This window comes from Rhododendron vialii, chromosome 7a, assembly GCF_030253575.1.
Source record: "Rhododendron vialii isolate Sample 1 chromosome 7a, ASM3025357v1".
Taxonomy (NCBI): Eukaryota; Viridiplantae; Streptophyta; class Magnoliopsida; order Ericales; family Ericaceae; genus Rhododendron; species Rhododendron vialii.
In genome coordinates this window covers 33,018,136-33,139,040 of record NC_080563.1, presented here as the reverse complement: position 1 = coordinate 33,139,040, position 120,905 = coordinate 33,018,136, and the positions used below count along the sequence as shown (strand labels likewise).

General features: G+C 38.5%; 8 protein-coding genes across 16 annotated transcripts; 4 read left to right on the top strand and 4 right to left on the bottom strand.

Annotated features, from left to right (window-relative positions):
• The first annotated feature begins 16,659 nt into the window (after positions 1-16,659).
• Positions 16,660-20,320, top strand: LOC131332929 (uncharacterized). Its single transcript, XM_058367237.1, has 6 exons — positions 16,660-16,856; positions 17,412-17,564; positions 17,675-18,311; positions 18,491-19,105; positions 19,232-19,629; positions 19,711-20,320. Exons 1-6 carry the CDS (start codon positions 16,660-16,662, stop codon positions 20,021-20,023), a joined length of 2,313 nt encoding a protein of 770 aa, XP_058223220.1. The 3' UTR covers positions 20,024-20,320.
• A 5-nt stretch (positions 20,321-20,325) lies between these two features.
• Positions 20,326-20,905, top strand: LOC131333371 (uncharacterized). The gene is made up of 2 exons (XM_058367856.1): positions 20,326-20,561; positions 20,647-20,905. Exons 1-2 carry the CDS (start codon positions 20,434-20,436, stop codon positions 20,846-20,848), a joined length of 330 nt encoding a protein of 109 aa, XP_058223839.1. The 5' UTR covers positions 20,326-20,433; the 3' UTR covers positions 20,849-20,905.
• Positions 20,906-21,349: 444 nt separating this feature from the next.
• On the bottom strand, positions 21,350-24,344 carry LOC131332928 (uncharacterized). Its single transcript, XM_058367236.1, has 3 exons — positions 23,204-24,344; positions 21,967-22,931; positions 21,350-21,472 (listed from the first exon to the last, which is right to left on the bottom strand). The coding sequence occupies exons 1-3, from the start codon at positions 24,315-24,317 to the stop codon at positions 21,350-21,352; spliced, it is 2,202 nt and encodes a 733-aa protein (XP_058223219.1). The 5' UTR covers positions 24,318-24,344.
• Positions 24,345-25,102: 758 nt separating this feature from the next.
• On the top strand, positions 25,103-48,937 carry LOC131332056 (zinc finger protein VAR3, chloroplastic). Of its 6 annotated transcripts, none has more exons than XM_058366093.1 (12): positions 25,103-25,772; positions 27,920-28,037; positions 30,731-31,083; positions 31,635-31,733; positions 32,107-33,481; positions 33,913-34,551; positions 35,109-35,250; positions 39,798-39,905; positions 41,973-42,178; positions 42,706-43,009; positions 46,750-47,373; positions 48,497-48,937. In XM_058366093.1, the coding sequence occupies exons 1-5, from the start codon at positions 25,147-25,149 to the stop codon at positions 33,437-33,439; spliced, it is 2,529 nt and encodes an 842-aa protein (XP_058222076.1). In that variant the 5' UTR covers positions 25,103-25,146; the 3' UTR covers positions 33,440-33,481; positions 33,913-34,551; positions 35,109-35,250; positions 39,798-39,905; positions 41,973-42,178; positions 42,706-43,009; positions 46,750-47,373; positions 48,497-48,937. The 6 variants fall into 6 exon arrangements, with proteins under 6 accessions (XP_058222076.1, XP_058222079.1, XP_058222080.1 ...); XM_058366096.1 differs by having other exon boundaries at positions 46,750-48,126; XM_058366097.1 differs by having other exon boundaries at positions 39,798-39,956; positions 46,750-48,180.
• A 4,590-nt stretch (positions 48,938-53,527) lies between these two features.
• LOC131332927 (uncharacterized) lies at positions 53,528-56,286 on the bottom strand. Its single transcript, XM_058367235.1, has 3 exons — positions 54,880-56,286; positions 53,720-54,567; positions 53,528-53,543 (listed from the first exon to the last, which is right to left on the bottom strand). The coding sequence occupies exons 1-3, from the start codon at positions 56,284-56,286 to the stop codon at positions 53,528-53,530; spliced, it is 2,271 nt and encodes a 756-aa protein (XP_058223218.1).
• A 5,744-nt stretch (positions 56,287-62,030) lies between these two features.
• Positions 62,031-69,323, top strand: LOC131334426 (putative pentatricopeptide repeat-containing protein At1g19290). 4 transcript variants are annotated; one of them, XM_058369432.1, is made up of 5 exons: positions 62,031-63,823; positions 63,955-64,284; positions 64,913-65,019; positions 66,342-67,116; positions 68,878-69,323. In XM_058369432.1, the coding sequence occupies exon 1, from the start codon at positions 62,151-62,153 to the stop codon at positions 63,765-63,767; it is 1,617 nt and encodes a 538-aa protein (XP_058225415.1). In that variant the 5' UTR covers positions 62,031-62,150; the 3' UTR covers positions 63,768-63,823; positions 63,955-64,284; positions 64,913-65,019; positions 66,342-67,116; positions 68,878-69,323. The 4 variants fall into 4 exon arrangements, with proteins under 4 accessions (XP_058225415.1, XP_058225414.1, XP_058225416.1 ...); XM_058369431.1 differs by lacking the exon at positions 63,955-64,284; XM_058369433.1 differs by lacking the exons at positions 63,955-64,284; positions 64,913-65,019.
• Positions 69,324-70,547: 1,224 nt separating this feature from the next.
• On the bottom strand, positions 70,548-78,311 carry LOC131334424 (probable linoleate 9S-lipoxygenase 5). Its single transcript, XM_058369428.1, has 9 exons — positions 77,937-78,311; positions 76,294-76,565; positions 74,803-75,043; positions 73,990-74,331; positions 73,619-73,704; positions 73,319-73,426; positions 72,908-73,212; positions 71,989-72,252; positions 70,548-71,401 (listed from the first exon to the last, which is right to left on the bottom strand). The coding sequence occupies exons 1-9, from the start codon at positions 78,139-78,141 to the stop codon at positions 70,648-70,650; spliced, it is 2,577 nt and encodes an 858-aa protein (XP_058225411.1). The 5' UTR covers positions 78,142-78,311; the 3' UTR covers positions 70,548-70,647.
• Positions 78,312-86,094: 7,783 nt separating this feature from the next.
• LOC131334425 (probable linoleate 9S-lipoxygenase 5) lies at positions 86,095-101,337 on the bottom strand. The gene is made up of 9 exons (XM_058369430.1): positions 101,021-101,337; positions 91,634-91,923; positions 90,757-90,997; positions 89,534-89,872; positions 88,986-89,071; positions 88,738-88,845; positions 88,112-88,416; positions 87,566-87,829; positions 86,095-86,998 (listed from the first exon to the last, which is right to left on the bottom strand). The coding sequence occupies exons 1-9, from the start codon at positions 101,208-101,210 to the stop codon at positions 86,245-86,247; spliced, it is 2,577 nt and encodes an 858-aa protein (XP_058225413.1). The 5' UTR covers positions 101,211-101,337; the 3' UTR covers positions 86,095-86,244.
• Between the last annotated feature and the right edge of the window lie 19,568 nt (positions 101,338-120,905).

The following is a 120,905-nucleotide window of genomic DNA, read 5'->3' as shown; positions in this document are numbered from 1 at the left end:
TCTAAAGTTGAAGGTATTTTTTAGAAGTGTATACCGATCAGGGGTCTTTCCGTAACTTTTTAAATAAAACACTTACTTTTATACTTTATTCTAGGAATACATTAACTCGCACTTTGAAATCACAGTTTTATGAAAGCGTGATTGGGAAACACGTCTGTGGTGTTGGTTAAGCCGTCATAATCACAAATACTATGTTAACCGCAATTTAAAATGAAAAAATGTTTAGAAAACACATATTTTATAAAATCTTGTCAACGAAACACATTTTAGAAAATTAGAGACTGGTCCTGGATCCTCATGGGAAAAAACTACCAACAAACAAGAAACATAAACATAACCAAATTAAGCATCACATGATAACTGTGAACAAAAAAGGTAGTCTCTTAGTTCAACCACCCCACTTACCACACCTATTAAAAATACCATTTCAAATACTAGCAAAATCGAGTCGCATACAAAAAAAAACAGTTGTTCAAAACACTTCGGATTCATACTCCTAAACAATGGCATTCGCAGCTAGGGCTGTAAACGAGCCGAATCGAGCCGAATATTAGAATACTCAGATTCTTTCGTTAAGTTTTTTAGCGAACTCAAGCTCGAGCCGAACTCAATGAAAATTATGACGAGCCAAACTCGAACCGAGCTTGCCCAGGTTTGGGTCGAACTCGAGCTTGTTTACGAGCCTTAACGATTCAATAATATCATATTTTTATGTACTTATACAGGTCTAAAACTGCAAATAAAATTTTCACTATGTACATAAATATGTTCATATACATATAAAAAGATAAAAACATATACATTAGTAAATTTTTAGTAATTGTAAACGTTTAGACTTGTACAAGTTTTAAAATTTTTACTATATAACTATATAAAATCCCCATGATACACATATATTTCAGGTTCGCGAGCCTAATCGAGCCGAATACTGTTGCGTTCATGTTCGGCTCATTTATGAAACGAGCCTAAAATTGAGGTTCAGGTTCGGTTCATTTAGTAGACGAATCGAACTCGAACGAGCCTTTACCGAGTCGAGCCTCGAATAGTTTACGAACGGCTCAGTTCATTTACAGCCCTATTCGCAGCACTAGCTATCCTTGGCCACAAGTCAGCACACTCCTTTCCAATCGGACCTGTTATTGCAGATCCTACGAATAACAAAGCATAAAAGAAATGTCGAGGTGATGGCGATACAGCCAACTCCGAAGCACAAGAGGGATGCTCGCAATACGTGGGAGATCTGATTCATTGAGCACGATATGTGATAAGCACCCGATATTGCAATATAGGGTGCGCTAGGTCTTTAGTTTAGTCTAAATTCATTGCTAATTCTGTTATCTTTAACTGCTTTTGCTCGTAGAGTTTGCTAGTTCTGTTTTGTAGGAAAATCATCCAAATAAAGGAGTTTTAAAGCCCAAAGCTTGGCAAGATTATTCAAAGCGCAAAGATGATCAAGAACGGAACAATCAAGTCCAAAGCCTAGGCAGGAATGACTTGATGGTGACCCGACGGCTCACATGGGCAAGGCATGGCCAAGGCATGGCAGAGCAAGACCAAACGGCTGGAGCTATCGAGTTCGGCATCGATGGGATAAAGGACATTACATCGATGCCGAGGGGCTTATCCAGGAAGGCAGCTAATGTGCTTGGCATCGAAGGAACGAAATACATTACATCGATGCCGAAGCCCTTATCACAGCAGCGTAAGCCCGTTGCCATCGATGCCGAGGGCTTTAGGAGGACATTTTGGAGCATCTTGGAGAATATTCTATGCGCGTACTTGGAAGATATAAAAGCCCGTGATGTCATTGTACAAACAAGTAGAATAGATTTGCTTACATAATTTTAGATCTAGATCTAGATTTTGAATTGTTCTTGAATGTTCTTCAATTTTCAGCTTTGAATTTTTATTTTTCTGTCTTAGTTAGTTAGTTTTTGATATTGTCGTCTTTATTAAAGTTGTAGTAAATTCCTCGATCTATCGTTTAATCCAATTTTCTTCTAGTATTGTTAATTCAATTATGCTAAGTAGATTTTTGCTTGCTCCTATCTCAATAGATATGTGTGAGTAGTTTTTCAAGGTTAGGTCATGGGGTGATAAGCACCTCATGGCTCAAGTAGAATTGCGTTTTTCACCATAAAGTTTAAACCTTTGGATCGATCATCGATGTGGAGTTCGGGTTTATTTGTCAAATCGCTAAGGTGTTAATCTCTTTGATCATGTGTAGGTAAGAGTTTCGCCTACTTACCACACATGATGCTTGGAGCTCTGACGCACGAGGCATTTGCTAAATAAATTATATAGCTAGCTTGGTAATCGAACCATTATATTTTTCGATTTGGGAACCTTAATTGTGTATCCTGAACCGTGTCATTGGGTGAGAAATGCAGTTTAACTTGAGTCGTGAGGGTTAGTAATTCCTAGACCTAACCTACCTTTTATCTTAGTTTATTCGCTTTTCAATTTAGCCCCTTTTAATTTCCACTACACACATAAAACCAAGTTTGCTGTCTAAAAGCCGAAAACCCGAGCTTACATCTACAAATCCAGCAAAGCCATATTAATTATTTCCTTGGGTACGATCCCGGTCTTCCGGATTATCATACTTCAACTGACGTATTAAGCCCTACACTTGGGGCGTTATTCCATTACATTGGACGAACGAAGCAATATGGAAGGGGTGACATTTCCCCATAGCGACGCTTTGGTCCTCTCGATACCCATCCATCGAAAGATGGTCTAGAGGGTATTGGTCGATTAAGGGAGCTCGACAGAAATATTGTACTACACGGCATTTAAGGCCCTTGGCTTTACCAAGGATCATTTGTCTCCAGAGAAAGAGAGAGAGGTACCATCCTCAAAGTCCTCATCATCTTCCTCCAAATTGTCAAAAGCACCGATTCTTTCGCTAAATTGGCCTCCTCCATTTCAACATATTTCTTTAAATTAAAACTTCTCCCCCCTCCTCCATTTCAATATAATCCCATACATGCATTGCTTGAGAGTGAAATGAATGATGAGGTATACAGAAGGTGGTGAAAGCAGTCAATCAGCAACTACTGCAGAAGGGATGCAGAAATTCGACAAAAATTTTGGTTACGTAAAAAGGGTAAGAGAGGGCAACCACCATGTGGAACTAGATGTAGTGTCATGCAATTGTAAGTCCACTTTTGTGCTGTCCAATAGTGCTCTTCATTTTAATGGCAAAGTTCCGCGAGTTTGATCTTAAAGTGCTGCAGATGAAAACTAAGTTAGAACTCTACAAATATTGACACGCATATTGTCCATGCATCCGTGTTGGATACTCTGAAGACACATGACACATTGGAAACATGGCCAGATACATATGGACACGCCACCTAGGGAGTCCACGTACTAACATTAATTTTTAACCACAACACACATTGGATACACACATCTGAAATCAGACACAAGAAAGGACACAACAGGTCCCGTATGGGCACCCCACCTCACGTGGAGAGAGAGAGAGAGAGAGAGAGAGAGAGAGAGAGAGAGAGAGAGAGAGAGAGAGAGAGGTACCTGGGTAAGTCACAGGAGTCAGGTTCCCACGAGAACTTGAGGTACTCTTTATTAGGGCGTCCATACTTATGGCAATCAAACTCAGGGTCAATGAAAGGGCAACCTGAGGACTGGTAGAGTGGATACGAGGCATCCACGACCCATTTCCCTTGGAACAAATTACACCCTTCGGTTTGATCCCAACCCTAATATATTTTACCGAAGCTAGATGGCTCGGTTATGCCGCATGATTGACCTTTTTGCCCCAAATGTCAACAAATGAAACAAAACTATGATTCCTTAAACCTTAGCAGACGATAACCCCCCTCCCTCTCTCTCCCTCCCCGTTGTTTCCACCTCCATCATCATCCCACATGTACAGATTCTCAATCTTCTCCATCTACGATTCTTTCTCTATATCTCACTTCCTCAGCTTTGGGTGTAAACAAGGGCTTGCTCGGATCCTTCACAGTCGACCTCGACCAGTCCTCAGTCCTCCATGCTGTTCAATTTGGCATCTCCTCCTCTTGCAGCGACCATGGCGGCTTCCCTATGAGCTTCCGAACGATTACGGCGGCAATCATTGGACTGCTGCTCGAACAATCAGAACACGTTGCCGGAGCCACCGTACGACATCGTTTGGTCGGAGAAGATCTCATGAGGCATCCTTCGCCGTCAACCTCGACCAGTCCTCCCCGCTGTTCAATTTGGCATCTCCTCCTCTTGCTGTGGCCATGGCGGCTTCCCTATGAGCTTTCAAACGGCTGCGGCGGCGACCCTTAGATTGCTGCTCGATCGACTGGAACACGTCGCTGGAGCCACCGAACGACGTCATTTGGTCGGAGAAGATCTCGGAAGGCTAGTGGATGCCTGCTTCCTTTTGTTTTGCTTCTGGTAGGACATTTTTTCCCACCCGTACTCGGCGTCATCGTTATGGTTATGATGATATACAGAGTATTAATTTTGAAAAGAATTGTGTACATACTAAAATGTATTTGTGAGAAATGAAAAATTAAAATCCAGCTGAATCTGTATTGATGAGCTTTGAGATCTTAGTTTCGTAATGAGGTTAGGCTATGTGAATTGTGATAAGGGTATGTGACTAGTTATATGTGAATTGTATGTGTTTTTTCTATGAAAATTGTGTATTTTTCTATGAGAACTGTGTTTTGTTCATAAGAACTGTCTATGAGAAAATATTTCCCCCCAAAGTTACTTGAGCAATTGAATTGTAACTAGTGTATAGCAAGGCTTTGGCACACATAAAGCTAACTAAAAATTCAATTCTAAATCAATTTATTACCTATGTGAACTACTCCCTCCGTCCCCTTTTTAATGTCCAGTATTTTATTTTGGGCTGTCCCTTAATAAGTGTCCATTTTGTAAAGTTAGTGGGTAAAAGTGGGTATATTTTCCATTTTGCCCCTAAAAGTATATTCTTTTTTGAAAAGTTAGTGAGTAAAAATGTAATGATGATGTCTCCATAGAAGGTAAGTAGGGAAAGTGGAGGTAAAAGTTGATGTGAGAGGTGTAATGACTAATGATGATGTTTTTTTAATAAGTTGGAGTTACGAAGCGGGACACTTAAATAGGGACGGAGGGAGTATTACTTTTTTAATTTGGTTACTTTTTTAAGACATGGAGGTGAGAATATTTATAACTATATTTGGATTTGATTACCTTTTTTTATTTTTGTTCAATTTTTGTTCGTGTGTGTATTTTCTATGAGAACTGTGTATTTTTTTATGAGAACTGTGTGTTGTTCATGAGAACTGTCTATGAGAACTGTGTATTTTACTATGAGAACTGTATATTATCCATGAGAACTGTCTATTAGAACCGTGTATTTTCTATGAGAACTATATATTTTTTATGAGAACTGTATATTTTAGTGTGTGGCAAAACTATGTGAATTGTGTATTTTTCAGTTCACAAAACCAGTTCTCTATGACAACAGTAAGTTCTCATAGAACTGACTGAGAATTGGCAGTTTACATAGCCAGTTCTCATAACTCAGTTCACATAGCTAGTTCTCATAGAATTGACTATGAGACTTGGCAGTTAAAAATTCAATTCTAAATCAATTTATTATCTATGTGAACTATTACTTTTTTACTTTGATTACTTTTTTAAGATATGACAGTGAGAACATTTATAACTATATTTGATTTTGATTACCTTTTTGTTTTTGTTCAATTTTTGTTCGTGTGTGTATTTTCTATGAAAACTGTATATTGTTCGTGAGATCTGTGTATTTTTCTATGAGAATTGCATATTTTTTAATGAGAACTGTGTATTGTCCATGAAGACTGTCTATTAGAACCATGTATTTTCTATGAGAACTATACACTCCCTCCGTCCTGATTTGTTTGTCTCCTTTTTAACTTTTTGAGAGCGTTTGACCTCTCAAAGAATTGTCTATAATTTTCAATTCGTAATGTTTTCAATATGCAATATGAATTTTGTTTGATAGATCTCCATTAGTTTTATTATACAAAATCTTCAAAATCATAAAAAATATTATAAAATGTAATACTCCCTCCGTCCCTTATTTTGTGTCCAGTATTTCATTTTGGGCTGTCTCTTAATAAGTGTCCATTTTGTAAAGTTAATGGGATAAAAGTTGGTGCATTGTCTATTTTGTCCCTAAAAGTAAATTTTATTTTGAAAAGTTAGTGAGTAAAAGTGTAATGATGATGGGTAAGTAGGGAAAGTGGAGGAAAAAGTTGATGTGAAAGGTATAATGATGATGTCTTTTTAATAAGTTAGAGTTACGAAGCAGGATACTTAAAAAGGGACGGAGGGAGTATATAAGTATATTTTTGAAAGACACGAATTTCGACAATTGGACAAACAAATTGGGACGGATGGAGTATTTTTTATGAGAATTGTGTATTTTAGTATGTGGTAAGACTATGTGAACTGTGTATTTTTCAGTTCACATAGTCCAGTTCTCATAACCAGTTCACAAAGCTAGTTCTCTAAGAGAACAGACACTTTTCATAGCCAATTCTCATAGAACTGAGCAGTTCTCATAGAACTGATTATGAGATTTGGAAGTTCTCATAGCCAAATGTATTTTTGTCTGAAATAATATAATTCAGGAATTGATTCTAAAAATAAAGCTCTCATAGCCTTAGTTCTCATAGCCATTGTTTATGGGTATTTTTGTCCAAAATAATATGTTAACTCGGGCTATGTGAACTGGTAGGGATATTTTTGTCCGAAATATTATGTTAACTAGCTATGAGAATTGGCAGTTCTCATAGCAAGTTCACATAGCCAAAGATATTTTTGTCCAAAATAATATAGGTCAGGAGTTGATTCTAAAAATATAAATTTTACTAAAAATAGACATGTACATGAAAAGTTAAGAAGAATGGGCAAAATAATAAAAATGCATAAAAAGTCAAGAAAAATGACTGAAATAAAGAAGGAATATTTTTTTCAGGATTAAATTAAGTCATAACCTACTTTTTGGTACTGACCTCTAACGAACTCGTGTCTTTACTTCAAATTTTATAGTGAATGTAGTTAGGATTTTTTTACACTTGGCATTTTACACTTCTCTTATCCTCCCTCCTTGCTTGACCTCCGTCTCTTCACAATTTTTCTCTGGGCTCCCTTCTTCTCTTGTCGTCAATTCATCATTCCGAGAAGATAGAGACCCATTAAACTTTGGACCAATACTTATATCCCTCATACTGCTATCTGCCAAAATCCATCAATCGAGTTGGAAAATATGCACAACACTTGTCAAATGCACATTGGATACATGTATAAGAGCATGTACACAAGAGTAGGTATATAGTATCTGTTAGGTAAAATACAGAGGAAAACCCAAAAAAATCCTCTGCACCAGCATAGCAAAAGGCAAAGGAAAAATACCTTTGCTTCAATTGCTCAGTACTTTTACCGAGATACTGCTCACCACCATCCTTTATTTTATTGTTCTCTCTCTCTCTCTCTCTCTCTCTTATTGGGATGAAATCTATTTAAGCTGAGCGCAAACCGAGATGCGCGCGAGGTCAGTCTTTTTTAGGGTTTCGGTCTATTGTAACTGTAACATTCAAACATTCATAGTGAAACACCCCAGCATCGTGGATGTATATTTGAGTTCATCGCTCAAGTCGGAACCACGTAAAAATCTCTGTCTCTCTTCTCTCTTTTTGTGATTGTTTTCTCTTCGTTGGTTTGTTCTTTGATTGTGTGTGTGCAGTTTGTGGGTTTGTGCGCTCAAAACCCTAACAACTGGTATAAGAGCTCCGGGTTAGGAGATCTAGGGTTTCACACAACGGCAGAAGACAAAGTCAAGATCGAGAAGTTCAGTTGTACGACTATGCTTTCTGGAAGATGCAGATGGAGGATATTCTATATCAGAAGGATCTATATCATTCGATCAGCGACATTAAGCCAGAAAGCATAAAACAAGCAGATTGAGATATTTTGGATCGCAAAGCTTTGGGGATTGTGCGATTAACCATTGCGCCGTCGGTCGCGTCAAATATTGCCAAAGAAAACACTACAGCAGATTTGTTCAAAGCCTTAGAAAAGATGTACGAAAAGCCTTCAGCGGTGAATAAGGTATGTAAAAAGTTGTTTAACCTAAAGATGCCTGAAAATTCTAATGTTGCTGAACATCTCAACGAATTTAATACGGTCACGAATCAGCTAGAATCCGTGGGTATTAATTTCGATGATGAAATTAGAGCTCTTGTTTTACTATCAAGTTTGCTAGAAAGTTGGAACAGACTTGTCGTGGCTGTAAGTAATTCTTCCGGGTCTGAAAAGATAAAACAGGAGGATGTTGCTGGTTTTATATTAGGCGAAGAGGCTCGGAGGAGGGTATCGGGTGATGATATTGCTTCAGGTTCAACGTTGAGTACAGAGGATAGGGGTAGGTTTGCGAATAGGGGAAACAACATGAACAAAAATAAGGGTAGAGCAACTTCAAAGAACAAGGGCCGTAATAAATCTCGAGGAGATACAAAAACTGAGGAATGCTTCAACTGTGGTTAGAAGGGGCACTGGAAGCGAGATTGTAAGGCATCGGCAAAACAGCAGAACGAGAAAAATCAAGGGGTAAGAACACTGCCTATGTATCTGATGAGTTTGATAATGATTGCTTGATTTGTTCGCTGGATTCTCGCAGTGAGTCTTGGATTGTAGACTTTGGAGCCTCATTCCACGCTACTCCACGCATGGATGTGTTACAAAATTATGTGCATTGAAATTTCGGCAAAGTGTATTTGGGCGATGATGAAACTTGTAGCATCGTTGGGAAAGGAGATGTACAGATTACTCAGACATACAGGACAATTCTGAAATTAAAGAATGTTAGACATGTGCCTAGTCTAACACGGAATCTTATTTCGGTGGGTCAGTTGTTAGAGGGTGGAATTGTTACATCATTTACTTCAGACGCATGGAAAATGAGCAAGGGGGCCTTGACTCTTGCTCGTGGTAAGAAAGATGGAACCCTCGATGTATCTATAGGTACATATAGTAGTATCGCGGTGGCAGCAAAATGGATTGATTGCACTACGTGGCATCGTAGACTGGGTCACATGAGCGAAAATGGGATGAAAGTAATGTTGTCGAAGGGGAAGTTACCAGGTTGTAAGTCGCTGGACTTGGAGTTTTGTGAGGACTGTGTTCTTGGGAAACAGAGGAAAGTTAGCTTTACGAAGGTGACTAGGACCCTAAAAATAGAAAAGCTGGAGCTTGTGCACACCGATGTGTGGGGTCCTTCTAAGGTAACTTCTCGTGGTGGTGCTAATTATTTTGTTACTTTCATTGATGACGCTACTAGAAAATTGTGGGATTATTTTCTTAAACATAAGTCTGATGTGTTTAGTGTCTTTAAGAATTGGAGAGCACTAATTGAGAATGAAACAGGAAAGAAATTGAAATGCCTAAAATCAGATAACGGTGGCGAGTATTGTAGCGATGAGTTTGAGGCTTATTGCGCTGCAGAAGGGATTTGTAAGATAAAAATGGTCCCAAGAAAGCCAAGACAGAATGGAGTTGCTGAACGCATGAATAGGACGATCCTGGAGCGTGCGAAAAGCATGAGGTTACATGCTGGGTTGCCTAAGCAGTTCTGGGCTCATGCAGTAGCTACGGACGTGTACTTGATCAACAGGGGACCTTCAGTTCCTTTGAATTGTGGATTACCAGAAGAGGCTTGGACAAGTAAAGAGGTAAATTTATCCCATGTACGAGTTTTTGGTTGCATTGCTTATATGCATATAGAACTGGCAGAAAGGGGTAAACTTGATGCTAAGTCTCGTAAGTGCGTGTTCATAGGCTATGGAGCTGATAACTATGGTTATAGGTTGTATGATTTTGAAAATCAGAAAACACGCAGGAGTGTGGATGTGGTATTTATTGAATCTGCTCTGTTTAGAAACATGAACAGTCAACCCGAGGAGGCTGAGGAAAATTCGAACTTGGTAGAGTTTGAAGGGATCCCAAACAGCAAAGTCCTGCAGCCTCAGGATATTAATACCGAATCTATTCCACTGGAAAATCCACACACTCCCCCACCCAGGAGGTCTACATGTGTTGCTAAACCTCCAATACGTTATTCTCCATCTTTACATTTTTTTGTTGCTAACAGATAGTGGTGAACCAGAATGTTTTAAAGAAGCATTGCAGGTTGAGAGCAATGAGGAGTGGGAGCACACCATGGATGATGAGATGGATTTTCTCTCATCAAACCAGACTTGGGAATTGGTTCAGTTGCCCAAGGGGAAGAGAGTTTTGCGCAACAAGTGGGTTTACAGGATTAAGGAAGAATCTGATGGTAGCAAACGATTCAAGACAAGGTTGGTAGTGAAGGGTTTTGAGCAGAAACCAGGTATCGACTTCACTGAATTTTTTTCACCTGTTGTGAAGATTTGTACTATCAGATGTGTTCTTAATATTGTGGCTGTTGAGAACTTGCACTTAGAGCAGTTAGATGTCAAAACTGCTTTCCTTCATGGGGACTTGGAGGAGGACATCTATATGTATCAGCTAGAAGGTTATGTTGTGGAAAGAAAGGAGAATCAAGTGTGCAAGCTTAAGAAGAGCATGTATGGGTTGAAACAGGCTCCAAGATAGTGGTATAAAAAGTTTGATACTTTTCTGACTAATACGGGTTTCAGTAGGTGTCATAGGGATCACTGTCGTTACTTTAAAATGCTTGGTACGTCGTATCTCATACTTTTGTTGTATGTAGATGATATACTTATTGCAGGTTCAAGCATGGATAAGATTGTGAATCTCAAGGCACAACTATTCAAAGAATTTGCAATGAAGGATTTGGGTTCTGCGAAGAAAATCCTTGGGATGCGAATTAGTAGAGACAGAGCAAGGGAAAAGTTGAAGTTGTCATAGGAAGAGTATGTTAAAAAGGTGCTAAAACGTTTTAACATGGAGAATGCTAAGCCAATTAACACACATTTGGCAAGTCACTTCAAGCTTTCAAGTGAAAGAAATGCAGTAACTGATAAAGAACAGAGCTACATGGTGAGTGTTCCATATGCCTCGGTAGTAGGCAGTTTGATGTATGCCATGGTTAATACAAAGCCAAACATTGCTCATGCAGTGGGAGTTGTCAGCAGGTTCATGGCAAATATGAACAAGGAGCATTGGGAAGCAGTCAAATGGATTCTGCGTTATCTAAAGGTACTACGGATTTGGCTTTGTGTTATGGGGGTTCTGATATTTATCTATAAGGTTTTGTAGATTCAGATTTGGCAGGGGACATTGACAGCAGAAAGAGCACTACTGGGTATGTGTTTACTTTGGGGAATGCAGCAGTCAGTTGGGTCTCACGGCTTCAGAGAATAGTGACTATTTCTACGACAGAGGTAGAGCATGTTGCAGCCATGGAGGCTTGCAAAGAAATGGTATGGTTAAGGAGCTTCATGAAAGAGTTGGGTAAAGAGCAAGACAAATGCAGATTGTTCAGGGATAGTCAGAGTGCTATACATCTGGCGAAGAATGCAACCTTTCATTCGAGGACCAAACATATCGACATAAAGTATCACTTTATTCGCTCTCTGTTGGAGAAAGGATAGTTCACCTTGGAGAAGATTCACACAAGTGAAAATCCGGCAGACAGGTTCACGAAGGTGGTTACTGTGGGGAAGCTGAAGGCTTGTTCAGCTTCCGTGGGTCTCCAAGCTTGAGTGGGAGACTGGGTGCTGGTGGTGTTTATGATTGGTGGTGTCAGAAGACGACCGTTGATGTTTGGGGGTGCCGCTGTAAACAGTTTTCAAGTGGGAGAATTGTTGGGATGAAATCTATTTAAGCTAAGCTTAAATCGAGATGCGCGGGGGTCGGTCTTTTTTAGGGTTTCGGTCTATTGTATGCTTATGATATAAAAGCAAAAGGGCAGCTCCCATTCTATTGTAACTATAACATTCAAACATTCATAGTGAAGCACCCCATCACCCCGTGGATGTACGTTTGAGTTCATCGCTCAAGTCAGAACCACGTAAAAATCTCTGTGTCTCTCTTCTCTCTGTTTGTGATCGTTTTCTCTTCGTTGGTTTGTTCTTTGATTGTGTGTGTGTAGTTTGTGGGTTTGCGCGCTCGAAACCCCAACATCTCTCTCTCTTTCCGCGTGGAGCAGCAAAACAAGGACGACGATTTTGACGAGGACAAAGATCGATGAGTAGCTTAGTTTTTTTCGATCAGCGAGCGATAGAGTTTTCTCGACGAGCAATAGAAATAGCCGGAGTCGGCAGAGATCAACGCTTGCTCGTGGCTTCTTCGGGCAAAGTTTTCCGATCGGCTTCATCTGATTTTGTACAGTTCAAAATCAAAAGATTTGGGGTCAACTTGTGGATTTGGGTTCAATTTGTAGATTTTGGGGTCAATTTGTGGGTTTGAGGTCAATTTGTGGGATTGGGTTCAAAATCAGAGAGTTTTTTCATCGATTTCTTCGCCGGACTATTTCTAGGTTCAATTCTTGAATTTTCTATGGATGAAGAGATTGTGTGTGTGTGTGTGTGTGTGTGTGTGAGAGAGAGAGAGAGAGAGAGAGAGAGAGAGAGAGAGAGATGAATGGATAATATTTTATATAGTATTTTATAAGAAAAGAGATGATAGTAGAGAGGATTGGTGTATGATTGAGAAAAATTTAAGTATAGATAAAATAAAAAAAAAGTGAGATTTGAGTAGCTAAAATACAAATCCACTGATGTACATGCTCTAAGGATGGATGGATAATAACCTGTCTAATGGCTGGCTTATTAGTCCATTTATAAAACAACCGGTTCCAAAAATAAAAATAAAATATGGTCTTTTACCTTTGCTAGGTTCCTTTTCTAGTAATGAAGCCGAATGATCGATGTTTACAATCAATATCCACCGTTAGTTATTAATAGCTTTGTATATTATGCCTCCCACTTGTTTTCAAATTTCGCAAGTCTCTCCATTTATGTAAAGCTATGTTTTCCTTTGACATAATATTTCTACGTGTTTTCATGTCTCTCAACAACAACAAATTATACGGAAAAAAAATAAATACTCGTAGCTTTTGAAAGGCTTCCACGGTTAATAGATCTCTAGGGAACTACCCAACTAGCAAACGACAGCACCACAGCACCGCCTTTGCAAATCGTCCACCATTCCCCCTGCCCATTTTTCAAGCATGCCGAACAGGCCCCCTCCAAGCCGGATAATCTTATCATTATCAAATTGCAAGAGTTTGTTACTGGTGAGTGCGAATGACCGAGCTATCGAAGCGATGAGAGAGTTACGCCGTTCGCCCACCTCAATTCAATGGAGAGGGTGGTGACTTCTTAAACACCAAATTCAAATATCCATGAACACCCAATTCTAGTTGTTTGGAACACCTAGCCCAAAAAAAAAATGAACACTCAGCCTAAAACCAATTGAAGACTCGATCAGTTACAACTCAAGTACAGCTCTTCAAACCACATGCTACACACTTTTGCATCATAGTGTTTACTTGTTGTAATTGTTGATATGTCGGCTAATATAGGAGTATGCTATAATAACTTGTCAAAAGTGACGAGCCATGGTTCACAGGCTAAAATAGTGACCAACTAAATATAAAAAGTGACTTTTAAACTTTTAATGCTCTAAATTTTGTTGGGTCTGATGGCGATGCCCAAAAATAAGCATTTAGAGATTTTAATTAGTAAATTTAGGACTTACCAAAAAAAAAAATATACTAGTGAATTTAGCTAATTCTTGGTAAGAATATGAGGCCTAGGCGTCCAAGGCATCATTTCACCAAATGTAACTTTTTTTGGGGTTGAAATGTAACTACTGAGGCCCATACCACAAGTGACCCAAACCAATTTGGTAAAATTACAGTTTAATTCCCTTAGCCATTAATTATTTTATATTTTGTCCTTAATCCATTGATCAAACCAATTGAGTCCGCGGATAAAAAAAAAAACCTATTGAGTCCTTAAACATTCCAACTTCATAGTACTATTCATCTAGTCTAACTTTGGATTCTCTGCATATTTACTGAACGAAGGTGAACGGTTCGCTACTAGGAACGACATTGATACTCATTATCGTTATTCAATCTGGCGTTTAATGAGAAAAATTTGCCACCAATTACAAGGTGCATATAAATTGTGTACAAAATATTAAACAAAATTTACTTTTGTTCCTTTCTATATTATAGTGAAGAGCATTGTTCCTTAACTTAAAAAACCAAATATTATCACTAGAATAAATAGGAATTTACTATCAATAGTAGTTTCTAATTCAAAACAACAATTTCTTTGATATTTGAAAAAATAGTGGCTGTGGTCCAGCAAATAGACGCGAAATCAAAAATTAAACTAAGTGGATATCAACTTTGAATAGTTTAACGATCCAGTCCCCGTTCCGCTAAGGAAAATAAGTACTTATTTTTTAAGAGATTAAATTATATACATCATCGGTGTAAAATAAAAATTTTCTCCAAATTAATTAAATTGTTTCTGGAACCACTGTTTTAACGATGTGGCATAATCTAATTAAAGTTGGAGGAAACTTTTGTTTACGCGACGGTATAAATAATTTAATCTCATTTTTTTAAATAAGTATGTATGTTATTGAATTAAAGGCGATTTATTAAAAAAGAATGACTTATCTTAAATTGAACATAAGTATTTAAAAATGCGAAACAGGCCTCAAAGTGTTCAATTGATTGAGCAAAGACGAATTAGACAAAAATTGAATAATTGAGGGAATAAAAGGGAAATCTAGCTAACCATTTTCGACTCTCTGTACCTATGCGGCCGTGTCTCAAACTTTTCTTTATTATTTGTGCAAATTTCATATATTTTGCGGGCGGAGAACACACAAATGTGTAGAAAACGAGTTGGGGCCCCTCTCTCTCATTTGAGAGCTTCGGCCAGAGGTCCATAGTATAGGGACTAATACTGTAATAAGGACATCAATAATTTTGGTACTGCCACCAGGACAATTGGACCCGGTTTCCAAATATAACCTTGTTTTGAAACAAAAGCGGGCACACTTTTCCCCACTCTATTCGATCAAAAAACGTTTCCAGAAGAAAAGAGAGAGAGAGAGAGAGAGAGAGAGAGAGAGAGAGAGAGAGAGAGAGAGAGAGAGAACGGTTCACGATCATCGTCGTTGCCGTTGTCATCGTCGCCATCCTTCGTCGCCTGCCACAATCGTCGTTGCCGTTGTCGTCGTCGTCGTCGTCCCCTTCAACGTCATTATCAGCATCTTCCTTCGACTGGTTCGTTCTGCAAATTTACGTTTTGTAATGGTTCTTTGTTCTGCACATTTACGTTTTGTTTCTCTGTTTCTACACATTTAGGGACTACGAACTGCTTTCTTCCAAAAAATTTAGGTTTTGTTCCACATGTTGTTATGGTTTATTTAGGGTTTCTTTGCTACTGATTATGTTTTATTTACGGTTTGTAGTCCATTGGTTAGAGCTTCTTTGTAATTTTGCAAGATCAGTACTCTGCATTTTATTTGTTCTTACAAATCACTTGACAAATGTTGTTATCTGTTGCATACTCTGCGTTTGTAGTCCATTGGTTAGGATTTCTTTGCTACTGATTATGTTTTATTTACGGTTTGTAGTCCATTGGTTAGAGCTTCTTTGTAATTTTGCAAGATCAGTACTCTGCATTTTATTTGTTCTTACAAATCACTTGACAAATGTTGTTATCTGTTGCATACTCTGCGTTTGTAGTCCATTGGTTAGGGTTTCTTTGCTACTGATTATGGTTTATTTAGGGTTTGTAGTCCATTGGTTAGAGCTTCTTTGTAATTTTGCAAGATCAGTACTCTGCATTTTTTTTGTTCTTACAAATCACATGACAAATGTTGTCATCTGTTGCATACTCTGCGTTTGTAGTCCATTGGTTAGGGTTTCTTTACTACTGGTTATGGTTTATTTAGGGTTTGTAGCCATTGGTTAGAGCTTCTTTGTAATTTTGCAAGATCAGTACTCTGCATTTTGTTTGTTCTTACAAATCAGTAAACAAATGTTGTTACCTGTTGCATACTCTGCATTTGTTGTCCATTCTTAGTGTATTGGTACTCATAGCACTGAATCCAGAATGATAACGACATTTGTCTGTTTTATTGAGGAACATCCATAAAACACAAGTTGACTGATGTCTCTCTTGTCTGTTTTATTGAGGAACATCCATAGAACACAAGTTGGCAGATGTCATTATTTGTTCATCTCTGTGCTATACCATATTTGAAGATTCTTACATATAACAACATCATCCGGTGATTTTGTTCAAATTTTCTGCTGTTTTGTTACAGGAAATGGTGAAAACAAAGAACTCTAATAAAGAATTGGTACTTGTAGTAGATACTATGAAACCATTGCAAGTTATTTTGCCTCCAGATAGGATGAGAATGAAGAAGACACCACGGAAAAAAACAGCAGTACAGAGTCCAAAAAAGATAGCAGAAAAAGATGAAGTTAAACAGCCTGCCTCTCGAAAGAGAACAAGAACAATAGAAGATGAAGAAGAAGATGAAGCAGAAAAAGATGAAGTTAAACAGCCTGCCTCTCGAAAGAGAACAAGAACAATAGAAGATGAAGAAGATGAAGTTAAACAGAGTCCAACAAAGCGAATGACAAGATCTGTCACACAACAAGAGAGAGATTCTCATAAAATGGACAAGAAAGAGAAGAAGAATGACAAGAAAAAGGGACTTAGCCCTGTTAAACAGAAGAAAAACGACAATAAAGAGAATGACAAAAAGAAGAATATACAAGAAGAAGAAGTAGAGGATGAGGACGAGGAAAAGGAAGAAGAAGAAGAAGAACAAGTTCACAAGCCAACGAAAAAGGAAGCCAATCAAAAATCTAGGTATGGTTTATGACTAGAATACTACAGATGATGAAATCTGTCATACTACAACATATGGTTACTTTGTGATAATCTGCATATACTGACCAAAAACTTTGAAACTCATGCAGGTCTAGTCCAAAGACGAAGCGACTTAGCCCTATTAAACGGAAGAAGAATGACAAGAAAGAGAAGGACAATGTGAAGAAGAACGACAAGAAGAAGAAGAAGATACAAGAAGAAGAAGAAGAAGAAGAGGAAGAAGAAGAACAAGAAGAAGAACAAGAAGAAGAAGAAGATACTGATGATGATGATGAAGAAGAAGAAGATTACAAAGAAGAAGAAGAAGAAGAAGAAGAAGAAGACGAAGAAGAAGAAGAAGAAGAAGAAGAAGATCTTCACAAGCCAAAGAAAAAGGCTGCCCATCACAAATCTAGGTATGGTTTATGACTAGAATACTACAACATATGGTTACTGAATCCATTCAAATACTGAATAAAATTTGCAAATTACTTTGTGATAATTTGCATATATGTATCCATTCATATACTGAATTAAAATTTGAAACTTATGTAGGTGTAGTCCAAAGACGCGCGGTAAGCAACAGAAGCAACAGAGGCAAGTGGCAAAAAGGACAACAGTGAAGACGCAAAAGAAAAAGGGGAAGAAAAAGGTCAAGAAAGAGGTCAAGGAAGAGGTTAAACCTAAGCCTAAACAAATTCAGTACAGGTAATCTAAAAATTTCGACATTTGTCTGTTTTGTTGGCAACATTCATATAAAATAACGACATCTGTCCTATACCAACATCTTCCTGTTATTTTGTTCAAATTTCACACAGGTCGAGTTTTCAAAGTTTTGTGAAACTCTTGAAGGACATAAAGTTCACAACTCTCCATAAAGAGAAGATAAGAAAAACGCCATTTGCTAATCTTATATTTGCTCTGGTTGATGAGAGCTTGACTGAGGCGTACCTGAGGAAAAGCGACCTGCATGCTCTTTCACTGATAAGACGATATGAGGGATCGGGAGGGAGGTTCAACCTAGGAACTAAATCAGTCAAGATAACAGCACAAGAGTTTGCACTTGTATTCGGCATCCCGTATGGGCCCAACCGAATTAAACCAACAACAAAACCAAGGATGCCAGAAACAAGGTTTGCTAATGAAATCTGTGTTCGAGGAGGTAGGATAATGACGAATTCAAGTCTGAAAGAATACTTCCAAAAAGCTGTGAAGAAAAAGGATGAAGAAAGTGCAAACGACGTAGCACGTGTGCTAACACTGTATCTTATCTCGACAGTGTTTCTCCCAAGCACAGCTTCAAGGGTGAGCTGGAATTTAATCGAGTTCATTGAAGACTTGGATAGGATCAGCTTCTATGACTGGGCAACATTCTTTACGGATGAGCTCATAAGGCAACTGAACGACAATATGGAAACACCGGCATCAACCGGGGGCTGCATATCAGGGCTCCTGGTAAAATTCTACCCTCTTATGATATCAACTTTTTATCTGTGATAAACTGCCTATATATATACTGGAAGATGTGGTTATCTTTCATAATCTGCCTACATGTATACTAGAAGATGTGGATATCATTGGTCTTCTGCTTATTTTGTGTATTTAAACTAATTTGTATTTTTCATGAAATACAGTATTGGTTCTGTGAGCACGTGAAATTGGTAAGCCAAGGAGATCCAACAAACTTCCCGAGGTTCGTCAAGTGGAGGCTTACCGACCTTAGTGTTGGTTTGGCAAATAACCCGTTGGATGTTCTTGATCCGTTAATCGTGAACGACTCAAAGTTGGAGGCAACGGAATTGGAGAAAGAGATGCTTGGATTTGTTGAGGTGCCGGAAGATGATCATGTGAAGCCAGAAGATGGTGATGACCCAGACCATGATGATGCAAATACAGAGCTTCAAAAAGAAAATGAAATCCTCCGAGAAAAAATCAAAAGGTTGACCGAGGAGAATGAGCAAATCAAAAGGTTGACCGAGGAGAATGAGCAAAAAGATGCTACAATTGCCCAGCTTCAGAAAAGAATTTCAGAGCTTCAAGACGAGACATATGAGGAAACAGTTGCTGAACTCAATTTTGAAGTGGATACTGCTCATGTTGAGAGGGATTTTTTTGTGAAAGAGGTTGAGCATAAGGAAGTTGAGATCTGCAGCGTGCTCGTAGAGAACGACATTATAGCTGAAAAGCTAGAAAGAGCAGAGGGAACCATTGACGACATAGAGACACATATTATTACCCAACAATTCAAGGTAATATAACCTAATCTTATTTCTAAAACACATCTTAGGTTATATGCTTCCTGGGTTTTTTTTCCCTTTATCTTTCCACAGAACCACACAGATAACCTAATCTTATTTCTTTATTTTCGAAAATAGACAAGTGAAAGTGTGGAAGAAGAAGAAGAAGAAGAAGAAAAAGAAGAAGAATGTGGTCCTGAGCATCAAATGGTACCGGATGAAGAAGTGGAAAGGACAACTATTGAAGCTTTCACGGGTGTACTAGCTGAAAACAGTCCAAAACCAACCAAGAAAAAGAGGAAACAGGTGGACCCTTCATCTCTTGTACAGAACGTGAAAAATGAGACAAGAATAGAGAAGAGGGAGGATGGTTTCGTCTATGAAGACCTAAAGAAGGTAAAGAAGAATAAACAGGAGGAGATGGATGATGTGATACCAAAATGGAAAGTTGAAAAAACAAAATTGGGTAAATTGCTGGAAGAAGAAGACAAAGCGTTGCTGAATCTGTTTTATGACCTAAACCAGGGGCAAGTGAAGTAAGTAAAGATACACTTATTCTCTTTCATTAATTCCCGATTCCATTCTCTTTGTATAATTCTTTCCTTTTGACATCACAGTGAAGAAGTCTGGACAGACAACGAAACAACTTATACCATAACTTTCAAATCAATAATAAAGCTTTTGGATGAACTAGACATGGGGAACGAGGTAATAGACGGGTACACATCAATGCTGAAAAGGGAGCAGGAAGTTAAACAACTGATGCAAGGAAACAGTGCGTTCTTCACATCCACCTGCTGGGTAAGTACATTGCCCTTTGCCCACAACAAAACACTGTTATGTTCACACTGTTTTGATGTCATTATTTGTTCATGTCTGTGCTATACCAGAAATGCAGATTTTCACATATGTTTGTGTTTATCTAACTAACATACTTTATTCCCACAGACACTTATCACAATGGCAAACCAGTCCCCCAAAAAGTTTCTCATTGATAGCAAACTTGAACAACTCTACAACGAATTACATGACAGGAGCTTAGATTACTTTCGGTACCTTGTTTTCCCGATGAACTCTTCAGGAAATAAGACGAACAAAAACAGTCCATATCATTGGACTCTGCTTGTTTATGATATGCAAGAGCAAGAATGGAAGCATTATAATTTATTGAAACCAAGAAAGAAGGAGAAATCAGGCGACCCTTACCTCAAAGATGCTGCAATAGTGGTAAAAAACCTTCACCTCTCTCTTATTTGCTTATTTAATCGCTTATAATCAATGACTGCAACTAACATAAAAAATTTACTTTGAAAAAATAGAAAGATGCTGTTGAGAAATTCATGAAGCAATTGGAAGAAAGAAGGAGTAGTCAGCCACAATTCAACTTGCTAACTCCCATAGAGTCAATCTTTAAAGATGGTGCTCAACTAAGAACAGTGCAAGAAGCACCACAACAGAATATTGCTTCGTAAGCTTCAATCAAACTTTCCATAGCTAAGCATATGACGACATCTATTGCAATTTACTAAACTCTATCTCTTGAATATATGCAGGGTTGATTGTGGACCTGTTGTTTGTTATGTCATCAAAAAGATTGCAGAGCTTGAAGAAATACCACAAAAGATTGAAAAAGAAGATGTTTCAGCTTTTAGAGTGCATTTGGTCCACAAGATTTTACATGATGAGCCAAGATCATGGACGAAAGAAACGTGGCAAGACAAAAAACTAGCTCACGATTTTACTTCTGATCAGTAGAGAAATCTGGATTCAGCACTGGTTTAGGAGCAAATTCTCCTCTTTTGTTTAGGAACACAAAATGTGTTAGTGGTTAGTTTAACACTTTGTAGATGGCAGAACAGTGTGTAGGTTGTTGGTTTGACAGTTTGTAAGTGATTCGTTTGACAAATGTGTTAGTGGTTGGTTTAACACTTTGTAGATGGCAGAACAGTGTATATCTTGTTGGTTTGACAGTTTGTAAGTGATTCGTTTGACAGTTTGTAACTGGTGACAATCTGGATTTTGATAGTTACATAAAACTTTCATTTTGGCTATGATTGTTGATTGTGGTTGTTGGCTATGATTGTTAACTGTGATGACAAAAAGGCCCGGTGTGGGTTTATTTGTGAATTTCTATTGTGAATGGTAATTTAGGATGAGAAATGCCCGGAGTAGGCTGATATACACTGTTGTTTGTTGCTGTTTTTATTAGTTTAAGACGCAAGGCGTCAGGCTAGGCCATAAAGCAACGAAACCCTGTCAATTTTTTCCCTTGTTTGCTGCACATTTTCTGGGCTTGGCTTCTTGAGTTGCCATGCTTTCCAAAAATGACATTAATATTGGTACATTTGCTGGATACCTAAGCTGCTGCTGATTTGGAAACTGAAATATGTACATTTGTGTTCATAACACTGATGTGAATGTGCAAACAGATGATGAAATCTGTCATATTCTATTCGGCTAGGCCATAAAGCAAGGAAACCATGTCAATTTTTTTTCTTGTTTGCTGCACATTTTCTGGGCTTGGCTTCTTGAGTTGCCATGCTTTCCAAAAATGACATTAATATTGGTACATTTGTGTTCATAACATTGATGTGAATGTGCAAACAGATGATGAAATCTGTCATATTCTGTTCTCTGTATTTTGGCAACAAAACATACAGGACTGAAAAACTGTGAAAATTAGTACGCTTTATTACACCAACAAAATCTTATCTATCATGCTAACAATCAATATCCTAAGAACAAGTTCAAATCGAACGAATCAAATAATACTCAGCAATATCCTAAGAACAAGTTCACTCAATTGGCTCTTTACATCTCTTCCTATTGTGGTTTTCCAACTTTCCACACCTCCCACACCTTATTTGTCTCACCTTCTCCCCCTTTGATCGAATTCTTTGAACCTTAGGTCTACCCCGCGGCCTTCTTGTCTTAGGAGGAAGAACTACACGGTTCTCTTTTGTCACTTCTGAAGCTCCGAGAGTGGGAATAGGATTTATCATACTATCATATGACAATCGGAAAGCTTCAACGGTGTAAAAAGGATCTATGTAGTTTGAAACTTGGAGGCCAACCTTTTGAATAGACGTCACTGCATGCACACAAGGAAAACCGTTCAACTGCCATCGACAACATGTGCACGTCCGTCTCTGAACATCAACTACAACTGTCGGAAGGGAGAACACTTCAAAAACATCTTCACTTGCCTTTGCCACAGTCCACGACCGACCTTTGTTGAAACTTGTGACCAACTTCTTATCCATTTCAGGACACACAATGCCATTCCACTTCCATGACTGTTGCCTCCTATCACACATTTGCTCCATCAGTTTAACCCTTATCGTGTCAATTGCATTCAAAATTGGCAAATGACGGGCTTCCAAAATCCATTTGTTGAAAGACTCAGCTGGATTTGAACACATGTCCCCATATCTTCTACCTTCAAAATATGCATTTGCCCACTTGTCAAGTGGCAACGATTCAACAAAATCCTTAGCTTTTGGACCACCAACATTGCACAGTTCTTTAAAAGCTTCCTCATAATCAGAAATCGATGGTGCATACGCACAATAAGAAAACAACTCGACTACTCTGTCCCTAAAACCATTAGACAATCTGCCCTTAAACTTGTCCCTCAAATTACACTTCAGATGCTGCAAACAATACGCATGATATCCATTGGGAAAAACCTCTGGAATACCTTTCAAAAGCCCAGAATGACGATCTGTTATGAATGTTATTGGACGAGATGACAGAATTGTTGACAACTTTCTCAAAAACCAAAGCCAATTCTCGTCAGTTTCAGAATCAGCAATGCCAAAAGCCACTGGAAACAGTCCTAATCCAAAAAAAAAGAAACAAGCAACATTAATCTACATTAATATATTCATGGTATAACATAATCAATGCAAATTAGTCCTTTGTATCTTAGAATCTAAGGGAAAATATAACGTTATCTGTATTTATTTATTAATCTGCTATGACTGTATATCAACAGAAAACAATAGATGTTGTTATCTATATTAAACTTGTCTCTCAATCTTCCAAATAACATAACATAAACAGAAAATCAATATTGAATGGACAAGAAGACGAATAAAAATAACTAACCTTGATCGCCATCTTTTCCTATAGCTCCGAAAAGGGTTCCAATGTACCTCCCCTTCAAAAAAGTCCCATCAAGCGCTAACAAAGGACGGCAGTAATTGAAGCCTTTGATACACGCATCAAATGCTACAAAAATCCTTCTAAAACAATTAGTTTTGTCACAATACTCAACATCAATAACACTTCCTGGGTTTTTCTCCTTCGCTACCTCAGCATACCACCTTAGTAGGTCAAAAGACAATGCATAATCTCCATACAGCTCATCACCTGCCTTCTCAACCCCAAACCAAGCATGGTGATAACTGATTTTACTCCCATAATACTTCTCAAAAAATTTCACTGCTTCTATTGGTGCATAGTTTGTCTTAGTTCGAACTTCCTCCCTAATCTGTTTAGCAACCAACTTTGAACTCATCCGAGGATTCTTCGAACTAGCAAAAACACCAACACAACTGTGATTCTTCTCAAACTCCCTAATACAAAAGAAACTGTTAGATCTCTCAATGGTTGCATGAATAAACCATTGACAACCAGATTCTGTATGTTTTTTTGAACATTCCGCCGTTACTCTAGTCTTGTCATTCTTCAAAAACTTATATACAAATCCGACTTCAATAGCATACATTGCCAGACAATCCCTAAATTCTTTTACTCCGACTCTAAACTCTTGGCCAACATGAGTAATCAACTTAGCCCAACCAGCAGAAAGACGGACAGTCTCGTGGTGCTGACAAAACCTCTCAAGTGGATCTTCTTCTACTTCATGCATAGTACTACTTTGACCAACTTCAAAACTTCTTCGACATTCAACACTTTCAACAACAATACTCCGATTATTATGATCAGCACAAGAAGAAAGCACTTCAACAACTACATCAATGCAACTAACCCCATACGCACCAGCCAATGCGAACATATTTACAAAATCAGCATCATTATCTAGAACGCAATTGTCATGTCCACCTACAGCATACAAAAGTTGAAAACTAGAGGTTTCCAAATTTGGCCACTTCTTAACCAGACTACGGACAACATCGTCAAAGCAGAAATCTCTTCTAACTGATACGACAAGAGTTTTTGAACCATATTTGCACAGAAGAACAATAGAAGATTCCATACTGGAAATTTAACACCCTCTGCAAGCAAAAAATGCAAAACAAATATCATTATCTGTCCTATTAATCTGCTCCAAAACTCTGAAAAACAAAATATCATTGTCGACATAGATCTGTTCTATCCATTCAGTCCACAAACCGCACAAATGCACACACACTCAAAAGCTGACTTGTAAATTGGATTATCAAATAAACGAGAGAGAGAGAGAGAGAGAGAGAGAGAGAGAGAGAGAGAGAGAGAGAGAGAGAGAGAGAGAGAGAGAGAGAGACCTTCGTCAGATCACAGTGAGAAACCTTCGGCTACAATTCAAACCTTCCAATCGCAGTGGGAAATCTTTGTCAGATCACAGTGAGAAACCTTCGACAGCAATTCAAACCTAAATCTCCAAACCAAACCAAACGAGAGAGAGAGAGACAGAGAGAGAGAGAGAGAGAGAGAGAGAGCTCAACAATTGAAACCATGAGAGCGAGACAAAGGAAGTATTGATCCTGAATTTGGTGGATCGTGAATTTGGTCGTCCCCAAATTCACCAGTGACGACAGCGAGAACTCCTCTCTTCTCAGAGTTTAAATCTGGCCTTTATATACTAAGGGTAGCTTGGTCCGTTAATGGACCTAAGGCTGCATACAAGTGACTATAATGAATCCGCAGCCTGATAAAAGAATTACCCGGACTAGAAGGCCCAATAAGTCTAGACTGTGGGCTCTAGCCCAATTTTCTGCTATCATTTTACTGTTGTTCAGGGTTTAAGCTTCTCCTTCCCAAACCCCTCACTCTTCCCTGGAGTCATAATCTCCACCACCCACCCCCCCCCCCCCCCCCTTCGGCTCATGGCCCGGACCACCCTGCTCTCTCTGCTACTTCTCCTCCGCCTCTCCACCCGCCCCATCTTCCTCTCTCATCCCCACCTCACACCCAACCACCGCTTCTCTTCCATCTCCTCCTCACAAACCACCACCACATCATCAAACTCCTCAGACCCCACCAAACCCACTTCTCTCTCAGCCCGCATGAGCTTCGTCTTCGACCAAATCGACGCCATCGAGCGTGACCGCTCCGAAAAGGACGACGCCCTCCAGCGTATCCGCGCCTGGCGCGAGTCCAAAAAGACCAAAACAGATGAAAAAAAACACGGCCAAGGGTTTTCTCCGAGCGAGTCGAACGAATCGGGTGAGTTGGAGGTGAGGGAGGTGAAGGAGAGAGAAGTGGTGGGGTTGGCTGATAGGAAGGTGGAGGTGGTTCACCCGTGGCCGGAGTGGATTGAATTGATGGAGAGGTTGGTGCAGCAGAACTACTTTGATCATAGAAGGAAGGATGAGGACAAGATGGTGGAGGATTTAGGGTTTAAGATGGAGGAGGTTGGTGAGGATTCATTAGGGTTTGATTTCACTAGGGATTGGAAGACTGTGCAGACCGCCTGCCTCAACTTCGGACGTGATCGGTTCGATATCCTGAGGTCTGTTTCTTTGGTGCCTTTATTGTGTCTTGTTAGAGCTTTTCCCATTTTGGTTAATATATGAGCCGAAACTAGTATGAGTTTGGGTGGCCTCTCCACTTATTGCCAACTGATTTTGAATTGATTGCTTTAACATGTCTTAATGAAAAAAGACATCGGTATTCGTTTCAATAAGCATATTTATCTCGAGAAAAGTACGATTAGAGACATATGGACGGATTCTGACGTTGCGTTTCTTTTCGGATGATTATGATTTGACTAGGCGTTTGTGGATATCCTACCACCTGGTTTTTAGTTTAGAATGGATGATTAACACATTAGAATGGCCTCCAAAATGAACGACTCGCATGGTCTATTGAGATCATTGTGGTCTTATTTTGTGTCATATGATGGAAACATGAGAGATCATCACATGATTTGATCTCGATATCATGAGGTCTGTTTCTTTTGGTGCCTTTCTTTTTTTTTGCTTTCTCAATGTGCTTACAATCTGTGAAAATAGACATTGGTATCTGTTTCAATAAGCGTATCTGTCTCGAGAAATACGCCTCGTTAGAACAAGTGTTAGAAACATATAGTTGAATTCTATAGATAGAAATTTATTTCTAAGATGAGTGAAGGCATCTAGAATTCCATATATCATAAGGCATTAGATCTCAAAATGTTCAAAGAACAATTTGTGCCCAACGAGTTAAAGTTTAGCTTTGGAAGCATAATAATATATATAATGGCAATCAAATATATAATCATGCACTCCTATTTATCATTTGAGGCATTTTACTTCGAAGGGTTTTATCTAGCAGCTTGTCCAATGTTGCAGCCCTTATCAATCAGCAGTTGTGATGGAGTCTAAGCACAGTGGTGTGAAAAAAATATGAGGCTCTCATGGTCTCACATCATGTGGCTTGCGAACCTCAACTGTGCTTCATGAGCTGCGCCTTGCCTCAAGGTGTTTGAGATGTTTCGGTTGCAGTTGTGCCTCGACTCCACTCAACACTTAGAGCGCTTTTTATAACACTGGCCTAACCAAGCTTCTATGAATTATTTTTTTTTGGCAAAGTTGAATCTATATGTGGTTAAAATTGCACTCAATCCTATAAATGACACCTTGTTTGATAATGGGAGACTATCTTTTTAACAAGTACGTATCATCCCTTCTTTGTCCTAACTTTGAAAAGAATAAATGAAAACCAACCTAAATTAGGTGCAGAGGTTTTTGTTCTTTAGAAAGGTACTCAAGTATAAACCATCCAAAGAATAAAGGCTAGACCATGGTTTTAAATCGCGGTATCGGTCGGTGGAACGGTCACAGTCGCGAGTAGCGGATATTAGGAGTATCGGTCAATGTGTAACGGGAATCGGACACCGCACTTGTGAATTTTTTTCAAGCACTTGCAAGTGCTGGAAATTTCATTGATACACATGCTCTAACCTTATTTATGATTAAATTGAATGTTTTAAAGCAATATTTTACTTTTACAAGTATTTTAAAGTAAAATTTGATCAAATGTTGCGTTTTAAGAACGAAATTGAAGTTTTTTTTTTTCTCATCTAACGAGAGTTTTCTCAAAATAATGTTTTAGCACGTGAAGGCATTGTAAAAAGTTGCAAAGAATACACTGTAGGATCACATGGAGATCTCAGAAAGGTAAAAAAAAATAGTAGAAAAGTTGTTCTCGGTGTTCTGTAGGCGTAACGGTCGTGTAATAGGTTGTCACGGCCATTGCGTGATGCATAATGACCAATACGCACATGAATTTTCGTAACGTCGTTATTTTCACCCGTAAGGGTATCGGGCCTTAAAAAACCCGTTGCGTTACGTAACGGCCGTTTTTGGAATTAGCCCTTCAAGCTTCAGGGCCCAATTTTTGAAATGCCTATGTTTCCTTTACTTCACATCCCCATTCTCTGACCCAAGTCACTACATGCTACTGTAAAACAGCAAAAGAAAATTTTACTTTGAATGAGGCTGTTGGGTTACTGACAATTTTTTTTGTGAATGTCCACACATGCTTTTAACTGTTTTTGGAGACTTTCCTTTCGAGTGTATTTTCACTAATTTGATCTGGAATATGTATCCCTCTTCCCTTCATTTTTTTGTCAAGTAATGTTGCTTGAGATGTGCTCAGAATGGCAATTGATTTCAGGTCATTGTCGAGACAGGATATTCAAGTTTTGGTTGGCTACGGGTGTCCTAGTGCAGACAAGAAGGTGGTTTTTTCGGCAAAGTTACTTAGGAAACACGTCCACCTCGATGAAGGAGATGTAAGCTTTATTTGATTGGCAATTAATATGCTGCACAATTTTGTCAATTGGTTCTCTTTGGGCTTAGGGTTGCCATTGTAGCATTGGCTGCTCTAGCTTGTTATTTTTACTTTGGGAAAACTTCACTTAGACCCCCTGTGTTTTGGTCAATGTGTAGGTTGACTCCTTGACATTCATTTATCACCGCGTAACTCCCTGTAGTTTGTGGACTAAGTGCACCACTAACATTTGTTGATGCAACTTGATGGTGCTTATAAAATGACCTTAATGTCCTCATCTTCTTCCTCTCATCTTAACTAAAGTACTAAACACGCACGTATACAGACGTATAGTAAAATGTACGCCAATAACAAGGACTGACTGTAGAATCACGAGGGTTTACTCGACACCAGACTCCTCACAAATCAAACTCCAATCTAAAACCTTCAACGTGGAATGGCACGACAAAATTGAATGCTTTCAAACAATGAATTACATGCTCATTTGCAGAGCAGGATTAAGTGAAAATTAGGTTTTCACAAATTGGGCGTTTGGAATGGGATTGGAACCACATGTCAATCAGGCAATGTAATCTAAATCAAAGCCATGATTGCAGGAACTCTAACTGTGTTCTTCAATGCAATCAAAATGGAGGTCAATGTTAATCACACAGTTTCGGTAAAAGTGTAGAAGAATATTATAACTACTTAGGAGGTTATACTTGATTTTAGAATTCAGAAGTTCTTAGATATTTATACCATAGAAGTGGCAGGTAAAACTGATTTCAAACCTATCTAATAAACCGTGTAAATGTAGTCATTGTCTCTTTGATAGGCTTGAAATTAGAATGTCAAACTTTTGATTGCCATTGCAGTTTTCGATTGGTTTGACATTCAAGTGGGGTTTTCAAAATTGGGGTTCAATTTTGTGTGCGAAATGCTTGATTTTTTATTGAAAAATGGAAAACCAGCTGAGAAAGTCTTGGCTAAAACTGGTTGATGCTGAATTCTCTATTGGAAAAATAGGGAAAACTAGCTGAGAAGTTGGGGCTAAGATTGGTTGAGCAAAATGGTGTGTGTGCGCGCGTGCGTGCGTGTGTGTGTTGATATTTGAATATACATAATTACATAATTTGTGACTTCTAATTCGAAGGAAAAGGCGTGGGGTGCCGAGCTAGTGGGAACTCTGGGGAGGGGTGGGAGGTTCTGGAGGCATGGCGTAATAGGGACGGAGCAGTGGAGGCAAGTTAGTGAGAGAAATAATGCAGAGAAAAAAGAAAGAAAAAAATGGTAAAAAGTTGGGAATTAAAAGATTTTAGAGGGTATTTTTGTTTTGAAAAATGGTTTATTCTCCACATTGGTGTGTGGGATTCACTTTGATAATTTAGAGGGAAAATCACATGGTGCACTTTAGTCCACAAACCACAGGGATTTATGTGGTGATAAATGAACGTCAGGATGTCACTCCGCACATCGACCAAACCACAAGGGGTCTAACTGAAGTTTGCTCTTTTATTTTTGTGTTTTAAACGAGGAAAAATGTGTGTAATTTGTACACCATTGAGGTTTCTGTAGTACCATAGTGTCCATTATGTATATCTGATTTACAAGTTCAGCAATTCTACTTCTAGGATTTCAAATAGTTTTTCTGTCTCATTCGTCGAAGTACTTCGTTGTGTGTATGTGTGTTTTTTGTACTTGAATACAAGTTAAGGGAAGCTAGATGGCATGGGGGAAATCACATTAGAACAAAGAGAAAAACATCACACTTAGATTTGCCCAATTCTAGCCAAAACTCCTCAAACACAAACAAGAAAATGTAGAGGGAATATCAGAAGAAGATTCAGTCCCTGACATAAGGGAAGCCAAATTTATCAAAACACAAAGAAGCAACCGCAGAAGCTGGGAGATCCAGAGGAAAAACATAGGAAGATTAAACACCACTTGATGCCCCCACTTTAGCCTATTTCTCAGCAATTACTTTTACAATACATGGCTGAATTCAAACTGAAATGGGAAGTAAATTGCATACCGCCAATAAGAAAGTTGCCAAGGAGGCTTTGATCCTGTATGTAAATCGGGAGCAAGAGTCTTAGAGTCTGATTTTATTCAGGCCAAGGTTATTTAAAGGCCCGAGTAAAGCTTCAAGCTATCTTTAAGAGCCCTAACTTCAGCTATAATCCTTGCTGCAACGCGGTAGGCATTAGAGAAGGCAGCAACCAAAGTACCCAAGGACTTAGACTGAGCTATTGATCAAATTATAATTGCTTTATCTAGATATCTCATGGGTGATCAATTGATCAAAGTAGTTTCTTTCCCAGATATTGTTGAATCACATGTTACTCATAAACAAATTGCAGCTCCCTGTTAGTGGTGACTTTGTACCTAACATGGATGTTGGAGTTTTACTTGGGCATGTATGCTTGACTTGGTGATCTTGAAGTGTAATAGATTTCCTTGGGCATGTATGCTTAACTTGCCCATCTTGAAGTGTAATAGACTGAAATTGGTCAATATCTTATAGTTTTAATGGGGCTAATAAACAGTTTAACTAAGCTTCCATGTTACATGACTCACAGACTCACATTCTTTTCCAGCAACATCTTGGCACTTCGATTAAGAAAATGCAAGTAAAAATTATGAACTGCTTTATTGAATAGGATAATCAGCACAATCAACTGTTTGTCTTTGATTTATGGAATGTTTAAATTTCAGGTTTGTAGTTCCTGCAGTTTAAGAAGTTCTTGTGAAAGAGCATATCTTGTCACAAATAAAGAGGATGAAGCACGAACTATCGATGTTATGCGTGTCCTATTGACATATGGCTTTGATCCCGTGAATGGATCAGTTGTTAACGAGTCCCTTCTGAAAATGAAATCACTGAAGACGGTTGTCCGCAAACTACTGCATGAGGTTGTCAAGTTGAGTGCAGTTCCAATAGATCCAAATCTTCCTCCTCCTATAATAAAAAAACCACCACCTAAGGTGAAGCAACCACCCCCTCCTCCAAAGAAACGGGTCGGACGTGATGACATTGAGATGAAAAAGGGGGATTGGCTATGTCCCAAGTATGTATCTCTTCTAAAGTTTGTATTTTTTGTTACGCCCAATTTGTTCTGCTTTTGGATTGATTTTAAGACATTGATATTGCCAAGAATGGTTAAAACCATCCAATTGTAAACATTTTTAGAATATCTTTTTCCAATCCAACTTTTTCTTTTTTCTTCTGGTGGACGGTGTAGTATCTTGTGAAAGACACGGTATCAGCTGCGTTCATTGAAATATTACCAGAATTAACTGAAGATATGGACTATGAAGATTGTTAACAGTTGTCATTTGCCCCTATATTGTGCTATGCGTCTGAGTTACTGAACATAAACCATAGATCGGTGCCCTCTAAATAACTGCTGGACATCAGACCAGTAAATATGGGTGGATCTTTTATTCTCAAATTGCCAAGTTGGATGTATTGATGGCCACCATCTAGCGGTTTTTAAGACCATCAGTGGGAATTCTATCATCATTCATATTGAATGATTCGGTTGTGTTCTGTCTGCTTGTTTTTTTCAATGAGAATTAATTTCCTGTGTAACTTATCTGAGGATATTTCTACGTACAGGTGTGACTTCATGAATTTTGCCAAGAATACAGTGTGCCTGCAATGTGATGCCAAGCGTCCCAAGAGACAGCTGCTTCCGGGAGAATGGGAATGCCCACAGTATGTTTCCACTCTTAACTTTTATGTATAGCCTTTTGCTGATTCTATTACTTTGTTGAAGATAATTACAGGTGATATGTGTGGGCACACATGTCTATACACATAGCTTGACCACTTCATCGTACAGAGGGATTACACTGATTTTGACCATCGTACTTAGGGTCTTCCTCATTAAATAAGGGGCTGTTGGAATATGATGATTAACCAACATATGTACCTATATTGCATCATTTACCAGCTCACTTTCTCATTTTCCATTTTAGCATTTCTTTTGCCAGCTCATTTTCACCATCATGTGGTGCCAGTACTGGTGCAAGTATTTATACATGATGTGGACTATAACATGTTCATTCCTGGTGATATCATTTGGCAGGTGCAATTTCTTGAATTATAGGCGAAATATGGTATGTTTTCAGTGCGAACACAAGCGTCCACCGGATGATTTTACGGAGAATCAATTGCAAGACCGGCAACGTGGTCCTAAGATGAGGTTGGAGAAGGTTCCCAGCAAGGGAGAGGTTTCCAATGCATGGAATTTTGACTTCGATGACAACGAATCTGATGGGGCAGACGTTGCTGCTTTTGAGTATGCAGATTCTCATAAGTTGGATGAAGATTTTCCCCCACACATTCAGTCTCAAGGAGAAAACTTTAAGGTCCCCGACAATGAATTCTATAGGCCCAACAGAACACCTAGGGAAAATGATGGGGAATACTATGATCGTGGGCTCAAAAGGTCTAGGAAAGGATTTGATGATTTTGATGATGAAGAAGAAGACGACGATGTTGATAGTTATGAGTTGGACACTCAAAATAGTCATCAATTACGTAAGAGTTCTTCGATTGATTTCTCAGAGGTTGAAGGTGACTCTGAATCTGAATCTGAAGATGTTGACGGCTTTGACGGTGACAATAGGATTGCTCGACAACGCAATAAGCCATCTAAGATAATGCATGGAAATTCAACTTTCTCTGGCTTTGAGGTTGATGAACAAGATTATGATTCAGATGACGAGCTTCCGGTCCATCCAAACTGGAAATCTAGACATAGTGCTGACTCCAGTCGGAGAACTAGAGGTAGTGGAGCAGGGAGTGTTGGCTTAGATGAAGACTATGGGATTGATTCTGACACCGACGACTTGGCAGATTCGGATTTTGGGTCCCGGCGGACTAAAGGGGACAAACGGGTTTTAAGTCACGGCCATTCTAGGAGACGACAAATTGATGACAGTGATGATGAACCCTTTTCTGAATCTGACGGTGAAGACCGATATTCTCCAAGAAATAGATTTGGGGGAACGAAAGAAGGCCGAGATAAAAGAGGACACAACTCAAGGGGTTGTGGCAATAACAGGGGATTTCAGAGGGATGATTGTTTTAATAGATCGTCACAAGGGCCTCGTGGCAATAACAGGGGATTTCAGAGGGATGATGGTTTTAATAGATCTTCACAAGGGTCTCGTGGTAATAGTAGAGGATTTCAGAAGGATGATTATGGCAATAGCAGGGGTTTTCAGAGGGATGACCTTGGGGGGCGTAGTAGAAAGGATAACAGAGAGAGTGATTCGCGCAATTCCAGAGGACCTAGTAGGGGAGGTTTTGGAAATAGGCGACATGGAGGGCTTAATGATTCTTACAACCGGTCGGACAACAGCAGGGACTTTGATGATGGTAGACCCATTAGGCAGCGCATAAATGTGCGATGAAGTTGAGCTGTTACTGGTGCTTGACTCATTTCAGGCCTTCAGGTTGTGAAAATGAGTGAAATGAATATTAAATCTCGTGTAATATCTAATACGATATAAAAATCACGTTAAAAGTTATTGAATATTTCATCAAGAATCCAATGCTTGCGCGTCTACTCACAAGGTGATGAATCTGGTGTCTCTTTTTGATCTGCTTGATCCTGAACCCAGTTTAGTTATTACTGTTGGACCTGGATGTCAAGATATTGGCTTAAACATGGAAAGGGTAATAGGAGTATAAGTGATGAAATTTGTCAGAAACACATGTTAAGAACCATTCCAAAGAATTGCAATAATTGATTGGCAAGTGAAACTTTATTTATGTGGTATCTGCTTTGTGTTTTCTAGTGGATGCTTTCTGATGCTATGATACGAGCTTCTAACTTATCAACAAAATTTATCTAACATACTATTCTTGTTTTTTCTTGTGACAGTAAAGGTCTTCGATCTTCAAACTGGTACTTGGTCAACCTTGAAGACTTACGGGAAGCCACCAGTATTTGTTCATTTACATCTTAACAAGGACATCTGTTTCTTCCCGATGACTATTGAGTTCCCATGAAAGCAATTTCCATTTGAAATGAGATGGTTAAATTAGAATCAGATACTATGAATTTGCTTATGGTAAAATGGTCAGAAGCTTATCGCTCTTTTCCACTAGAAGTAAGAGCTTTTGGTTTCTTTGTAATACTATGAGTCTATAAGTCTGTCATATTGTCCCAGAAATGAGATATGACAATTTCTATTTTACACTTAAGAAAAAGATAGCAGGTTGTTGAAAATTGGCTTATGCTTTATTTGGTTTATAATTTGAGGGCATAAATTCATAAATAGGTTGAGTTTCCTGCTTTTTTATTATTCTTTTTAAGGAGGAATGTGTTTATGATGTTGTCTCTTACTTAACGGATTTTAATGTCTATGAATGCTTGTCGGGTTTCACGCGGAGGCCAATCTGTGACCGTTGTTGGCTCAAGTTTAATCATATTTGGTGGACAAGACGCAAAGAGATCCCTTCTGAATGACCTGCACCTTCTCGACTTGGAAACCTTGACATGGGATGAAATAGATGCGGTGTAAGTTGCTTTTTCTAAAATTTCCGAAGCAATTTTTGTGTCCATTTCACGTTCTTGGTTGTTTGGTGTCGTATGGGAACAATGATGTATGTAAGGCGGAGGTGTTCATGTAATGACCATTTGCTACCATATTGACATAGGGTGATGGAAGAGTCTTTTTGGTTTTGGGGTTATGTTTTTCTGCTCATATAAGTATCACTAGTTCAAAAAAGAGACGTTTCAGTAGTTTTCTGTTTTCCTTTCTTTGTAGACGTAAAAAAGTTACTGCCGTCGCACAATTGTTGTTAATCTGGTGATTCTGGCCATTGCATTCAACTTCCATGTGCTGCAGCCTGCAAATGTGATTTTGCCACGATGCTGTTGCAGCACAGCAATATGGAAAAATATGTAGTTTTGTTTTGATCGTTGAAAAAAGATGTAGTTGAAACGTGAAAAAAAAAAAAAATGTATGAAGTTTTGCTCGTAGTTATATTTTTTAATTTCTGATTACTTTCTCAATCTATAGTTGTGGGTTTTGTTCGTGGTCTTTACAGCAATATTGTCTTCACTGTTTGTAGGGGGGTGCCGCCTTCCCCAAGGTCCGATCATGCTGCTGCAGTACATGCAGAACGTTACCTTCTTATTTTTAGTGGGGGTTCACATGCTACTTGCTTCAACGATCTGCATGTCCTTGATTTGCCTCAATAGGAGAATTCGCAGGTCTACAACCTAACATTCCTATTTCTTCCAAAAGATCAAGTATATATTTCCGTTGGGAGATAAAATCACCTCTATCAGACCTCGCCACCTCTATCCCTAGAAAGTATCTCAGTGATCCCAAATCCTTAATCTCAAACTCTTGAGCCATGTTAGACTTAAGATTAAGAATCTCGTCCACATCATTGCCTGTCATTATTATATCATCAACATAGACAATAAGGACAGCAATCTTACCGACAGCTCCTTTGATGAACATAGTATGATCTGCATGGCTCTGTTTGTATCCAAACCTCAACATAGCCTTTGAAAATCTACCAAACCAAGCTCTAGGTGACTGCTTCAGCCCATAGAGAGCCTTCTTCAACCTACAGACCTTTCCTTCGGTCTCAGAGGAAGAAAAACCTGGTGGTATATTCATATATACCTTCTCCTCTAATTCACCATGAAGGAATGCATTCTTCATATCAAACTGTTGCAGAGGCCAATTCAAATTTGCAGCACAAGATAGTAGAGCTCGTACAGAGTTCATCTTTGCTACCGGAGCAAACATCTCCTCGTAATCTATACCATAGGTTTGAGTAAAACCCTTGGCAACAAGTCTTGCTTTGTACCTCTCAACTGTACCATCAGCATTCTGCTTAATAGTGACAACCCACTTGCATCCCACTGATTTCTTCCCTTCTAGAAGTGATACCAACTCCCAAGTGCCATTCTTTTTCAAAGCTGTCATCTCCTCTACCATTGCTCCTTTCCACTTAGGTATTACCAGTGCATCCTGCCAATTCTGTGGAATAGATATAGAAGAAAGAGACGAAACAAAGACATGGTATGAATGAGATAAATGATCATAAGAAACAAACTGAGAGACAGGATCTAGGGTGCATGACCTTACACCTTTTCGAAGAGCAACAGGAAGATTATCAGAATCAATAAAAGAAGGTTCAATGGGAGAAGATTCATTACCAGATGAGTCGGGTGAAGAATCCAGAACTGGAGCAGGCGATTGTGATTGACAAGGTGGTATCACATAGGAGAGCTTTCCATTTTTCCGTCTAGTTCTAGTATAGACCTGCAAGTCAGGCCTTTGCCACCGTTGTGATAAGTTCTCGATATCACCATCAATGTCATGTGTTCCTCTTTCGGCAGATATTGGTTCATCTCCAGAGTTTTCCTTCTCCCTCTTACCCTGATTAAAAAATAATTCCGTCTCCCCCTAACCATGACTATAAACCTCCCCCATCTTTTCTTGTCTATGCTCCCCCTGAAGAGATGGAGCGGAGGGAGAGTAAAAATGCTCTGTTTCCCAAAAAGTGACATCCATAGAGACAAAAAAATTTCGAGAGTGAGGATCATAACACTTATAACCCTTCTGGGTAGGAGAGTACCCAATGAAAACACATTTATGGGCTTTAGGACCTAACTTGTCACCAGAGGGGTGAGGAGCATGAGCAAAACATACACAACCAAAGACTCTCGGAGGAAGAGTCGTGACGCGAAAACTACCAAGAAGACACTCAATGGGGTTTTTGAAGTGGAGAACACTGGATGGCATTCAGTTTATAAGGTAAGTTGCAGTCAAAATCGCTTTGCCCCATAAGTAAATACACCCAAGTAACATGAGAGTAACAGTCAATAAAAGTGACAAACCACCGATAACCTTTAAGAGAGGTAACAGGGGAAGGACCCCAAACATCAGAATGAATAACCATAAAAGGAGAAGCACTCCGTTTATTAATAGGTGCATAAAAAGATCGTTTATGTTTTCCAAGCTCACAGGCTTCACAAAAAAACTGACTCGGAGAACAATGTTTAATTAAATGAGGAAAAAGTTTCCCTAAAATCCCAAAAGAGGGATGACCAAGTCTACGGTACCACTGATATAACATAGAAAGAGCTGGATTTCTATCTGTTTGCTGAGCTAGACCACATGACACGAGTGAATGAGTTGAACGAGCTCCAGACTCCAAAAAATGGAGGCCACCACTGCCAATCACCTTTCCTCGTATCCAGTTCCTGAAAAACACAATGAGTAGGGAAAAAAGTCACAAAACAATTTGCAGAACGAGTGAGATTACTAACGGACAGAAGATTAGTGACAAAGTTTGGGATATGTGGAACTAAAGAGAGGGAAATAGAGGGAGAATAGCGAACCGAATCTTTCCCTGAGATAGCAGAGAATGACCCATCTGCTATTCTAACCTTATCCTTACCAGAACAAGTAGCGTAAGAATCAAACACAGAGGAACAACCTGTCATATGATCTGAAGCACCCGAATCTATGATCCAAGGAATAGCAGAAGAGGCAGCAAATGCACTAACTGGGGTACCTGTGTGAGCAAAATAGGATGAAGTGGAGGCTGCTGTGGAAGTAGGAGCTACAGTAGATGGAGAATCAGCCCGAGCCATTAGGCGCCTGAGAACTTGCATCTCCCCCTGAGAAAAGCCACCAACATGATCGGATGTCGCCTGAACCCCAGTACTGAACCCGAAATCAGGCAAAGTGGACTCCGAAACATGAGCCTGGGCTTGAGAACGCACGGGACCACGACTACGACCACCACATGCACCCCCTCGCCCACGAGGGGAACGGCCATGTAACTTCCAACAGAAATCCCGGGTATGGACGGTGTTGTTGCAGTAATCACACTGAAGGGACTCACGATCAATAGGCCCGCTGCTAGTACCAAACTGTGACTTACCACTCTGTAGAGGAGCAAACCCACTACGAGAACCAGATGGACCCTGTGGAATGGCAACCAAGGCAGAATGCTCAGGAGTAGGAGTGTCTAACATAGCACCCCTCCTACTCTCCTCCTGCTGAACAATGGCATAGGCCTCTCCCAATGACGGAAACGGAATACGACCCAACACTTGCACTCTAATCGGATCATATTCTATATCAAGTCCAGCCAAAAAATCATAAACACGTTCCTTCTCCAACCGCTTTAACCAAGCAGCAGCATCAACAACACAAACAACTTGAAAGCCCTGATAATAATCAAATTCTTGCCATGCTCCATTCAAATCAGCAAAATACACAGCAACAGAACGATGATTTTGTTCCAATGTACGGAGCCTCTTCCTCAACTCAAAACACTGTGCATCATTACCCTGCTGAGAATAGGTTTGGGCTGCAGTAGTCCAAATCTTATGTGGAGTATCAAGAAGCAGAAAAGTATGACGAATATCAGCCTTCATAGAATTAAATAACCAGGTCATAACTAATGATTTTTGAGATTTAAATTTCTTCAATTCAACAGCCTCAATAGGTGGAGTAACAAGACCCTCAATAAACTCTGACATCCCTTTGGCCTCAATAGCCAAAGTAAAAGTACGAGACCAAATCAAATAGTTAGTACCATCCAACTTAATAGGGCAAATATCCAAAGGAAAATTATCATGAGTCCCTACACGACTCAACTCATCCTTTCCACTAGCGGAAGCCTGTTTTTTCTCTTCTGACATCTTGAAAACAGAACAACAGTGCCAAATAAATAACAAACAGTGCTCCCAATAGGTCTAGAACTCCAAAAAAATAAAATAAAATAAAGGTTCAATAGCCCTGGAACTTCAAAGAACAACTGAGTACCTTCGGAATAAAGGTTCAATAGTCCTGGAACTTCAGAAAAACAACTTAATACCTTCAGATCAGACTGAATGCCTTCGAAATCTCTTACCCAGCCTCAAATCACCTTCGGTTCTGACACCTTTCACTACACAAGAAGATCTAGAGCCCGAAACACCTAGGAGCCTCAAAAGGCAAGGTCGGATGTATTCGGAAATGGTCAGAAACCAGCCGGCGTGGGTTGGCGACACGGTACGACGGTCGGCAGAGGTCGGAAAGCCAATGGTGGTGGTAGGCGACGTGATACGACGGCTGACAAAGGTTTGTGCAGCTTGGGTTGGGTTCATGCAGTCTGGATTCGACGAACAACATGAAAGAAAATTGAGTTCGTGCAGAAAGAAAATTGATTGATCAACCGAGAAAGAGTCTGATGGTTAACCACTGACAACGTCGAGGAAAGAACATCAGAATGGGTTACCCAAGTATATCGTTTCGTCCGCTTTGATACCATGTAAACTTGGACACAAGAATTGAGATCCAAAAAATTAGGGTTCTTTTCCACGTTACGTTAGAGTTATACAAGACTAAGAAAGTAATTACACTGAGACCCTTTTCTCCTAATCTAATTACACAAGGGCTCAATTATACGCTAATTACACATACACCCATAACTTAACATAAAGTTCAGTTCTTACTGGGTTCCTGGAGATGAATGCTGTTCCTTCTTCAGTTATACCTTCTAACGTCTCATTGTCAATAGTGCTACCATAATTTTTGTCAAATTAGTTGTGTTTTATTCTGGAAAAGATGTTCACCCCCGTACGTGTATGTTTGGTTTGTTCATTTGCTTCTACAAGTAGATTTTCTATTCTTACACTTTTGGGATGTTTATTTTACCAGTTTCCTTCGTTTTCACTGGCTTTTTCATGGTGTCGTTCATTCTGGTTCTCTCTTAATAACCTCCATTTCATTCTATTTATAGGTTCGCAAAGGCATACTACGTCGCTTATTGGAGGAAATATTATCTACTAGGATTATGGTGAAACAAGCTATGAAGAAGTTGGCCCCATCACAGCAAGTTCTTCACAGGGTGCGAGAACACTTAAAATCTGACTTTGAATTTTGCATGCATTCTAGACTCGTATGACAATCTATCTTTATGCCTTCTTTAGATGTTTTATTGAGATGTTATTTATTTTTCCTTCAAAAGATAAATATTGTTTGCTTTGACTGAAGGACGGAAGTCTATGGAGGATTGTAGCCATTATGGTGTAAATGAAAGAGACAGATGCATAAAATGTGAAATAAACTCCTTTTTTCCTCTCTTGTTCTAATTTTTGTTTCTTTTGCATCCCCTAGTTTTGTCTGTCCCCAACAGTAGAGTCCATTCCTTGTGAAAATGGTGGAAGGTTAGGCATCAAGTTGTGTCATTAGGGATACTGTCAAAGATGCAAATTCAAAGTCCTTTCCAGTCAGGTGGCTGGGGATATACAATTCAGGAGGTTGAGCTTTTTGCTCTTTCGGGTGATCTTAGAAGTTTGCACTACGTTGTTCAAAGCACAAACTCCATGTTGGACCGGAAGAACTTACGAGTGGTTGGAACTTGGAAAAGTCAAGTAAGACTGGCCACAAAGAAATGGAAGATAGTGGAATAGTTAGCTAGTGTGATACTATACTGAATCTGATCTTAACTGACGGGAAAGAAAACAGTTGGGGATGTCCACAAAGTAAGTTGATCAAAACATTACTAAATATGGGCTTGCCACCCTTCTGTGCCAATATGTGGCTGGAGAGGTTTTGATGTTTCAATGGACTGGAAGTCTTGAACACACCCTATTGTAATAGAGATTGTGTTTGATCTGACCTTTTGCACCATGGATTATGTGGATGGATGCCCATGTTGGACAACTGGAGACAGAATCATTGGTGAGACAAGGGGCTTCCTCGTTAGGTTATTGTAGGGGTCCTAGGGGACATTTTACCATCCTTGTGTGAGCTACCTATTCTTTTTCTTTCTTTCTGTTTTTTTGGGAATTTTCAGTTACACCCCCTGTACTTCGAGCAATTTTCAGAGACACCCCCTCAATTATATTTTTAAACACTTGAAACCGTTAGTTATTCCGTTAGAATTGACGGCAAAATAGATTTTTTCACAGTTTGTGGCATTTTCGCTTCCAAATACTGTTCTAATATATTGATCTTAAAAGACATTTACATGTCATAAAAAGCTTCCTTGACCGACAAATAGAGCTTCCTATTTTTTTTCTTTTTCTTCCTTTCTTTTTTTTTTACTCTCTTCCTTTCTTTCTCCCCATTCAAGTTGCGACGCCCCCCAAATACAAATGTATTTTTGTTTCATGAACTTAAAATTAAATCGATTTAGAATTTACCCCATATAAGTTTAGTCCCAAGAAATTAGTCAAAACTTTAATGTGTAAGTAAAAAGGAGATGATAATGAATTATAGCACCACTATAAAAGTGGATATTATCACAACTTCTATTGATTTTTTATCACAAGCAACATTAATTCCAATTTAATGAAATTCTCACATTCGATTAAATTAACGATTAGAATTGAAGCCATTAAATCTCAAAATTGATTAATCATACCATGTATATTCTAGGTCAAAATTATGTGGGGTAACTTTTAATTTGATTAACTTTTAAATTTAAAAAATAAAAGGCATTCATATTGGTCGGAAATCATACATACAATGAGAGAGAAAGAGAGTAAGAAAGAAACGAATGAGAAGGAGTTAAAATGCTATTTATTGAACCTGTAAATAGTTTCTAAGGTCAATATTGGAATTTTTAAAGAAATGACACAAACTAGTGAAAAAAATCTACTTTTCCGTCAATTCTAACGGAAAAACCAACCGTCCCACTTTAGTCTGTAGTACAAAGGGGTGTAAGTGTTTAAAAATATAGTTGAGGGGGTGTCTCTAAAAATCGCTCAAATTACACGAGGTGTAAGTGAAAATTCCCCTTGTTTTTTTGTTGTACTTTCTGTTTTGCATGTAGGTTCAAGGGGTGTTGTAGAATCCGCTATTATATAGGTAGAATTGCTGGTCAGAACTGCCCTTTGATCTTTCTTGGCATGTATAAGTTTTTGAGTTCATTCCTTTATTTTTATTTTTATTTGGTTATTTTTTCCAGATATTTAATGCTAGACAGCTTGCTTTGAAGCTAATAGCGAATGTGACATACGGCTATACGGCTGCCGGATTTAGTGGACACATGCCTTGTGCAGAACTTGTTGATAGTATCGTTCAATGTGGCAGTAGAACACTGGAAAATGCTATATCATTTGTAAATTCCCATGATAGATGGAACGCTAAAGTCATCTATGGTGACACAGATAGGTATACAATTGTCCCTTGGTATTGATCATGATTCGAGATCCATACAATTGAAACAGGTCTGTGATGGTAGATTATTTTTGCTTTGATGATAGAGCCACTTGTTGACAACAATCTGCGCCATTGTACTTGCCATGATGAATTTCAGTCTGTATTCCAATGTTTTTCTTGACCTTGTCAATTTCTTATGCTTGGCCAAATGTGCTGATTGCTTTGTGGTTCTGGAATATACAGATAATGATTTCTCTAGTAGTAGCCATTCCATGAAAACTATTTCCAGACTGAAAGCTTTTTGGAAACTATTTAAAATTCCAATATTAAACGTAGACTATGTTATATGGACTCGGGTGCGAGTATCAGGTGCGGGTACAAGTCCAAGCATCGGACTTCCTAAACTTAGATCTTAGGATACGTGGATATGTGTCCCTAACTTGGGTACGGGTACGTTACGTAGACCATCTTTTTTCTGTTTTTGTATTGCCTGTTCTGACTTTGACGGTTTATCAGTAGAAACGGGTTCTTTGGTGCAGTATGTTTGTTCTCCTAAGAGGACGCACTGTGGAAGAGTCATTTGAAATAGGACATGAGATTGCATCTGCAGTAACTGCCTCGAATCCAAATCCTGTCACGTTGAAGATGGAGAAGGTCTATCATTCTTGTTTCCTCCTCAAGAAGAAGCGTTACATGGGTTGTAGTTATGAGAGCCCTGACCGAGTCAAACCTGTGTTTGATGCTAAAGGTATTGAGACGGTCCGCAGGGATACATGTGGGGCTGTAGCCAAGATAAGGGAGCAGTCACTGAGGATCTTTTTTTAACACAAAGATATAAATAAGGTGAGTATGCACTTTTTAACTTGATGTCTGTAAAATCCTATATCAAAAGCTTTTGCATGTTGAATCATTGACTACCTTCATCAGCTATTAAGGCCAAGCTCCATATCTGTCAATAGGATATTAAATGAGAGTGTTACAGGTATTATGTATCTTTTCATTAAATACTCTACATGCTTTGATCACCTCGAGCTGAATACAACACACATTTTGACATTAAGCATGCACCCACTGATGATGTTTAGATCTTTTATGAATAAGTTGTAATCGTTCTGCCTACACAAGGAATTTGTATGTGTATCGTATATATCAATTACTAAAACTCAAGCATTACAATACAATATCTTCTTCTTTCCCTAGAATTTGATAGAGAGAGAACTATTTTAATTGGAAAAGGATTTGGAAAAGGGAGAAATTGTTATGATTTAAAAAGGACAGTCCAAAATGATATTGACAGCTTTAAATACTATAGGAAGTAAAAACAGTAACTAGTAAAACTGAGTTATCAGTTCACCGAAAGTGAACCTAAGGTCTTGCAAAAGTTCCTTTCAGTAGTACATTTTCTGTAGTTATTGCTGTTTTTTGAGTATTTTTTTTTCTAACCATGTGGCTCAAAAGGTTAACCTCACGCTATACAATAGCTGCTCACAAATACTTATGTGCCAATTCATTTTTCTTCTCCCTTCCAATGTGGGATCTAACAATCTCCCCACCTTGGCTGCAACGTCCCTGTTGCACCACATGGTCATCACTTCCTCTCACCAAGCGATGTGTATGACAAGTCCCACCTAAGTACGTCAAGCTCCTCAAGCTCGTCTCATGTGGGACTCGCCCAAGCACGACAAGCACCTCAACTTCCTCACTTGTCGGGCCCACCTAAGCACGACGATAAGCACTTCAAGCTCCTCACTTGTGGGACCTGCCTCACACTTCCGGTTGTTGCAAGCTCTGATACCAACTGTAACAACCCATATCCTTAAGCACCTCTCAATCTAAATATCTAAACCATTCGATGCACACGCTCCACTCCCAAGTTTCCCACGCTTAATTACAGTGATGATATTGCTTAAAACCCACCACCGTAGTCCAAGGGTCACTGCCCCTAGCTCAAACTGTTTTTCCTACGACTCCCTCTCCCCCTCTTCCATCACAACTCTCTCATCTCTCTGTGCTCCTCATATTTTCCCCCACGTTACCTCCTCCTCTCTTTTTCTTTTGTTTTTTCCCTATTAAAGAGCATGCCTCCTCACCAAACTAAGCCTCCCCCAGTCCCCTGTTAACGCTTGTCCATGACTCATCCTTTTGTTTTTTTCCTCTTTATGTTTCCTTATCCTTTTACAACCCCATCTGCCAATTCACATGCACACACCTCCTCGTGGTACTCTTAACCACATTTTTCATGGCTGACAAGTTATCTCAAGGCATCACGCTCTCTCTGTGCTTGTTTACTACTAAGTCCGTAGCTCAAGTTTACCTGAGCAGCTGCAAACCTTACTTAGTTAGCCCTACCTTTAGCAAGCAAGTTAGCTACAGCTGAGCTGCCTTACACTAAAAAGTAAGCAAGTAAACTACCTTTCCTAAGCCTAAGTTTACCCGGTCTAAGCAACAAAAGTTCCCTACCCGGCTACGGACTAAGCTCACTCGTTTACCCGGCAGCTCCGTTCCTAGAAAAATACGAACTCATAACTAACAGCTCTCTTAATACATAAACTCATTCATAACAATGTCAGTGCAGCGGGATTATAGTTTCTAATTGGTCCAGAATAGGCCCTCCATTCGTCTATTATCTGACTACCCTTTGTTTAACTCAACAACAGCAACTGCGTTTCCTTACCTGGCTGGAAGTACAAGAAGGTGTGTATCTTATTAGGAATTTGCTGGCTTAGAGATGAGAAGACTTATTAGTAGTTCTATTACAGAACTCGGCTGCTTGCTTACCTGCTCACTCGAACAAGAACTCCAGCTTGGCCCACTTCTGGCTCGCTTAGCCTTAAGCCTGACCTCCTCTCATCTTCAGTTTGCTTTCCTATGTGAAGCCAATCATTTGCAGCTCTGACTCCTTAGATGTACCTTGCGTTGCTTTGAGGCGCTTTCAAGACTCAGGATAAACCTGATGAAATGTTCCATCTTTGCGGTGGGAGAGGTGATCAACATAGAGGAACTCGCAGCAGCTTTGGGGTGCAAGGTGGGCTGCCTCCCATCCTTCTATCTTGGTTTCCTGTTGGGCGCTAAATACCGATTGAAGGCAATATGGGATCCGGTGGTGGAACGTTTTGAGAGGAGAGGGATAGCTCGAGTCTGCGAATCCATCAGGTAGAAGTTTCGCACCTTTCTACTTCTACACCCCATCTTACTAATAATAATGAGGGGAAAGATCATCCATTAATCTTTCAACGTAACCACAATTAGGGTACGATCTGATCCCAATCCTATACCCTTGCCTAACCGTTCAGAGCTTAGAGCCTTTACTTTCATATATATCTAATAAAATCGAAAGTCTGCACGTCACCTTTACTGTTTGGCACTCGACATCTATTAAACAATACTAAGAACAAAGCCATACGATGCCCTCGGATCTACTTAACCATGTTCGTGTAGTTCAGCAGGAGATACATACTTAGTATCAACAGCATATTATTCTGAGTTTGATTCTGCTTGAGGTGTTGCTTTTTATGTAGCTAAATGTGGCAAGGTAAGAAAAGCATTCCCTTTGTGGTCCAAAATTTTTGTGCTCGTTTGTGTATAGGTGAGTCTATAGCTTACATATTATTTCTGGGAACCTGTTGCCATTATGGGGCCAGGTCAGCGCATGGCATCTTAGCTAAGCATGGCAGTTGAGTTAAGCACTTTCAGAGTGTCACCATCTTCTTGGCCTTCTGGTTATTTTTAATGAAAATATAACCTGTAATAAATTAGATTAACATAGATCTCACTCACTCCAGATTTTGCAACATTTTATGGACAATAGTCAGTATTTAACACGCGAGTACTGTCTTCAGCTGGTGGAACATTGTTAGTGATGCTCCCTCATTTGGACCAACTCTAATGCTTTTGGCTTTGGAGCTACCAATGCTGTTAATAGTATAGGAAAGGAATCAACCTGATAAGAAAAGGAATAAATGAAATTATGGTATATTAAGCTCTCTACGTGACCTTTTGACATGTTCTACTCCCATGTTTAGATGCATGGAGGAGAACTTCTCTAAGTGCATAAAAGCATTATTATTGGTAATCATGCTTGTTAGATTTATATATAGATTTGCTAATTTGTACTCGCTCTGGCAATTTGTTTGTCCACTTTTAGGCTTTTGCATATCCCAAAATATTTCTCCCTTTGACTTTTCGATAGATAAGATTCCCTTTTTGCTCTTTCTTTTAAAAAATAAAGTAACTTTTAAAAAAAGTTACATGTTGGATAGTTGAATATGTCTAGGTGCAATCATTGTGTTCCCTTAAAAAGTTGGATTCTCAGAATTGGACAAACAAATTGGGACGGAGGGAGTAAAAAGGAACGAGTATGGTATAACCGTTAAGCACTATTAAATGCAAATGGTCAACTATAGTCAAATAATTTTCATGTTCAAGTTGATACGAGTTTTGTTTTGCTAAGTAGTTCTGATGTGTCTCACTATACGATGCCTCTTTTTGTTTGAAACGCTTCATTATTCCAGTAGTGTCTCATTTCGGTCTCTTACAAGATGAAAACAGATTGGTTTGTTTTTTAAGAATATGTGTGTACACAGGTTAAAGCACGCTGCATACTTGCTTCGTCAGTGGAAACGGATTTTATCTGGCAGGGTTTCTCTTCAGGATTTCGTTTTTGCCAAGGAGGTTCGATTAGGTACCTACAGCACGAGGGCTTCCTCGTCACTCCCACTTGCTGCAATTGTGGCGGCTAAATCAATGAGGACGGACCCTAGGGCAGAACCACAGTCTGGAGAATGAGTACTTTATGTCGTAGTCCACGGAGAACCTGGGTCCCGCCTCGTTGATATGGTGGTGGACCCCCTGGACTTTCTGGCGATCAATTCCCCCTTTAGATTGAACGATATTTATTACATAACGAAACAGATAATACCAGCATTGCAGAGAGTTTTTGGACTAGTTGGAGTGGACTTGAACCAGTGGTTTTCAGAAATGCCCCGCCTGGGACGGGTATTTATTGCTAAACATCAGTCATATGCTCCGAATGCTCATCGAACTAGAGTTGATTACTACTATCTGTCAAAGCATTGTGTCCTTGTGGTGAGTTGGTCCAAGATTCAGCCCACTTATGTGGTCAATGTTTAAAGAATGAAGCTGCTGTTGCGATAGCTATTATTGGAAGAACTTCACAATTGGAACGAGAGATCCAACATCTTGCTGCTGTGAGTATCATTACTGTAATCGTCTACTGTAGCATGGGATTGATCACCTTTATTTCCATGACTGCTTGTATCAGATATGATCCATACGCGGGGTGGCTCCAAGAATTTGAGTCAGCAGTGACATACAAGAAGTTAATCCTACACATTCTATTTTACGAAATAAAGAACTGCTAACGATATTGAACTTTTTTAAACACAAGCAAAAGGAATATTTTAACACATTCACACCTCTTGACCACAATGAGTTTCATATTCTGAAATCGTGTAGAATAGCTTCGTTATCAGCACTATTTTACTTGGACTTCTTGTTATAAGTAACCAGAGTGAGAGATCAGTTTGCAAGAGCAGGCAGAGAATTTGGCCCTTTGGGGGTGGGTACCAGCTAGTGGATTGGGCTTTTTTTGTGTATTGATGAAGTGTGGGTTGGACTTTTTTGGGCTGCGGGAGGGTTCACTTGAACAGCGCAAGGGGTTCATTTTAATCTCTGTTGCAAAAGTATGTTTTTCACTTTTTTGTTGTTTTTGCTCGCACCTCCTCATTACAGGTTAACCTTTTGTTTTTGTGGCTCCAGATCCAACGTTAGCCTTTTATTCCAGGTTGCACCTTACTTTCCCTTTTTTACCGGGAAACATTTTGGTATGAGATTCTATTGAAGTTTGAAGAACTCTCAAGAAAGTTATGATTTCCATTGGGTCCACGAGATGATGTTTGGGGTGATGAGATCGTCCATTGATATTTTGGACTCGTGAAATGGTGAATTTCGAAGAACTTGCAAGGCATCAACGTATTTCGTTTGACTTCGTTGTGGTAATTTGTGGTTGGTTTGGTGAATAAAGAAGTCTGGAAACTTCTGAATTTGGTCGAATAATACTACAATGATCAACTTCTATGATGAATTCTTTGATCACCTTCGATAATACTAAAATAATACTAAGATCTTGTATTGCTGTTAATACTAGTTCAAATACCCTGCTTCGTGGCTCTCTTTTTTCTGTTGCTGTGCGTGCGCAAGGGGTGTACCTGTCTACGTGTGAATGTGCTTGTGCTTAATTTCATAATTGCATATTTTCTTGCTCTGAGTGAAGTCCAATATAATAGAATTGATGGTTAAATTCACTTGCAGATTTGTCGGCATTGTCGAGGTGGAGACTGGACCCTGGAAAGGGGTGTGCAGTACACATCACTGGCATGCTGTGTCTTCTATGGGAGGCGGAAAGTCCAGAAGGAACTACAGGCTCTTTCTACCGTCGCAACAGAGGTAGGTTGCTGGTTATATTGTCGGCTCAGTTTTCTATTTTTTGTATTTTGTAAATTTAGTAGGGCTGCTCGAAATATCCAGTGACCTGTGGTGACCTGTGAAATCGGTCCGAACCGAACCGATCCCTTCCGCGGATTAATGATCCGGACATGGATCCAAAAATTATCAGTGAGATACGGATCGGTACATGGATTTTCATTTAGAAACCGTGGATTAATCGAACCAGATATGTGTGTGTGTGTCTAAATAGTTTTACCTATTGTTACAAATACTTTTAACTAGTAGTATTTGATAATTTTACCTAAATATGGTTTAGCGTATCCATATAAAACTAAGGGGGTAAAGTGTTTGTATCCATATAGTGTGGCTCTGGCTCGGAAACTTAATTGGGAAGTTGGGCAGTAGCTCAATTGTGTGGCTCTGGCTATTTTAGCATTTGTACAAGTGTATGTGTGTCCTATGCTTGTAAACGTGGGGAAAAAGGGAGAAATATTTATGTTTGTAAGCATTTTACATTAAATGTGATATAGTTTATCTAATATTTACATTAAATGTGAGAGTTTATCAATATAAGTATTAGAGATGCTGAAACTTAATTCCGCAAAAATTTCTTGGCAATCCATGGGTAAAACGGAAACCGATTTGTGACTTATGGATTGGATTGGAACCAAATCGCAGGAATTTTGATCCGAACTGCATTTTTTAAGAACCGGAATCCGATGTGTGAACAACCCTAAAATTAAGTACTCTTTTTTCATAGAATAATAATAATCATAATAATAACAACAACAGTGATTATATATGGACTCAATCAAGTTCTCTCTAACTCCCAACTTCTACTTACAGGCATTAAGAAAATTGAAAAAAAAAAATCTTTCAATACCCAACAACGACATACCAACAGTAGCCCTAGGTTTCTTTTCACTTCAGGGTTGAATTCTAGTGCCCCCTACGGTTCTTATTTTCACATTTTTTGTGGGGCCTGTTTTTGTCACACCCTCGATTTTTAACATAAATATAAATGATTTCCATAAATAAAATCTCGCCATAATTTGTACGATAACCAAAATGAAGTAGCGTTCCCAAAATATTACATCTTCGGCTCCGAGGCCCAAATTAACGCAAGTACTGAATATTCAAGAGTTAAAGGTTACAATATTCCATAGTCAAAAGATTTACTATAAAGTTACAAATACATCTTCAAAGAGATTTACAAAGATGCCTAAGTAACTCCTCAATCGATAGCTTTCAAAATAATGATCACATCCAAGCATTCCAAGCATGCACGCTATTGTCCTGTATTAGTACCTGAAAATGATAATAGGCTTGAGCTACACTAGCCCAGTAGGAAATTCTATGCTAACATTATATGCAAGAGAAATGCAAGGATGATCACAAAGAAGAACGAGATACAGACCACACAATAGGCAATAACCGAGGCTTAACAATCCGACAAACTCAGTATGAAATTTGGTATACACCTCAATCTTTAACCGTTTCACTCTCCATGTGTCCAATATCGCTTCACGTTAAGTGTCATGAGCCGAAGCTCCTGCCGGGCTAATTATGGGACTCCGATATCCCCTGCCAAGCGCCCACCGAGAAGGTTAGGCCTTGAGTGATCATTATGAGCATAAGCTCCTGCCAGGCTAATTATGGGACCCTGATATCCCCTGCCAGGCACCCACCCGTCGATGGGCCCCAAATGTTCTCGTTGTGTCGATAAGTGTCCAAAAATCTCTTACTCACATAACGTGTCATTTCAATTTAATCAAAGTCCATATGGAAATCAACGTTCAATTATACTAAACAAGGGGCGAGGGTTGCAAAGATACTCAACGAACTCAACGAATATGATCGATAGTGTTATGGAGTGATTTGGTGACGTTTGGAACAAGTTAGAAGCGATCGGGGGTCAAGACAATGGAGTCGGAACAAGAAACAAAACTTAGCCTTAAGGCATTGAAGTATAGATACTATGAATTTCAGTATCTATACAACAGGCCTTAAAAACTTCCAGAGACCGATTGTATCGATACTGATTTAATCAGTATCGATACGACAGTAACCTAAGCCGTTCCAGAGATTCCTGTATCGATACTGAGAAGAGCAGTATCGATACAAATGGGTGTTCGAGCAAATTTTCTGCAGATTTCAAGAAATCCAACCACAACAACAACAACAACAACAATAGACACGATTTCAAGCAAGGAGAGCACTTCTATTACATATATTGAGAGGTAGAATCCCTACCTCGAGGCCGAAGAACGAAACCCACAAGAATTTCAAGCCCTAGCTTCCGAAAATCGAAACCGAGAGCAATACGACTCCACCGAGCTCCAACCGGTGAAATACGGACCACAATAAGCGTAGAGGATGAATGTTTGAAGGTTGTGTTGAGTGGGTTTTGGGTTATTGGAGTGAAATTTGGTGAGAGGGCAAGAGAGAGGGAGAGAGCCGAGAGAGAGCTGGGAGAGAGATGAAAAAAAAAGTGAAAAGGGAAAAAAATTTCCCAGGCATATACACGGCACACACATGCACAAATTACACTAGCACCCATAACTTTCAACTCCTTACACTTTGACCCCCAACTACAATATTCTCATTAATCCATCACTTTTCCATTTATAAAACAATAAAATTATAAAATGAATTTACGGGTCTCTACATTCTACTCTCCTTAAAGAAATTTCGTCCTCGAAATTTTTCCAAGCCAAGGTTAGCTAACATATACATCATATATGCATGCAACAATCATAGCCATTAATCTTATGCAACAAGTCAATTATCAAGACACGTAAATCTTAAACACTCACATTGGTTCATTCCGAAAATAGGTGCGGATACTTTTCTCTAACTTCGTCCTCCCTTTCCCATGTCGACTCTTCTCTACCCTGATTGCTCCACAAGACTCGCACTAACGGTATCGTCTTACCCCTTAGTACTTGGTCACGCGAATCTAGGATACGCATCGGTTCCTCTCCATAAGACACGTCGGCCTCCAACTCAAGTTCGGACCATTCTAACACGTGCGACGGATCCGGTTCATATTTCCTCAACATAGACACGTGAAACACGTCATGTACACCCGATAGCTTCGGTGGCAACGCCAAACGATACGCGACCTCCCCAAACTTCTCAATGATATCAAACGGCCCAATATAACGTGGCGAAAGCTTCCCTTTCTTTCCAAAACGTGACAAACCCCTACGAGGCGATACTTTAAGGAATACGTGGTCCCCTTCTTCAAATGACAATGGGCGACGACGACGATCAGCATAGTTCTTTTGTCTACTTTGAGCGGTCAACAATCTTTGGCGGATCACCTTGACTTGTTCGATTGTTCTTTCTTGTGCTTTCTTAAGGCGTTGGCGAATAGCTTTCATACTCTCGGAGGTCTCCTTGATCATATCCGGCCCCACTAACGTAGCCTCACCTAATTCGGTCCAACACACAGGCGATCGACATGGTCTCCCATACAAAGCCTCATAAGGTGCCATCTCGATACTAGATTGATAGCTATTATTGTACGCGAATTCGACTAACGGTAAGTGATCCTCCCAACTACCCCGAAAATCCAAGACACAAGCCCGAAGCATGTCTTTCAAAATCTGAATCGTTCTCTCGGATTGCCCATCGGTTTGAGGATGATACGCAGTACTAAACAAAAGGTTGGTGCCCAAAGCGGCTTGCAAGCTTTGCCAAAAACGCGCGGTAAATCTCGGATCTCGATCGGACACGATAGATACGGGAATCCCATGAAGTCGGATAATCTCCCGAATATACAAACGGCTAAGTGCATCCACGGAATCGGTAACCTGAATAGGTAAGAAGTGTGCTGTTTTCGTCAAACGGTCCACGATTACCCAAATAGCGTCATGCCCCCTTGGCGACCTCGGTAAACCCGTAACGAAATCCATCGTCACGTTCTCCCACTTCCACTCGGCCACAGGCAATGGTTGTAACTCTCCTGCGGGTCGTTGATGTTCGGCTTTCACTTGTTGACACGTAAGACACCTGGATACGAAAATCACAACGTCCCTCTTCATTCCGGACCACCAGAATTGCCTACGCAAGTCATGATACATTTTCGTTCCCCCCGGATGGACGGCTAACGGTGAATGGTGAAACTCTCGCAAGATTTCTTCCCGACACGAAACGGGTACGAACAACTTTCCTTGATAGCGCAAGCTTTGATCGGCGTGTATCATCCACCCCTCTTGAGCTTTTCCACTAAGGAATTTAGCACGAAGTTCCTCCGCTTCTTCATCGTGTTGTTGTGCCTCAATTACTCGAGTCGATAAAGTTGATTGCACGGTCAAGTTGCATAACGTAACCCCTTCCCGAACTTCCTCGAAATGCGAAGCATAAAAGCCCAAATCGTTCATCATTTTCCACTCGTGGATAGCTAGACTCGCTAAGTGTATCGGTTTTCTACTCAACGCATCCGCCACGACATTCGCTTTCCCCGGGTGATATTGCAATTCGAAATCGTAGTCCTCTAAATGCTCCATCCAACGGCGTTGTCGAAGGTTAAGTTCCTTTTGAGAAAACAAATATTTCAAACTTTTGTGGTCGGAAAATACTTCAAATTTTTCACCGTACAAATAATGACGCCAACTTTTCAAAGCAAAAACGACGGCCGCAAGTTCTAGATCATGGGTAGGGTAGTTTCGCTCGTGAGTTTTCAACTGTCGCGATCCATACGCCACTACTCGCCCTGCTTGCATCAACACGCACCCTAACCCTTCCTTAGACGCATCACAATATACAGAGTAGCCAACTCCACGTTCGGGCACAATCAGAACCGGTGCAGTCGTCAATCGCTTCTTCAATTCTTCAAAGGCCATCTCACATGCGTCACTCCAAACAAAACGAGTCCCCTTACGTGTTAATCTAGTCATTGGCGCTGCTAAACGAGAGAAATCAAGAACAAAACGGCGGTAGTACCCGGCCAAACCCAAAAAACTACGAATTTCGAACACGTTCTTCGGTCGTTGCCAATTCATAACAGACTCTATTTTTCCTGGATCGACGGACACGCCACCCTTCGAAACCACGTGACCCAAAAATTTGACTTCGGATAGCCAAAACTCACACTTACTAAGCTTGGCGTACAATTGGTGCTCCCTTAAGATTTCAAGAACAATGGTGAGATGCGATTGGTGTTTCTCCTCCGTTGGCGAATAGATAAGGATATCATCGACGAATACAACCACAAAACGATCAAGGTATGCACGAAAGATACGATTCATTAAGTCCATGAATGTAGCTGGAGCGTTCGTCAATCCGAAAGGCATAACAACGAATTCGTAATGGCCATAACGAGTGCGGAATGCGGTCTTAGGAATATCCTCTCTCCGAACCCTCAACTGGTGGTAACCGGACCTCAAATCAATTTTGGAAAAACAGGTCGCACCCCGAAGTTGATCAAACAAATCATCGATTCTAGGCATGGGATACTTATTCTTAATGGTGACTCGGTTTAGCTTACGATAATCGATACACAAGCGGAGTGAACCATCCTTCTTTTGCGCAAAAAGAGCCGGTGCTCCCCACGGTGACGTACTCGGACGAATGAATCCTAAGTTCTCCAATTCCTGCAACTGAGTCTTCAACTCTCTCAATTCGGCTGGCGCGAAACGATACGGAGGTATAGAGATAGGAGCGGTACCGGGTAGTAAATCGATAACGAATTCAATCTCTCTTTCAGGAGGTAAACCAGGTAACTCTTCAGGAAAAACATCGGGAAATTCGCGAACTACTAAAGGTAACTCCCCACGTGTCGACAAATCTTCATCTAACGTCAAACTCGCCAACAAGGAATAAATTGACTCGCGCTCTCGAGACCCACATAGATACGGTTCCAACGGCTCCCGACGCTCCCCAAAGAATTGGAAACAAGGACCCTCAAGAGGACAAATACGAACTCGACGCTTGAAACAATCGATGGTAGCATGAAAGGTAGATAGCCAATCCATTCCCAAGATAAGATCAAACCCCGACATTCCCAAAACGATGCAGTCGAATACAAAACGATGGTCACAAATGACTAACTCGCAATCTCGACAAATATGACCAAGAGGCGTTCTACCCCCTAATGGTGTCTCAACAAACAAAGGAGGACTAAGACTCTCCGTTTCCAATTCCAAGGCACACACAAATGATGCAGCAATGAATGAATGCGATGCTCCAGAATCAAAGAGTACTTTAGCAAAGGAGTTGAACAAAAGAAATGTACCCCTCACAACGGATGCTTCTGGAACCTGAGAAATAGAAGGTGAAGCATTCGAGTTGATGTTGAAAACACGCCCCTGGGTACTCTGACCTTGTGCAAAACCTCCCCTCTGACCAGAACCCTGAGTAGGCGCGGAAGAACTCGCTCCCTTGTCACCCCCGGAACTCTGAACCGACGTAGTCTGGCGGAAGTGAGGTTGTTGCTGCCTCTGAGTGCCCCTAAACTGTTGGCCAACATTATACCCCGTTCCCGGCTGCTGCACGGAACCCGACTCACTTTGCACTATCGACCCCTGAGGACAATTCCTAGCGAGATGATCCATCTTCCCACAAACATAACAAGCCTTCTGGAGATGTGGACACTGAGCACGAACGTGTCCAGGTTGATTGCACTTGTAGCACACAGACGGAGGTCTAGACAAAGCACCCCGAGTCCCTGAAGAAGAAGGTACCCTAAAGTTGGATTGGTTAGATGGTTGCTGAGATGGTTCCCTCTGTCTCTTCCGTCCTTGACTCCCAAAGCTTCCTGACGATGAACTCACACTCACAACTTGTTGCCTCGGTTCCCAAACTCCCCTATTCCTCTGTGCTTCCTTTGGTATTTCAATACTTCTCGCACACTCAACAACCTCGGCGTATTTTGTCTTACGTTGCACCATTACCATTCTCCTCACGGTATTATGAAGCCCTTTCTCAAAACGTCTACATTTCCTTTCCTCCGTCGCCACCAACTCTGGCGCAAATCGAGATAAAGACTGAAACTTTTGAGCGTATTCCGACACGGTCATACCCCCCTGCTCCAACTTCTCAAACTGATCTCTCAACTGCTCACGACTAGTCTCTGGAAAGTATTGTTCCTCAAATAATGTCTCAAACTCGGCCCACGTCAAATTTTCAACATCCGGTTCATTTACTTGAGCTACGGTCCTTGTCGCTCTCCTCGCATCCTTCCTAGATTCTAGGACAGACTCCCACCACTCATTGGCTTCCCCGGTAAGTTGAACAGCCACGATATTCACTCGTAAATCGTCTTCGGTAATCTTAAGAGCATTGAAAAGTTTACGGATTTGTGCTAACCAATGATCGGCCACAAGAGGATCACTACTTGTCCCATCAAACGTCGGTGGATTCCTACGGCTAAATTCTCGCATTGCGGATAAGGCTCGGTTGTCTGCATTTTCTCTAGGAGCTTGGTTGAACAGATTTGCAGCTGTAAGTGCTGCGACAAGATCCCTAGCAAATTGAGTTTGATTGGGTGGTATTCCTGCACCCCTACCGGCCCCAGCCCCCGGATTCCTACCTGGGTTCTCCCCATGCTGACTAACCTCATCCTCCGGTGGCACCCCACGGCCACGACCACGGCCACGACCTCCCCGATTTCCTGCCACACCCCGCCTAACACGCGATTTCGGAGGCATCTTACTACAAGATATAAGAAAGGAAAACTATTAATCACAACATCACAACTATGAGGTCTAAGTCCCCAAATTCCCAACACAGGTTAATAACAACTCTACACCACTCTACGATATCGAAAATGCAATGCCACGTAATCATACGAATGTTAGTCACACAAGCATGCACAAGTCATGTAAAAAAAAATACAGAATTTTGAACCCATGAGACGAAACGTCTCCCCACGGTCGCTAGGTGTTCTAAACCTAACGCTCTGATACCAAGTTGTCACACCCTCGATTTTTAACATAAATATAAATGATTTCCATAAATAAAATCTCGCCATAATTTGTACGATAACCAAAATGAAGTAGCGTTCCCAAAATATTACATCTTCGGCTCCGAGGCCCAAATTAACGCAAGTACTGAATATTCAAGAGTTAAAGGTTACAATATTCCATAGTCAAAAGATTTACTATAAAGTTACAAATACATCTTCAAAGAGATTTACAAAGATGCCTAAGTAACTCCTCAATCGATAGCTTTCAAAATAATGATCACATCCAAGCATTCCAAGCATGCACGCTATTGTCCTGTATTAGTACCTGAAAATGATAATAGGCTTGAGCTACACTAGCCCAGTAGGAAATTCTATGCTAACATTATATGCAAGAGAAATGCAAGGATGATCACAAAGAAGAACGAGATACAGACCACACAATAGGCAATAACCGAGGCTTAACAATCCGACAAACTCAGTATGAAATTTGGTATACACCTCAATCTTTAACCGTTTCACTCTCCATGTGTCCAATATCGCTTCACGTTAAGTGTCATGAGCCGAAGCTCCTGCCGGGCTAATTATGGGACCCCGATATCCCCTGCCAAGCGCCCACCGAGAAGGTTAGGCCTTGAGTGATCATTATGAGCATAAGCTCCTGCCAGGCTAATTATGGGACCCTGATATCCCCTGCCAGGCACCCACCCGTCGATGGGCCCCAAATGTTCTCGTTGTGTCGATAAGTGTCCAAAAATCTCTTACTCACATAACGTGTCATTTCAATTTAATCAAAGTCCATATGGAAATCAACGTCCAATTATACCAAACAAGGGGCGAGGGTTGCAAAGATACTCAACGAACTCAACGAATATGATCGATAGTGTTATGGAGTGATTTGGTGACGTTTGGAACAAGTTAGAAGCGATCGGGGGTCAAGACAATGGAGTCGGAACAAGAAACAAAACTTAGCCTTAAGGCATTGAAGTATAGATACTATGAATTTCAGTATCTATACAACAGGCCTTAAAAACTTCCAGAGACCGATTGTATCGATACTGATTTAATCAGTATCGATACGACAGTAACCTAAGCCGTTCCAGAGATTCCTGTATCGATACTGAGAAGAGCAGTATCGATACAAATGGGTGTTCGAGCAAATTTTCTGCAGATTTCAAGAAATCCAACCACAACAACAACAACAACAATAGACACGATTTCAAGCAAGGAGAGCACTTCTATTACATATATTGAGAGGTAGAATCCCTACCTCGAGGCCGAAGAACGAAACCCACAAGAATTTCAAGCCCTAGCTTCCGAAAATCGAAACCGAGAGCAATACGACTCCACCGAGCTCCAACCGGTGAAATACGGACCACAATACGCGTAGAGGATGAATGTTTGAAGGTTGTGTTGAGTGGGTTTTGGGTTATTGGAGTGAAATTTGGTGAGAGGGCAAGAGAGAGGGAGAGAGCCGAGAGAGAGCTGGGAGAGAGATGAAAAAAAAAGTGAAAAGGGAAAAAAATTTCCCAGGCATATACACGGCACACACATGCACAAATTACACTAGCACCCATAACTTTCAACTCCTTACACTTTGACCCCCAACTACAATATTCTCATTAATCCATCACTTTTCCATTTATAAAACAATAAAATTATAAAATGAATTTACGGGTCTCTACAGTTTTTGGTCTCACTTCTTTTGAATGAAAAGTTACAAGATTGGATGAAGCACTTACATGTATCCTAGTATTGCGATTTTTTACAGCCTCGCTCGAAAACATATTTGAAAATTAACGAATGAATTAGATCATTTGTGTTTGACTTAAAAGTGGGCCCCACAAAAAATCTGTGCACAGATTTGTGCAACAATGTTTTCGTTTCTGTAATCTGGCGTACTGTTATGTGTACATACCATATACATATAGATTTTGTGGAGCCCACCTTGGGTTTCACAAAGATGATTCGAACCGTCCATTATTTTTAAAATAATTTTTTATGTAGTCCTGTAAAAAATCAGCTCAATCCGATATCACAAAGGATTTTTTCTGAATTTGTAGGAGCAAAACTGGATAGTTAAATAGTTTCTCCCCCACAAATTAAAAAAAAAAAAAACCTTACCGATATCGGGTTGAGCTGATTTTTTATAAGGCTTTATAAAAATAGTGTTTTAAATATAATAGGCTGTTCGAATCATTTTTGTGAGACCCGAGGTGGGCTCCACAAATTCCTAGGTACATGGTATGTATAGACTAAAATGTACTCATAGCTTTGTTGTAATTTCGCACCAAAAGGGGTTTCGTGGCAAAATTTGGCAGCCCTCTCCAATGATTAGTTTTATTTTAGAACCAAAAAGTTTCAAATATTAACCAAGTTTTCCTCCAATCTCATTTTTGCCTACTTTCTCAATCCTAATTTAAAAACCTACATTTTCAATCCCATCCTCAACCTCTTTTTCTATAAAAAATAAGGACATCATTCTCTGGACACTACCATCACTATTTTCTCAATGAGAATAAATTTTATTCACCGCCGATATAAAAATTCCACTTTTCCAACACTGCCTATTATGGGCTCTACCGAGTGTATATTGTTGTGATATGAACCGTTTATATTTTAAGATTCACAATATAGTATTGTCATGCAAAAAATCAGCTTAATCGGAAGTCGATTGATATATCAAAGTTTGAATTTTGGTTTATAGAACGAACAATCTGATTTCTGTCAATAATAATAAAGATAAACTATCCATTTTATAAAGCAAAATTTAATTTTTGATACTCCTATCGATATCCGATCAAGTTTATTTTTTGCATGGATACACTACTATGTGGAGTCTACAAGATGAACGATTTAGATCAACAATAAACACACGATAGAACCGAAAAAAGTAGTGGTGGAAAAGTGAGATTTTCCATCACCGGTGGAAAAAATTTAATCTCTTTCTCAATATACAATACCATCACTATATTCTCTTTCAAAACTATCGTCATGAACAAGCGTCTGTTTTAATAAATCAGCAGTCTTGGTCTATCTGGCTCATGCGGCGTTCAATCAAGTTCAACCATCAGAAGATTTCTTTCTGAAATTTCTCTTGCTCTTTGGTAACATACCCTACTGGCAACAGAAGATCAGACAAGTCACCATAGATCCAGACGAAGATCTCCAATTTGCTTTTTGGACAACTCGCAACAACAGATGTATTCCTAATCCTGATGGTTCTATCACTTGGAGAAAGGAGTATCACACTATATTCCTTTCAGCATATCAAGAGTCCCCGAGCATTGAGATCCACAGTGGAAATTATCTGGTCATGACTCAAACACTGTGCTCACTCAATGGATTGACACCTGCGGAAGTTCCCTCATCTCTCCTCCATTATGAGTCTGCAAACTGGAAATTCAATGATGCTTATCCGGAAGAATGGCGCCAAAATATTCGCTATCTTTTGACCCAGTATCACTTGACTGACAGAGATGAAGAAAGTAGTTCAGATGATCCAGAGTGACAAGAGCGAAAATTATTGGTGTTTACTGTTTGTTGTTGTATCATATTATTGGTGTGTACTGTAAGAATAAAGTGTGGTAGTATTTGTCCTCTTTCCGGAGAGGGTGAAAGTCTGTAAAGTAATAAATGTAAAAGTAGTCAGTAGTTAAGTTTTGCAGGTAATAGGAAGAGAAAGTCCTACGAAGATGGACTAGTAATAGTAACTTGTAATTATGGTTGTATTGTTCTATGATGTAGGCGGAGGACTCCATGATGTAATCAGAGGACCTTTTTATGCCTATAAAAGGGGTACTCTTCCACGTTGTAAATAACCAAGTCAGTGGCAAGGAGATTTTAACGGATCTACCTCTGATGAAGATACAATGGCGCAAATGATGATGGCCAACCAATACAAAAAAGAAGAAGAAGCAAATGTAACCAACAGGGGGGATTGCGTTGGTTCTACAAATGGCCGAACTTGGATCCCGACCCTGTGATAGAGTTGCCACCAATGATTGAATCCATACTGATTACTTATGTGCAAAATCCTTAAAAAAATTTCACCTATGTTTTCGAATGCCTCAACCCTTGTTTAAGTGGATCTTGAGTCTCCTTCTACAACAAGACGAGTATTTCGTTTAACAGAATGATACTACGGGAGCTCCACGTCTTTCTGGTATCCAAAAGATGACTAAAACAATGTGGATGCTTACATATAGGATGCCTGCTAATTGCATCGACAAGTATGTCAAAATCGCAAAATTAAAGCAATAGAATCTCCAAATTTTTTTTGAAGATGAGTCGTCCAATTTTTCGAAGCAGAGTACTTGAGATCTACAAATGAAGCAGACATTGCCAAGCTCCTACATGTGGGAAGACGATGTGGGTTCTCTGATATAACTCGCGAAGGTACCTTTATCAACCACGCCAAACAGTGAACATCAATTCTCCGTGCCGTAATACCTTTTGTTTAGCTGGTTCAGAGCATATTGAAGTGGAAGAAATATCCAACTGCTTACCATGGCTTCTACATTGAATAAGTCGAAAACCCACCATTATACTTGAAGTAGTTGCCTCGTATGAGTTTGTAGATTTGGCATGCTTTCTTTGGCATGCCCGGGTCATTCAACAATATCAACGTGCTTAATCAATCTCCTCTCTTTTGTTGATCATCGTGTCATTCGTGCACCTCCTGCCCAAGTGCCCATTATGTCATCAACAGGCATTAATACAACAAAGGGTACTATTGCGGATTGTAGGTACCCTAAAATGAGCAACTGTGGTCTGAATCATTTCTCAACCACACGAAAAGAAAAAAAAAACAACTCCTTGCGAGGATGCAGAGGCAATTGAAGTATCATGAGTGCAAACATTCAATTTATTGTCCGCTAACTTCCTTTCCAAAATCTTGCAGTCCGATCATCTGATGCATATTATTAGCTCCGCAATGATCTTGTTGGACACTTATGAGCGCGTCATTAAGAGGAAGAATGAGTTTCGAATGGATGTAGTTTTTTTGGTGGTTGTGATCTTTGACTCTTTTAATATGTTCCTTGTGGTGGAAATTAGCTAAATAAAACATTTCATTTTTGGATGGTGGTACTTTTGAATGGTTGTAATATTCGAGTCTTGTAATATGTTTATCGTGAACGCCTTAAGAAGTCGCAAATTCGAATCCAACGAAAGCTAAACTTTTCGAATCTTGGGGCCGTCGAAGATTTGGTGACCATTAACTTTAGAGTTTTCGAATTTGGTCGAAGTGCGTACAAGTTGACCCGAATATTCGTTTATAGAAAGGAAAAAAAATTCCACCGTGGTGAAAATTTGGCAAGGGTCTCCAATGACATTACTAATATTAGCAATGTTGGTCTAAAATATAGCTCACACTGGCACAATCAAATTTAGCAACTCCTTAATCGATTACTAAATTTTGACGTTTGAATAATCAAAACTAATAGCATTTATTGGAGATACCCTAACATGGGAGGGATATATTGATCTTAACAGGTCAGCAGGCCACCGCCCAATACATCTTTTTCAAATTTCCCGGGCAACGCCAGAGCTCTCCGGCGAAATACCCGAAAATCTTTCCGACCAACCAAACGCCGCCGTTCTCAGTCCATGAGGAAATCCACAACGATCAATTCAACAAAAACCCTCTCATTCTTCTTCACCCACCAATCAATCCACACATCACCGCCCCTCTCCCAATGGAAACCCCGACACGAGTACAAGCTGACCCGGCCCGACCTCGTCGACCGGATCTGCCGCCTCCTGGTCCTCCGCCGCCACGACGCCATACCCAACCTCTCCTTCGACTTCTCGGACGACGTTGTCGACGCCGTCCTCGTAAAACTCAGGTTGAACCCTAACGCCTGTTTAGAGCTCTTTAAATTAGCTTCCAAACAGCAAAAGTACAGACCGGATATAAAATCATACTGCAAGATAGTCCATATACTGTCGAGGGGCCGAATGTTTGACGAAACTAGGGTTTACTTGAACGAGCTTGTTGGATTTGTTAAGAACAAGAAACTTGGTTTGGTAGTTTGGGGTGAACTAATTCGGGTTTATAGAGAATTCTCGTTCTCGCCGACTGTTTTCGATATGATCATGAAGGTTTACGCGAAGAAGGGTTTGACGGTGTGTGCCTTGCATGTGTTTGATGAGATGAGTAAGAGTGGACGCGTGCCGAGCTTACAGTCTTGTAATAGTTTGCTTAGTAGTTTGGTTAGGAATGGTGAGTTGTACACTGTTTTCGTTGTTTATGATCAGATGGTTAGGGTTGGGATTGTTCCTGATGCATGTACATTTACGATAATGGTGGATGCGTGTTGTCGGTGTGGGAGAGTGGGTAAAGCTTTTGAACTTGTGAAAGAAATGGAGGGTTTGGGGTTCGAACCGAATGTAGTGACGTACCATTGTTTGATCAATGGATATGTCGAATTAGGGGATGTACGAGGGGTTGAGGGAGTGTTGGAGTTGATGGAACACAGAGGAGTTTCAATGAATGCTGTTACGTATACGTTGGTGATTAAGGGTTATTGCAAAGTTTGCAAGATGGAGGAGGCGGAGAAGGTGCTTCAGGATATGAAACAAGTCCCATCGTTTACTATGGATGAGCGTGCTTATGGTGTTTTAATTGATGCATACTGTCGAAATGGTAGAATGAATGAGGCCTTGAGGATGAAGGATGAGATGCTGGGATTGGGACTGGAGATGAATTTGTTCATTTGCAATTCCATTATCAACGGGTACTGCAAACTAGGTCAAGTTCACGAGGCAGAAGGACTGGTGATGAGTATGTCCATTTGGAAGTTAAAGCCCGATTCTTATACTTACAATACTCTTCTTGACGGTTATTGTAGAGAAGGCCAGACAACCGAGGCTTTTAGTATTTGTGACAAAATGATAGAAGAACGTATTGAACCATCTGTTGTAACATATAATACCCTCCTAAAAGGTTTATCTCGAAGAGGTGCATTTGCTGATGCTCTGCAGCTTTGGCATTTGCTGCTGAAAAGAGGTGTGGCTCTAAATGAGGTAAGCTATGGTATTATATTGGATGTGTTTCTGAAGATGGAGAACTCTGAAGGTGCTTTAATGTTATGGAAACATGTTTTAGCTAGAGGCTTTGCGACTAGGATAGTATTCAAAACGATCGTTAATGGATTATGCAAAATGGGGAAAATTACTGAAGTAGAGGAGATTTTGGAGAAGATGAAGGAGCTGGATTATTGACTTGATGGAATATCTTATACGACATTGAGTGATGGATATTTGGAAGCTAAGCACAAGTAAGTTGTTTGTCAAACTTTTCTCTGATGCCTTTCATTTGTCTACATTTCCTGCCACGTGTTGTTTGTTGCTTTAGGTCCAAATCCTTCTTAACCATGGTCCATAGTTGGTTCCTTCCCCCCCCCTCTAGGTTGGATTAGAGCCTACTGAAAACTTGTCTTGACCTACCACTCTTCGAACACGGACATCGTTCCACTTGTTGCATTTTGGATATGCATTCGAAGAGAGTTCGGTAAGTAAATACTTTTTTGATACTTTCATGTGGAAGAGCTGGATGAGAAGAAAGTCTCATGTTTGTTTGTAAACATAAAATGGCCCCATAGCTGTACCATGGGTGCTTTATTATGTGAATCACCTGGGATGCTAAATTAGTTTGGAGTGCATCTTGAAAAGACGCTATGACTGGAAAAGGATTTTCTCTGACAAATGTACAAGAATTGTCAGTAGCTAGATAAACTAGGTACTATTGACAAGGCAAACAGCCTTTGCAGTACATATTTTGATCTTTGTCTGGTTCTAGGCAGAAAATCTTTTAGCTTATGGGTATGTGGTGAACTCCTGCTATGCAGGCGCCTCATCCCTCAGTTGGTCTCAGAATTTCTACTAGATTGTAATTTTTTCTACAATTTACTTGTGCATTTACCCATATTCTTCCCTTTACTTACCAGGGGAAAGAAATTGTGCATTTTCTGCCCTCTCCGCCCCCAACTGAAAGGAGAAAAAGAACAAGATTTGGAAAAAAGGTAGGAAAGTAGTTTCTCTTGTTTTAGTGCCTCTGGAATTCACCTTTGCACGGGTGCAAAGAAATGATTAAAACAAAAATTCATGTCTTGTTAGGACGATAAATACTGTTACATCTGGTTAATACCAAAAGTCACTTGACTTTGCTGTTTACTGGGTGGGTTTTGTCCAGGTGAACGCCTTTGATTCATTTAATAAGTTTTCTGTTTCTCCATTGGTTCTTCTGTTCTTCAGAAATGTGTTTTGTCGTGTCCTTACCCATGCTTTTGACTGGTTTTTAAGAATATTCTGTTGTTTAGATCTTACCTGCGATCTTCGGGTAATGTATATTCCATGCTGTGATACAGGTTGTAAAGTGGTACTACCACATGGAGGAGGAAGTATTATCTGCTAGAATTATGTTGAAGAAAGCAATGTTGAAGTTGGTCCCCTTTGCAGCAAGTGTTTTCTCTAGGTGCAGCCTCACTTCTTCTAAATAAGTCAACGTTTCTTCACCCAGTTGCCTTAAATGGAAATTAATGCTTATTTCATAAGCTTGACTAAGATAGTTTAGATTTATTCAGAACGAGAATAATGTTCGAAACTTGGCTATGTGTAGTGAAGATAATAGAAAATAATCTGATGGTAGGGAAAAAGGCATGGACTGAAATAAGCTGGGTTTCTCATTTCTGTTCTCTTTTTGTTTAAGTTTCTCCTTATTCCTTTTTATTACATCCCTTGGCTTTTGTTCTTTTGTAGTGTGTAGTCATTTGGTCACTCGTACATGCTGCTTGCTTCCCTCCTGTATTTTATGAATAACTTCTTGTGGGCTCTGAAAGATTTATAAACACACCAATGAATGAATTATAGTTCTTAACCTCTTGTGATTTTCCAGTTCTAGGTTTCTATTAGATATAGTTGCTCGTTTACATGCAATTTTATTTCTTTTAAGTAGCTTTGTTGCAGGAACCTTATGTTGGGAGACCGCTCCACACTCCTGCTCCCATCGAGTCAAAATGGCATTCCCAAATAGGATGGAAATTCTAATATACGTCCATTTTGAATAAACAAAGAAGAGCTACTAAGAAGAGAGCTTGTAAGACAAGAAAATGTAGTATCGATTATATTTACATCAATATATACTCTTTTCCTGTTTCCTTGATGTCAATCAATGTAACAAGCAAATGTGTTTTGTTTTTTAAAACATCCAAACCTCAATCCTAATTTTCTAGATTTTTGGTTTTCTTTTAATTTTTTAAAATTTGGAGAGAGAGAATGTGTTTTGTTTTTAAAAGCATCCAAACCTCAATCCTATTTTCTAGATTTTTGGTTTTCTTTTAATTTTTTAAAATTTGGAGAGAGAGAGATTTTAGGGGAATTGGGGGAAAATTATTCTAATGCCTCAAGCGGATTGCCACGCGGTGGCCCAACTCTTTCCACCACACATTTGTGTGGTTCCCACTACAAATTGTTGAGCCCACACAATTTTTGTTTGTCCCGTGCATTGAACGGGCACAAACGCTTGTTTACATAGAAACAATTGTTGATTGATGAAAAATCTCCAATTTATATTGATATTTTAGCCTTTATGTTGCAACCGAGAGAGAAAACATGTTTGTACTACTGTGGTAACTGAAAAGTATCCTTAAGGTGTGATTTGAATTTTTCTCTCATTATGCCCGTTGGAAGTTGGAACCTGTCCTTTTATCTTACTTTGTAGTATCTTATCAAGGATAGTTTGCAGTTATGAGTGCATATGAATGCATGAGGTCCTTACTTTTCTTGGTTTTTTTCCAGGCAAAGGCAGCATCCATTTAAGGAAGACTGTAACGAATGGCTATACAGCTGCTGGATTAGTGGTCACTGGTCACATACCTTGTTAAGAGCGTGCCGGTAGTATGATTTAAGGTGACGTTCAAATATTTGAAAATCCTACATCATTCGTAAATGCAAGTGATAAGTGGAAGGCTAAAGCATTACAGCTAGAACTTCCCTCTTCTCTGCTGATCAAGTGATTCAGAGCCTTACGAATTTAGTAGGTCTGGTAGTTTTCTGCTTTTGCTTTGGTTATGTTGCCTTGTGGTTTGGCAAAAAATGCGATACCATCCGTGTTCAAAACCTTATATTGCATTCCCTTGACAATATCTATAATTGATAAACTTTTAACACCAATATGCATCATTGCAACATAAAGACGGCCTGAAGATTATATTTGAAGGAAAAGTTCCTCTCACTAAAGTATGAATTATTAATGGAACCTATGTATTTGGGAAAACTAGTATTCTTACAGAAATTTGATTGTTATGCAGTCTTTTTGCTGTACTTATCAAGGTTTTTATTGCAAGTGAATGTATAATAAATTAATAAGCTAATAACATCAAAGCGCCTTTCAATCCACCATGGAATTCCTAGATGTAAACCTTACCGCAGCATAACGAAGGCCCAAAACATAGTTCCTCTAAATTGTAATTTGGCTATCTACAGGGGCCGTTGTTGTGGAAAAATGCTTGGGCTGTCAAAAGTGAGAATGCATGTTTGAAAATGAGAGCAGGCATTTGGTTCTTGCTATGTGGTGGGTTTCTCCAGGCCTTAGCCTTCTTATGTGTGTAAACTTCTCATAGAATGCTGTGCAACAACAATCATCAGATGAACTTGGCAATGGAATGAGAGATCAAACACCTCCATTTCTATCAACAATAATGGAACCCTTGATACAAGGGTAGTTCATCCTTTCATTTTTACTATCTTTGTCTAGGATATTATTTTTTTCATTATAATGTCCGCGTCCTAGAGATAGGGTGCCTAGAAACATCATATGGTGGGTTCTGGAGAGAAAGGGAGTGTCCAAAGGGTATATCGAGGTGATTAGAGACATGTATGAAGGTGCCGTCACTACCATTAGATCACCAGTAGGGAAAACGAGTGAATTTCCAATCACTGTAGGATTGCATCAAGGGTTAGCCTTGAGCCCGTACCTCTTTGCCTTGGTTATGGATGAATTAACTAGACAATTTCAGGAGGATATCCCATGGTGTATGATGTTTGCAGATGACATTGTCCTCGTAGATGAAACCGCTAGAGGTATTAATATGAAACTAGAAATTTGGAGGGAAGCATTAGAGTCAAAGGGTTTTCGGATAAGTAAGAGTGAAAATGAGTATATGGAGTGCAAGTTTAGTGGTACCGGCAGTGCGCATGAAAGAAGAGTGATGATCCAAGACCAGGAGATACCAAAGAGTGATCATTTTAGGTATTTAGGCTCAATTATTAGTAGAGATAGAGAGATTGCCGATGATGTGAGGTGGCTTAAGTGGAGGAGTGCAACTGGTGTACTATATGACAAGAGGGTACCCACAAAATTGAAGGGAAAATTCTATGAAACTGCCATAAGATCAGCGATGCTTTACGGGACAGAATGTTGGCCTATTAAGAAACAACATGTGAGCAAGATGAGTGTAGTGGAAATGAGAATGTTGAGGTGGATGTGTGGTCTAACTAGACGAGACAGGATTAGAAATGAAACGGTTCGTGAGATGGTACGTATAGCACCTATAGAGGAGAAATTGAGGGAAAATAGGCTAAGGTGGTTTGGATATGTCTACCGTAGACCAGGAGATGCAGTAGTTAAGAGAGCAGATAAGATAACTTTGGGTAGCATTCATACGGGGAGGGGTAGACCTAAATTGACATTAGATGCTGTTGTGCGCAAAGATATGGGTATAATGGGTTTGTGTGAGCAAGTGGCCCTTGACAGAGCTCAATGGAGGAAAATGATTCATGTAGCCGACCCCAAGTGATTGGGACATAAGGCTTGGTTTGGTTTGGTTAGGTTAATGTCCGCGTCCTCTCATGAACTGTGGACAACATTTGTTCATTGTTATTTTTCTACGTTTTTTAGCTGGAAACCTTTTGTGAAAAGTTATGATACATTTAGAAGAAGTCCCAAGACAGTTAGAATATTCGGAGATTCAAAAATCCTGAAGTGAGAGTGAGACTATGCATTAGACACCACGTGTTGATGACTGAATTGTTATATATATATACTGAGTTGTACTGATTCTGGTGAATTGAGCAATTTTCTGTGAACTGCTCAATTTGGCCAAAATTTTCCTAAATGACCGCGTGCCTTTCATAATTCTTGAATCTTTATTAGCCAAAGAATTCCTTCCCAATATTGGCCTTTGGGTCTAATTCCTGCTTCAATCACTCTCTCTCTCTCCACAATGGTGTAGACTGCACGCATGTTTTTGAACATCTTCTCGGGAAGATTGTTACTTTTAGTAAAACTATCTACTTTATGGTTAAAAAGTTAATTCTCTTCTCGATTTGTCAGCATCATGGAGCTAGGGAATGGCCTCTGGAAGTGAGGTGTGCAGAGACTGGCAAGCTTGGTGTTCTTTGAGATGTTGAAAGCGCAGAGGCAAGTGCAGGCTCTTTCTACTTCGTTTCCAAGTTGCATAACTGCATGGTTCCGAGATGGTGCCCCAACTCATCTTATTAGAACATGGATTGAGAAAGAGGTGTGCTGGATACCTAATGGTTCCGCTTCCCATCCGCTTTTGGTGCTTATTATATTGTTGTATGTTATCTGACTTCTATTTGTATGATTACTTTCAAGGTTACGACAGTCAGGATTTGGATTAGGTGTTTCTCAATCATATGGTTGTATTTCTGGTCATTCTAGATGTTGTTCTTTGTATCAATGGTCTTCCTTTTCTATATAACATATCATGCTTGATATCCTGCCAGAAAAATAATGGTTGAAGTTCCATTTTAAAAGCAAGGGAAGCGATTCCAGTGTCCTCATTGTACATCACCCTTTTATGCATTCATGTTTCTGTCAATTCTTTATGACTTACTCAAGGTTTCCTGACATGAATGATATTCTAAGCTTCCGTTTGTTTGATTAGACTAATGATGAGGGGGTATAATCCTCCGAGATAAGTAATACCATCAGACTAATACTGAAGGGATCAATGTTACAATGTCCACCAGATTGTATATCCCCCCTTTGGGATTTTATATCTGACGGATATAATCATGACCACAAAAGTTCTTGCCGTTGAATAGCTTGGTATACATTGTTAGCTTAAGCTTTTGAGACAATTGGTAACTTAACATGGTACAGAGCTCAGGTTGGGAGAGATCTTGGATTCAAGTCTCACCATTTGCATTTTCTCTGCGTTTGCAGTCTGCTTCTCCGCTTTGTATTCTGTTTCGCTTTTGTATATGCGTATTTTCATCTCCACTTGCAAAACAGGGTTGTATGTGAGGGAGGATGTTGAAAAGCTTGATATACATTGTTGGGTCCATTTCCGAATTGCTTAAGCTTTTGGGACAAACCAATTGGTAACTCAACGCTAACTAGAGGAGTGTGTTTGGATTTACGATCCAATCCAACATTTTTATCCTGACAAACAAACAGGTCCAAATAGCACTTATGTCTCATTGGCTTAGGTGCTCATCAATCCCTGATTCCCATCACAGCATGGTCTGCTTATTAATATGAAATATAAACATCTCGTGCACAACGTTTTTAAGATGCAATGGCAGGTGCTATCCATCTGGGATCTATGCTGCAGTTGAGTCAAGGAGTCATCCTCTTCCTAAAATTTTGGAAGGTTTGCCTACCTGCTACCTCTCTGATCTTGCTGTCAATGGAGAGCTCAGAGTTGTGAGCTAAGAAATTTGACAACGGCGATGACTCCCGGAAAAAAGTGGTCTATGGGCTATAGGACTCTTATCTTCCAGCGAGCTACGTAAATGGATCTACTAAAGTTCTTTTACCAGGTAGGCTTGACTAACTGAACATACAACTCCAACTGCTGGTTATTTCAAACATAAATTTTGAAGGGCTATTTATTGACCAATTACTCATAGAAGAACTATTGACCAATTACTCATAAAAGAACTACTACCTTTTACATGTTTTCTTGCGCTTGGTCCTTAATCAGTTATCCTATGACTAGATATAAATGAGGTACACTAATGGTGAATTGACACTTTCTGATGACCTTCTTTATCATTATAAACTTATTGGTATAGTAAAAACTACTACAGCTAAGAACATAGTGATAAGTGATAACATCCCGAATAAAAAATCTCAGATTGAGACACTGTTAGGAATCCCCTTGCCGGTAAGACCAACGTTGCTACTTGGAATTAGCAGTGTGTAAGGCATCTTGGCTGGTCCAGCCCTGTTCTTCCAATTCTCATCACTGTTCATCCCTATAATTCCCTCCTCAATTTCTGCCAACTTCGTTCCAAATCTCCCAAAGGCTCCTAATGCTTCTTTATTTGCTGTCCATTCAGGAGTATCTCTCTGTCCGAGGAAAACCTCATCTGAAGTATGCCTTGACAGAATCTCTATCAGGGAAATGCCAAGGATGCTCTGCAGCTGAGGGGTAACTGTTTTCAAGAAAGCCTTGTCTGGGTTTGACTCAAGCTCATCATATTCAAGAGAACCCGGTTTGGGTATGAACCGGCGGCTCATGGCGGGTCGGTTAGGAAGGTACCCTCCGTAAGGGTATTGTCCAAAGTTGACTGCTGCATGGAGGGCAGAAGCGATCCATATGATAGTAGTACACGTTTCCACTAGCTCTTTGAGATTATGCATTTCGTGCCACCATGATGCATTTTTCTTGTCAGCATGACCTTTCTCCCGGATCTCATTCCACCACAATTGAAGTTCAGAATCTTTTTCAACCATGTCATCTGAGCTATAGTACAAGGAGCAATACTCCTCAACCCATTTTTTGATTGCAGACCAGATTTCCAGGCCATCAACAGCATATGGGTAGTCCTTTATTAGCAGGCGTACACCGTTCGGATATTGTGGGTCCTCAACTGCCACCCCTCTGCACAATGAAAAAGGTAAGAGTGCAGAATTAGTAAGCAATGAGGATGGATATGGATTCATGAACGGTACTTTTCTTTGCTTAGAGCCTTTAGATCATTTGTATCAGTCACCAAGTTCTGAGTTTTGTTTCCCAAACTCTAAAATCTGTATTGTCAAAATCCTACGACACACGTAGCTGCGATTTCATGATTCAGTTGAATAACCAAACAATTGACTCCTATCTGGGGGGGGGGGGGGGGGGGGGGGGGGGGGTGGGGGTGGGTCGTCGTTAACTCAGCATACCCATGTATACGATTCAGTTTGATAACCTGTTCAACGGATTCACGGATTCAACTTTAGGAACACTTTTTACTTGCAAAATCAATATTATAATGAATGGATAATGTGTTGAATTCATGTCACTTCGATTTAAAGTTTTGAATTTTGAATCTGTTGAGTGATGGATCTTTGATTACTTTTTCATCTAGTTCATACAAATTACACATCAGTGAATTTTGAACAACTTTTGCATTGATGTGGATCTCAACTTTTTCAGATTTGCAGCATACATATATGTCTAAGTGATTTATCGTTATATGTGACTACCTCTTGATGAGATCAGCAGGGAGTGCTTGCTCTGAGAAAACCCAGTCCTTATATGCGACAGCTGACCATTCCATGGCATACTTTGCTGGGAAAACTGTTCTCTCAAGTAGTCCCCCTGAATTAATGAGAGTCTGTCTAGCGAGTGCATTGATGTTCATTGTATCGCGGAAGTGAGGATGCAAAAGCTTATTAATCGGGTGAAGCACACTTAGCTGCCTGTTTGTTGCAATCACAAATGGCTCAATTACTGCATGGGTGTGTAACCTGTGAACAAAATCAAAGATATGGTAACCATTACAAACTAGACCATGAAATATACTAATGAAGGCTTTCGACGAAAAATGCTTTCCAGTGTTAATGTTTCACCGATTTCCCCTTGTTTGGTTGGACCAAAAGTGAGTAGGCTATTTTTTGAAGTGAAGTATTTTCACGATATGGTGAGACTTGGTTCCTTCTTAAAGTACCTGTGGCTGTAAGGTATTTAACTCGGTTATTGACCACTGAGGTGCCGACCCACTTTAATAGATTTTTGAAGGTACATTGTTCGCAGCCATCACGTTCAATCAGGATTTTAGTCTTTCTGTATTTATGTACGTATATGTTACTGTTTATGTGTTGACAGAAGTATATATGTTCATAATCATATTTACCAAAAAGAAAGAAAGAAAGAAAAGAAGTATATTTATTTACAGTTGTATTGTATTTGTAATGCTGATGTTCTGGTTTATGTTTTATTCTTCACGACAGTGCTTTCAGTGAGATTGATATGTTTTTTTTATTGTTTTCCTTTTTTTTTTCTTTTTTCCGTAGGTCAACCAAACTACTGAAGACAAGGAAAAAGTGATTTGCAATTTGCAAACTTATTTTACATACTTGTACACTGAAACAAATGGAGCTGGATTCCTTGAAAGATACATACCAGTGGCAAATGAGCTGATGATAGCCAGAGTCATTTACTGCAACATAAGCTTTAGCCAACTGCCAAACAGTGCCTTCAGCTCCATGTTCTGCTGGAGTGTACACTTCACTAACTTCTCCTAATTCATCTCCGTCAGGGTGAGGGAGGCTCAGCTCGATTGCCAGTGGCTTCAAAGTTCCATCATTTTTCAAGAAGAGGAGTGTCCTTGTGGCATATGTCTTGGTGGAAGTCAAGTTTATCCGGCTCAGGTATGGCATCAGAACATCGTGGTAATCTAATGTGAATAGCTTGTTGCACTTCAGTGCCTATCTCAAGAAAATGGGTTTATTTCAGTTAGATGATATTGTGGGTTCCTTTTGTGAACTGTTTGGTTTAAAATTTTCACCATTATGGTAGTTCTATGAAAAATACCTCTTCTAAAGTCAACCCCTCTAGGTTTTTCTCGATGCACTCCTTGGTCTTTGAACTGGCCTCATCGTTGTATGCCTTGGGATTTAGCTTGCTATTTGGAGGGAACTCCTGCAAATATGTTTTCTGGTTGTTATAATTGAAGGTGAAGGGTGTAAATCCTCTTAGATAAGCTGTACACGAGTTCTCAAACTAAAGAAAATCGAGTTACGAATATGCTTGTGAGTTTCTTTTTTGTTGTTGTTACTTTTTGGTGGAATAATGGATAACATAAATGCATACAACAAGAAAAATTTAGTTTACTTGGAGAAGATGGATGACAACAGGGTTTAATCCAGCCAGCATTTCTCTTGCAAATTCTTCGTCTGTTCTCCATGCGGACTTGTCCTCTGTTTTCGGGAAATCATGGTTAGACACACAAATTCCAAGCTGTTAAAATTGTTCCATGACATGAGTAACTACAAAGTGTTTTATTACTCTTTGCCAGAAAACATTTCTGAAAAATGACTTCTGCAGAAACAATTTTTTGTTGAATTCCATTTTCATGTAAAACACTAGAAAATATGCAGAAAATCTTTTCTGGAAGATGTTCTCAGGAAAATCAAATTAAGCGTTAGTGTCCATAGAAGTGTCTATTCTGAACAGGAAATAACTGCTTAGAAATTTTATCATGCCTTTGATTACTTGTGGCATTGGAAAATGGAATGGTCGTTCGCCATCGGTTCGAAGTATTTCCTTGAGTATCGGTAAGGGGATCTCTTTCCTAATGCTCTCTAGGAAAGGGAAGTCTGGCACCTTGATTCCTCCTTCATAAAGTTCTAGTATGTCTTCGAGGCTGTCAAATTCACTAGGGGTCCTGTCAAATTGAGCCTCGGCCTCGGGGACAAGGAATTGAAATACAGATTTCAACCCATAAGCGACTACATCTGAGAGCTTCAAGTGGCTGAATCGTTCGTCTCTTGGTACATAAATGCTTAAGCTTTTAAGAAGAGGGAGCCTGCTCTCGTGTCTAGGATCTGTAAAGAATACAGCAGAAAACATATTATGGGACTAGCATCTCTCTGTAAAGATATAATCAGAATATAGGAGATCTGAGCAGTAACGGTTACAGGATTTCCAATTGAATGTATTCGTCTTTTCTGTTCAGTCCTCATGCCAAGCTAGGAAGCACGGTTGGGATATGGGCCATACGATATTAAAAGCGCAATACGGCACTATCTTAAAAATTAGGATATTGTTACAACAACAGTACATCTGTAAGGAAGTTACCGCAATTTCTGGTCAGTTTCCAGCCATATCGGATAGTTATCTGGCCATACGGGGGTGCGTATCGATATCAGATACATATATTGGATAAAAGTACGGGGCACTTTTTGGGAGTATCCGTGTGCCTTAGTTACGAAGTTACCACTAGACATGATGGAGGGGAAGTATTAGTAAAAGTACTATATCCAGGTAGTGGCTGAGAATGGACACAAATGTCTGACCTGTTTCTGCCGGTGGTCGGCCTGTTCTTCCCCTGCGAGGATAAGGGTATTCGGAAGACCCTCCAAGAATTGGGCGGGCGTGCTTTGGGCCCTTTTCTGGGTCACTCAAATCGTTGTATACATCGTAGTCATACACACGATCCCATTCCTCGAGTTTTCCAGTTCCATTTCCTCTAAGGGTTAGTAGTTCTTCTTCTCTGTAGTGACGTAGTGGAAGTGGGGTCTCGGTTGGAAGATATGTCTGCATCAAGTAATAAGATTCGTCTTCTTTAGCAGATGAATAGACCTGGTTAGGCTAACTCAACAACACTGCTATGTTGATCATAAACAAAATTTTGAGCGTGGTGATAAATTTTTGGTATTCAAAAATTGTTTGATTAAGGTTGTATCATGAGGGGCTTTAGGTTCATTGGTTATGCTTATCTCAAACACAAGAGCTACTAGCGTGTTTAAATGTTGAACTTCAAAATACTTGCTGCATATTTTCAGAGGTTTATAAATCATTCCCCCCCCCCCCCCCCCCCCCCATTAAATGCGTACTTCTATGTCTCTCTATAGATGGCATTCAAAAGAAGCACCCTTTACTAATGTAAATTAAAGTAGGAAAACTTCCCAACCATTATGGGACGGTATTCTCGAAGACTGACATCCTCAATTTGTATTTAGTTCTGTGACAGTTTTAGGAGCAGATATCTAACAAACCACAGATTGTATTTAGCAAAGTACACATAATGCAGTGTGTGGGCCCCATCCAACACTGCTCTATGCATTGTGTTTTTTTCACAATGCTTTTCATATCATTTTCATACTTCTTAAATTCAAGGGTGGAGCCTGTCTAGCAAGTACGGGTGCAAACGAGGTGAGCGGTGCTTTAGGGTGTTTGAGCTCAGTTTGTTTTAAATTTGGTGAGCTTGAGCTTGATTGGTTTTGAGAGCTCGTGCTCGTTTCGAGTATTAAACAAGACGAGCCCTTACCTAGGAATCAAGCTTATCTACATGAACCGAGCTACGGTAGCTCAAGCTGGCTTGTTTACTAAACGAGCCAAGAAATCTGTTCAAGCACGGCTCTTTTATTAAACGAACCGAGCTGAGTCGAGCCTTGAGCTGCTCACAAACAGATTGGTTCGTTTGCAAGCCTAGTTGCAACACCTCAATTACTAGCAAAATTTCTCAAGAATATGTATGAGTTTTGCTTTTATTTTACCTATTTGATGCCTCAGGTACCAAAATGTTGCCCCAATGACCTACATGAAAGTTACTGCCTTTGTTTGGTTTTAAGTTTTGAGACATTTTTGATGTAATGAGTGGTAATGAGTGGAGAGAGATAGATAGAGAAACTTATTGAGAATCGTGTAGAGTAAAAAAAACTATCTTTGCCCTTTTTACTCCATTACTAAACAGGCCTCTCTAGAAATCCTGGATCCCGCCTTTCTTGCATTAACAACATCATCAACATTCATCTTGCATTATTCTAGAAAATATTGTTTCATACCTGATTAGTAAAGAATACTCTGTCTTTTTTGTAGTTCTCAGCTGGGTAAACCCAAGAGTTGCAGACAAAGTGGATCCGGCCATGACCGGGAACATCTTCGAGGGTGACAGTCTTGAGGTAAAATTCATTGGGGTGGGAATTCTTTATTATGAAAGCCCCAGGTACCCCTACCTCCTCTTCCCATTCGAAATTAACACTAAATGTCTCATCTGCAGCTGTTATTTGGGTTATTTTCGTATCCCAGTCCAAATATGCTGGCTTTCCAAGTATCCCTGCATAGGTATGATAATCTTCAAATTAGATCCTGTAGTTCATCTGCCAGAAAAACTTTAAACGAGAAATATACCGATAATTTGCTACTGTATTAAAAGACAATACTGGTTAGGTGAAGTACATGTTGGATGAGAGCTAGCTAGGAGGCCTTATCTTTATAGTTAATATTGGCTTTAGTGCTTGTTCACAAGATTTTCTAGCTTTGCTGTATAGATGTCCTGCTACAGGTTAATTGATCACTCATAAATTTTTCTTTATCAGCAAAAGACAGTGGTGTTAGTATAGTTATATTAGCACCTTGGAAGAGGGGTTGAACTCTTGACCTCCTTCTCCTAGCACCTGTTGTTCGGCCAAAGGCCTCTTGGCAATTTATCACTCGTAATAGTCCCAATTGGTGCTATGTTTGGACCCCGGCTTCGTCGATGAAAAGAAAAATGGCATTATGAAGAGTTATTGATGCTTTTTTGCGGAACCTACTGGAAAGTTCTCTTCTTTTTTTTTGTCATTTACCTACCCTTTTTATTCTCCTGTTTATGACCCAATCAAACAAAAAAGAAAAGTGCAAATGTTTCTTTTCTTACTTAGTTTTTTTCTTCAGTACATTGTCTTTTTGCTTTTGCTTTCCCTCCATAAAGCCAAGATTCACAAATAGCTTGATAAGTGCAGATGTATTGGATTGTGGCCATTTTGTAGTATTAACTAGTAAAGAAGACTGGTAGAGTTTGAGAATCATTACTTTTAAGAGATTTTTTGTAATCCACCTGAGAGAAAAAGTGATGAACAAAAAATTTACAGGTGAGTGTACTATTGACTATGCAGTGGAATGGATTACCTAAAACTAAGTTCAGTTGCAAATCGCAGCTGGAAGCCGCAATCTGTTTCTCATACAGACCCTACTAATTGCTAAGTATGATTCGTTGTTATGGTTTCTTTTTGTTATGCCCTTCCAAAAATCATTGAAATGAGCGGCCAGACACTGACCGTCCATTTCTCTCAGGTCAATTATGCTTCGTCCTGGTAGATGATCCTAATATCTGAATAATCTGATACTTCGCATAGATGATGATGAGGCTTACAAAATGAACTACTTTGATCGTCAAGTGGGACTGTGGTGAATCTCATTCTGTGACACATGAGAGTCACTTCAGAGGATTCGCATTTGGATCACAACCAAGTAAAGAAAACTACAAGGGATTTGTTATGGTCTGTTTGGCAATGTTATACTAATGTTTTCTGCCCTTGGAAAAGTAAATTAACATGCTAAACCATTTAACTTGTTAACAATTCACAGGAAACAGCAGCAGCAGATACAAAGAGGAAAAGGAAACAAAATCAATGAAGTTTGGAAATGAATATAGCAGAGAGCTGACCTGGGTCACCATTAACAGCACTGATGAGCTGAAGAGAGACCTTATGTCCACGAATCTCAGCAAACCGGTCAACAAGTTTTGCCTTAAGGTCATTGAAGTCCAGTAAGTTCTTCTTCATCAGCAGCACAGTTCCCTTGATCTTCTTGATCTCTGCTACTTCATGCTTGGTCCTCTTGTTGCTGTTATCATCATTGAGTTGATCCATGTGAGAAACCTGTTTTTGTTTGAAACAGAGATATTGATTGTGGGAGAATCAAGATAAGATTGTTTCTTTTTGGAGTTGATAGATGTGAAGGAATGAGGAGGGTTGGTAGAATTTTATAGGCAAAGATTAACGAGGGTGGTGTACTGAGAAACTTCACTGGATCTCATTGGAAGGTGTTTTTTTTTGTTTTTTGTTTTAAGAAGACTTGGACAATGCCCTCGTTAAATAATTTAATGAAGTCTCCTCTCCTTTTCTTGTTTCTTTCGATAACTCTGGGCGTTAGAATCATTTTACGCGCATCTCAAGTAGCCCTTGGAGAACCAGTTAAAGCCAAAGCAGTGTCTTGTATCAATTGGCCCTGCATAAATTGATAGCGTTTGAGAAGTTTCGAATATGGAACTGAGGAGGGAGCAAAACTCTTGTATTTCAAGTTTTGACCACCAGACCAATAGAGTTATTGATTTTACGAAACAATTTTTTTTGTCCCAGAATATTTTCAAGTGGTCATGTGTGTTGTGTTGACTGACATTGCATTCATTTTTAATGGGGTTCACTGTCGATATGTGACAATTATTATATTCGGGCCCCATTTGTGGCGGTAGGACAAGGCTTCTCTAAAATATATATATTTTTCTAAAGTTTGATGAAGTTTAATTTTTTAGGACCTATTTTGGTCCCACCTTGAGCTTAAAGTGGTGATTTAAATTGTTTATTTTGTTGTACTTAGCTGTGAAAGGCCAGGGCTTTCTCCCACCTCGGAGGTAAGGATGGCAATTTCGCTTGAACCGTTAGTTACTCGAACCATACCGAATTGATTAGTACGGTTCTTAACCGCAGTATTGGTTTTGGTTTTTGATTTCACAAAATCGGCTGGTTTGATTCCAGTTTCGGTTGTGTTAACCACACACTGAAAACCTAACATACATACGTACCTGCCTACCTATAAAATCAACTCAGTTGAGTTCAGTTAGGGTTTGTCAACTCAATGTCTTGCGCCTCTTTTCCTGCCAAAGAAGAGTGGGAGTTTGCTAAAGAGGTTTTTGAGGGGCTCACAATTTTCTGTAAGGTGATGGTGGTTTGATAATGCAAAGGAGAGGAGATGCCAACTGCTACTATTGGTTTTGTTTGGACACTTGTATCACTTGGTTTTTGGGGATTAGGTCTTCGTTTGGACACTTCCATTGCTAGGACTCTTGTACCAGTTGATTTTTGGGATTAGGTGTTTACTACCTATGTTTTGTTCTTTGCTGATCATTTTCTTGTTTGTGTTGGCTTCTTCTTTTTTTTTGATCGGTTTGTGTTGGTTTCTTGCCACCGGTTTTGGTGAAAAACTTAACCGAATTGATAACCGTGGTTTTGGTTATGTTTAGATAAAATGAAAACCGTCAATTTTGGTTTTAAGTATATGTTACGCTTTTTGATTTTGTTAATTAGGAAACCGAACCGCACCATTGCCGTCCTTACCCGGAGGTGTGAGTTTGATTCATGAGGGGTAGGCTAATCGGTCTGGAGGTGAAAGTCTATGTTATAGCCTCAAGGGTCTGAGTTTTATGAAGATTTTTATTTTAAATTATTTCAGAAAGATTTACAAACTTAATTTTCCTTCGTCTTTTTATTTTTTGTTTTGCATTCTATTTTAAAAATATATCGTAGGAATTTGATTCTTTGGTTCCCCTTTCCATTGTCTGGCTGAGTGGACAATAAAGTAGCAAAACCTTCTGGGTGAAAATTTAGAGAATGTTCGGGAGCCCCTTTTTTTTTAAGAACGTGAAATTATATTGAGAATTCAAAGAGCTCATCAATAAGTAAAAAAATTTAACCAACAATAGCCAAATCATGCCATTAAAATAGATGTCTTAAGCCAGAAGTACTAGACGTAAATCTCAATAACAAATAAGTACTACTTTTCTACCGTTTTTACCCCAATAATAAAAAAAGCATCTCAATATAATTTGTAAACTAAAAGGCTAGACCTAAAATGAAAGCAGCTATGCTACTTGCACATACCTTCTTACACAGATTTTGCACATATTTTTTATGGGGCCCACCTCGGGTCCCACCAATATGATTCAAACTGCTCATTATTTTTAAAATAATTTTTTAACAGTATCTGTAAAAATCAACTCTATAAGATATCGGTAAGGGCTTTTTCAGAAATAGCAGAGCGAATCAGACTGTTTCACTCTACTATTTTTGAAAAAGCTCTTACCGATATCCTATCGAGTTGATTTTTTACAGAAACTCTTAAAAAATTATTTTAAAAATAATGAGCGGTTCGGATTATATTGGTGGAACCCGAGGTGGGCTCCATAAAAATGTATGTGCGAGATTTGTGTAAAAATGTATGTGTCATTAGATTTATTGAAATGAAAGGCCTAATGTCATGTGCTGCTTGAGTGTGTCATCTCAGGTTAATGGGTCAATAAGAAAAATTAAGAGAATTTATAACGTCACTAAGGAGTGGCGTTATAAATTTGGAGAGTGACATTATCAATATCCAAAATTAAACATTTATTCTTATTTTTTCCGAGTTACGTGAGTTCAATATGTATTCGTCCCACTTAATTTTTAGGTTGTCGGATCGTGTCAAATTTGGTTCGTACCAAAAAAAAAAAAAAAAGTTGACCCAACCCCTCTAATTTCTTGTTGGATTTACATTGTATTAACGCACCTTGTCCGAAATTCCAATTCCTACAGATGTCTATTCAGGTGGACCCTTTAGTGATGGCTGATGGGTATGTTTTTTACTGTCATTTGTTTTTTTCTTTCTGTGTCTTCTTCTAAAAAATAAACGTGAATCTTTTTGTCATTTCATGGGAAAAGGCACCTCCAAAAACATGCTTACACGTACAAATAGAATCAAAATATTACACTGCTAATATGTTCTTGAAATAGCTATCAAAACATTTCTTGAAATTCTTTCATAACCAAAATAATTTCTTCAAATTGTGTCTGTGGTCTTGAAAGACAGTTTTTTGTTATAATTATTGCCAATGTCTTTTTAGTTGTTTTGTTGATTTTTTTTTTTCCGAATTCATTATTGGTCTTGATAAGTAGAATGTAAAATGTAAAAACAAACGATTGAAAATTTAAGAAAAGTTCAAAAAAAAATGAAAAAGGCCCTAAAAGAAAGTTTGTTTGTATTTTTGTGAATTGTTTTTAATCGGCTTATATTTTATGCTTTTATGATTCATCTTGCCGAGCTTCGAATGATTAATCCATAAACTTTGACAAAAAATTAATTTTTTTTTACCTAACATCAAATTACCAACTCACTTTGGAAATAATCAATTTTGCTCAAATCCACACTTAATTATGTCTGGTGGAACAACCATATCAAGAATAAGTTGTCCTTCATATATTCCAATTAAACAATATGAAGTAATTAGGGTGTGCTGGACAAAATTAGTTTCTTCTGAAGATAGGGGGTAGTGTTGATGATTATTATTATTATTTTGGTTTAGTTTTAGTTACTCCATTATTCTTTTGGATTAATGATTCTTTTTTCAAGAATATCTAGACCAGTAATTAAATCAGAATATGATACCCCTTAAAACCTTTTCCATTGCACAAAAATTAATATTCCCACCATTGTCTCTTTCACTTTCTCTGGCCAAAGTTCTTACAGAATATACCTATGCATGAATATTAGGGTTCCTCAAGGTCAAGTCTTATTTCCTGTTTAATTTTTCGTTTTCTACACTCCCTTTTTTTTTTTTCCCGGGTAATACATGGTGTCCAGTGCCAACTTGCGCGCATGCACTTTGGACTAAACTATATAACCCCTCCGACAGTCTCTTCAAATGCGAGTTGCTGGCAAGAGAAAAATCAAAACCTGAGACCATAGGGAACAAACTCTTGAATTCCAGGTCAAGACCACCGGGCCAACCCCTCATGGTTAAGTAAAAATTATCTGTTTCCTAACCTTTTCTTATATTCGTTTTTGGTTTCATGAAGATCATCAACAATGGACGGGAGGGGGTATTATTGGTAAGCTTGAAAACCCTCCCCAGTGAGTTTGAGCACTAATCTGGCATCTCCAATGTCATTAACGATAAATGGGAAAATCTTTTTAACTGCAGGGCCGTGAATAGTTGTTTACGGAGCCAATTGCGATCGTCCAAAAGTGTCCACGGCTGAGCCGTGAATAAGTTTCTCCCAACAATAAATACCATTATTTGGCACTATCCAACTCCAATGGCTTGCCGATTGACAAAGCCCCAACAAATAATTTTTTACCACTTATGAAAACCAACGAGTTTGTAGTCCAATAACACTTTCTCACTTCTTTCACATGGAAGGTGATGGTCCAATTCTCGCCAGGAGTGTGAGTATTTGGTGTGGTGGTTAATAGCCTTTGAGCTTAGCCCACCCGTTTATAGTTTAGCGGTTCCTCTTGCCCAATCCCTTAGGAATAGGCTAGACCTCTATCGATTGGCAAGAAAAAAAAAAATTTACCTTGCGAACCTGTCAATAATTTTTTATTAAAACTCCACGTAAAGAATTCGTGATCCAAAATTCTAGCTTATGCATCATACAAGATACCCAATGGCTGTGACCTGTATTTAAAAAAATAGCTTTGACACCACTGGAGTAGTATTAACATTTTTTTTTTTATTTAAAATTCATGGAGTACCAAGCCAAATAGAGTTTTTACTCTAAAAAATACTCCCTCCGTCCCAAATTGTTGTTCCATTTTGGGCAATCGTGCCACTCAAACAATTGTCTATGTTTCGCAATCTATATTTTTTCTTATGATTTCAATTTTTTTTTAATAAAACTAATTGAGATTTATGAAATAAGATCCATATTGAATATAAAAAATATTATAAATTGAAAGATATAGAATTTTTTTTAAGAGCAGGAGCAACAATTTGGAACGATGTGAGTACTTCATATTCCTTAGATGTTCTTTGCATTGACTTGGTCCCCTAGCTCGTGCCATGATTCTTTCTACTTTGATCATTCAAAGCTAGTAAGAGTCATATTCACACCTAATTGAGTAATACTTCTTTTGTCTCAAAAAAAATTATGTGATCCGCAAAATGAAAACTTTAGAAAAATGTACGTACTTCTATAAAAAAATTAAATATTTTCCATAAGTTGAAAGAACTTACTAATATCTAATAACTAGCGCAAAAAAAAAAAAAATTCCAACAACTCTTTTTTTTTTTTATACAGAAATTCATTATTCTTATATTTTTTTTTTTTTTGCAAGCCGGACAATTTTTGGGTACCGAGGTAGTATTTTTTTTGGTTTCATGCATGACTGAAACGTGTTGAGAGTGACCCAAAACCAAAAAAGGTAGTAATAAAGAAAAATTTAAAAATATTGGTGGTTGGAAGATGTCATGTCCTGTCATGTTCAAGTGAGAATGGTAGATAGCCAGATAACCGTGTGAATGCTAATATTTTATTTTAAATTTTAATTCTACCAATAAAACGCAAACAAGAAATGCAAAAAAAAAAAAAGAATTACCACTTGTAATTTGCTTATGTTCGATGATCAAATCATGCATCTGGTTTGACCCGACCATGTGGGTCCCACAAGGGCCGGCTGGCTATTCTTGACAACGCGCATTTCCACCTACAGTGTGTGTCTGCCAAGTAATCAAGTCAAGCAAGTCAATTCTATCACAAAAATTCCAGTGCTACAAAGAATTATTCCAAGTCTCTGGCTAACCACCCATTTGCTTTGCAGGAAGTCTGTGTGCCCATAGGCGGTTTAGTTCTATACTATGTACCATGAAGTATGAACACCCATTAATTTAGGTAATTCACAACAGAACACCTAATTACATCAGTTCAAAATAAGATGCACACTCTTGACGGTAAAATTTGAAAAATTAGAGAGAGAGAGGATAAAGTATCTATTGTTATCAGTATCGTGCTCTGGCTTCTTTGTGACGACAATCAACTCTATATCTCCGAAAAGAAGAGTATATATCCAAAAAGATCTATGCCAATTTAATCACCACCCAATTTCCTACAAAAATATATCAGTGTATTTATTCGTTGATTGAGTCTTGTTTGACTAAAAATATAAAAATTCACCGTAGCATATTATGTATTTTTTGGTCACATTATTTACATTAATATATGCATTTTGGTATATATATATATATAATCCGGGCCGCTTAATGTGATCAGAACGTGATTTTAAGGGTGCCCGTGAGAAATCAGCAAAAAAAAAAGACTGGGAAGGGCTTCATCCGAACAGTTTCTTATTGAACTTTATTGAACGGTCCAATAAAAAACTGCTCAAATCAAGCCCTTCCCGGTTAGTTTTTTTGCCAGTTTCTCGCGAGCACCCTTAAAATCACGTTTTGAACACATTGAGCGGCTTGAATCATCAAAATTTGATCGGGAATTATGAGATTAAGATTTGGAGTGTTTTTTTAAGGGTTTTTTTAAGTGTCTCCGGAACCGCCCCGATATATATATATAAAATTCTTGAACACCCTGTTGAAATTTTTTGGAGCTGTGCTCGACTTTTGTTCACAAATCCAAACACAGATATATTTGCAATCGTCCGATGCCCATTGACTATATAAAATAATAAGGAGTCTACGTGCATCAGATGATTTGAGGGACATCCATATATGAATTTGTATACATAAAGTCTGTGCATGTAGTATTGATCCTTACTTTGGGGTTTGTCTGGGAAGAGATAAAGGTTATTGGGCAAATTTTCGTAGTCATCCCTGTAGTTTTACGGTTGTCTCACTTTCGTCCCTCTAGTTTCAAAGTGCTCCAATTTCGTCCCTATAGTTTGTTTTACGTTTCAAATTGGTAAAATCATTAACACCGTTAACGAAACTAACGGAAAAAAAAAAATAAGTGTTCCAATTTTCAATCCGTTTGAACCGGTGCAAATATCTTATTTTTCTGATCATTTTATCTTAAATGGTCATAATGGATTTTTGACTCTAAGGCCTTTCAATGAGCACCCTAAGAGAGCCCTGAAACTAAATAAGGAGTCTACGGGTGCTTGTTGAAAGGCCTTAGAGCCAAAAATTCATTACGACCATTTAGGATAAAATGATCAAAAAAATAAGATCTTCGCACCGGTTCAAACGGATTGAAAATTGGAACACTTTTTTTTTTTCCGTTAGTTTCGTTAACGGTGTTAACGATTTTACCAATTTGGAACGTAAAACAAACTACAGGGACGAAATTAGGGCACTTTGAAACTAGAGGGACGAAAGTGAGACAACCGTAAAACTACAGGGATGACTACGAAAATTTGCCCAAGGTTATTTGGTAAAACAAAGTGTTTTTGCACTTATGTACTCACAAATGCTTTGGTGATTATCTGATCATATTTTAGATACCATGTGATATTTCACCATTGTGTTGATAGAGTACACCTCACTTATCATGTATTTTACCAATGCAGAGGTGACACGTTACTTGATCATCACCAGAGATAATCACCCCATAACATTGCTCTTTCGTATCGGAGTCCAAGAGAAGTCTTAATACAAGGCTCTTTTTTCTAGGTTGTTTCCAACTAGCTGCTTTGGTGTGAACGGAAAGAGGAAAACTTTCTTGGTACTGTTAGGCTAAAAATTTATGGTTCAACACTTGGGGGGTGAGTTTCCGGTCCATTTTCCAAAGTGGACAAACAGCCCCCAAGGCATGTAGTCCATAAAAAGACACCATTCTCTTCTAAGATTTGGAATCTTGTGATTCACTTTCAAAGACTATATTCCACCGTTGTCTTACTGAAATTGCTCACGTTTTTTTTTTAGCACTAACTATTAGCAAAGAAATGCTACCCATAAAGTTTGAAGAGTCATTTGAAGAATCTGCTAAAGATCCACTGGCCAAAGAAAGACTAACCACAATGCCATGGAATTATGGAAACTGAGTTTAGATATACTCTCTCTCATCCCATTATTTACCTAATGTAGGATTACATAAAAAATCTTTAAGTATAAGCTTAGAAGGTTTCGAAAACACCGAAAACGAACCCATACATTTGATAAATCCCAACACCATTCACATAACTGGACTTTACACAACTTCACATAACATAGAAACACTATTGTTCCATCACAATACAAATTTCTGTAAGCTCCTATGGAACTGCAATATACTTCATATAGAAACGCTATTGGGAATTCCCTTGCCAGTGAGCCCACCTTGACTAGTAGGAAACAGCAGAGTGTAAGGCATCTTAACTGGCCCGACCCTGTTCCTCAATTTCTCATCACCGTTCATCTCCACAATCTCATCCTCAATGTCACCCAGATCCTTTCCAAATCTCCCAAAGGCCTCCAATGGTTCCGCGTCCGTCGTCCACTCTGGCGTGTCTCTCTGGCCAAGATAAACTTCGTCCGTCGAATGCCTGGACAGAATCTCTATTAAAGAAATTCCAAGAAGGGTCTGCAGTTGAGCCGTTATTGTTTTCAAGAAAGCCTTTTCTGGATTCTCCTTAAGCTCCTCGTACTCTTTGCTGCCCGGTTCGGGCATGAACCGACGGCTGATGGTCGGGCGGTTCGGGCAGTACCCAGCGTAAGGGTACTGCCCGAAATTGACAGCCGCATGGAGGGCGGACCCCACCCATATGATGGTGGTGCAACTGTCGATAAGATCCTTTACAGTTTGCATTTTAGGCCACCAGGATTCATCTTTCTTGTCGCCATGTCCTTCCTCTCTGAGTTCCTTCCACCAAGATTGGAGCTCTGAGTCCACCTGAACAGATCTGTTGTCCGTGTAGTAGAAGTGGCAGTAGTCGTGGACCCATGTTTCGATTGCCGACCAGATTTTGAGTCCGTCCACGGCATAAGGGTAGTCTTTTATTAGCAACCGGAGGCCATGCGGAGCATCTTCGTCCTCGACGGCCACACCTCTGGATAAAAGCCAAATTTTAGAAGACTAAATAAGACACTTTGAGGAATCAATTCGCTTCCATTTCAATATAATACTCTAGATTCAGAAAATATAAAATCCAGAGTGGAAGTAATACACATTCTAAACAAGGGCATGCTCCATCTTGAACAAGTACAAGATATAGTCTGGAAAAACCTTGAATTTAATTCAATATTTGTCTCTGAGATACATAGTTCAAAATCGAATATGTATATGAAGGTCTTCCAGAATCATATAACGTGCTCCAAAGGCACGTGGTAGGTGTCGCGTTATTTATGTGACAGAGACCTAAAAGGGGTTCTAGTTACTATAATAATAATAAAAAACCATCTTTATTTTTCCTACAAGAGCATGAAAAGTTCTAAACACTTCTGGAAAACAGGATTGGGTACATCATATTAGATTATGTTTTGTATATACATAATATTCCATAGTTCCATACCCTTTTAACATTGATCATGATTTCCCATCCACAACTTTTAAGTTCCGATTTTCACTACAATTAATATGGAAAATTTAATATGGTGAGACGAACTAAGGATTTTACCTCTTGATGAGATCAGCAGGAAGTCCTTGCTCAGGGAAAACCCAGTTCTTGTACAGAACTGATGACATTTCCATTGCGTATTTTCCTGGAAAAACTGTGCTCTCAAGAAGACCTCCAGCACTGATGAGGGCTTGCCTGGCAAGTGCATTTATGTTCATCGTGTCGCGGAAATGGGGATGCAAAAGCTTGTGTATTGGGTGAAGCACACTTAGCTGCCTATTTGTCGCAATCACAAATGGCTCAATCGTGGCGTGAGTATTCAACCTGCAATCCATATAGGAGATAATAACTTGAAGCCTTCCAAAAAACTGCAAACATCTGTTAACTATTATTTTGTACTTTGTTTTCATTACGAGTTTGCGTTTAACCAATAACATGGAAAAGGTTGAAAAAGTAACGTTTTGATTTTCGTGCGAACATTGTTTTTTTTATCTGTGTTTTCTGACCAGGCGGAGTTTTCCATTAAAAAATTCTGGAAGAAAGTTTGCAGAAACAATATAAATACATAAAACAAGGAACATGAAACACAGAATCTAAAATGTATACCAGTGGCTGATGAGCTGATGGTAGCCGGAGTCATTTACTGCAACATATGCTTTAGCCAACTGCCAAACAGAAGCTTCAACACCATCTTCAGCTGGTGTGTAAACTTTGCTTATGGCCCCAAATTGATCACCTTTTGGATTTGGCAAGCTCAATTCTATTGCCAGAGGCTTCAGAGTTCCATTGTTTTGCAGGAAGAGGAGAGTCCTTGTGGCATAAATCTTTGTTGTTGTTGAATTAATCCGGCTCACATATGGCATCAAAGCATCATGGTGGTCTAGTATGAAGAGTTTGTTGCTTCTTAGTGCCTATACAGAAATGGTTATTGGTTACTGTTAGAGCTTGTCCTACATTGGTTAATTATAACCTCAAAAACTAGTATATGAGCCTGGGCGACATCTCCACTCACTGCCAATTTGTGTTGAGTTGGATGCTATAAAAGGTACTAAAACAACTCTATAATGCACGAGCACACAAACACCAAAATAAGAACAAAAGTGCAGACAAAATGAGTTGTGTGCCTGAGAACAACATATTAGATTCAAACATGGACTACACTTCATTTTCTCTGGGAATTTTGATTTATAATCTGTTTTTTGCATAACAAATACTAAACACAGGAAGTATACCTCTTCAATTGTCCACCCATCTAGGTTATTCTCTATGTGATCTCTAGTTATTGCACTGTTTTGGTTGCCATAGACTTTACGATCTAGGTTGCTTGTTGGAGGGAACTCCTGCAAGTGTAAAACCAAAAGTTGATAATGAAGTAAAGGTATGTAAAAAGAAAAATCTTCCATAATATCTTTCCATTTTATCCATTTTCTCTGAAACCAGATGGATGATAAGGAAGTTCATAACGGAAGCTCTAGCTTACTTGAAGACGCTTGATTATGACAGGATTCACTCCAGCCAGCATTTCTCTTCCAAATTCCTCATCTGTCCTCCACGCAGTCTTATCCTCTGCTCCAAAAAGCAAAATGTTTTGATTAAATGGAAAATTAACAAATCATTAAAAGAAGTCGCAAGGTAAAAAGAAGATAGTACATCAAAAAACAACTACCAACTTTTTCCTTTATTCTTCTCATTCCCTCTTGTTAAACGAAACGAAAAAAAGAAACCTCTTCTTTCTTTTTCATGATTAAATAAAAGTAACCGAGAAACCATAGCGGAATACCGTCCAAGAAAGTAATTTGTAGAAGTGACTCTAAGGGAAAAAAAAGTTGGTTGAAAATTGTGTTTTTCCATGCAATGGACGATCTTCATACTTTCAACAGAAAGACAGTTTGAGGGAAAAAAAATTCCTCAAGAAAACTTTGAAGGGGGAAACCCCGTATAAAAGGAGATTGCCTGCATATGTTTCATTTTCTTTCCTTTCCTCTCAACTAAGCACAAAATTGGTCGAGTTTCAAAATCATTCAATACCTGCTATTACTTGTGGCATAGGGAATTTGAACAACCCCTCACCGTCAGTCTGAAAAAGTTCCTTAAGCAGTTCAAAGGGGATGTTTTCCCTGATATCGTCAAGAGCAGAGCCTTCAGGCAGCTTGATTCCTCCTTCATAGAGTTTTAGTGTATCAGCAAATGAGTCAAACTCATTATGGGTAAAACACAGAGCTTCAAACTCTGGGCCAAGGAATTGAAGTACAGATTTCAGTCCATAAGCCAAGAAATCTGACATCTTCAAGTGTCCAAATCGCTCATCTCTTGGCACGTAAATATTTAGGCTCATAAGAAGAGGCAGCCTGCTCTCTGTTTCTGGATCTGTGATGAAAATAGCAGAAAGATTATATGACGTACTTTTGATAAACCTGAGGTGATTTAAGCTACACTAATTGTAGGTTATTCAATTTTGTGCTAACTGCAAATATCATAGGTGCTCAACAAGCCCATATTCCCAAATGACATGACACACATACTTAATACGTGGAGCAAACTGATCGATTAGTGGCAAAACTGCAATGTCCATGACTTTCCAGTTTCCAATATTGTTAGATTCTACCCACAAGGCCCAAATCCGTTCGGAAATGGCCCGATGAACAATAACAATACCAGCCGTTGTTTTGTGCTTACGTATTGCTGCCTCAATTCCTGCAATTCGGGTTCAATTTTGGAATTTCTACTCTTCGACTAGGTTCAAATGAATCTGTTTTGACTTAGATTTTGTGGGATGTTCCTCAAGTGAATCCATACTTTTAGTAGAGCATTTGTACCTTTTAGCTTTTTTGTTTTTTTTTGTATTTCCTCAAGTAATTGGTGTTTGATAGGGAATCTGCCCTGTTAGTTGACTTCTGGTAGAGTTATGAGGATCCTCCAAATCCATCCAATTTTCGTTAGGATCCATAATATTTGGCAAAGGTTCTCGTTTCTCTTTTAGCAGGGACACCTGTTTAGCAGTGAAAATTGTCTACTGCCATTAAGGTTGTAAATTGAACTTGACGGTCACCACTTTGTGAAAAAAAATGCTAAATGCTAGGCCCATGCCCAATCTACCTCTCCCTGGCCCCAGTGATGGAGAGTAAACAGGGCTTAATCTTTATCCCTCCTATATAATATGATTTCCGTACTGGTACCTTGGACGATTCAAATATCAACACAATTATAGACTAGATGAGTGAATTGATTTAAAACTTGAAAAAAAGACTAACCTGTCTTGGTTGGGGGACGGCCTGTTCTTCCCCTACGGGGATAAGGGTATTTTGAAGACCCTCCAAGAACCGGGCGGACATATTTGGCACCCTTATCAGGTTCTCCCAAGTCATTGTAGTAAGCATAGTCATAAACCCTGTCCCATTCCTTAAGTTCTCCAGCTCCATTGCCTCTCAAGGTCACTAATTCATCCTCCCTGTAAGGAATTAGCGGTGCTGGAGTTTCACTTGGAAGAAATGTCTGCATCACAAGTATATTTTAATTAGTCGGTACATTTTTAGCATGCAATTCAACTAGTTTAGGGCAGTCTGCCCACTGCAAACTCCACAAGGAATAGGATAGTAGCAGGGCATGAGTAGCTTGAAATTATTTACTGAAATATATTCTATACATAGTATGATCATTTTTTGAACAGTTCACTTGATTCGGAAATTACTGTTACACAAGCTCAGAGAAGATTCAGAGTTCGGTATTGTTTATTTTTTCTTCGTTTATCATGTTATTATAAACAAGCTGTAGCTCATTATTTTCGCAGTAGCATATTCCTTTTCATGCAAATATAGTTTGAAAGTTAGAAAATATCATTTTCTACTAAGGATTCATACAAAAATGAACGAAAAAGAACACTTGAAAACATTTTTGTGAAACGATCAAACAAGATTTTCTTAGTTTTCGGAAAAATAAAACAAAAAACAGAAAATGAAACAAAGCAAAAATCAAATACGTATCTTGCTCGATAAACTCTTAAAGAATTTCTTTCTAACAAACTCTTAAAGAACCAAAATGGGCAGTCAACCCTTGACGACAAATCTGGAGGTGGAAATACTATCGAATGACTTATGCCTTGATCGAAAAATTAATACAACTAAATCTTACCTGGTTCGTGAAGAAAACACGGTTTGTTTTGTATTTGTCAGCAGGGTAAACCCAAGAGTTGCAGACAAAGTGAATACGACCATGTCCGGGAACATCATCAAGTGTGAGAGACTTAAGGTAGAATTCACTGTCGTGCAAGCTTCTTATTATGAAGGCTCCTGGAACTCCTACCTCCTCGTCCCAATCAAATGTGACACCGAATTCTGAATCACCAGTGATTAAAGGGGTAACTTCGGTAATCCAGTTTTCCAAATATGCTGGCTTCCCAAGTTTCCCTCTCAATGCTTGCTCTGAAAAAAAAAACCATATTCAAAATATAGCATTCCAACTTTATTACTGATTAAAATAGATAAAGAAGGGGGGAAAGCGGACAAAAAGTCGTTAAACTGATGAATAAGTGAGAATTGCGAAGAAACAATAGATTCCGATCCTTATGGCAAACTAAAATTGGACTATGAAACTTCCAACTTAAACCCTACACTATCAAAGTGGTCTCAGTCTAAGCCATTCGAACATATCAAATTACAGCCACTAAAAGTAGAAGGAAAGTTTCATCGATTTCTGTCTTCTTTCTTCCCTCCCGCTCATGCCACTACTACGCAATTCCTTTCATATGTTGCCTGCTTTCGTGGGTTAGACTATGTTCGCAGCTTAAATGCTACTACTTAACACATATATAAACTGGCCCTCTCCCTATTGCTGCAAGACTGCAATAACATTTATTCTCTTATTACCTTGCTACACAACTTCTCTTCCTTTTCTCTTTCTTTCACTAATCTCCTTTCTATTTGTTTTCTCTTCATTCATTTGTTGTTGAAATCTAAGAAGCACGGACACGGATACGGGATATGGACACGACACGACACGGACATGCGAACACGTCAAATGTAAGTGTATTTGTATTATAGTGGTATGTTATGAATTCATATAAACGTTGGAGCCATTTCAATTTGTTGTTAGCATGTTCCAAGAGTGTTGCCAACATGTCCTAGAGTATCCACAATGTGTCTAAGTCAAAGAAGTAGTATAATAAAAACACTGGACAAGTATTTAGGCATGTCCAATACGTGTCCGGAGAGTGTTTCCGTGACCGACACGTGTTTGACACAGATACGTGAGGCCGCTAGACATGTCTGTGATTCTAAGGTTGAAATGTTATTCATTATCTCCCTTTGAACTCAATTTTTTATTTTTTATTTCTATTCTTCCTTGCCCTTCACGTATCCATGCATTATTTTCCTTCAACTTCTTATATCAAATGTTCAATTACCCACAGTTTCAGTTCATTTTTGCTTGTATATTCTCATGGGGGAGAGAACGGTCGCAGTGAAAAGCATTAGCACATTGAAGCCTAGCGCAACAATAAATTCAGAAGGGTCTATCAAACTCCTAAAGAAAGCATAGTCATAAAACCCTAGCCATGGATCCGTCATTCTGCACATGAATTTGTCCTAAATTGTTAATAAGCGCAAAAATTATCTTAAGTTATACATCAATTATCCAAATTTTCCATTAAGTCCCTCTATGTCTACTCCCTAGTTGCTTAGTCGAGGTGGGCGTAAGCTGGCTTGGACATTATTATATACTAAATGTCTACTTTGTAATCGCTACTTGTGGAATCGTAATCTCAACTTTGTCCACAAGTAGCTCCCAAAGAGCAATCAATATTTCAATTCAACTTCCAAATTCTCGGTGACACAAAAACACGCATAGAAACTGAACCAATCAAAATGCAAAATTGATGGCAGCAAGCTCAATGGAAGACATGAAGGCTACAAACCAACACAACGAAAAACAAGATCCACAACGTTTTGGCCCAATGACATGTCAATATAAACTATGCATGTATTTTTGTTCTGGTAAAGATATAACTATGCATGTTAGGAGTACATACCAATTGATCCTCCATGACACACGAAATCTTTACGATTCCCCAAAACTTCTATCGATTGTGGGGTTTCAGCAGTGATGTAAGGAGAGAGAGAGAGAGAGAGAGAGAGAGAGAGAGAGAGAGAGAGAGAAGTAGAAGAAAACCAAATTCTCTCTCTTCCCTTGATAAACGGACGTTAACGGAATGTTGAAACTGTTGTCACATAGGGCGCAATGCGTAAATATGCCAAACTACAGGGTGGTTTTGTGTAATTATTCTGATTTGCTCGGAGTCTAATGGTAATGCCTATTTTGGTCAAATAATCCAAATGAATTATTATTTTTTATTTAAATTTTTTCGTGTTTATTAGTTTTACTTCAAAAATTGACGTGTTGTAAAAGTCTTCAAAAATTAACACAAAACTAATAAACGCGAAAATATTTTAATAAGGATAAAAAAATAATCCATTTTGATTATTTGGCCAAAAATAGGCTATCACAAATCACCTTCCGCTTCTGCTCTCAATCATCGGCTCTTCACTTTGCGGTTGTGCTTTCAATCTTCTCTCTTGTGAATTGAAGTAGGTTTAGATATTTTAAAAGACGTTTTTACGGAGACGTGCACGGCAATTATGTGGCTCAAGTTTGCCTATTATTGTTGTCGGATGAATATCTTTATGACGGCCGAAAGATATTTTATGAATGCATTACATTTCATCTGATAAAAATAAAAAAAGTTCGGACCCAAGTGATTTTCGGACCTTCTTATTATGACGGTATTATTGCAGATTAGCTATCTTTTGGGCTTGGCCCATCACGATTTTCTGTCGACTTTGGAATAGGGCCCTCCAGAGATATAGCCCGCTCCTTCCATTTTTTTGTTTAAAAATTTAGTACTAGCGGCTTTAGTATATTTCGAGCTATGTGACAACTTTGTACTAAAGATGGTCTTAATGAGGTTTAATCGCAACCCTTTTAAACAAAATAAGGATATGAACAACAATTACTTAAAGATATGGGTTAAAATAAAATAAATGAGTAGGGTTAATATTGTTATACAGTATAATCAAATATTAATGCACGACAGCACCCCTGGATCCACTTTTATTTAGGGTTTCAGGCAAAGACACAGAATGTAAACCTCTCAACTAAACCTCTTCTCTCTCTCTCTCTCTCTCACGTGAAAGCAAAGCTGTTCAAGGGACGACGGGCAAACGAACGACGAGGTAGCCGACGGGTAAGGCTGATTACTCCACCACGGACAACGAGGAATTTGGCAAGCAAAAAGTTAGTTCTTCGGAGTTTATGATATGAGATATTAAGATCATTGTGACTCTCTAATTGAACTGAATCTTGAATTGAATTGATAATTATGTTGAATTTATCAATAGGCTTGGGGACACGGATTGTTTATTATCTTATGAAAATTCTGGATGCATGTCTTTATTTCTCTTTATTTTAATTTTTTTGATTGTGTATTTTCATCCACTCTACGCAAAAATTCAGGCTAGCTATGTCCCTGTCTTTTTGTATGTTCTCATTTTATCAAGAGAAATAATTGTCACGTTAGATGCAATCAGCTGTTTCTTGTCTTTTAGTGAAAAATTTACACACAAAATATTCACTAAAATAAAAGAAATAGAGTGACATTCATCAAAAAAGAGAGTGTAAAAATCATAATTTATCGGGGGCACAACAAATTTGTTTACAAAAAGTTTTCAAATTCAGTTTTCAAGGAGATTTCTTTTTTACAAAAATAACAGATGATATCTTTTTAATTCTCGAAAATTATCTCCACTCCACTATATGTAAATTACACAGATTTTTGTTTTCAAAATAGTATCCAAAAGTTTTTGTGCAAAGTGCATTTATACTGTGAACCAATATGATGTGTTTTTTTTTTTTTTTTTAAAATTATTTTTTTACAGCCAATTGTAACGACTAGTTGTTTAGACTCGTAGAAATGACTGCTCCTTTCATCTCTCCCATGAGCCTAGAGAGACAAGATAAAAGAGCAAAACAATTACTATGTATAGTTGTTTCCAATGATTATAAATTCTTTTTCGCTGTTTAAAAAAAGCTCTTATACTATTATAGTGCTATAATACGTAGTATTAAGGTGTGAGCACTATGCCCTACTTGAATCACCTTTTAAAATTCATAATATTTGTCGAAAAGATAGTCGAAAACTTTATACTCTACAAGATAGTCCATTGCGAAAATATATGCAATTTTTATATAAAAAATATAGCATTTTTGTGCATAATTTTTAAATTTTTTTGACAGTGAATTGTTTAATTTTTTTCTGTTGAGGTAGATCTTTAACCTTTATTTTGCCATTGAGATCTTTAATTTAGTGTCAAAAATTTTGAAAAAAATATGCACGGAAGTACTTTATTTTTGGTCTAAAAATTACGCATGTTCTCATAATGAGCTATATATCATTTAGGAATAGAGGGAGCAATGTTTAGACAGAAACTCATGACATGCAGATAACTGTTATGAATTCAAGTTTGGTGATAAATTTATGCATAAATATTTTGAATTTCTATACAAAATACAGAATAAAGAATTGACATTATGATTCTATTTCAAATATTGATTTTCTTATATATAATTTAAGGATACATGTAATATTCACCCAAATATAAGGTCTGTATTGTTGAATTTTTATTAAAATTAAAATTGCTCTACGTCCAAGAAGGCTAATTAAGAGAGCCGATTAGTCTTCCTCTTTGTCAAGGGACAATTAATTAAGCCGTTGGATCCCAAACACTGCATTTGGTCTTTTGATTTTGGAAGAGTACCTAATCATCTAGAAACATGAAAAATTCCACTTAAATTTAAGGTTGCTGATTTTGCCACTCTCTTTTTTTGTTAACGCCACTCCCCTGCAGCTGCAAGTGTATTTTTGGTGTAAAAATACACTTGTAGGGGAGTGACGTTAACAAAAAAAGAAGTGACAAAATCATTTCCCAAATTTAATCATAATTGACCTTATAGTTCAAACAAGTGGTAATCTCATAAAACGTGTAATAGCCAACTCGTTGGGATGCACGTGCTTCGTTATGATGCCATCATGCCCTTTAATCTTTATATTACTATTTCACAGATTAATAAAATCTTCTTTTCTTCAAACCAAAAAAGTCTCGTATTACTCCCTATGGCTACATCTCATTGATGATGTAGCGCAATGACCTCAATTTTTTTTTAAAAAACTTTTCGATAGCAAGTGCACAATGAAAAGAAGGGAAACAACGAAATTAATAAAAAAAAAAAAACATTGTTTAATCATTGTTATAAACTTTTGGTAGCAATAAAAATAAGAAAAATGACCATTGGGGCAAAATAATTGGCGATTTAATGGTTCCTTTACTTGAATGGAAGATGGTACTCATTGACCCATTGTTGAGAGGATTATAGCCAGAGTTTCCAATTTGATCAGCTGAAGGGGTTTCAGCAAACTTTCCACCATGCTTTTTCAAAGTAAAACCTAACATATATGTAGCCCCAACAAACTCTAGGGTTAGATCAAGAAGGGTTGGAAGACATCAGACTCCTATAGTTACTGCTTTATACCTTTTTCTTTCTTTCTTTTTTTTTTTTCTAAAAAGCAAATTTTTTTTTATATTAATCTTTGAAATTGTTACAAAGACTAACAGGAGTTAGGATTTAACGGCATCGGGTCTAGTACTAGTAGCAAACCTAATCTATTAATATCGGGAGCTGGGATTAGTATTAGAATTATGATTGATAATGAGAAGGAATTGGTAATGAGTATGTTTGTTTGAGATATGATTAGATGATGAGATTATTACTATCATGTTTGTTTCACATGGGATAAGATTGGATTGATAGTATACATTTCCATTTTTGTCCTTATGCAAAACTAATTTATTCAATACCTAATCAAACCAACTCAAACCCAGATGAATATTTTCTGGATCAAACCAATTTTTCAAAAAACTATCACAGCATCAAAAAAATACATTTGAAAAAAAATTATTACACAGATGGAAATTTCAAAAATATACCGAACAGTTAGCAGCAAACCTAATCTATATATCAATAATAGTAGCAAATCTAATCTATATGGAGTTGGCTATTTTTTCGTGTTTAATGGAACCCAAAAAACAAGATCTAAAATCTGTAACAGGGAGAAGGGATTGGTAATTAGTTGGTTTAAACAAGGATAAGAAAGTAATTTCGCATGGCTTGTATTGGGATTGGATTATCAATATCAAGTGTGAGAGGGTATTGTGTATACCCCCTAAAACTCACCTCGGTAGTCCATTTGACTAATAGTCCCAACCCATTTTGGGTTACCAAACAAAATATTGTTAGTCCTTTGAAATTGGTAGTCCAATCCTAAAAGCTAATACCCTTATCAAACCGGGCCTTAATGCAGGTGCGGGAGCGCGACCGTGAGAATGTCTTTCAAAAACCTTCCAAGCAACTAAAATTCATGAATACTATGAGGTTTAAGAGCACGAGCGCAGTGCGATGTTTGGCAGCGAGAGCGAAAACTATTTTAAAGGATTATGTGTGACTAAGGTTTGTACCAAACTTGAGTAATTATTGGATTATATGGATCACTAGCTAACTCGGCAGGCTGATATGATAGCTCCTAATGTGAGTGATTGACAGTTACTTGAGCGGTGTTAGATAAAGATAAGAAGAGTTAGTTTAGTTATCTAATCTTTGTATCCTTATCAGTCGTATGTATCCTAGATCATGGTAAAGTCTATCTCTTGTAACTAATTGTATTATAAATACACGGCAATCCAATGGCTCTGTGTGTGAGCCTTTATTCTCTAAACACTTGCAATATTATCATATGGTATCAGAGCTTCAAAGTCAAATGGCTTCTCAATCCTCTTCCTCTTCTGCTACCAGTTTGCCTCTTTCCTCTCCACATATCACTTGCAATTCTTCCACCTCATCTTTTCCAAGTGCCCACCATTTTCTCACTCTCAAGCTAACTACCACCAATTACCTTTATTGGAAAACACAAGTTGCTCCCTTTCTTCGTGGCCACAAACTGATGGGTTTTGTTGATGGCACCAATCCGTGTCCTCCTTCTCATCTAGCACCCAATGATGCTAATCCTTCGGGACAACAAAATCCGGCCTACGATGTTTGGGTCTGTCAAGATCAGATGCTAATGAGTCTTCTCATTGGTTCCCTTTCTGATGAAGTTTTTTCCTTGGTTGTTGGCCTCACCACATCTAAGGCCATATGGGAAACTCTCGAGGCGTCGTTGGCGTCTCCGTCCAACACTCGTATCCTACAGCTTCACATGCAATTGCAACAAATCAGGCAAGAGGATAAATCTGTGTCCTCATTTCTTCATCGGGCTAAATCCATTTCCGATGAACTGGCTGCTGCTGGTCATCCGTTATCCCCTACTGATTTCAACATCTATGTTTTCAAAGGCCTTCGTTCAGAATTTAAGGACCTTGTTACCACACTTGCAGCCCGTCCCGATCCTGTTTCTTTCGCTGAATTGCATGCCCTTCTCCTCAGTCATGAGTTTCTGAATGCTGATTCATTTGCGTCAGCTGTGACAATTTCTGCTGCTACTCCTGACCCCTCTCCTATAGCCAATTTGGTTCAACACAATGGCCCATCTAACCGTGATCGCGGTACCTCCAATTCTAACCGTGATCGCAACTTTAACCGTGATCGCGGTACCTTCATTTCTGGTGGCCGCTCTCGTGGTCGAGGCAGGGGTGGTCGTGGTCAGGATTCTCGCTCTTTTTATGGTGACAATCGCCATGAAACCCTCTAAATCCGGTGGCAAACCGTTCTCGGACCCGACCGCTTACCGTCAAGTTGTTGGCACTTTGCAATATTTAACTCTTACTCGCCCGGACATATCATTTGCTGTTAATAAAGTTTGCCAATTCATGCAAAACCCTTCTGATGAGCACTGGATCCTCGTCAAGAGAATTCTACGTTATCTCAGTCAATCTCTTAATCTTGGATTACTTATCTCTCGTTCAACTCACTTGAAATTGCAAGCATTTTCAGATTCCGATTGGGCGGGTTGCCCAGATGATCGCCGCTCTACTGGTGGTTATGCTATTTATATGGGGAATAACTTAGTCTCTTGGTCCTCGCGCAAGCAACGAACCATTGCTCGCTCGTCCACAGAATCCGAGTACAAGGCCGTTGCCGATGCAACTGCGGAGCTTTCTTGGATTCAGTCTCTCCTATTTGAGCTCGGCCTGTACTTACCATCTCCCCCCGTGTTGTGGTGCGATAATATTGGTGCGACGTATCTTACTTCCAATCCCATTCTTCATGCTCGCACCAAACACGTCGAGATCGACTACCATTTTGTTCGTGAAAAGGTAGCCCGTGGTGATCTCCTGGTCCATTATCTCAGTACCAAAGATCAAATTGCCGATCTCTTTACCAAAGGCCTCCCCACTAGCCGTTTCTGTGAGCTTTCTTCCAAGCTGAAGTTGAGGTCTCGACCCCCATCAGCTTGCGGGGGGATGTTAGATAAAGATAAGAAGAGTTAGTTTAGTTATCTAATCTTTGTATCCTTATCAGTCGTATGTATCCTAGATCATGGTAAAGTCTATCTCTTGTAACTAATTGTATTATAAATACACGGCAATCCAATGGCTCTGTGTGTGAGCCTTTATTCTCTAAACACTTGCAATATTATTATAAGCGGCCTCAGATGAGCGAATGACAAGGGGTGTGCATGGATGCTAGCTCCGACAATCGGTTGTCAAAAATGTAATTTTTTTTTTAAAACGACAAAAAAACATTACGGGGGGCGGGTTGTGGTGATCGGCCAACTGATGATCAATCTTTCAAAACAAAAGGAAAAAAAAAGAGCAAACAAAAAGGATTTCAGTTTGATTAATTGCCAAACATAACAGAAGATTAAATTCGTGGAAAAAGGGGTACTTGCATGATTTATGGTTCAAGTCTGCCCACGATGTGGTTCACTCAAGACCACTAGATTCTGGTCCCATTATAAATACGGTAAACATTATGGCCACGTTTGGTTGTCGAACAAAATAAGGAGAGACAAAATTTTGGTTGGAAAAGTAGTGAGACAGTTTATGTCATGAGCTGAGCGCGCAGTGGCTGCTCAACTAGTGTACGAATTTTTTCTAAAAATACTCCGTAACTGGCCTCGGCGAGAATCCATGATTAAAATAAATCAACCTGGCATAGAGCGCGCTACTTTAGTATTTTTCTCAATAAACGATCATTTACCCATTTCTACATTGAGAGAGAGAGAGAGAGAGAGAGAGAGAGAGAGAGAGAGAGAGAGAGAGAGAGAGAGAGAGAGAGAGAGAGAGAGAATTGGGTTAAGGGTAATATTATCTGAACTTTTTAAAATTTCTATCTATACTTTTATACTTTTCGATTCATTCCATTGAGACGAATAATTAATCAAAAAATTGGAAAAGATGTTTACTAGCTAAACACCAAACTGAAATACGAAATATGCCTAAAAAAGGAAAAAAAAAATCCAGATGAAGAACTAACCAGGGTCAGCATTAACGGCACTAATTAGCTGCAGAGAAACTCTTCTTCCAAACAACTCATGAAACTTATCGAGAATCGACGCGTTGAAGTCATTGAAATCCAAAACGTTTTTCTTCGTCAAGATAACCGTTCCTTTGATCGTCCTCCCCTCGTGTTCTCCAGTGATCGCGTCCCAAATTTGATGGAACATCTCTTAGTCTTTTTTTTCTCGGAAAAAGAAAAACTATGGCCAAATTGAGGTAGAAAAAGCAAAGAAATAAGAATATCAACTCAAGGGCTATGGTTGCAATGTGTGAGAAATTATGGAGGGGATGGGTTGGTATTTATAGGCCTTAACCCTAAGAAAGTTTTCATGACCAAGAAACATTCAACACCCTTTTGTATAATAAATAAAGACCCATTGTAAGACTCAGACCATTTCCACAAACTCTCTGTTAATTGTTTGAATGTAATTAGTTCTTGAATTCATTACTAAAAAATAAAAAATGAAAAATTGGTTCTTGAATTCTACCCTTATCCAAATGACTCTGCATGAGAACAAGTTAGCTACCACGTTTTTATTGCCTTGGTTAATATTAATATAATTATATTTTGGTTAATTACACTGACGTCCTTGAGATTTGTGATATGTACTGGGATATTTATTCTAGTTCATTAAATTACACTAACCTACCTTATATACTGATATAGATTCCCCTCACGTACGTATGGAAATGTCTCAAATTTGGTGATCATAAGAATAAATTACTACTATGTAACTTAGAAAAAGAAGATTATCAATAAGGAAAATACAAAAGAGACTTTTATCAATAAGCTTAACAAATATATTAGCATTTTTTTGGAAACATCCAAGAAAAAGAAAAAAATGTGAAGAGATTGGACTACCGATAAACGCTTTTCTTCCAAGTCAGTTTACCACCAATGGGAAGAGATTGGTCATTCTCGGAACCAACTCTTGGGCTCACTGTGGAAAAATCTTTGCCCTCCTAAGGTGGAAATTTTTCGTGGCTGGCGATTCAGGATAGGGCCCCAACACGATCAGAGCTCTTCAGTAGGAATATCATTCAAGAGGGCCAAACAGTTTCCTACCCTTTGTGTTCCTTGCATCTCGAAACTCCTGATCATTTTTTCTTACACTGTATATTCTCTTGGAATATTTGGTCTCTAATTCTGGATTAGTGGCATGTTCCGTGGGTTTGTCCTAATTTGTTGGCAGATTTAGCTATATGGTCGTTTGACAGCGGGTTTAGGAATTTGGAGAAAAATATATGGGAAGTGTCTTTCTATGCCACTTTGCGGTCTTTGTGGCTAGCCTGGAATGACCTTGTCTTTAACAATGCAAATTTGAGTGTTGAGGTAGTAGGAGAATTGGTGAAAATTAGAGTCGCATTGTGGATGAAGACCAAGTTCGGAATCAAGATTTATTCGGTGGAGGAGTTTAAATTGTTTCTTGACGGTATTCGTAAGCTCAAATTGTAGTTTTTGTTGAGATGTAGTGGCTGTCTAACTTTTTGTTGGATGGGCTAGTCAATGTTTTCGTTTGTCTTGTTCTACCCTCGATGTACCCTTTATAGTTTCTATAAAAAGTTTCGTTTGCCGAGCAAAAAAAAAAAAAAGAAAAAGAAAAAAATGTGGTTTTTTTCCTTTTCTTGGATATTTCCAAATTTTTATGTGTGTAAATGTCATAATTTTTAACTTTTCTGATTTATCTCTTCGAGACAAACCAATACACCCACAACTTTGTAGTCTAAAACTAACAAACGTGAATTTATTTTCAATAAAGACAAAACAAAAAAATTGATGTCCACAACCTTTGGTTTGCTTAGATAGATGCTGATGTCCGATTAATTATTTAACTCGATCTTTTACATAAATACTCATTCCGTCCCATTTTCATTGTCCATTTTATCTTTTATCACTTTTGTGTCTATTACCGATCACTTTGTTTGGTTTAGATTTTAAAAAGTTATTTTTGAGAGTTGGAGTGGTAATGAGTGGAGAGAGATAGAGAGAAAAATTTATTGAAAACTGTGCCGAGAGTTAAAAGTTACTCCCAAAATGTCAATCCAAGCAAGGTGAATATCTTTCAATTTATAATGTTTTTCATGATTTCAACAACTTTGTATTATGGAATAAATTGAAATCTATCAAATAAAATTCATATTGCATATTTTTAGAGATTCACATTGGAAGATAACCGATTAAAACTGACACGAACATCAAAAAAAGACAACCAAAATGGGACGGAGGGAGTAACTTATACATCGAGCTTGCAAAGTAGATCAGTTGGATCATGAAAATGAGGAGGGGACCTCATTTGCGACACATGAGGGGAATTATGTGATAATCTCGCACATGAGGGGGGTATTGGATTCATTCAATTTAGAAAAAGTACCAGGCGAGAGTGAAACTTAACTATAAGGGGGATTTTTGCAATTATAAGATCCAAGGGAGTCAACGTTGATGTCTCCCACACGCACATACAAACAGTCCAAACACACGCCCATTATTTTATTTTTCCTTTTCACACACACATGTGTGTGTATATATATATATTTGTTTTTTTGGTAATGTAGGGTGTTCCGGACAAGCTTGTGTATTTCGGACTAATCTCGGGTTAATTTGCGCGCACCTCGTACTAATTCTTACAGTCCCTCCCACAGCCCTTTTTGAACGTTTACACGTAGAGTTGGCCCTGACTTTTCGGGGGCTTAAAGCAAAAATTAAAAAATATGGCCTCTTTTATTCGACTATAATAAGAGATAAAAAAAATATGATAAACTTTTACAATTTAGAATTTTTTGGAGGCCTAAAGCAACAACAACACTTACTTTAGCTCAGGGTCGGCTTTGCAGTTACGCATGGGGATGAGGTGGTTCCAAGATTTGTTGGCAAGGAGAATCGAGCCTGAGACATTAGGATAAAACAAACACCCAAATTCCAAGCCAAGACCACTTAAACAACCCATTGGCATTCATATTTTTTTGTTTTGCCTTTTCACACACATATTTTTTGTTCTGCCTTTTCACGCATATTTTTTTTTGCTTTTCACACTCGAATAAGTGTGCAGATATAAATAAACATGTACAAGGTAGATGGAAATACAGAGTTTATATGGACAGGCATTGGTGAGATAAGATAGCAGTTGACATTCCATCGATCCCATGGTACGTACGTAAACGAAGAATGTAGACCTGAATAAAAAAACGATTGAACTTGAGACATTAATTAGGATGGAGCAAACACCTAAGATCCAAGCTAAGATCACTCGACCAACCCCTTGGAATTCATATTTTTTTTTGTTTTGCCTTTTCACACACATTTTTTGTTTGCTTTTCACACTGGAACAAGTGTGCAGATATAAATAAGAATGTACAAGGTAGATGGAAATACAGAGTTTATATGGAATGGCAATATTGGTGAGATAAGATAGCAGCTGACATTCCATCGATCCCGTGGTACGTAAACGAAGAATGTTGACCTGAATAAATAAAGACCGAATTATTTTAACAACTTCTATTTTGTTCACACATATATAAATATATAAATATATTTATCTCTACAATGTGCGTACGTAACATACAATGCAATATCTTAATTACCATACACATCACCTGTGGCTGTCACATAACATGTTAAAGGGAACTACTAGTTTATGACTTCACTCCTCGTATCCTTCAGTACTAGTCAGCCACGTACAACAAATTAAGTGCATTTTTAAATTTAGCTAGTAACTTTTCCATCAAAATTCTAGCATCTCCAGCAGCCTAGGGGAACCTTCCGCGAGGATAAAGTGGTGAGCCGATGGATGGTGCCCTTTTCTGGTTTCCAGCAGCCTTGCCACTTCCTATTTTTGCTACAGACATTGCCACACACCGATGAGATAGAAGACGAGTGGTTGAGCTAGGATTTTGAAGGGAGCTTAGTAGGCGTATATATTTTTAATTAGAATGCATACTTATTATATTATAAAGTTTTTATTTTTTAATACATTACGTACATTTGTACATTGAAATGATTCTATCTTAAAGTAGTTAAAGTATACTAATCATTTTATATTTTGTCTTTATGCTATTTTAACTATTACGTGCTTATTTTTCATTTATGAAAGAAATTGAGAATTGATAATGTAAAATAACCAGTTTTTTATCAAATCAAACCAAATCTATTAAGAGTAAGTAATTATACACGAATATTATCAATAATATATATTGCGGATAAAAAAATTCAATAATATTAAAAATCATGTATATACAAAATAAAAATTTTAAAATTCGAGAGCTCGGGGTGCCGGGGCCGGGGAGGGGCCTCCGGGCCCAACATAGCTTTGCCGCCCTCACTCACTCTCACTCTCACTCTCACTCACTCTCTCTCTCTCTCTCTCTCACACACACACACACACACCGAATGGATTCTGGCGAGTATTCTGTTGGGTTCGAGTTACATCTTTTAATGCAATAATAACTCCGATCAAATCTATTTTGGTTCGAGTTGCTCCGACTAGTTACCCTGACGAGTTAGATCTTGTTTACTCTGGCCATTTACTCTGACAAGTCAGATTTGTTTACTCCGGTGAGTTATTCTTTCGTATATGTACTAAATATTAGAGGTATTCTGGCGAGTTATTCCATTTGCGTATTCCGGCGATTTACTCTGTCTTGTGTGTGTATAATGCCCCGCCTTTTTCGAGAATAAAACACCAAATACGCCGTATTTTATACACTTCCAGGCTTCATTCTTTCTGTATAAAAATTTACATCTCTAAAATAAATGGGAAAAACCTCCAACTCTTTCTCAGTGGTCTGTATATGGTCCTCTCTCGATGTACCCATTGTCGAGTTTTAATAAAATCTTTTTGCCTATCAAAAAAAAAAAAAATCTTCTAAATACTCCAAAAATGTTAACTCTTCCAAGACTCTTCAAATAATCATAATATGCTCCGATTTAATTTTTACTAATCCGGCTTCACACCTGAAAAATAAATTATTCGAAAAATATACGATATAACAGAATAACAATGCTCATATTCAAGTAGAATCAATAACAATGATCAACTACCAAGTTGAAACAAACAATCACAAGAGACCTCATACCAAATCCTCTTTGGTACATGATTAGTGAACCTCTCCAATATCTTTCTCACCAAGCTTACACAGTTATCTGGATATGAACAAGCTATTGGTAAGCTCATTTGATCCCTGAACTAAACAGTTCTATAGTACTCAGAGATTGGCCATAATTACTCCAAGTGTGGTGGCATAAGTTTTTGTCCTGAGTTTATTTTTCAAATTTATAATTTTTATTTTTTGGTGTGTGAGTTTATATCTAGGTTGCCATATCCGAGGTCACGCTATATCCGGTCATATTTGACCGTCAACAAACATGACGTTAGAGAATATTCTATTGTTACAAGTTGTTGCTAAGACTCCGTCTAGAAAAGTCAAATATTATTTTGTTTTAGCCAAGGGAAATGATTTTTGCTCATTCTTTTATGATGAAGGCACACCCTTTCTTGTATTTTAGTGAAATTTTTATTATAAATTTTTATACTAAAAGACAATTAAAATGAGTGCATTTATAAAAAAGGGGAGTGAAAAAACATTATTTTAAAAGATGAATCCCTTGAAAACATGTCCATTTCTAGCACGCGTTTTGCAATTTTTTTGGTACTTTTAACCCGTAACCACGGCTGCTTGGGATTAGTTCTTCTTACATGGTATTTAAATTGACATATAGATGTAGGGAGGCGTGCTGAAATAGAAGAACGCGCAACAAGGACAATCACGAATAAGTTTGAACTAAAGATATTCTCTCTACGAACAAACGATTTTGAGAAACTTCTCAAATTTTCATTAATAATTCATAAAACAACTCATTAGCCCTAAGGCTTACAACTTTATTTATACTAATAGAATTCCTAAACCTAGCTTTTCTTAAAATCTAAGAAGGAAAATAAACACAAGGAAATAAAATCAATCCTAATTTTCCTTGACCAAGAAACCTATTCAAAATGGGAAAGCTTGATCAAATCAAATTAGGAAAACTAAATACTTATAAATTTTATCTTGACTAAAATAAAACATTCCTACTAAAATGCTGAACTGAAAATAATAAATTAAGATTCCTATATTTCTAGAATAATCAAAATATCAGTGTGCATCAAGTTCATTAGGCTGTAAACATAACACATGATGCATGTCATTTTGTATTTATGGTTTAGAGCAGACACTGATTTTTTAGGGACTTAAAGCGAAAATTAAAAATGAGACCTTTTTGTTAGACTATTAATATAAGGGGTAAAAAGTAAGAAGGATCTTGAAATCCAAAAAAAATTTAGAGGCCTAAAGTGGTCGCAGCATAAACTTTAGCTCATGGCCGGCTCTGTTATCGATACTTATCATCTTGTATTCGGAAACAAGGTAGTATCAATCTTTGGACCAAGCACCCATCCTAGGCCATATTTAATTAGGTTTTTGCGGGTCCTCGGCCCTCTACAATAATCAGAATTAGTCATTTTGAAGAGCTCACGAAGTATACAATCCATAAAAAAAATTCAGCCTGATGTAAACATCAATAGCTGCAAGAACAAAACAGATTTGTTGTTCAAGAAAATGTAGCAGTTTAAATTTCAAACCATTTTTTGTCCGTCTACTTTTGTTAGCACAAATCCATTTTGTTTATGCAGCCATCGATGTTAGAGCAAGTTGATCTTTTACATAGATGATCTACTTGTCGAGCTACATGATGGTTTATAGATTTTGATTACTGTTGTGAGCCCATAAGAGGCCTACAATAATCCAAACTAAACAAGACTAGACCTGAGAAAATTGGATGGGGTCTTGGTCCAAATATTTGAAGCCACATTAAATATAGAAGAGAAAATTATATATATATATATAGAGAGAGAGAGAGAGAGAGAGAGAGAGAGAGAGAGAGAGAGAGAGAGAGAGAGAGAGAGAGAGAGAGAGAGAGAGAGAGAGAGAGAGAGAGAGATTCCAATATATGGCACTTGTCAAGTCAAATTCTCATTAGTCAAATTCTTTGGCCAGGAAAGCGTCACCACATATTTTAATATCTGATGATATCAAAAGGGTATTTCGCTACCTTACTCTCTATATATTTTTTTGATAATCAAAAAAAGGTTAGAAGGGGCGATCAGCCTAGCAACTTTTTTTAGGCGTGACCATAAGGGCTCCTTACCCACCAATAGAATGTCCGGTTCGAGTCATACCTACCGTCCGGGAGGACGGGCAACATTTTAATTTATAGACCCTGATGTGATCTATGAAATCTAGTTTGAAAGGGTCTCCGAACGAAGATAAATTATTGGAGCTAGATCATACTCCCTCCGTCCCGATTTGTTTGTCCTTTTTTTTGACTTTTTGAGAGCGTTTGACCTCTCAAAAAATTGTCTATAATTTTCAATTCGTAATGTTTTTAATATGTAATATGGATCTTGTTTGATAAATCTCAATTAGTTTTATTATACAAAATCTTCAAAATCATAAAAAATGTTATAAAATATATGTAAGATATAAATATATTTTTGAAAGACACGAATTTCGACGATTGGACAAACAAATTGGGACGGAGGGAGTAACATATTTCATCAGTAATCAACTTGCTCGCTTCTTGAAGAACGAAAAATACGACGAATTCAAGTAAACCTTCTTCCTCTCTGTTTTGTAGGCAAAACTAGTCTCTCTCTTCTATTCTAAAGCCAAATCTAGTTTTTGGTACCGTTGTTTAAGTATGTTGTGCTTCTAGCCAAATCAATCTTCTTCATTATATTCGTTATTCTTTTTATGGTATTTACTCTGTAAATACTATTGTCGTACTGTAGGATTTCGTATTTTGATTTTTCTGAAAATATGTTTCAATTGGGAAGAAAGGGACAAAGTGGAAATGCAGATTACAAATTTGGGGTACGAGCCCTTTAATGATGTTGCAAACATGTTAGCTCATTGCCCTGAATTAACAGTGATTTTATTTCAAAAAGTCTAGCAACTGTTGTGTCCGGAATTTTTCATCATACCGAAACATGATGATGCATCCAACGGGAATCGTGTTCTAAAGTCGTGCATGTATCATTGCTGTTTTGTTCTTTCAAAAAGTCTAGGAACACAATTTGAAAACACAACTTTGGACACATCTGTGTTTGGAAACGTTGGATACTTAGATGCATGTGGGTCCACGTGTATCCAATGGCTCGGGACAAAGTTGTGTCCGAAAATATGTTTTAAAATTGTGCATATACCATTGCTGTTTTATTTATATGCTTCCGATAGTCATATAGTACGAGTCGAGGTCTTAATACCTAGCTATTGGGACAATGATTGGAGGTTTCTCTCTCCGCTTCAGGAAAGTTTATGCCCGAGAGGGCAATTGTAACTCGTATGGCATCTTGAAGCTGGTAGCGGGTTTCAGAGAGGACGGTAGAATCATATACATCACCTTCATGAAGGAGGGGGAAATGATCCGAACGAAGAAAGAAGCATCCGGCGACAAAAAGACCATATGATTTTTTATTTCCATCATGCTTTACATACCACAACCTCCGACATTGCACTAAGAAATGAAGCAGCGCAGCCTTTGGACAGTACAAATCCAACTATGCTTCCTCAACAAAAGGAAGCCCTCATTTTTTTTATTTCCATCATGCTTTATAAAGAGTGGTGTAGAAGTTTGGAATGTGATGAATCGTGCAGTCTGACGTCCCCTAAGGAGATGATCACTATCAGAGGCTGTTCAAGATGGGGAATTTTTTGCGAGAAGGGGGGGCTGGTCTGCCTCTTGCCTGACAAGCCCTTCAGATTTTGGAGATCGTTGAATTCTCAGAGCACCTTCTTCATTTCGCCCTCAACAGTGCCCCTTCATCTCCCTGGAGTCTCTAAAGTTAGTGGGTTGGGAAAACCTCACATGCATGTCTGCCTAATCTTGACCACCTCACTGCCTTGAAATAATTGGAACTTTTAAAGTGGGAAAAAATTGGAAGCTCTGCCTGCAGAGTGACTGGGTACGTAACTTGTCATCTCTTCAATCACTAGGCTTCTCTGCTGGTGTCCCAATCTGATGAGTTTGCATGCCCTGGCCTCCTGATGAGAAGCTATTCAGTGCCTTGCCAATTTAAAGGATCTGTTTATATTTGATTGTCGCATTCTAGCGGAACGAATTGAAAAGGGAAGCGGCAAAGAGTGGCACAAGATAGCTCTTATACCGTTGGTCGAAATAGACGGTAAATTTATTTCTCTATCCGTTCACGTGATTCCTTTGCACTTAAAGCAAGCACAATTGCGCGCTCTCTCTCTCTCTCCCTCTTCATCGTCGGCAAGTGCTAAGAACGCAATCAATGGCCAACCTGCGTAGCTCAAACTTTTGAACAAGGGGTGAGAAATTTGCACTGCCAGGCGATAGGAGAGCTTGTCATGTGGAGAATTTTATCTTTTGAGATACCTATAGTTTCATTTGTATTTTTTTTTCCCCAGCAAAAGTAACATTTTATTAAAAGGGGGAAGGGATTCTAACCAAAGTTCGAAAAATACAGTCAATTGAGAAAGCTCAAACACACCTTAAGGAACAAAACCCAAAACATCTATGAGCCTAAAATGCCCGGATCATATAATAAAGCCCAACCCAAGAAAACCCAAAACCTAACCCGATTCTTCTGAGAATAATCAAGACACTGCTGGCCAAACGCCGCCAAAACCAGAATCTTCTGAGAATAATCCAGCTGCTGATCACTTGTGTTGTGTTGCTCTCCACTTTTCTAATTTTCTCTCGTTCTTTTCTCAAATATGTGTAATAATACTGTTTGAATCATAGTTCATGCTATTTTTGATTTCGTGGTATCTAAAAGATGTACGACATATGAGAGCTAGCGACAACATTTACAAAGCGAACACCATATAAAGTAAGTAAAGAATGGAGTATAATTAGACGTCATCAGCCGAATTTCAGTCGACTTTTAACCATCTGGCTGACATTAATCAAATAAAAAGTACAAGGAAATGTACGATTCCAATCCAATTAATTTCCAGTTATTACTACAACTAAAGACTCTCCGAGTGGGAGACTAGCTTGTTCCTCGTACTCTTCTCGTATAAGCTAAGGTGCTTGATAAGACCACAGCCAGAGACTTAAAACCTCAACTTCCTTAACCACGTGCAATAGAAGTCATGTTTTTGATGATGATCTCACAAACTCTTAAAGTCTCTTTAGTTGTATTCAACTCGATTGAACCAACTCATGAGCAATTCGTTGTTGTCACACACAAATTCGAGGATCGATTTTCTGGATGTTCATTTGCGCGCTATGCTCACTTCAAACTTCTCCTCCCGCTGCTTCAGAAGGGCCTCCTTCAGCTGCTGCAGAACCTTCCTTTTGCTGCGCCCCTCCTGCTGCATGACCGTCTTTTCCCTGCTCGACATCTCCAGCTTCCTTGCACTTGCGGCAGGGTTGGATGATCCACGTGAGAATTAGAAATCCATGCATAGCGTACAATAAAGCGCTTCTTGACATATGGTACCTTCTATTCTCGGGTGAGATTCGTACTAGCCAGTGTGGAAGGGACTCCACGTATGTTGAGACCTCCAAACAGAGTACAATCACGGCCAGGGTGAACGTCACCCAACTGAACGAAAACTCTAGGCCGATCTTTTGGGTTACCCGCTCGTAATCTTGTTCGATGGCCTTGTAGAAGGCTCCTTTCATTGCGAATCCAATTCAAATTTCTGGGATACAATACAACTACTGGTTGAATTTGTGCCGTTAGAAGGCTGCGCTGCTTCTTTTCTTGGTGTGATGCTAGAGGTTGTGGTATGTAAAGCATGGTGGAAAGAAAAACCATATGGTCCTTCCGTTGCTGGATGCTTCTTTCTTCGTTGTCGTAACATTTTTCCCCTCCTTCATGAAGATGATGTATAATTCCACCATCCTTTCTAAAACCTGCTACCAGCATCAAGATGCCAAATGAGTTCCAATTGCCCTCTCGGGCACAAATTTTCCTGAAGCAGAGAAACCTTCAATCATTGTCCCGTATTAAGACCTCGACTCGAACTAAATAGAATGGCCTTCTGAAGCATATAAAGAAAAACATCAATCATATATGCACAACTTTAAAATAGATTTCCGTACACAACTTTTTCCGAAACCGTTGGTTGCATGCATCAAAGTATCCGACGGTTCCGAACATAATTGTGTCCAAAGTTGTGTTTTGGAGTTGTATTCCTAGACTTTTTGAAAGAAAAACAGCCATGATACATGCACAACTTTAGAACACAATTCCTGTTGGATGCATCTTCATATTTCAGGATGGTGAAAAACTCTGGACACAATTGCCCTTTTTGAAAGAAAAAATCACTGTTAATTCACGACAATGAGCTAACATATTTTCAGGAAAATCAAAATACAAAACCTTACTATTTACAGAGCAAAAGCCTTACAGAGAACAAGGAATATGATGTAGAAGATTAGTCGCCCATTGATGCTAGCTAGATGCACAAAATACTTGAACACCAGTACCAAATACTAGATTTGGCTATAGAACAAAAGAGAGACTACTTTTGCCCACAAAACAGAGGAAAAAGGTTTACTTGAATTCGTCGTATTTTCGGTTTTCGGGAAGTGGGGGAGTCGAATACTGATGAAATATATCATGATCTAGCTCCAACGACAACAATATATTCTAATTTCAAGCATAATGGACGGAGGGGGAGAGTCGAGAGTCATGTAATCAATCATTGTAGGTTCTATAAACTGGAGGAGAGATGAGATTCGTGTGATTGATAATTGTAGATTTGTAATAAAAGGAGGAGGAGAGATGATATTCAGGTCATGACAGTTTGATTTATGGTTTTGTAACACGAAATAGGTACTATTTATAGTTGTGAATGATAGGGTACCATGTAGTGTACTGCGCAATTTGAGCCGTCCGTCTTGAAAACCATTGGGTCATATTTCTCCTTTGCTCCGATAGGTCCCTATTCCAGGGCGATACCGTTATCACGCAAAGGTGACATGGAGAGAGAGAGAGAGAGAGAGAGAGAGAGAGAGAGAGAGAGAGAATGGTGCAAGGGAATTGGTCTTGACCCCATGTGTCTTACTGTGGATCTGACTTTGTCCATAGTGCATTAAACATAAATAAACCAACACTCATTTTTTTTTTATGCGTAATGAACATTGTAATTAAGTTAAAAATTAAATATGTCATCAATTTAAGAGAAATAGGTGCGAATTATTTAAGGTTATATAAAGCTAAAGAAACAATATTTAATGTGGAGTTTAAAAGTGAACGATTGAGGCCCAAACATGACCGCCCAATACTTTTATGGAAGGAGCTCACCTCATACTTCCATCTCTCAAAATCCGTCCAAATGTGAGTTTGTCATAGAGTTCTAAAAATATGGCGGTCTTTCAAGCCGATCCTATGTGGGTACATTATGCCCCACCAGCTCCATGCGCACAAGTTTTTTTCCCGCGAAGTCCATGTGCCCTCCATGCGCCCCCCCCTCGCATGACTCTCTCTCTCTCTCTCTCTCTCTCTCTCTCTCTCTATTTAATTGGGAACTCACTAGGATGGACACCTAAATAAGATCTCCATATAAGATGCCTGTTTAATTTTCTCTATTTAATTTCACTTCAAAAATGGAAGAGCCAACACCCAAAAATTTATCTGAAACCTACTTGATGAGATATATCAAACAAACCTAATAATGTATGTGAATTTTTGTGCAGAAACAAAATAATTATTTCAGTGTAAGCTCTTTTTTTTATTTATATTTTCTGCACTATAAACTTTAAAATGCTATAACTTTTATTATACAAGTTTAGGCTAGAAATTGTTAATTTCCATTGTGAATTGTTAGTCTAACACTATTAATTTGGAATTTTCAGCATAAATTGTAAATTTAGATAATTACTTGTTAATTTTAAACTATTAATTATCAAATGAACACTATTAATTACTAATTTAGACCAATAATTGGTAATTTAAGGCTGTGAATTGTTAATTGAATACTATTAATTGTGAATATACTCCTTCCATCCTATTTTTATTGTCCATTTTTGAATTGCGTGTCATTTTTTAATTGCTTATATATCTTTCAATCTATAATATTTTTTATAATTTTAAAAACTTTGTATTATAGAACTAATCGAGATCTATCAAATAAGACCCATATTGCATATTTTTCAAGATCCATACTAAAAGATATAGGCAAAAGACATAAAAGAGACAAATAGAATAATGGACAATGAAAATGAGACGAAGGGAGTAACTATTAATTGTTAATTTAATATTGTGAATTGTTAATTGAACACTTTAATTGTGAATTTAGACCGTTAATTTTTAACACTTTTAATATTTTAAATTAACAGGTTAATTATAAAATTACGTTGTTTATCATTACTTAAATACTGTTAATAGTGACTTCAATTGTTATTTGTGAACTTAGAGAAAAATTAATATTTATTATCATTACAACAAAAATGAACTGTGTTTAGAATAGAAAATAAACATTTGTACATAAAAAATTAACTGTTAAAAAATGCCAAAACTCATAGCATAAAATTCAGTGACAATTAAAACATAGCAGACAATGAAAAATGAAAAATCTATTTTTACATCATTTATATTCAATATTGGTCTCCTTAGGTAGATCTCTATAGCTAGATTTCAAATATATAGATTTAAAAATAGATAGACATGAAACAATAAAAGTTATAAACATTGCAACATTTTAAGCTTTAAAATAAAAAGGAAGAGGAGAAGGAGAGAGAGAGAGAGAGAGAGAGAGAGAGAGAGAGAGAGAGAGAGAGAGAGAGAGAGAGAGAGAGAGAGAGAGAGAGAGAGAGAGAGAGAGAGATTATTGCACACATGGTAGTGAGAGAGGGAGAGATGCGCGTGAGACTTATTTGGAGGAGGATCTAGTAAGACATGGAATTATTGGTATAAACTTAAAAAATAGGACCGGCCCAAAATTATGCCTAAAAAATATGGATCACAACCACACCATTCATAGATTTCGCACAGAGAAAATACTATTCTTGCAAAAAAGTAGTTTTGATTGAAGATAAATGAAAAAAAATGAACTACTCATATTTTGTTAGACAGTAAATATGAATTTAAACTTACCCTGATCTTCAATATAACACTTAATTTGTTTTTACATGTACCAACGTCCCCTAATATTTTTTTTGCCAAAGTAATATTTAAATTTATGAAACAACAATATAGATAAAAAAAAATTTAGACCCTGAGGTGATCTACAAAATCGAGTTTGAAAGGGTCTTCAAACGAAGATAGTGTTTAGAGTTCATCTGCTCCCTATTTTTTCAAATAATGAGAGAACCCAATTCCCGTAGAAAAAATTCCTTTCCCATGGAATTGGGCCTAAATTGACATGTCACCTTGGCGTGATAACGGTATCGCTTTGGAACAGATACTTGTTGCAAGGAGAAAATTGAACCAATGGTTTTCGAGATGGACGGCCTCAAATTGCGCACTACACTACATGGTACCCTATCAAACAAACTGAAAAATGGTTCTCTCTCTCTCTCTCTCTCAACTAAAAATAGTACCTATTCTTGTGCACGTAGCATTTTGTGTAAATCAAACTCCCATGACCTGAATATCATCTCTCCTCCTCCTTTTATTACGAATCTACAATGATCCATCTTACGAATCTCATCTCTTCTCCATTTTATAGAACCTACAATGATTGATTACAGGAATGTCAACTCTCTTCCCCCATCCATTGTGCTTGAAATTAGAATAAATTCTTGTCGTTAGAGCTAGATCATGACATATTCCATCAGTAATCAAGTCACCCACTTCCTGGAAAACAAAAATTACGACAAATTCGAGTAAAATTTTCTTCCTCTCTGTTTTTTAGGCAAAACTAGTATCTCTCTTACGTTCTATAGCCAAATCTAGTAATATTTGGTACCAGTACGTGTTTAAGTATGTATTGCTTCTAGCATCAATGGGTGATTAATCAATCTTCTTCATTATATTCATTGTTCTTTCTATGGTATTTGCTCTGTAAATACTATTGTCGTATAGTAGGATTTTGTATTTTGATTTTTCTAAATATATATATACATATATATATATATATGTGTGTGTGTGTGTGTGTGTGTGTGTGTGTGTGTGTGTGTGTGTGTGTGTTTCAATTGGGAAGAAACGGACAAAATGGATTTTGAATTTTGATTTTTTGTCATCCCGAAACATGATGATGCATCCAACGGGAATTGTGTTCTAAAGTTGAGCATGTATCATTGCTGTTTTTTTCTTTCAAAAAGTCTAGGAACACAATCCCAAAAAACAAATGTACGTGTTCAGAAACGTTGGATACTTAGATGTATGTGGGTCCAAGTGCATTCAACGGTTCCAGATAAAGTTGTGTCTGGAAATGTGTTTTAAAGTTGTTCATATACCATTGATGTTTTTCTTTATATGCTTTGACAAAGCCATTCTCTGTAGTTTGAGTGAGGTCTTAATATCTATTGGGACAACGATGAGAGGTTTCTTTGCTTCAGGAAAATTTGTGCCCGAGAGGGCTATTGGAACTCGTTTGGCATCTTAAAGCTGGTAGCAGATTTTAGAGAGGATGGTAGAATCGTATACATCTCCTTCATGAAGGAGGGGGAAAAAGTTCCTACAATGGAGCAAGAAGCATCCGGCGACGAAAATACCATATGGTTTTTTCTTTCCCTCATGCCTTACATCCCCACAACCTCTGGCATCGCACCAAGAAATGAAGCAGCGCAGCCTTCGGATGGTACAAATCCGGCTACGCTTCCTCAGTACAAGGAAGCACTAGCTGACCGAGAAACTTACCTGAAATTCTCGTCATTATGATGGAGAATCTTTGCGTAATCACCGATTGACTAGAGAATATGAATTGCCCAAGAATTGGTTCAATCGAGTTGATCAACACGACTAAAGAAACTTTGAGAGTTTGCACTACACATACCCTCAATTCGGAGAGAGTTCTAATATTTCAAATTCAGATAAAGCTTATGGATACAATTTTTGTGGACTCTGACAATGAGTTCGTTAAGTACCCAAACTACCTTCTGCTGACAAAGAAAATTTAATTGCATCCTATTTAAAGAGGATGTGGAATCCTGAAAATCTTTGGAGTACAAATCATGGACCGACTAAAGAAAACAGATGGCTCATGGATTGGTTCAACAAGAGTTGAATACTACTAAAGAGACTTTGAGAGTTTGCGGAATCTTATATAGAGATTTGTTTGAATGATGGTATTAGTCAAGCTGTATTTACAAATAACGATTTTTGAATAAATGTATTCGTTGAACAAATGTATTACATCTCGTCTTAAAACTTGAAGTTCACTATTGAGTCTTCTATACGATCCAAGCCAACAAATCCGACTTAGTGTCCAAATCGCTCATCTCTTGGCATCTTATTATTTAGGCTCATAAACATAGGCAGCCTGCTATCTGTTTTTGGATCTGTCATGAGTATACCAGAAATGTTATATGACATGCTATAGATATTCATAAGGCGGTTTAAGCTACACATAGTTGTAGGTTATTAATAATTTAATGCTAAACAGAAATGTAATAGGCGATCATTTCGCTCATTTTCGCAAATTTTACAATCAATGATGACACGACACACATATTTAGATAGTGTTTGGCTGGGATTTTTGGCTACTTTAGAAATATGATTATGTGCGAGTGATAGACGCATAAATATTCACATAAGCGCTTACTAATTTATCCTTTCTAAGTCCCATTTATATTATTATTCGGAGCTTAATTAATGCTTAATTATTGTGATTGTAGGTATTTGGACAATTTGATACAAAAAGCGCGAAGTTGGAAGTACTTGAAGTTTAGCTCTTGCCACGAGCATGAGTACAGAGGAAAATGAGTAATACTTACAAATCAATTGGCCAAAGAATTAGACTATCTCAGGAAGTAAAAATAAAAATTGGACTTGAACTTGGACTTCTATTAGGTGGGCTCAATAGTTCACATTTAGTTTGACTGAATGATGGGCCAAGGAGGAAAATGGCCACGGCTTGGAATTAAAAAAGTAGGAGAAGGGTTTTTTTTTAACAAAAATGATACTCACGCAATAATTCAAATACAACAATTTACACAACCTTTCACATGCATGTGGGTTCCACACACACTACTATGTGTGGGCCACACATATATGTGAGAGGTTGTGTAAGTTGTTGTGTTTGAATTGTTGTGTGAGTAGCATCTTTGTTTTTTTAACGAGTCGGCTACGGTAGCTATAAAAGCATCACGCACAAACAGAAGAAGGGGATTTTTTTGGGGGATTTCCCACAACACGCAATACAGTAGCAACAACGGGGCTGCCGCGGTCACGAGGAACGGGGCTGCGTTCAATATTGTTTAGTGTTCTCTTTTTCTTTCAAGTATTTGAAGTTTTATCAATTACTTGCACTCCGGTAACTAATTTTAATTTATTTTTTTAATAAAAGTTATTCGCTGGTATTTGATTAGTTGATATTTATTATTTATTTTTCATCTCGCGTAATAGAAGCATGTTTCAAATTAGAGTTTCTTTAATTTCATGTGCAATGATTAGTGAGTAGTCATATAGGTAGGGTCGCGGGGTGATTAGCATACTATGGCCAGTTTGGGCACTGCTTCTATTTTCAAACAATAGAAAAAATAATTTTAGATTGAGAAAAATACTTCCCGCAGACGAACTCGGGCATTGTCGGAGCCCATGTGAACGGGAAAATGAGGGTCCAAAACTCATTTTCCGTTGTGCATGGGTAAACGGCGATCATAAGGTCTCGCGTCTTGCGGGATATCTTTTTCAATCTAAAGTTGAACGTTTTTCAGAACACCGAATGGAGCATGTTAATCTGAACTGGTTATGAGTGCTATGAACCCTACGACCGTACCTCCTTTTAATTATTTTAAAAAATCAAACAATTTCATTAGTTTAGTTAATCTCAGCATCAAATACAAGGGGTGGCTACCTAAGAACCCGTTTAAATTATAATCACCCGAGTTTTTAGTCAACACACATCACCGTCTTTGTGGATTCGATTCCGGTCTTACCGGATATTGTGCTACGTCGGTCTCCGCCCTACGCTTGGGGCAACCCATTAATTTCGGACTAGGGAATCGTCAAGCATTTTTGGCGCGTGCCAGAAAAGGCTTGTAATTATCTTTTTCAAATTTAACTTATAAAAGCCAAACTTTATCAGGCAATTGTAGCGTCGGTTCAATTACCTCAATGAAGAGGATTTTTCTTTCTAGAAGTATTGAAATGGCACAACGATTCACTAGAAATTTGACAACCCATAAAAGAACAAGATACCTTGATCAATCCAAAACAACTTGCTTTCCAATTGATTCTCCAACTTCAAAATTAAACGAACAGAACAGATTACAGTGTGATTACTACTACTACGAACTACTCTTAACTACTTCGAACTAAGTCTAAGTTCCTAAATTACTGCTTAATGGACAAACCAAACATAGCATAACTGTTTGTTTGATGATTTAAATCATGGACTTTTTCCTTCTTTCATTTTTTCTATTTATAAGCAAACTCTTGGGGGTCTTCTCAACAGTTTCCATTCTCCCACTTAGCTGCCTTCGAAGTCACTCCAATGTTTAAATTCAAACTTTCCCTCCATGGCTATTGCTTGTAACCGCCTGTAGTGGATTAATTCATCCCTTATCCCACTTCCCTCAACTGCATCGTGCCCGTAGTGGGCAGTTTAAGTCCAGAATTCAATTTCTTTGACCATGTCAAACCTGCATAACCACTCTTGTTTGAATGGGATAGTTTGCGCCTATGGGCTTCGAACTGTACGCTCCTTCTGATTCTTTGTTTGAGTGACACCTGGCAGTGTTCATTCTTTTTCATGAAACAACATTGAATTAATCAGAATGTCATCGTTCTTTTAACTATGTGATTCTATACGTTTCAACCCATGTGTGTTCCGTTTTGTTCAATGCAAGTGGCCACAAGTCATCTTTTGATTGGGCCAATAAATTATCATGCAATTAGATAGTAAAGCGATGTAGACCTAGTTTCCATACAATGCATGGAGTACTCTTGACTGATTGGTAGCAAAACTGTAATTTCAATGACTTTACAGTTTCCAACACTGTTGGATAATTGGATTACTCTTGAAGAAGACAAGCTATTGTGTTGTGATCTAACATATTGCTGCCGTAATTCTACAATTCATGATCAATTTTGAAATTTCGACACTTAAACTAGGTTCAAATGAATCTGTTTTTTTATTAGAAATCTGCCCTGCTAGTAGAGAATTTGCTACCCGAGGCAGCAAGATATACAACTTTACATAACATAGAAATACTATGGTTCTATCATAGCATAAATGTTTCCCACAAACTCTGTTAAAATATAAATTTCAATCTCATATATGTGTTTCTATGGAACTACAATATTAGTCCAGTAAGTAACATAGAAACACTATGATTCTATCATACCACAAAGGTCTCATACAGATTCTATTAAAATATAATTTTCTAGAAAATCAATCTCATATATGTGTTTCTGTGGGAACTGCAATATCAGTACAAAATAGAAGAACTAAAGATATATTAAAATAGAAGTGGCACTCAAAATTTGTAAATTTGATTGAGAAGTCTAATAAATCGGTCGCACCGTAGACTTTAGCTCAGGATCGACACTGGCGAGAGAGACCAGGTTATATCTTGAAAGCACATAACTTAAGTTGATGGGTAAAGAGAAAGAAGAACTAAAGTTAAAGAATTTTTGGGGGAACTGAACAAAAGTTATATTTTGTAATCCCACAAGCTAATACAGTCCTATTGTTTTGCACCATATGAAACATGTTAATTGTGAAATTACATTGTTTATTAT

What these genes read in the sequence shown, in the direction of transcription:
- LOC131332929 (XM_058367237.1), top strand. Translation starts at nt 16,660, where the DNA reads ATGGACAAGAAAGAGAAGAAGAATGACAAGAAAAAGGGACTTAGCCCT. An exon ending in GAAGCCAATCAAAAATCTAG is followed by an intron (nt 16,857 to 17,411) that starts GTATGGTTTATG and finishes AAACTTATGTAG; the next exon opens with GTGTAGTCCAAAGACGCGCG. An exon ending in GCTGCATATCAGGGCTCCTG is followed by an intron (nt 18,312 to 18,490) that starts GTAAAATTCTAC and finishes CATGAAATACAG; the next exon opens with TATTGGTTCTGTGAGCACGT.
- LOC131333371 (XM_058367856.1), top strand. Translation starts at nt 20,434, where the DNA reads ATGAAGCAATTGGAAGAAAGAAGGAGTAGTCAGCCACAATTCAACTTG. An exon ending in CCACAACAGAATATTGCTTC is followed by an intron (nt 20,562 to 20,646) that starts GTAAGCTTCAAT and finishes GAATATATGCAG; the next exon opens with GGTTGATTGTGGACCTGTTG.
- LOC131332928 (XM_058367236.1), bottom strand. Translation starts at nt 24,317, where the DNA reads ATGGAATCTTCTATTGTTCTTCTGTGCAAATATGGTTCAAAAACTCTT. An exon ending in AGGAAAAGATGGCGATCAAG is followed by an intron (nt 22,932 to 23,203) that starts GTTAGTTATTTT and finishes TTTTTGGATTAG; the next exon opens with GACTGTTTCCAGTGGCTTTT. An exon ending in TTCGATCAAAGGGGGAGAAG is followed by an intron (nt 21,473 to 21,966) that starts GTGAGACAAATA and finishes TACATATTTCAG; the next exon opens with TTTCCAAATCAGCAGCAGCT.
- LOC131332056 (XM_058366095.1), top strand. Translation starts at nt 25,147, where the DNA reads ATGGCCCGGACCACCCTGCTCTCTCTGCTACTTCTCCTCCGCCTCTCC. An exon ending in TCCACCTCGATGAAGGAGAT is followed by an intron (nt 28,038 to 30,730) that starts GTAAGCTTTATT and finishes TTTAAATTTCAG; the next exon opens with GTTTGTAGTTCCTGCAGTTT. An exon ending in GGAGAATGGGAATGCCCACA is followed by an intron (nt 31,734 to 32,106) that starts GTATGTTTCCAC and finishes ATCATTTGGCAG; the next exon opens with GTGCAATTTCTTGAATTATA.
- LOC131332927 (XM_058367235.1), bottom strand. Translation starts at nt 56,286, where the DNA reads ATGCCTCCGAAATCGCGTGTTAGGCGGGGTGTGGCAGGAAATCGGGGA. An exon ending in AGGTTCCAGAAGCATCCGTT is followed by an intron (nt 54,568 to 54,879) that starts GTGAGGGGTACA and finishes GATTGTTTCAAG; the next exon opens with CGTCGAGTTCGTATTTGTCC.
- LOC131334426 (XM_058369433.1), top strand. Translation starts at nt 62,151, where the DNA reads ATGAGGAAATCCACAACGATCAATTCAACAAAAACCCTCTCATTCTTC.
- LOC131334424 (XM_058369428.1), bottom strand. Translation starts at nt 78,141, where the DNA reads ATGGATCAACTCAATGATGATAACAGCAACAAGAGGACCAAGCATGAA. An exon ending in CCGACCACCGGCAGAAACAG is followed by an intron (nt 74,332 to 74,802) that starts GTCAGACATTTG and finishes TATTCTTTACAG; the next exon opens with ATCCTAGACACGAGAGCAGG. An exon ending in TTGTCATCCATCTTCTCCAA is followed by an intron (nt 73,427 to 73,618) that starts GTAAACTAAATT and finishes ACATATTTGCAG; the next exon opens with GAGTTCCCTCCAAATAGCAA.
- LOC131334425 (XM_058369430.1), bottom strand. Translation starts at nt 101,210, where the DNA reads ATGTTCCATCAAATTTGGGACGCGATCACTGGAGAACACGAGGGGAGG. An exon ending in CCGTCCCCCAACCAAGACAG is followed by an intron (nt 89,873 to 90,756) that starts GTTAGTCTTTTT and finishes TTTTCATCACAG; the next exon opens with ATCCAGAAACAGAGAGCAGG. An exon ending in TCATAATCAAGCGTCTTCAA is followed by an intron (nt 88,846 to 88,985) that starts GTAAGCTAGAGC and finishes TTACACTTGCAG; the next exon opens with GAGTTCCCTCCAACAAGCAA.